Source organism: Rhamphochromis sp. 'chilingali' (assembly GCF_963969265.1).
Source record: "Rhamphochromis sp. 'chilingali' genome assembly, chromosome: 2".
Lineage (NCBI taxonomy): Eukaryota > Metazoa > Chordata > Actinopteri > Cichliformes > Cichlidae > Rhamphochromis > Rhamphochromis sp. 'chilingali'.
Genome location: NC_137930.1, coordinates 58,793,284 through 58,915,179, shown reverse-complemented (window position 1 = coordinate 58,915,179; position 121,896 = coordinate 58,793,284). Strand labels below are relative to the sequence as shown.

Below are 121,896 nucleotides of genomic sequence, written 5' to 3'. Positions count from 1 at the left end.
TTTCAAGTGTCACCTCTTCACATTAACAGTTGTCTGCTATTTGGAGCTTGAATGCCTTGGTTACTTTTAATTACAGTGGGTAATGAGAGAAGACTTTCAAACTGTGAGACACGGAGTATTTTTAGATCTCGATCTTGATTATCTAACACATTGCTGCGGTCGACTCAGATATGACTTTGTTGGAAGACTTTCTGTACCATTAATATGATTAAAATCAGTCTGGAGGAAAAGCTGTAGCACTTTGAAAAAAATATAATTTCAATCAATCGACACTTTTCTATGATGCTGTTAAATCTCTTCCGAGACTGAAAGTATTTTCATCTTATGCAACTCTGTTACTTTCACATTTAATAAATAAACTTATTTGGTGGTTATTTAAGAAGGTATACTACTGTTTTTCTAATGGTTGACTTATATATCAGAGTCATTATAAGTGTAGTTATTCAGTTATATCAGTGATATTCAGCATGACAGTTTTTAGCAGTGCATGTCCCATGACTAAGGTGTAATGCGCAGCGAGGAGAGAACCGGTGATTGGTGAGGAGTGTTGAGGGGTTTTAGAACTGTTGTTTTAATGAGCCTCAGATAATGAAATGTTATTTTAGATCCTTGTAGTCTGACTGCTGTCTTAGGAAATTGTGTGACTTTGAGTTCTGTTTGTGTTTTTCTCATTTACAACACAAGCATCTATTTCTTTCCTCGCGATCATAAGATAGATCAGACTTGACTTGTACGGCTTAATAAAGCTAGCTGCATGCATTTTTTAATTGGAGAGTGTCTGGGTCTATTTGTGGTCTGGCGCAATGTAAGTTGGAAATGCCAGCTGTCGGCATCAAAACCCTGCTGGAACAAACCATTATTTGGCATGTCCGTTCAGCTGGTTGAAATGCATCACTTGCTGTGTCATATGTGTAAAAAAAAAAAGCTGCTTAATTGATAAAGGCAAACAAACGTTTGATATATGAGAAAAATATTGTGACTTGTGACTTGTTTCACTCAAAAAAAACAAACTCTCTCATGAACTACATTAGCATTCACTCTTTAAAAAACTGTTTGTGTTAGAAAAAAATTGTTTTTTATTCTTATGATCCTTTTCACAGAGTAGGGGGGTTAAAAAAAAGTCCTCAACACCTTCATCTGTGAAGCTATGACTGACAGCTGTGGCTGGTCTAGAGAGCCGTGAGCCAAGCCCCATCACATAATGCATGCCCGACATGTCTATGTCCATCTGGGGTCCTACCCTTCAAACCACTGCCCCTTGCTCTGTGCTGGCAGAGAGACCAAGGGACAAGAGAAAGAACAGGGTGTGAAGACGGGCCTCGTAGGGCTCTGAGGGAAGCATCCAAAGCCAGCTGGTCTGGCTTTGAGGTAAATCAGTGGGTAGAGTGACACAAAGCAGCAGAAAGAAGACTTGTGGGCAGAACGGAAAGAAGAAAAAAGGAAAGTCAATGCTTGCAGAAGGAAAGGTAGAGATTGGAACAGCAGGTTCTGTGAAGGCGCATGTAGAACAACAGGTAAGACACAGGTGTCACAAAGGGCTTGAAGTCCTCACTCAGGATGTGAAGCGAAATGTGATGCTAATGTCATTTTAAGTTTTATCTCCCATCCAGGATAATATGGGTTGCACATAGCTTTTCATATATTAGTCTACTGCTTTTTATTGGATTAAACTGACACAGGTAATGCAGATCACTACAATGATGTTCTTCTGTATTCTTAATAGCAGAAGATTTTGTTGTTGTTTGTTCTTTTTTGCTAGCCTCAGTTTGAGATGATGGTAACACACGTTAACGCAAAAGTGCTGCTAAGGTGATATCTTAGAACTTAGATATATAAGAACTAGGGGTGCAATGATACTTGTATCAATATTGAACCGTTCGATACAGTGCTTTTGGTTCGGTACGCATATGTATCGAACAATACAACATTTTTTATTTGTTTTATCAACTTTTCTTCTGACGATGCTGTCTGTGTTGAGCGCTCAGTGGATCTGCGCCTACTCCGCCTAGGCTGCACTGTCGAGTGCAGATCCACTGAGCGCAGCACAAGCTAGCAAGACAGAAGCTAAGCTCGTCGCAACATGGCAACTGCCTCAACGCTACCCGAAACTGAACCTCCCCCACCCTCATTCAGATCTGGCGTTTGGAACTATCTTGGTTTTCATGTGAAGCATGACCCTGGTGCATCATGGACAAAAGTAAAACAGTATATCGGATGTGTCACGCAATGCTCAAGCTGTGGGAACTAGTGCGTTAGCGCAGTTAGCTTGTTAACCTGTTGACGCTGTCCAGCCCCAAGCACGGGGTGATCCGTGGCAACTTGTTAACGGAGATTTGCCGCATTATGGCGTTAATGTCATTTTAACGAGATTAACGCTGACAGCGCTAGTGGGAACACAACGAATATGACAGCACATTTACACCGACATCATCCTAGTGCAAAGTGGAAGTAGACAAAAACAACAAGCACACATGCTACAAACTTTACCCGAGTCATTTAGACAGCAGTTAGCACATGAGTCTCCTTATGGGGACCTGATATGTTTAATATGCTGCTGAGAATATACCCCAGAAGAAGCGTATAGTATAGCTTTTATTTTGGAAAGAGTCATTTCTCTGTAATAAACTCTCTTTTCCCAAGATGAGTGATTTCTCGATCAGATCGATTAATTTTTTTTATTTTGTTGTTTCAGCAACATTAAATTTAAAAACTGTACTTTTGAGTTAAAATATATATTTATAATTTTAATAAATGATAATTTAAAAAGGCATGAACATTTTGTTTGTATCGAAAAAATATCGAACCGTGACACCAAAGTATCAAACCAAACCATGAATTTTGTGTATCGTTGCACCCCTAATAAGAACCAGCTGGAACTCATAAAGGATCACGACAAAGCTGAAACAATGCTGATTTTTGTTTTGGTTATGAGATGTAATATTGTTGTACTAACAATGTAGTAGTACTAATCTTCTAATAACAGAATACCACACATGAGTCGCTAACAGATTCAGTCACTTTGAAAACATACATCATATATTATGTAATATATTATACCACTTTTATATGCTACAATATATCAAAGAGGGTTGAACTTTTACCACACAGACAACATAATAATACTTATTAAAGTACACAAAGTATATGTTCTTCTCTGTCTGGATAAAGAAAAGAAAAATCTTTTCAAAGATAGATCTCGCACCAGCATTGTTATAATATAAGCACTGCTGGGTGCAAAATATTCATTTTTTGCTATTGACTACAATTTTCAGCCATCCAGAAATTACAGGAAAGGCTTCAATGACTTCATCAAAGTGTAACAACTGCATGAATTGCTCATTAGACTAAAAGTACTTCAATATTTAACAATCAAAACAGAACAAAACAAAACTTGCTAACCCTGTCATGTGGTGCTTATAAATACATAGTAAATTTGGGAAACACACAAAAAATAATAATTAAATGGCCTCCCACGAAAGAACAACCAGAAATGTACGTTACCTGGCAATATGATGTTATGATTTAAAATGCTAGCATGATTTTCAGAATCAAATGGTAGGGCAGTGTAAATCAACAGCTGTAGATAGAATGGAAACATTATTACTCCCTTTTTGTTTAAGGACTTATTCTAAAATTTAATTTCATCACTTTGGCTTTTTTTTTTTTTTGGTTTTTTGGCACGGAGGGAGAAGTCTTGAGAAAAGTCTTGAGAAAGACAGGGTTTCTTTAGTGCTGATCCAATTCAGTTTAATAAGGTGGTGGGGGGTGGGGGATGTTGGAGCATATTCCAGGATACAGTGTGGACAGGTCACAAGTCCATGATAGAATGAAACTAACTGATTTGCCATTTAATCTGTTAGTTTGCTGTTTCTTGGCCTAATTATTCCAAGGCTGTGACATTTTGTGTTTTAATAGTTTTTTTTAAAGGTATGTTGACTTCTTGCTTTAGACTTATGAGGAGTCAGGAGGTCCCAGGAACACTAAACACAGCCTTTCTTTTTACAGCTCAAACTAACTGGTGACTTAGATAACACAATGCACCACAGACGAAACAAACACTAATCAACTTTGTACAAAACCCTCTCCGTCATTCCTGAATAAGTATAAAATGTTTCATCATAGCACCATCAAACCATACAGTGTGTTTGCAGAGATACAAAATTGCTGCTCTGACTACCATTTCTAAAGTATTTAGAGGAAGTGAAAACATTCAGACACTGAAAGTTTGGTTACTCCTTGTGATCTAAAATTGATTTTATCAGCTGTATATTAATAAAAATGTGCTACCCAAAAAGCTATTGTATATGAAAGAGTGATTCTATTCCTTCACAAATAGATAATGTAGTTTAATGTGTAAAACTTTTGTGAGACTTCTGGGTTTCACTCTTAGAAAGACTGAGGATTCAGGAAGTGGATCCTTTAATAAAGCAGCAAAACCACAAAAGGATATCAAGGACATTCTTTCATTTATGTTTTTAATCTTGGAGGGGAAAAGGGTTATTATGCTAACAAATGTAATTATTTTAAAATGAATAATTAACTTGTGTGAGGCGTAACCTGGCGTACCTTGTTAAGACAGAGTTTATGTTAACCTGCTGTTGGGTAGTAAGACATCAAGAAATAAATCTTATGCGATAAATCTATAAAGTAAATTGTAGCTAGAATAGTTTCTTGGTAAATACAGTCCAAGTTCGTATTTAAAATAGAAGAAAAGGGTCCTTCTATTCAGGCTCCATTTCAAACCAGAAAGCCCTGTTAGCTTCAAACAGCTTTAAACTGCCACATTTAATCGTAATAGCCACTCATTTGTAAATTTGCTCCAGAATCAAGTCTATCAAATCTATAATAAACGCATAATTGCAAGAGAAAATGACACCTGCCTCCAAACGCCAGTATAAACAGCGGGGCGGGCCACTCGCCACTACAGCCCCTGCTAGCCACACCTCCTGTGACGATGACCCCCGCAAATACACGTGACATGCCCGTATGGGAGTCACGAAGGTCCCGCCTTCCCGCTCCGATTAGCTGCTCACGGGGCGCTGCGAGTTTTCATCGGCCGACGGAACTGCCCTTCAAACCGAATTCCATCGCTGTTGTCTTAGAGATATGACGTCAAATGTAGTTTGTAATGAGGCCGAGGCCAGTGAGTTCGGAAAAGTAGCTTTTTAAATAAAAATGCGCCTTAAAGTAAGAGGAATTGAGGACATGCTTCTATAATTGTTTTCTTTGATTTTGTACAATTTTTTGAGGGGGTAGTTCCATGTCTGAAAATGAGCACAAAATGGATTAATGTTCACCTCACATGAATGTTGAAGTTTAAAAACAAAACACTGTTTAGACAGCTTGTTCTCTACATGTTTTGACGCTGTGTGTGAGAGAGATAGTGGAGAGAGAGAGAGAGGGAGAGAGAAAGGAGGGAGTGGGGGGCAGAGGCAGTTCGTCAGATGAGGGGAGGAGTCTCACTGACAAGAGGGAGACTGGCTTTTCTGAGTTTGTCAGCTCCCCCTAAAATAGCAGTCAGCGTGTAAATGTGAACTGAAATTACGTTTATCCACTGGAGTCACCGATATAGAGTGTCTATATACAGCGACTGACTTGGGAGTAAAGGTGAGTAACGGAAATAGAAACAATGTTGCGGAGTGTGGCAGCGATACTGTAGCTACAGTGAGAGTGAGTGTAGAAAAGCGCAAGAGGGAGACGTAGAGTGTGGATTTGGGAGACATTAGGAGACATCTATCTATCGTATCCTAATAACATGTAGCTTTTGCGAGAAGACAGCGTAAAAAGTGGCGTCATTTAATATAAGTCACACTTGGTAATTAGTCGCTTTCCGTGTCGTAAAATACCCAAGTGTCGTATTTTGGGAGGGTGTAGCTAGACGCGCGCGCTGTTGATATCTGTCAATTGTTAAAAACTTTTATAGGACTCATCTCTAAGCCGGTAATACGTTGTACTAGAAGCTCGACTACATGGTCGGTTTGTCAATTGTGAGTCTTAAAACTCACACAGATTCTGACTTGTTGTCCAGAGTGTGAAATGATTAGCCATACTTTGTAAAACGGGCGAGTCTCCTGGGGGAAAATAGTAATCAGTGTGTATATAATAACACTGTTGAGCCATCACACTGACAACATCAGGCGAGCTCACACGGTGACAGTGGTAATAAAAAAGTTGTCTGGCGTGAGTTTACTGCAGATTGTATGTTTTCCTTAAACACCTAACCTCCTTTAATAAAAAAAAAAAGTAAAATAAAATACATTTTATGTATGCAGGTATTTTTTAATTTGTAGATGTACAGCATTATAACGTGAATAAACAAACTTTTTCTTTCATTAGAGCAATTGGCATGATAAAAGTCAAAGCTGAGGTAGTTGCCTATATTGTATATGTATACATATATGTACTATATATTTTCATAGTTAGTTGAAATAGATGAAGGGATATGCGACTGGTTAAAACTGAAATATGCTCAGCCAAAGCGTGCCCAATCAAGTGAATTGATGTGAGATATTTTAGATGATCTTTGACCTTAAAGATTTCTCCCTGGTTAATAAGTTCACTTGAAGGTGACACATTTTATGCATTTAAGTGACAGGCATAGTGACAGGGGCATCGCACCTTTAAGTTAAGCTGCATAAGGATCTTTGGCCAGCGGAGATTGTGCGAGAGAACCTTTGCTGCCTGGTGTTTCTTTGAATCTCTGGCACTCTGGTGACCTTAACCCCTGGCCAGAGTGGGAAATGGCCAACGGTAACCTGACCTTCTCAAATGTTTCTAGTGTATGCTACACCCTGCATAGCTCATTAATATTGCACAGAAGGAGTAGTTTTTATTCAGTTGAAACTGAAAATAAGACTTGAAATTGTCCTGATTTTATAAGCTCATTCATGAGTGGATCTACTGTGTGGAAAATATTTGGTTGTGCTTCACATTTGAACGTATAAACTGCCTTTTGTGTGGATAAAACCCAGCAAAATCAAACTTATGTTTTGCCGTGTTGAAAAAAAAACCCCTCTGTATGTTGCATGCATATATAAAACGTGACTTTGTCTTTACCACAGTTGTAACTATTTTACTGCTTACAGTATATTACCCCCTTATCAGGTTGAACTAATGACAAATTTCATTGTTTTTCTAGGGGCACGAGTTGTTACAGCAGCATTAAAGGGTACTTGCATTTTCTCACTGTCCTTTTTGTGCTACCGCTACTCTGAAAGCATGCACGTTACCGTACCAGCTGGTTGCCAGTGATTTCTAAAGCAAAGCATTAAAGCACCCTCCAATCTGCAGTCATTAGCTTCTGTGCTGCCCCAGGCCTCGCCAGTAATGGGCCTTGTTGCTCATGATCTACATCACGTGACCTCCTGTGTCTAATGTGTGGATGAGGGATTTTTTCATCGTGCTGAAATGAATATCATTTTAACAATTTATGTCATGTATTAGTCAAAGGAATGAGTATGAAGGCACAGATAGGGCTGCCGTAAATGTCTTTCTCACGTGCGCTGTGAACTGTTGCACTAACCTCAGAGACCTCAAATGTTCTATAGCGTCCATTAGACAAGCACACAGAAAGCTTTGATAATATGAGAGTTTTGTCCTGTATTTATTTAATCGTTATGGCTGGTATTGCACAATGACTACCAGTGTTTAGTAACTGTTTTAGCCTTGTTATATGGGATGTTTGTGTGCCCCTGCATGCCTGTGTAAATGTGCGTAAGCGCTTGTTTGCGTCTCAGCACAAGTTCTCAGTGGAAAGGGAGAAATGAGAGGTGGTGACGGTGCGAGGAATGGGCAGCTGCAGCATCTTTTACTGCACTCCTCATCCCACTTCAATCTCAGTGTCTCAGCTTCTCCTTCCAGGAGAAATGTGGAGTGTGTGGGCGAGTCGGATCTGCAATTAACGCCGGTTGTCAGAAGGAGAATGCTGGCGTTTACACGATGCCTCTGAATCACTGAGTGAAAGTCTTTTCTCCTTCACTCTCCTCCTCCCAGGACATTTTTTTTTCAAGGAGGACAAAACAGCAGAGAGCTGAAAGCCAAGGATGCATTGAATAAAAAATAAGAGATAGAAGCTGAACATTCTTGGCCCGTTAAAGAGGATAGTGTTTCTCTGGTTGTTTGGTAAGCCAAGCTGTTCTTTTATGCTGCAGATTTCTTAAGAAAATTAAGGCCCTTATGGCTATTATAGTATTATACAGTGTAGTTTGATTGCTATATTTATTTGAAATTTCTTGCATGGTTATTTACCTGTCTGTGTTTTGAATCCCTAGTTTTATTTTGTGAATCCTTGAAGTTGTGTCTATACCAGGCTAGTTATTAACTTTAAACTCATTATACTGTGTTCTCTAGCACCCCCAACACCGCTCCAGCTGTGTGAGTTGGTTTGGTCCGTTAAACTTGCTACAAGATACTGAGTCTGTTCACTGACGGCAATTAGCTTGAGGCGACACTTTTTTTTAACGCACAGTTGTCTTTTCTCTGTTTTTCTTCTTTGCACGGCTATCGTTCTTTTAAATTTGTGGTATGCTTTTTTTTCTTTGCAAGAACTTGAATTAATATCTATGTTTAAAAGAGTCAGATGCATAACAATAATCAGTCTTCCTAACTAAAACATCTTAGCGTGATTCATTGTTTGTTGGAACTCCTTACTGGAGCTGTATCATCAGCATGGAGATTCCAGCGTTCCTCTGTGAGACCTGGAGGTTGGATGCAGAATCTTGAGCCTGGGAGATAATGTTTTAGGCTACAGCTAACTGTAGACTGCTCCCAATGGACTATTAATTGTTATTATAAATATATACATATAATTACTCATGTTTAGTTACATGTTTTCTTTTAATTTTGTTAATGCTAATCAGATCAGATGTCTGATAAATTCTGGACTGTGGGAGTCACTATGGGTCTTTGGTTAGTGCCGGTGCCTTACTTTAAAGACAGAACATTCATGTGTTGTGACCGTGAACCACTGATATGGGCATGAACTAGCACTGGGTGACTGACAACAGCAACTTGCGTGAAGTATCTGACTGATTAAAATACACAAAATAAACCGAAATTTAATTAAGACATCACAAAGCCCACTGGCAAAACTTGTGCTAAGGCGCTGATAAACAATATAAAATTATTTAGAAAAATTATTTTAAAAAAATCATAGCTCTTTGATTGAATGCTTACATTTAATTGACAGTTATAAACTATGCTCATCATCTCTAGTATTTTTTTAAAGCTCTATAACAGCTCAGAGGGTGAAGGCATTACTCACTGAGGTACTGTTTGTATAGCAAGACAGCTAGCAGTGACCTTTCAACTGTCCTGCCCTTGACTGAGACCTCTGGTGGTAAGCCACCCTTTTGGCTCACTCAGCACATGTGCTGCTGAGCAGGGCAGAGCAGCTTAAGGCCGCACCGTCTTTTCCTGTCTCTCCTGCTCTTTCAAACAAGGCCTGGCTGGAGGTCTCTTCACCTCTGCAACCTGGACCACACAGGAGACTCAGCAGGAAGATCCTCACACAGAGCCACACTGTAATGCTGTCAGCCTGCTTTTGCCACTGTACCCTGTCAGTTTATTTGTATCCATAATGCAAGCAGACTATAATGGTGAAGAATCAAGTCTTAATGTTTTTTTTTTAAAATTATGCTATTGCTTTTTTTTAAACTCAGAATTTCTTGGTTTCTTGGGTTGTGGCTACTGTGTTAAGCATAAACTGGCCTTCCACAGTTGGTGTGGTTTGGGAGGGTAGACTGTGGAAGCATGTGCTAGAGCAAAGGTGATGACTTTAACAAGTCAAATCATTTAACACCTTTAAGATGCCTCCTCGCCTCTTTGACTTTCTGGACTGCACGAAAAACCACAGAATCACACTGTGCTTCATTTCTGAAGTGAGTGAGCCAAACTCAAAAGACGTAGAGCGAAAACATGCGCGTCCCGTGCTTTCAGTCAGTATTTTTCACCTTGTTTTCATCTTGTTGTCCTGCATGGAGACCTAATATTAGTCAATGATGTAGCTAAACAATATCACGTACAAAACTAAGCTGAAGTTAAGAAAGACATGTCTTTGCTGAGTTGCATTTTAGCCGCATCTTAATGAGACTTTTTGAAAAACACATAAATCAAAGGAATATATTATAATATAATTTACTAGATCAAAAGATCTCCCATGATTGCTAATATACCCCACTGTATTGAATTACTCATGCTCTACTGTAGATCTTAAAAAGCCTCTCTCGCTGGAGATTTAACTTCTCTGTCTTTGTATAGAGGCGATGAAGTAGAAGCCTCATCAACAGACAAACAATTGAACTGTGTGCAAAGTAAAACTCTCTTCAAAGTCTGCTGTTGTCTAAGTGATGGAGGTGTTTACTGTGCTGTTAGAGAGGGCTAATATAGGCTCTTTGATTCATCAGTTACAGCCACTTAATCTAGCCGTCCATTAGGTTACCAAAAATAAAAGTCGAATGCATTAAAAAGTGTTTATCAATGGCTGGTGTATTCATTACAGCTGTGAGACTTAGGTGTCACAGCTCATACACAAAGCCCATTGACTAAAAGTTCAGTAGCTTCTGGGAAGGAACAGTTGGATCTCCTGTAGCTGGACCGGCCCTGTGGCCAATTCATCTGCAGGAAGAAGGCCTTGTCTGTAATATCCTTGTTTTTCTGTCTGTCTGAGAAGCTTTGTGAACTAGAACAGCTGGGGGGATGTGATTCCTCCTATTATTCTCCAGCACACATCAGCCATATGAACAGGGAAAGGAAGTGACCCCAGCCCCCTCTGCTCTGTGGAAGCTGCTCCGGTTCACCGCAGGGCTCTGACTTACAGTTTAAAGTTGTCTTCTGTCTCTACTGTTTGAGCACAGCTATAGCACCATGAACATTGCAGTGAGTTATGCATTTGAGTTTCCAAACCATTGTGCACTGAGTATGTTTTTCTGTAGATTCAGGATGATGAGATTGTCTTTTTTATGTTGCCCACTTAAGTTAAAGTGCAAGTCTGGCCGAGTTCAATAGTTACATATCATTTTACTTCTGAAATCATCCAGAAAATTAAATATTACTTTTTCTTTCTTGTACATAGTCAGGCCATGTTTTCTTCTTTTCTTTCTTTTTTTGCATTTTAATTCAGTCAAAACTTGTCCCTTTAAATCCAGGGCATTCAGAAATGATTGTCTTTGCATCTCCAGTCTCCAAATCCCAGCTCTTCATAGTGTGACTGTGATTGCAAGTGAGGTGTTGAGTCTGCCCGCTGTTTGTGCGTCTGCCCGTCTGTCCTCTTCCTTTCTCCCAGTCCACTTTCCATCTGTGTGCTGTGGGCTGCCGATCTAGGTGAAAATAGTGTAGTGTTTCCACTGGCTGTTGCCATCCTGGATTCATGTCAGACTGGGTTGTTCTTTACTTTGTTTCAATCCTCCTCTGAACCTCTGTCACTGGTCCAGCTTACAGAGGTGTTCACAGCGGGTATTGCGATTAGGGAGGTCGGGATTCATCATGAGCCGCTGGCCCTGGGATAGAGGGCCTGAGGCAATTAGCTATTTGAAGCTGGGACACAGGGCCAGAGCCTCTCCAGGAATCTTTCTGTTTCCTGGAGAGACAAGTTGTGCGAAGGCCTTTGGGGTCTTTCTGTCTTCCCCTTCTCTGTCTCTCTCTGTGCATGTTTGCACACAGTGTTCATGTGACAGCTAACACATATCATCTGATCTGGGAGAAACTGTAGGCTATAGCTCGTGAAATACCCATTTCATTATTTGCTCAGTGAATGATAATCATTCATGTCAATACATATCAGACTAGAATGGGCAGATCTGCCTTGCACATTTTCAGGAAAAGCCTCATTAAAACTGATGTTTACTGTCATTCACAAAAGCAAAGTGATAACGTGAGTGATTATTAAAAATGAAAACTGTCACCCACTGTGACCTGAAGGAGCCTTAACAACATGAAGCACTATGACAAAATGATTTAGCAAAACCTACTTTTTTCTCTCACACTTCCATCATCTCTCAGCCATGTGGTACGGAGAGATGAGTGAGCAGTTTCATTATTTTAAATGTAATATAAATGAAATGAAATGCATGAATCACAGGTCTGCATGCGATCATTAAAAGACCAATTCTATAACATAAAATTCTAAGAAAAAAAAAATCAGTGCTACTTTAGCTAGCCTTTTCACTGTTGTTATGACTCATGGCCATCCTCACTGCTCAGATTGCATAAACCTTTTATGTAATGGAACACTGTGGGAAAGAGGCATTGAGTGGAAGATAAAAATGGGAAGAGAAAATCAAATATTTATTCTGAGCTTTTTAATTTTTTTCCCCATTAAAAGCAGACATTCTCCGAAGACACCCAGTCACCATACCCCTAAACAATATGGACCCCATGTATGTGTTCCAAAACATGCTTTTTATTTAGTAAAATCTTCATGTGGATTTCCAAATGCTGGTGGAGAATTGGATATCTAGAAGTTCTGTGTCTAATCTCGGTTCCCAGTGTTTAAAAAAGACATGTTGGGATTGGGTAAATGCGCTGCTGCTGAGACGCATTATGCATAACGTCCCTAATATCCTTACACTGTGGATTCCCCCTGGAGGAAGATCTTGGTTCATCTTTGCTGTTTACCATTTCTGAGTTGCGGTCTGTGCAACATCAAAAGGCTGCCATGACACTTAACACAGCTCACAGGCTTACTGGTAGGTTTGGGGGGGGGGGGGGGGGGGGGGGGGGGGGGGGGGGAACTATTGCTCCCTATGGGTTTGGCATTATTATTGTTCCCTGGTGAGAAGTCCATCTTATGATAGACAACCGTGCAAATGGACACATGCCATCATACCAAATCAGACCACAGAGCCACACTGTAATTCTATGCAAATTTATAAACCTCTAGGAGCATGCATGCATTAATTTTTATTATTCCATGTGTGTTTGTGTGTAACACAGTGAACAGAGCAATAAGCAACAAAAATAATGAAATACTGAAAATAGGGAAATACTGAAAATACTTCATCAGTTAGAGCAAAGGGGTAACACAGGAAGTGTTTGTTTATATAATGTCCTCATTGCTAATGTGTCATGTTAAGACGATATCTTTTGAAGCTCATACAAAGTCACAGGGAGTATGGTGATGGAGGGATTTTCCTCAGATACACAATCTGTATTAACAGAGTTAATATGAGCTGAGCAGTTAGAGGTTAATATGTCAAATGTGTTTAGGATGACATAATTTTTCATGACTTTAACATAGCACGACTGGCTGATTATAAATAATTTATGCACATCAGGAGTTGAAAAGTTTCTTAAGCTGAATCATGGTGTGATACTATGGGAAATGCTGTTGCCTAAAGAAATTCCAAAATCTAGTTGAACACTTGGCCTCTGCAAATACAAATAAGAAAATATGTTATAAAAACTCATACTGTGACTCAGAGTCAATATCTGTACTACTGTTTAACATACTTTTAAACAGTAGTACAGTAGTACGGCTTTCTTCAGAAGCACTACTTGGCGCATAATGTGCCACTTCAACAGAGCAGTCTTGGTGGTTGGAGAACAGACTGCATGTAAAAAAGTGGGTGTAACCCATTCGTTTCTGGACTCCAATTTTTCTGCCTGTTGCCATCTGAAGTGATTATATGTAGATGAAAGAAGGGGGAAGAGCTAAGTTATCAGCCAATGCTAGCAAACTTGTTTTGCAAGCTACATCCATAGCCTTTATGATCACAGATAAATACCTGCTAATTAGTTCTCAGTAACAGACAAATAAAACACTAGAATTTCATAACAGAGTGGTAGGCAAGTATACCACATAGAAAAGGACCAATGAGATGTTGCTTACCAGAAAGCTACAGCTGCCAGTTGGTATGGACATTTCCCACATAATGCAATTTTTATCAGTAAGAAATATATATCACATTTTCAGGGTTTAAGGTTATAAAGAAACAGTTGTAAGGACTGTGATAAGGTTGGGCGATTGGACAAATTTATTGACTGACGACAGGCTGAGCCTTTCACCAATCGTTTTTAGAAGAGCGATTTATTTATTTACCCATGAGTAAGTTTGCTAATAATGTTGGTTGAATGTAGAAGAAATAGTCAACAGAAAAAATAATAGCTCTGCTTTAATGGCACCATCTTGCAGCTGCGAGCAAATGCAGCCTCTTCAGGTGCACCCAAATGCAGCGATTTCTTTACTCAGACTTATAATAGAAAGGAAGAAAGAAAGAAAGGCAGTAGCCTATGTTCAGAAAAAAAATTATTTAAATTTAAAAAAATGACAATGGTGGGGAGGGAGAAACAAAGAGAAACTGGCTTCGTTTTTTAACTATAACTGTATTTACAGACTGTTCCAGTGTTTATCTGTCCTACACACTCGACCAAACAACAAATACAAAATTAACCAAATAGTAAGTTAAAAATCAAAATGTCTCTTCCAGAGAGCATAAAAAATGTTTTGACATAAAGTTAAGTCTTTTGTGTGATTTGTGGCGTCTCAAATAAATAAATTAATTAATAATCCAAAAAGTAGCTATATTAATACTGAAACAAACAAGAAAAGAAAGTAAAATATTCCCTCCAAACAAAACTTATAAATTTTAAATGCGCAAGTCAGTCCGTCAGTCCTGCACCAAAGTAGCAGGTTAGCATGGAAACTTAAAATGTAAGCATAGACAGTGAGTCCTGGTATTTCCAGGTTGCTTGATTGAAAAAAGTGCCTTTGCACAGTAATTTTTCTTAATGATTTCTCAAGTTGGAGATTAAAAAACAAAAAGCAGAACAAGACAAGTTTATTCGACCACCTGTCATTAAATCTAGAACACACAAATATCATGGAACTGTGTCAAAAATTTGTTTAAAATTCAAAAATACTGCATTAGATTAACTGAATTCACATTTTTAAACCAACATTTAAACTAGAGCTGGGCGATATGAGATTTTTTCATATCACGATATGTTTTTTCCATTTCAGGCGATAACGATATCTATCACGATATAAGCCAAATAACTATATTTGTAAGATTTAAATGTGCCGTTGCTCACAAGTAAAATGTGAAATAATCAGCAGCTTGTTTTTAAATATTTATTTCCCATAATAAGTTCAACAGGGTAGATGTACTTTAGGAACATGAGACTTTTTCAGATAAATAAAGGCAAATATTGCAAACTACACAAAAGGCAGCCGCTAAAGCGTTTAAGTTTCAAAATAGAACAAACGAAACAGACTAAATTGTCAATTCCACTTAGAAACAAAATATTAATTCTAAAAATAAATCTTAGTTTGTTTTACAGAAGAACAGACAAAACTGACTAACTTTTGTCAATATCAAATAAACTGAGAACTAAAAGAAAATTCTCAATCTCTCCTTGTTGTATAGCTTAGCTTTTCAAACAGTTTTAACAGTTACTTTAGTCTGACAAAAGCCGAATGACGAATTAGCGCTTCCAGTCAGAGACTGAGGCTACGTCCACACGTACACGGGTATTTTTGAAAACTGAGATTTTCCGTTTTTGTTTTAAAAATAATCCCGTCCACACATAAAGGCAGAAATGAAGGAAAACGCTGCTATGAACATGCCAAAGCAGCAGGTGGCGCTAGATTCCTAACCGTGCCGAAATGCTGGCCAATCAGAAGTCTAGAAGCTTCGGTGGGAAAAAGTAAACAAAGCTGGGGCATAGAAGGAGAACCGAGTCGTATGTGTGGAGGGACAGTAACTGTGTGTATATGTAAGCATTTAAACACTGCAGAGAGTAGAATTAACAGTAACAGTATTGTAGAAATTCATTTCACCGAAACAATAACGTGGCGCACAGTGTGACGCATGCACCAGTTTATTGTATTTCCAGACTTGCTTTCGGCACAATTTACAGTGCACGCTACTCTGTTTTTGTCAGACTTGAAATAGCCGAAATACCTTCACACTACGGAACTTCTATGGCTCTTCCGTTTGACAATCTCTCCGGCATTGGAACCATCATCTGTTTTCTCTTCGGTCACGCTCGGTTGATTTTTCTAGTCGGCACACTCATTTCCTCCATTACGCGTTGGCTCCATTACCCGCTGGCTGCTTCCCAAACAAACACACGTGCGGCTTGGCACTTGTGCTGTACGTAACAAGTCACGCGACGTGATGCTGCGGCTGTGATTGGTTCGGCTCTGCGCTACTTAATTTGGATTGGCTGACCTTTTTTTTTTTTTTTTTTTTTTTTTTTTTTTTTTTTTGAGGACAAGAGCGGCGAGGTCTATCGCGATAGCTTAATTTCTCTATCGAGTAAAAGTTATATCGCGATACATATCGTTATCGTTCTATCGCCCAGCTCTAATTTAAACCATCACACTGGACTTTTCTGAGAAGTCAAAAAATAAATCAAGCATAACATGCAACCACTAAAACTATTAAACTAATATTTCTGTTTAGAAATACAAGCAAATAATTGTAATTTGCAAATTAACCAAAAGATAATGATATACTTTACTATTTTTTTCCAGCTTTTTTGTAAAATTGTAACAATAGCAACAATAAATATATTTTAGCATAAAAATATAATTTTGATTAAAGAGCTTGCGTATACAGGTTAACCGTTAAAACATTAAAAAATGATTTTGGTAATTGCCAATTAATATAAGGTAGCTGTGGCATAAACCTAACATTGGGTCGTGGGCTAACGCAGCCTTTAATCTCAGTGTTTAAACACATTTTTCAAGTTGCTGAGAGCTTCAGGACGTCGGTAAGTTTTATTAAATAACCATCTGGAAAGCCGGGAACTAAAATGTTGAGCTCTGTAACTTAATAGTGATGGTAATATTTTAGAGGCAAATCCTTATGCTAACAGGACAATATAGCAACTTAACTGTATATCTATGTCATCAAGCACGTCCATTTTTAATGAGATATAATTCATCATCCTGTCTGTGCATCGAAGAAGTTATCATGATTTTCTATGTTCATGAAAGTTTGACTCAAATATGCATCAAGGGATTTACCTTGAGGAGGAGAGTAGCTTTTCTACATGAAATGGATATAACTGTTAGGTGAGGGTCATCTCTTTATCCTTGAGAAACTGAGAATCCATTCATTGGCTGGGCTCGAAAACCTGACTGACGCAAATGGATCATTGGGAATAGAAGTGTCCCAGCAGTAATTATGTTACAACGCAGCTGCCGCACACTACCACACTACCACACTACCACAGAGGTGGGTTGGGATGGGTGCGGGGTGCTTCTTTTAGTCTTGTTTCCCTTACATCTTTCCACATAGTTAACACAGTCATACTGTCTTCTCTCTCACACTTCCCTTCTCACTCTCTCTCTCTGTTGTTTTCTTTCTGTCTGTCTTTCATTGGCAAAAACTGCCGTCAAACCTAAACACACGTGAGCTGCAGTGGAAAGTTTCTGACTAACATTTATCCTGATCTGCTGACTGAATGTCTCATCCTTCTGTTAAATTACTCGTATAATGAGGAAAAAGTTGGTATCACATCATGTCACCTATTTGTCACTGTTGTCTTCCTGGCCTCTAGATCCCTACTGCCTATGCCTTGAAGCTAAAGCAAAATGTCTGTTTCGGGGTTTTTTTCTATTCTCCAGGCCTCCGTGGCACTAAGTCAGTTAAAAAAGAGACATGAAATTAATGTAATGTCAATGGCGTTTTCTCACGAAACCCCAAGGCAGTTAGTCAAAGTCACCTTGCATAGTCCTCTCATCCCCTGACAGTACTGCGAGAGTGAGATGGAGGATGTCTGTCTGCTAAGGTTGTCAGCATATGATGTCCTTCAGTTACAAGTTGTTATATCCACTCATCGTCATTCATATTTTGCAGATTGAATACGTGTCTGGTGTTTATCTGAAGAGCGACATCATTTCCACTCAGTCGTCTATACAGTATGCTGTAGCCCACAGTGAAGCGTATTCTCAGTGAGAACAAGTTCATCCTGTGGGGCTCTCTTTCCTTTTGATGTCATTTTGCAGGTGATAAGTAGCTTTCTGTCTCCTGGTCCCTGTCTTACACCACCACCCCCCAGCCCAAGCAAGGTGCTAGCAGCATGGAGGATTGTTTGAACTTGCATTGATCCATTGTGGGATTACAGCTGGGTCATTGGAGAGTTGGACTGAGCTTCCAGTCATCAGGGCAGATTAACCACTCGCTGTCTGCTTGGCTGCCATTTCAGTGCAGGCACTCACTGCTGGCTTTGTGACTGTCCCTACATGCAGGTCACTGTTTGCTTTTGAACAATGCATTTTTATACTTTCTTCATCGAATTAGCTTCAGACTGATTTAATATGTAGGGAAACGTATTACCTAATGCAATAAGGCAAGAAACATTCTAACAGTGCTTAAATCTGTAAGCAACCTATGAAAGACTTGCCATTCCTGATTTCAGTCTCAGTGTTTTGGCCTGCAGGATCTTCTTTAGTGCAAACTGTATGAATTTTGTTTTTAACACGTTCAAGGTGTTCATATCATAAGCATTTTAGCCTTTCCTTGAAATGATATTCAAATCTCTCTTGTGTGAGAAATGTCACCCCCAAGCTATGCTTTACAGAGGAAGGGGAAGTGCTGCAGAAAGTCCATGTTTTGCAGACTGCCCCACCTCTCTACATTTCTCAAAGCCTCCTTTTTCACTTTTTTGCTCACATGCCCTTGCGATAGCTCATGTTAATTATGTCTCATTAGTTGCCTTGGAAACTGAGGTGAGGGAATGTATAACATGAGTTTAAAGAAAGGGAGAATTAAAAAGAGACGATGAAAAATAAATCATGAGAAATGGCATGAAAGAATAAAAAAAAGAAAGAAGGGGGAGGGCAAAAAAAGGGGGGGGGGGATAGAGAAAGTGGTTGTTAAAGGATCAGCCGTGTGTCAGATTAGCATCAGGAGACATTAACACTAGTGATGCTGCTGGGGCCACAATACTGCCTTTCACTGCTGGAGAGGGAGATAAGCGCACTCTCACAAAAGGGAAGAGGGAGAGAGTGTGAGAGGGCTGGCTTGCCTCCACTCCCCTCAGGCCAACAGCCCCATTTACAGGTACAGCACCTCCTGATTAAAGCGAGAACAAAGAGGTGGATGTTCATTTCCTACTGTGCTGGTGTCAAGGCGCCATTGAAACAAATTGGTAAAACTGTGGATTTAGGCCGCTTCGCTTTATGTCTTCAGTCTGCCAGAAGCTAATCATAACCGAGCCACAATGTTGACACTTTGAGTTTGATACACTTAAGAACGTCGTCATGGATTATTTCACAGAATCTGTGTGTCAATGCACATCAGATTACCGCGTGAGGCTGTTGCATGCTCGGGAATGTACTTCTGTCTTAATCATGTTGTTTATATATTAACTTGAGTTGTGAGCACCGTGATTCATTCTTATGTAACCATTGGAGTGTTTGAATAACTAGAAAAGGCCTCTGCCTGCTAATTGTAAAGTGAGTGGCCAAAAGCATCCTGTGAACGTCGTCCGGCCTATGTAATGATCCTTACAGTAAACACAGTAAACAGACAGGGCAAAGCCACGAGAGATGAGCCTCTGTTGTTTAGTCTTCGACTTACATTCAGGATGATAATAAGGGGAAGGATCAGAAGGGAGGGTATCCCCAAGGTGGTCCCTCCCTTTCTTCCTCCCCACTAACTTGCCCCGCTCCCTCTGTCTCCCCCGCAGAGGGGCACTTTGAAAGGTCCTGAATAACAGGAAGTCGAGGGGCAGGAAGTTAAGTTTTGTCTGCCCACGGCCTGTGGTAGGATACTGAGGCTAACTCTGCCTTGCACAGGAAGTGCAACTGTCACGGCTATGCTTAAGACTTTGGCTGCTGTCCATCACCTTCAAAGAAGTTGAAGCGCGCTTGCTGCGTATAGCTACATATGGTGGGTACGTCTTTAACACAAGCCACATAGGATGAATCTTCAAAATCTTCTTTGACAAATTCTTATTATATTATGACGTTTGAGATGTTGAGTGAAAAAAAAGTTTGTAGTTTATAAGCTTCGTTACAGACTAACTGCATAGCGCTGGCCTCGTTTTTTGTTCATTAGGTACATCTCACAACAGAAATGTAATTTTATGTTACCTTTTATATAGGGCAGCAGATGAGAGAGTAATGGTTCAACTTTGTGTGGAATGAGCGCAGGCTTACAAGGAGGGAGGGAGGAGGCTGGATCCAGTAATTACACTGGGAATTGAGCATGTTTTATTGATTGTGAAAGGGCTAGACCTGTCACCAAGCCTCCCAGTGTCTCAGTGGTCCGTCTTAAGGGAGGAGGAGGAGGACTAGCATTCTTGTCAGTTGACCAGTGTCGCACCTCATCACAGAGGATCGCTGCGGCTCTGTTAATAAACAACTGCAATGCTTAGTCACTTGTATAGGCATGGCATATTCTAAAACTGCATGTTTGTTTAACAGCAGGTATAGTAGGGGATGCCATATTGACTTTATGTCAAACTGTGGCCGTTGCTACAGTGACATGTTCTCTGCACATTGATTTATGTGTTACAAATGTTTGGTAAGCATCTTTCAGAAGTGCTGGATTGGTTTATATCAAAGTGGACCAGGTGTGTCACATCAAGGTCTTTGTAATGTAGTGTTGTTATACAATGTGCTGTTTTGTGTGCACCAACTAAAGCTTCTCCTAAATGCAAAATCATTTAGTATATGTGTGGCTTTTCATGAAAAAGCTCGAGGTAATGTTGGATTCACAGTAGATATGGTTTCTGTACGTGGAGGCAGCCATTCAGATATGTGGGTTTGTAGAAATGTTTCCTGCAGTGTCTTTATGAAACTTCAACATTACAATGCATCAACCTCTTAATGACAGACAGTCAAGAAGAGCAAAAAATGTAATGCTGGAAAAACTAACACTAAAGCTAACATTAGTGAGCCGCATGAGTCATTTCTAGTTTTACAGAACTGGAAACCTTGCACTATCTTCCAATCAGATTATTGTGCAGCACATGCAGAAGGCAGAGAAGAATAAGTGGTAGTATTAAACATGCGATCTTCTAGCTGTAAATCAACAAAGCGGAATAAAAAAGTGTATTTAATATGGAACTTTGATGCTAATCCATTTACCTTGGTCACTATCAACACCGTTCATCCATTTCCATGCATCTTTGTGCAAACAAGGTGACTTCATCTTCTTCGTCTACTTTGCTACTATCCACAGAATGTTTTATAATTTACTGAGTGGAACCTTTTGCAGCTGGTAAAGGACCAATGTGTATTATTTAGTGGCCACTTGCAGTGAAGGTAAGAAAACAAAAACCCAGTTATCATTTTAAGGTAATTTTACACAAATTAAAACACTCAAATCGCTGCCAGTAGACTTCCACTAAATCACTCTGCTGGAAAGAAAGAGGTTTTACTGTTGACAGTGAGTTTACAGGAGACAGCTGCGTGACTATACTGTACATTTTTTCTAAGGTGGGCTCATAGCCTCATATGGTATCCTGGTTCTGGTTCAGTGCTTTTCTCCTTTTATGTTTATTGTCTATGTCTCTGTTTCCTACGCACATGCACACTCACTTGTACAAAGAGCGCATGATTTAGGCCATAAACAGATACTCTGTCCCATTCCAACACTCACGAGAAGTTAAGAGTGTCACGCAGAAACACGCACTTTGCTACAGTGCAGACATTGTTCTACTTTGTAATCTGAACATCTTCTGACATGTTTATCCGGTTGGTAAGACCAGCTGAATTATCCCACTCACTTCAGGACGTTGAAATTGCGTTATTTATTCTACGCCAAAGTATATTGTGATAACCACAGTAACACATCAGTGATTGCTGTTGTTCAAGTCTTGAAAATAATGTTTTGTTAGTCAAAATCTAAAGTGGCTAGCTAACTTGTGATGAATATGGACACTAAGTTTGGAGCGTGGCACACCTGCAGTCTGAAGGCTCTCTCAGCTTGTCATTTCATATCTGTGGAAGATAAAATGTCACGACACAGCCTATTATGCCTCTAGACTTGAACTGTCCTCCGGTGACAGCTCCTCTGCAAAACGGGAGGAAAGAATGTGTACGCACTGCTTATACTCGCATTACACTGAACCTATTCACATATGCACACACTGAAATAACAGGCCAGTGGTCAGTTCAGACTAGCCTTGGCAAGTGATTAGATAAAACATCTCAAAACTGACACCATATTCACTTGCACAGATAAAACTTAACAAACACAGAGGAGGAGCAAAATGATGTTCTCATAATCTTTGCAGATAAAATGCACCAGGGTGGTGAGTTTTTCTTTCAAGTTTTGAACTTGTTTGTTTGGTGTTGAACTTGAAAATCGCATTTATTTTACTTTAAAAGAAGTAAAGTCACTGAATTTGGCAGTGTAGCTACTGTATTGCTACAGTTGTCTCCCATACTAATATATTAAACTTCAGGGTGGCCAGTGTATTTCTTTAGTGGAATAGACACCCTTTGCCCAGGGCTCCCTTTAATTCAAACATTAGTTTGTGTGTAAAATGCTGAATGAACAAGAGCACTGTCATTCTCCCTGGCCTGTTGTGATGTGGTTTGGGGAAATTCTTTGTGGGGGTTCAGACAGTTTCTTTCCTGGCTCAGACAGCCACGCGTGGGAAGTTAGCAAGGTGATCTCAGTCAAGTTTGCCTACAGTGGAGCCCCGATTCAGACAGCCAGACACCATAATGCCAGTCCATCTGTAACCCATAATGACTGTGTGCCACTGCAACTGGTCATTTTCGTTTTCACTGCCAAATCGGCCCCTGGCTTCCTCACCTCGCAACTGCTGACTGCATCTAAAGGCCCGAGTTGTTAACCTTTCTACATTTGTACTCATGGGGGAAATATAGTTGTTTGGACATTTTCTATTTGCTGGGTGTAAGTGATGGATGTGCCTCCAGGGAGGGGGCTATATCTCTTCTTCCAGAGAAGTAGAGACAGGACAGAGTTAGATGTTCCTTGGGGAACACTGTGGTCTGAACCACTGGCCAGGTTACAAGCTCATATGGGAATATATTCCAAATTCTTTTTATCCCTCTGGCTTATCCTATAACCCTGGAGATTTCAACCACCCTATTGTAAGACCAAACTATGCTCTCCCTCTTCATCATCTTAACAGCAAAGCTGGCATCAGTGTAACCAAGCTCAGACCGTAAAAAAAATATTACTGGCTGAGGAAGGTACAGGTTTTTTCAAATAAATCAATTTGTTTCAGGAAAAACTCTGCTATCAAAGCCAGTTACCAAAAACGTTAGTTATGCTATGTATTGCGCATCATTTAATCCCAGTCTGTCACTGGTGTCCCTTGATAACTTTTATGTAGCCAATATAAACGTTATGGGATAAAAAAAAAGATTGAACTACTGTACATTTCATTCTGTAAACCCAGAATTAGAGAAAGGGAGTGTCATGCATAGAGTTCAACTACTCTGTTAAAGCCGCCAAACCCAACCTGCTCCCTTTAGCATCGTGTATGCCTGCTTTTAACTGTGTGTGAGTAACAATCCAGATGGTCCCTCTCCTAAGAGGACACAGTGTCCATAATTTGCCTTCTCGGGACAGCATGATCTTCTTTTGAAAACTGGCTATGTGTACAGGTGGTGGAAGACTAAAAGTTTTTGTTTAATAAAAACCTTGCATTCTGTGTTAAATGTGTGAAATAGTGTTAAATGTAAGCATAAGACAAATGCTAACTTAAAGTAGGTGAGTATACTAAAAGTTTGGCATTTATAGAAATGCACTTCTTCACTTTCTTTGTGGAAGAATTTATACCTCTCCTCAAAGTCAAATGAACAACTAGTTTCTGGTTATCTTACCTTAGCTTAACTTATTACAAAGCCTGGAAATAGAGAAATGGTTAACCTGAATCTCTGTGAAGGGAACTAAATTTGCCTACAAGTTCAGAGCTCACTTAGTCACACCAGTTGAAACCAGTTGCCAGGCAACGACCAGAGACTCCAGGAAGGTAGTGCTCTCAGCCAAGAAATAACCAAGCAAATAACCCTTAATAAGCTATTGAATTGTTTTTTTTTCCCCTTGACTCTTAACTTTTTATAGACTTAGCACAGATTACTTGCTAATTGGTGTACTTCAGAGGTTCTGGGGGGGTGTAGTTTGTCACCTTTGGACAAAAGTTTCCATTCGCTTTTCTAATTTAAAACACCACCTGCTTTGGTATTAATTTTAACTTTGTCAGAAAAATATAAAATCTAACAAAATGTCAAACTGTTCTTTCAAAATATGAGCTTCTAATAGGAAAAAAACACAATAAATGTCAAGGAGACTTGCCTTTCAGTGATTTCAGCTGTGGAACAATTGAAGCAGTCAAAGAGATAACAGCACGCTATTCAGGTCTCATAGTTTCTGTATGTGCTTGAGTACAAAATGCAGAACCCTCTGGTACTTTGGGAGATGTTGTTGGGTGTCATATTAACTTTCAGTTTTTCTCTTTCTCTTTTGGTCCTCTTTCAGATCCTGGTGTGGTCTGCTGAAGAACAAAGAGTGTCTTGAGAAGTGTGAGAGCCAATATAAGAAGAGAGACTTTTCCACAATGTGCTAGGAGAGAGGAGGAAGAACGAGTGTTGTTATTCTGATATTGTTGAGGTGTCAGAGAACCAGGAAAGGAGACAGCCATGGGGCGAAAGAAGATACAGATCACGAGGATCATGGACGAAAGGAACAGGCAGGTGAGTGGGACAGAGATAACAGTTCATCTATATATCTATGTTTGTCTGTGTCTAATCTAAGACTGTTTTAAAAGATGCTTCTGTATCTTTACATGCTTCTCTGTATCTATCTGACGGTTACAGTTTTTCTCTGTTTTCCTTCTTGGAAAAGTTCAGCAGCTGTCATGGTGTGCAAAGATCTGAACAGACATACCTCACTCCCCAAAGTCCCAGCCAGCTGAACAGGGACCATGACATTTCTTTGTCAGTGCGGTCGCATTTACAGACATGATTCCCTTGCCACCCTGCAATTTCAACCAGAGAAGTTGATGAGGCAGCAGCAGCTCTGGGCCGCAGCGGGGGCCTCATGGCGTGGGAGTGAACTGAGTGTTGCAAGAAGTGCAGCGGGCTGCCTGTGGCCTTCCCACACTGTAGGGCTTGTCCCCTGGCCCGGCAGTATGGCTGGGGCCCTTTGCTGTAGCCCTGTGTGTTTGCAGCTGTTTGGTAGTAATTAGGAGCAGCCACTGCACCACAGCACCCTCTCATTTGTAGGGTGGGTCAGAAGGACACACAGCACCCTTCTTTGCCTTGGCCTCGCTGGTCCCGACTAGCCACAAAGCGGGAAAGAGCTGGAATTCACTCTGTCTGCTCATGTTAAATATAAACTCCTAAACAGCAAAACAGTAAAAAACAGCCTGGGTCTGTTTGAAACATGAATAACAGGTGCAGATATCTATAGCAGAAATGGTATGTCTTATTTAGCTATGCTCCCTATGATTTAAGAGCTAAGTTAAGGAAGCATGTGCACTGTTTCTGACAAATTATACCAATTAATGCAGATACATAGGTTTCCTGTATCTAGATAGAACGCATCTGGTTAACATCGGCTAAACATGATTAATTATGTGGTAATATGCAGTTGGTACTCTGACTATGTTTCTATCTGTGCGGGTAGCAGTAGTAGTCAAGTGTAAAACAAAATTCCACAGTGTGGGCCAATTATCAGCACTACACCTGGTTCTGGGTGGGTTCCAAATAGGGGGGTATTAGGGGAATCGGTCTAAGCTCGTTGGTGGTATCCAAGCTCTATTCAGTGACCTGTGACATGAAGGAAAAAAAGAACATAAAGTTATATGAAAATAGGTTGGTTTCTGATTGCTAAGCGAGCAGGTTAACTCTTCAGAAGATCCATTCTTTGCACTGCATATATGAGGCGGTGAGGGGACACATTTTGCAGTGTTGTTTTATGGGAAAGTAAAGCTGAAGAGCTTATTATTAACACGCCTTCCAAAGTCTAGTGTTTGCATCAGATTTTAAATGTCTGACTGGATAATTTGTGAGAAAGTTTATCAGCAGCATGCAGGCATTTCAGCTTACATTTAGCATTTAGTTTGGTTTTAGCTGGCTCAGCAGAGAATCTGCTGTGACAATAGGCTGTACTAAAATAAAGCTTTGGTATAAGGTGATGTATGCGTGTGGCTTTTTTTTTTCTCTCTCGTTTTTTTTCCGTGGGCCATGAAGCGCACAGTGCCATCTCCCTTGGGCGTGCTCCTAACCAAGGGGGAATAGCCATTAGCATATGTTCCCCATTGTCAGGAGACAGTTTAAATCTTTGCTGTTAGTTTTCCATAGTGTAACAGTGAAATGAAAGAGGTCCTTAAGTGGACTAATTAGACAGTATTTCTATAGAGGATGTTGTGTAAGGACAACAGGGGCTCCCTTGCATTGTCTCTGCAAGTGTTTTAGGAGGGTTGTTAACCCTTCAGGATTTATAACACTGTGTGTGACACAGGCTGAGACGGTAAGTAGTTACAGCGTAGTGCAAGCTGTGAACTTCGCAGGTAGGTTTATATTCTAATGAAGTGTGTTGTGCATGTATGACAAATTGATGTGTAACTGTTTAATACATCATGTGTAGGGTAGAGTATTTTTGTGCCGCTTTCTGCTGTTTGACCTGGCAGAGATGCACTGGAGAACGAGACATGGAGCAAACTGAGGTCGTATAATGCTTACTGTACAACTGCAAAGAGCCAGTTTCTGTTCCATGGCTTGGCTAAATGATGGCAGCAGTAGAGTCATCAGCTAGACCGACTTTACTGATTGCAAATGAATGCAAGATAACAACCTGCACGATTCTTCTGATTTGATGTATTCACAGCAATTATTACCTTTTGAGACACAGACAGGTACAGGCATCATGTGCAGATTGAAAGGTTCTTATATTTTCCTCTTTTACTTTGAGTTTCTAGAAGACTGGACGGACCAGTAAGAAAATTTAGCCTTCAACAATAGAAAGTCGTCATTCTTTCAGACTTCAGAGGTTTGGAACTTATGTTCTTTACAAAATAACAATAGTAGGGCCAAGAGCACTGAGCAAATTCAGTGAGTTTTACCTTCTTCCCAAAGCAGCTGTGATTTTTGTGAAACTATAGGGAGAACAGTAGTGAAGAAGCCAAGGTATGCATCAGTCTCGTAAGTTAGTGTACATGTTGGTGAGGCCTAGTGAGCAGTGTCTAGTGACGTCCTCTGGATGCCATTAAGCAGGCTCACTGGGGGTAATTGTCCAAGTCATTAAAAGTTTGATGATTTTGCTGCTGGGTGGAGGGTTGCCTGCCCTTGCTGTGGCTCATTTTGGATTTTGCTCCAGCACGTCAAATGCCTGTAGGCAAGCAGAGACTCTCTCTCACTTACTCTCCAGGGAGCAACACAGCACATAGCGCCTCTTTTTCAGCTTTCACTCAGTCCTGAAGTTCTGAGCAGTCATTGTTATATATTTTTTTAATTGATATATATTTTTGACACTTAAAGAGTTTGTTGATAGACAATGGAAAGAACAGAAGAAAAGTGTTAAACTTAAGAGCCAGTGCATCTGCACTGTTTTCTTTGTTTAAGATGATACGTGGATTTATTAAAACTGTGAGGCAGAAGCATGAAGTAGCACAAAGCGTTACAGACAGGTTGTACTTTGAGATGAATCTGTTATTTGTTGCATCATCTCTTTATTGTTTGGTGTGTGAAAGTCCAAAAGGAAAGTGGAAATAGTGCTTGTGTCCATTAATTAGCTGATCTCGTCTTGGTTTTAGACAGGGCAGCAGGTTTACTTAGAGTATATTGAACACAACACACTTTCTCAGTTACAGTTTTCAATAAACAGAACAAATTAATTATCCGTTAAATGCATCATTCTTGTTATTGATTAGAGATATTTCCAGGAAACCTACTTACATTTTGTTACCTTGCATGTCATCGTCTCCGCTAAACAGGATCCGTCACAGCTACTGTAGGTTTCAAGGTCAATCCCACCCACTGGATTAGCCCATTGTGCCTTCGAATGTCCACATGGGGTTCCTCGGGCTGTTCTCTCTCTCAGAGAGAGCTGATCCAGGCAGACAGTCACAGTGGCCCTGGCTCATCTCCTAAGCCCACACACTCTGCCACTGCGGAGCCAGGGCAGCAGCCACAGGGCCTGGGTCACTCTGCCAGCTGGTGCCAGACTTCACTGTCTCTGTAGCCCGCTCTCATGTCTGCCATGGGGGCTGTCAGAGGTGACATGAGGTTCTAATAAGGCCGCTAGCTCCTCACCCCTCTGAAGGTGTTAGTGACTCAGGCATCTCCTGCCATGCTCCAGTCACAGCTGCACTCTCAGTCCCAGATGTCTTGTTTGTCATCTTGGCACCTCTGCCTGCGGACAGACATTGATAGACCATTTGATTGACAAGTCAGTTCTGTGTGAATGTGTGTATTGGAGTTTGTTGTAGCATATGCTGTTATATGCTACACAAGTTTCCGTGGCAGAGCCTGTCTTGTGAATGTTGAAGACAATAAAACATAAACCAAATACAGCAGTAAAACGTAACAGACCCATGCTTGTATGTTTACACTAAAGGTCTATACGTTGTGCAGTTAAACTTTCCATTGCATTTTACCAGCTAAGCAGGTCTATAATTATTTTTAACAAACAGGCCACTGTATTGCTGATGAGACCAAATTTACTTGTTGCCGTTCATATGCAGTTTTTTAAATTTACCCCTCGAGTATGATTTTGTCCATTCCAAAGAAGGTTTCCCCATTACCTGAACTTGCTATCGCTTAGGGAAAGATAGAACTGCAGCAGCATTTAGTTTGGTCTGCTATAAAAATATAAAAAATAAAAAGTAAATTACCTACCTCAATTAAAGCTCTATAAACATAGGTTGTGGTGGTGGGGCTCTTGGGAAGAAGGTAGAAATGCAGAAAGTGTGAATTGAGAGTGGAATTACTACTTTATCTAGACTTTGAGAGAGCTTCTTAAAACATCAGAGAGTTTTCAGTGTGGCAGAGACTCACTGATCTGCTGGGTATTGTGTGAGCTGTTAAAATGACCTTAGCAAGCCTAGAAAGCTGGGATCACTTAAATGTGTTGGAAGTTTAAATGTGGCCTGTCTTTTTTCGCCATGGCATACGATTTTTGTGAAAAACTGTAAGATGCACTGGTACAGTGTCGTGTAGAATTTTACAATACTGAGGCTAATCCTGTCGCTGTGAATTACATGAATTAGTCAGGGAGTTAGACTAAATTTGCACCACATCTTACTGCAGGAGCGATTCGAAAAAATGCTAAAACCGCATCGAGTGTGTTTGTGGGTGTATTTGACTCGGTTAAGCATAGGAAAGCTTTGCCATTGAACCTCCCACTTGACCTCAAGGATGTCTGTGGTTTTCCACTGTCGCACCAGTCACCCCAGAAATGATGGGGGTGGATTGAGGTTTGTGCATTTGTGAATGCTGGTCCATATGCCCCAAACCTTTTTTCTGTTTTTTTTTGTCCTTTGCGTTGTGACCCATCAAATTTAGATGGACGTCTTACATGTTCTAACAAAAGGATAAAAATAGGGCAATCAGTTACAAAATAACCTAAGTGTGTATGTACAGAAGAATAATATACTTGTCACATTTTAATGGAAGTGTGAGCAGTAGCTAGCCCTTGTAGAGTTACTCTGTCTGTGGCTGGGGCAAGGACCAGGTCTCAGTACTGCTGCTGAGGTTGAAATGAAGCGATGCCTGGGTCAGCAGCTCTGCACTCAGCACAGCCATGCATCCAGGTGGAACAAAGTCTTCGCTCAGCATCTCATCCTGGGCTTCCTGCTGAAAGGTGACATCTCCATGGCTTAACAGCCACATTCATCTGCTAAAAAGCATACAATTTGTTAATCGTTTTCCCGCGTGACAGTCGCTGCTTTCCAGTTGGTTAGGCAAACAAATACGCAAGCGGGTAAATGAGCGAGTGGGCATCGCTGGTGTTTAATCAGAGGAGACTAGTATCAGGTGGTTACAACTCCAACTAGATAGAAAGAGGCTGGTCCCGGCTTGATCCCCCACTGTGTGTCCACCTTGACAAACTCACTCAAACACTCTGTAACTGTGATTTGTAAGGAAACATGTTATTTGGTTCAGCTTCTCCTGTACTTAAACCTTGTGATTTTAAGAAATTTCATGTTAGAATTTTGTTTTGTCATATGAGCTTGAATAACATTTGTGCAGTGAAAAGAAAATGACAGCAGGACAGGCTCCGGTGTGTCTATAACAGGAATAATGATCCAGTGTAATTACCTGTAGCGTGGAAGATTTAAAAAATTCATTTATCACAGCTGTAGTGACCCCGCTGCCTTAGCGGTTACACATACACTATGCAACACATAAGATTATACTGCATTATACCAGTTAAAATGAGGGTATAGCCGCGAGCTGTGACCAATTAAAGTTGAACAAAGCAAGCTCATCTCCTCAACTCCTCTCTTAGTAGGTCAGTAAAACTGATGGAGGATATAGACCCCGTGCACTGCTTTGTAAGACGGAAAGCTCTGAGCGCAGCTTTTACTAGCACATTCTCAAGCCACAATTTGACAAGACATATGCTGTGAAAAGTCAGATTTTAAAAAAGCAACGCATTTCCAAAACAGATTTCTGCACACAAGCGAGACAACGGCTGTATTTGTGTCCAGTTTCCTCACTAATAATGTTTTTAGTTTGAGAAATGAGTGTAGCTTACTGTAAAGAGGTAGTGTAACATAATGACACATGTGAATTGGTGTGAGTGACCACAGAGACAGAGCTGCAGAGCTACAGGACAGAAAGTCACTTTGCAGAGGGTTGCGTTACCATTGGAGTGATGTATGACCCAAAGTCCCATCTGAGAGCTCGTGTTACAAGGCTTATGCTGCACTACAGAGATAGCTTTCCGTATATGGAGACAGGGGCTACAGTAATGTATGGACCCCTGTTGTTGCCAAAGCTCTGACTCAGCTTGCTGACTCGTGGCTCTAACCCTGACCTCTGGCCTGATAACTAGACATTTCAGATATGCACTATGTTATTTCAGTTGTTACTAAAGCAGAAATGAATTTGTTATCTGTCACCTTGTTTACAGCAGTGTTGTTGCCTTTCTTATCTTGTGTTACCATGCTTGTTTCTAATGTTTTTTTTCTACTATACATCTCTGCTGCAGTTCACTCAAGTGTTGTATTTATGTTGCAATATCAGCTATTTAGCACATGGACAGTTTACATACAAACATTCCTTTATAAGATCCACCTGGATCGATTATACGCTGCTTACAGGGCTTAATGCAGAAGTATCTAGCAGTTTTACAGACAACACTGACAGTGGCTGTTATTATTATTGTTGATAGTACTTCTCTGCATTTACGTGGAGATTTTAAATGTATTTCAAAAAAATATGTAAATGCCCCTTTTACCACTAATAATCACACAGCAACTACTGACTACAGCTTTTCGTTGTAATGAGAATGCTAAAGTGCAAATTAAACCAAACTGTGTGTACAAATAAAAATGTTCTCCGTTGGCTGCTTTCTGTGTTTCCTCAGGTTACCTTCACAAAGAGGAAGTTTGGCTTGATGAAAAAGGCCTATGAGCTGAGCGTACTATGTGACTGTGAGATCGCCCTCATCATTTTCAACAGCTCTAACAAACTGTTCCAGTACGCCAGCACAGACATGGACAAAGTGTTGCTGAAATACACAGAGTACAACGAGCCCCACGAGAGCAGAACCAACTCTGACATTGTAGAGGTGAGCAAGCACCGCTTTCTTAATTTGCAATAAAAAACTTCTTTCACACCGTGCCATTTTAACCTCACACTGAGCATGTAGTTTATCTTCCTTATGCTTTTTTATACAAAACATATCCTCGGGTTTATGCAGGCTAAATTATTTTATTGCTTGGCTTCCACTTTAAAAGACGTATGTATTCTTTGATAACCATTGGCTTGGTTTGTAAGTGCTGTCAGGAACAAATAGCAGTTTCCTTCTAGTCACCATTCAGATAGGGCACAGGAGGTCTGCACTCTCTGATAAGTTCAGCTTCTCGTAGGCCCATCAACTGACGTGGAAAACCTGTCTCTGCACACTCATGCACACAGTAGCTGCCGACCACCATTGCTGACCTTGTTTCCCATAGATACTGTACCTGCAAGGCACAGCTCTCTGGCTACTCCTCAGTACACACAGTTAGCTTGCCCAATGCTGCAGTATTTTTTTCAGAGAAATACAGTGTTTAGTACATTCCATACAGCTTTATAAAACTCAACAAGCACTTGGGTTTCCTGGCAGCTCCTGCATGCCCAGCAACTAGCGGAAGAGTAAGCCACTTGTTATGCCAGCATACAAAACTGTCAGCCAAAAGCGTAAAAGCCAAAGTAAATGAGAATAATTAGGGATACATCCTGTTCCAAACATCTTGCATTGGCACATGTGTGGTTTCTCAGCTTATTCAAGATCTGCTTTAAGAGGCCGGTATCTTCATTCTGACTAGATGAAAGCACACACAATGTATGTTAATGCCTATTGATGGAATCCACACTCTCAGTATGAAGTTGCCCATTAATCTTTATTGCTATTATTTGAAATAGACTTAGATGATAATTTTCTGCAGCAAGACACTTTTTAATAGACCATGCAAACTGCTACATCCCAATTCTCTGTTTTTACTGCCACCTGCCCACTAAAACATATAGCATTTTTATTACTCCTGCACTATTAAGAGACATTAAGAGTTTAAAATGGGCCAGATTGGATAGAAAAAAAATCAAGAATGCCAGTTTAAAAAAGACTTTCACTTGGAGGAATTAGTGAAATTACATGCAGCATAAAGGAGTCAGCTGTGGCCCATTATCTTTTATTTATACTGCTGCTGCTTGTGAATTACCTGCTTGGCAGAGCTGCACAAGAGTGTTCTGGCATCCGTACACTCATGCAGTCACTCCTCCATCAGGGGCCCTCAGAGCAGAGCAAGGGCTCACCTGCATAAAAAATACATAAATACTTTCCTTACATAACAGTGACCACAGTTTTGCTTTTGCTGTGACTCTGGAGGCTGTCTTATTACAACGAAGACTTCCCGCAAACACCTTGCACTGAGAGTCATGGGATTTTTTTTCACCACGTATCAGCCGGGTCAATCCACACCACGCTCTCTATCTGTGGTCTGCACATGTATGTTTATGTGAACAGCTTGGTGTAATTGGAATGTACATTTTTTGGTTCTCCTGCTGATTTTCCCACCTAGTACTGCTGGCTGACCCCATCAAGCTGCCCCTTTGTATAAAAGGCGAGAACAAGCCACCGTTGTCCCGGCTCACTCGGCCAGCGTCTTTGCAGTTTATAACAAATGCCCCTCTGCCTGCAAGCTGTGTGGTCAGGGTTCAGATGTGAAACAGAGCTGAAGTAACCAACCCAGTCCACTTAACAGCATCAACACACTGTCTCACTATTCATTCTTCAGAGAGCTGTGTCTGAGGAGCCTGATAGTGTGTGGAGGCTATGACCCAATCATAGACTGTATATATACATGTAGAAGATAGTTCTAGCCACTGTGACGTCACCCATGAACTCCCGTTTTGATGTGCCAGTTTTAGCATTATGACTGTCATTGTTTTAATCATCATCATTAGCCAGAAATGACCATATTTGATGGATTGCTAAGTTATTTGCTAATTCTAGCAAACGTACTAGAACTTACTAGAACTTCACTTAGCTTTCAACCAGGGGCGGATCTAGAGAAACTTTCTTAGAGTGGCATGGAAATCAGATGGGGTGGCAAAATCAAAGCCATTTCTTTACACATATGCATGTGTTACAATTTAAGCCACATGCCAACACAGTAGATCCGCCCCTGCATTTAACACAATTAGCCACAACTGAGCCATGTTATTTGTTATGCAGTGGAGAGGCGTGTTTCGCTAACTAGCTGCCTGGGTGGCTCTCACCTGTCAACAGCTCATAATACATACATTTAACAGTTTGTCATCCATCCATTTTCTTAACTGCTTGTTCATTTCTGGGTAGTGAGGGGGTGGGATCTATCTCAACTGTGATAGAGTGATGTAGAGGTTTCAGTCATAATGAAGGGGAAAATGAGCTTTTGAGGCCAAAACTGTGTTTATTTCCACTGTAAAAGTGGCCACTTCAGGAACTGCAGCTTTGTTTGCATTTCTGTGCTGGCTTTATTTTCCAGTCCAACAAGTTCCCGCTCAGATCTGATCATATTTTAAGAGAAAGCCTAATTTCGGCTGTTTTTTTTGACCGTCTTTGCTGGTGAGCACTTTCCCAGATTTTGTGCTTCACCACAGCTGTACAAATCCTTGTACACTACACAGAGGAGCTGATGCATTTATAATAATGGGAAGAATCCACCCCTTCCTCATTTATCTACTGAAATAGGCCTCACATGAGGGCACTTACACGGGACACTTATCTAAATTTTTAAATTGTGTTAAACAAGTCTTTGCTATAAAAACAGCCATGTGCTCATTTGTCCTGTTTTGGAGGAAAGAAAAATGCTCACCCACTTTTCATTGGTAAGACCTTTCCATGTGAGAAACCAAATCAAAGGTCACATTCTTGCTCAGTAGTACCATCTGTAGATAAAGGCTGGGCTGTGCAGTGTGAGAGAACAGTCTCCATGTTTTCCACAGATGGATGCATGCCTTGGCCACAGTTTGATAACCCAGTGGAGGGCTATGGACTTTGTCTCAAACTTGGCTCGCAGTCCAAAGCAGAGCAGTAGGCTCAGATTTTTCTACCCTGGTTGTGTGTGTGTGTGTGTGTTGGTAGTTCTTGTCTGCATGTGCTAACCTTACCGTCACTCCAGGCGAGGGTGAGCAGTGGTGTAAAATCTGTCTTTTTATGAATTCACCTGTGTGCATCAAACAAACCTTTCACCGCTTTTACTGTGGGTGTTTTTATACAAGCTACTGTTTTAATTTGTTAAATAAATAATTTTGCCAGAATCACATGGCCTGAGTGACTACCAGCAGTGTCTCTTACTGTAAATAAAGACGACTTATTTAGCATTTATAGCTCATGTTGTCTCAGCGTATTCTCATGCATTAGGGTTATTCAATGTAACAGTGGACTAAGTCGGGTATTCCTGAATGAAGTTTCCATGGTGTTGTTTCTATTGTGTTACTTATTGAATTCTGTTTATTCCACAAATGAAAATGCTGCTGTTAGTCATTAGATTAATCTAATAATATTTAGTCTTACTCTCGTCTCCGCTTGTGGAGCTAATGAGATTTGTGCTCTGCTATAACCTCACGCTGTGTTTCTGCACACAGAAAGATCCCTGTGTCTCTCCAGGAGAAACCTTGAAATAAGATATTAACTTCACAGGCATAATTTGGCATCAATCTGTCCCCTATTTAAGCAATTCGATGCAATTAAGGTATATGGTATAGGTTAGCATTAATCAGGTTTGCAGACACATGGAATAAACATTAATTGACACTTAATTCTAATCTGATGAAATCAAGGTTGTGAATAGACTATAATCAAATTTCAGGAATGCGCTCGGAGTGAAATACCGATACCTTTTAAATACCCGGAGAGTGCTATATGCAAAGAAGTGACTTTTTAGCGCTCCTTTTCATGTCTTTTACCCTGATGGTTTCTGAGAATAAACAGCGTGAGATCATTCATAGGGAAATTCTGCTTATCATACTCATAATAAAGAGAGATGGTCATTGTTATTGTGACTCGGGCGAAAGGGACAATTCCTTCTGTATTTATGAATGAGCAGTCCCCCCGTCTCACAAGACCAGTACAGTGAGAGGAAATGAGCACAGAATTATCAGGTAATTTCCATTAGGCTTTATTTCATGATCACTATGAACTTTTGTCATAAACTGAGCTGTATTAATAAGGTATGTAAATGTTGACCATTACTGAATGTCACACATTGTGTGCTGTAGATTTCGCGACGACAAAAGCTACGCATGCATTTATCACAATTCAAGGTTTAATTTCTCCTCATTCTGCGTGTTACACTTTAAATGATGGAGACGATCATTGCATTAAGTGATGAGCTGTGCCTCGCAAGTGGGTTTTTTTTCTGTGATTTACAGCTCAAAGCAAAATAAATATTATTACCAGTTATAGAATGAATCCCTTGAAAAGCTTTGGGCTGAATGGGCACCGGGAGTTTCAGACAGGAGATATTTATGTTCGTCAATCAAAGGCTGAGCAGTGATTAAGGCTCATTTCTATCCTAATGAATGCAAATTGGCACATCTGCTATGGTGGTCTAGCTGTCCAGACTCTTCAATTAGCATGATTGATCAATTATCCTCCTGCTGGTGGCTCATTGGAAATGGAGGCTGGGGAATGGGCCGGGGGTGTATGGATGGGGGGATTAAGGAAGAGAGATGGAAGAACATGAGAAAAAAAACAAGCAGAAAACTGTCTTAAGCCTCCATTCAGTGAATGCGATTTCTTATTTATTACTTTATGAGAGTAGAGAAATAGCGGAGAGTCCTTTTACTCAAAGAAGGCTTCTTTTTTACAGACATTTCTTAAAAATGAACGCTTCAAACTACACTTGAAAAAGCTGTGATTTTTATCTTTGAACGACTTCTTTTTGACAGAATGAATAATTTCCAAAGAGCTGATCAGAGATCAGAGAGATCAGATCAGGTGCTCAGATTAAAATTGAAAAAATATATTACTTTAGCAAATGTGTTAACAAAGTCAGGCTGTGGCTCCGGCTTTGTTTAATACTTTATTTGTTTTACATGGGGGAAAAAAAGCCCAACACAAATTGCATTTGAATTTGTTCTCACCCTTCATCACCAGAATTACTGATCAAATATTTATGAGAGAAAAGAGCTTTAGTCTTGCAAATATTTAATAGATCAGCACTCAGTCAACTCTGAAGTCTGTCTAGGATATTGTGCTGTGCAGATTATTTGTGTTGGTTTTAACAGCAAGAACAAATACTTGAATATCAGAGTGAATTGGTGAAACTACTCCAAGTACCAGAGGCAGCTTGTCCTGAGCGTGTATTTATAATTGTGCTTTAAATTGCTATTAGTGCTACATGATTTACTCAAGATGATGTCTTGCCAATTATATGTCGTGTAGATTGCTGCTGAGCAACATGCACTGTTGAAATTGCATGTTTTTATATCTCGACGTATTGATTTCAAAATGAATCTTAATTTATAAAAGTAAAGCCTCACATCTCAGAAAATAACAGTAAAGTGTGGTATACTTGATTTAGAGTTAACAGGTGAATACATACTGCACACAACTCAAACACATTTCATTGCAATGTTGACCCTGTGCTAACTTGCATATGACAAATAAATAAAACTGAAAACAACTCTGACAGAAGCTTCACGTTTATAGAGAGACCTTGAAATGTTAGCTAACAGTAGATTGTAGGGCTGCTCGATTATGGCAAAAATGATAATCACGATTATTTTCACTGAAATTGAGATCACGATTATTTGACGATATTTATTTAACCCTTTAAGACCTACTATAGAACCAAGTCCACCAGAGCTTATATTATTTTTATTTATTTTTTTTACAGGCTGTAGTGCCATTTGTGGGAGCATTTCAAGTTGCTATACATCAATACAACTGTTATAGCCCATATTTTAATAATATGTATGCATTAAGTGCATAGTAATTACATAAATTGCAAAAAAGTGCAATGAACTACAAAAAAAATTGAAAATCGCTTTTGTTTTGTTTACATATATTTCTACTTGGAGAAGTTTAAGAGGTTTATCCCTCAAAACTTTAAATACAATAAAGTTGCAAAAAATAGTTTCCCACCACAGGAAATTTATTTTGAGTGTCTTCATAGTTTTATTTTGGAGATACAGCAATTTTTATATACTGCAGGAAAAACAAAAAACAATCCTATGATGCAAATTTGCAAAGAAAACAGTATGTGCATCATTTCACTGTGGGAAGTGTTACGAACAGCTGATAGGAACGGCAAAGCGTGTTTCTGGAATATTATGTTTTTGTTGCTGCAAGCGCTTTTTATGCAGTTTTTGCAAAGCTATATGTGGAACGAAACCGTGACCGAGGACAAGCTGATGGCAACAGATGTAAGTACAACTCCTCCGGTTTCATATGCAAAACAAATTATTGCGCTAGCTTACACGGTTCAGGTTCTACAGGGATTTAAAAATAGTTACGCAAAACGGAGCATGCTGCTCTGACCGGCTTTAAAGGGTTAACAATGACTTTAAAAAAATAATATAAAATAGTGTGCAACACCACTGAAGTTTTTTTTTTTTTTAACTCTTTTCAACCAACGGCAGTCACTCTCCAAATAACTTCTGCTTAGCTTTCCGAGCTTCCCTCGGGTCCTCTTAATCAGCGGTCTCCACCCTTTTTTGCGCCACGGACCGGTTTATGCCCGACAATATTTTCACGGACCGGCTTTTAAGGTGTCGCGGATAAATGAGGGAGGGGCTAATAATCGGCTCAGTCATTTTTAATGATCGTTGAAAGCCCAGATCGTAATCGTGATTAAAATTCGATTAATTGAGCAGCCCTAGTAGATTGAAATTTATATTTCGTGCATCTGCACTGGCGGCAGTCGTGGTGGGATTAGCTCACCTGGAGTTAGGGTTTAAAATTTTTAATTTTAGTGGTCAAAGGTCAAGGTCTCTGACCTCATGTCGATCCCAGTCTTGCAAATAATTAGAATCGATCACCTGGAAGTATTTTATCACATATAGCACAAAAATCCACTTGGACTCAGACATGAACTGATTAGAAATAGAAGTTCAAGGTCAAGGACAGTTTTAACCTCACTAAACATGGTCATAATTTAAAGTGCTCCTATTATGCTCATTTCTGTTTCTGCACTTTTATTCTAGATTTACATCATTCCTTATTCACGATTTACCCTCTAGTGGGCCTTGGTGCAGCCCCTTGGTCTGAAACAAGCTCAATTAAGCCAACTTCCAAGTGATTGGCCGTCTTGTGCAAGCAGACTATATTAAGGCCATCACCTTTCTTTGATGTCAATTAGAGCTAAGAGTTAAAAAAATCCCTTTGAAAAACCAAGCATTCAGAGCGGTCTGAGCACACAATTTCTGACACGTGTAATTGAAATCTTTTGAACACAAATTGAAAAGATTAAAAGTCAGCTTTACTGCAACAGCATGAATTTCTTTGCAACTTCTGCTGCAACTTGGCTGATTAGTGGAGACAATAGAGAGATAAAAATTCTAGTTTCTTCAGGAATTTCATAGTGTGACAGAAATGTGGTAGTGAGATTTTTATGTTTTATGTCACAGTGTTTAAATAAAAAAACACATTAATATAAATTTCTTTTTAGACATCCAAAAGTTTTATATCCAAACATATTTTAAGGGCAATAAAATGATTATTTATTTCTATTCATGCTTTTTCTTTAGCCCTACGATACTTGCTTGTTTCTTTATCTCTCAGGTATTATCTCATAGGCTACAAAATGTGTTTGGTGGATACTGCAGTTATTGCACTGTTCATTCATTGGTCACTTAAGTAATATAGTAATAGGTATGTGCTGCCCACACACGTACACATTATGAAAGTTATTCATACCGATGAAAAAGAGTCTTTTTCACAACAAGTTAACACACATAGCATACTTTTCTGTTTGGAAAATGAGAGAATTTCTCCAGGTTAGAAAAACGGGTGGTGGTATTTTGAATGATATATGGTCAGTTTTGCAATTGTAACATTAAGTCGTTCAAGTTCAGCTACACAGATATATTTACTTAACTGAAATTTAGAATTGGGGAGAACTGAATTAGTATAGAATTTTATTTTCAACAACACAATGTTTGTGCTAAGTGTCGGGTGGCTATATTAAGTGAACAGATAGCCACTCAGTAATACTAGTTTTAATTGTTGTTTGGATTATTACTTGTACCTGACACCAGTCAAAGTTTTTATGCATGTTTAAAGATTTTTCATTGTCTTGGTTTCATTTCTGCAGAAAGTTGTTTTTTTTTGTATGTTTATTTTTTTTTTTAGTTTGCTGTTAAGTGTTTCTATATTCTGCTGTCATGAAAAACATAAAGACATAGCATTCATTTATTAGTTTTCTCTTTTGCTCTCTCTGTAAGTTGGTAGTATCCATACTTTTCTGGTGTGTTTACAGTAATGTGTATACATTAATATATGATATATTATGATGATATATAATATATGATATTTCAAATATATATATATGATATGCTGGTGAAAATGTTTTGATTTTGACAGAATTTCCCTGTTGTCTGAAAAGAGGCAAAACAAGCACAAGTTGCTGTGTTCTCTGCAATGAGCGCTATTTAAAGGAATAAATAAATAGACCGGTTTAATGACTTCATTCTCAGTTCTCTGCAAAGCTCAATATCTGCCTCAGCCCTTCACCAGTATCTTTCTACTTTACCCTTTATCTGCACCATCATCATCCTTTTTGGTGTTTCGCCACAGACCTCACAGCAGCAGTGATGAGATATCCCTTTTAAGCTAAATCAAATGTCATTGCTGTTGACATAGATTTATTGGGTTGATGTTGATTTTCCAGGGCTTTTCAATATATGTGAAATTTTCAGCCAGCCCATTTTTAATATTACAGAAAAAAAATACATGTAGTTTGGGGCTTCTATGACTTATTGAAGTGATATTAAAATTATTTTTTATACTTAATAACTGTAGGTCACATACAATACTGCAGACCAACCTAAATATGATGTTATTGTGTTTTGGAAGTTTTTGTTTTGAGTTAATAGAAGTTTTCGGTGATACTGCATTGTAATAATGAAAATGTATTTATTTTTTTAGTTTTTATTTTAGTGTCTTCTCCTTGTTGCCACATAAATATGAAACCTGTCAGTCAGTCTGTTGTCTCTGGAGAGGTTGATAATGTAGCAACAAAGGCAGCCATTAATTAGTATTTCTGAAATCCCATTATCGCCTCTTCATTTGGCGTACATATAAACAAACAGTGTTGTTAAGATGATGCACTTCTTCCTGTCTGTGTGCACAGACTGTTTTTTGGCGGGGGTTTTGTATCTGAGGGCAGACATTTAACCTTTGGACCTGTGTTTCCGGCCAGGTCGGCTCTACAGTTAACTTTTGTTGAGTGTCAGAGCCAACATACTAACTGTTATATACATACAAGATAAGAAGTTATTTTCAGATTAGTGCAGTGGGATGAGATAAAAATAAACTCACACATTTTATAGTAAAAGCGGACGATTTATTTTGGACTACTAGAATACTTCTGATACATTTATAGTTCCAACAGAGGGTATAAATTTTATAGCCTCAGAGAGTCTACAGTATATTTAGAGTAGAGATACCCAATGTGGGGCAAAGTGTAAAAGTAAACTCTATCTAAATAAGTACTTAGCTTATGCCACTTGATGTCTTCATATCTCTCACAAAGGAGTCTGATGAGAGTTTTCTGAAAGGTCTTCTCGTGCCACAGCGAGCAGTATTAATGGTTCTGTTGCAAGCAACACGCTGTGTTTCAGAAGTGCCACTTTTTATAGGACAAGGACTCCTTTTCCTCTGGGCTTTTAGCGAAAAAAGGTCATCGGTCTTCTTTTGTAGTGTAATAAAACAGATGTTGCAATGCTCATGCAGATATATGGTTAAGCTATAGGTGACTCTCTAACACGTGTGCTCTGCTGTGGAACTGATACTTTAAGTAGTTGTTACCCAATGGCATCTTGAAATGTAGTTTGATTATTGGGTAACTAGCAGTATCCCTTTTCTGTAGTTGTCTTTTGAATTGCTGACTGGCTTTACTCCATAATCAAGCACTGTTTTTCTGTGCATTTTAAATCCATCATGTACTACATCTCATTGTTTTATTATGACTCGGCTGTGTGTGTATGCGATTCCTGTTACCAGGTTACTGCTAAGAGATTTTTGCTTTTGGCTCATGTCGTGCCTCATTGACGTCAGAGCTCTTTTTCCACCCTCTCAACTACGTTGCATATGTGTCATTTCAAACGGAGGGTCTTTTAGTGAGCATCTAATGAAAAGAGATACAACAACAACAAGGACCACAAGACACTGTGTCTTATTCTAAACAGTACTTTCCAGTGAGCTTACTAGGACTCAAGGGTTTCAAGTGTGTTCAACTGAGGAGAGTTTTCTCCAAGCATGACATCCCAGTGTATTTCAGACCCAGCAACACGCTCAGACAGAAACTGGTTCACCCGAAAGACAAAACGCCAAAACACAAACTTAGCAATGTGGTGTATGCTGTACAGTGCAGCGAGGAATGCTCAGACCTCTACATTGGAGAGACCAAACAGCCACTTCACAAGCGCATGGCACAACACAGAAGAGCCACCTCCACAGGACAAGACTCAGCAGTCCATCTGCATCTAAAGGACAAAGGTCACTCTTTCGAGGATGCCAATGTTCACATTTTGGACAGAGAGGACAGATGGTTTGAAAGAGGAGTGAAAGAAGCCATCTATGTCCACTGTGAGCGACCATCTTTGAACAGAGGCGGGGGTTTACGACACCAACTCTCTGCCATCTATAATCCAGTTTTGAGATCCCTTCCCAGACGCCTTAACGCCCACTCACATCCTGGGCCATCTGACCTCAGGAATTCGCATGATAAGGTGGGGCCAGGTTTCACAATGAACACACCCGAAACTCTGGCTGATTGGGACCCACGCCTTGGCTCAGGCGATTAGAGGATCATCAGGGGGTCCTTTTGTCCCTCTGTGGGGGGTCACTCCCACTAGGTATATATCTGGGACTCTCCACCATTTGACCTTAGAACTGAAGAAGCTTCTCGGATGAGAGGTGAAACGTCTTCAAGCAACTTAAAGAAGTCCAGACGCTTTTCTTTGCAAGCTCCTTTGCCTGTTCAACTGAACACACTTCAGTTAACTAAGGAGAGAGTTATATTTTTATACTCATTAAAAAATTTCAGTGTTAAAAGTTGTTTTTATCTGATTTTTGTGAAAAAGTAGCGTCACCACAAATGTCTTTTTTATTTTGCTAGGAAAATGAAAAATAGGTGTAAAGTTTATTGAAACATGTTCAAACATACATGAGCCGTATATAAGGCAAAAACAGAGCCTGTAAATCACCTGTTTCTTCAGGACAGTAAAGTGTGGTATACTTTCAGATACATTTCATCTATTGTGGATAGTTCTTTAGGCCTGTTATGTCTTCTGACGTCCTCCACATCTCCAGTTTCCTCAGATATTTGGGAATAACTGTGTTCTCATTGGCATTTTTTAATAGATTTAATAAAATAATATTTTTGCATTAGGCTGCTAGTAACAAAGTGCCTAAAAATACAAAATATATGTAATATAAAATTGTTTAGTTTTTTGTTATGTGTAGGCACAAAGTGGTTCAACCCTTTAATTAAATGTCTTTTTTATGCTTGACTGCCTCATTGGTCAGTTTTAAGTGGTTTAACAAAGAGAAGTGTATTCTTGTGAAAATGCTGAGGTATAAGGACTGGACTGAAAATTAGTCAGTACGCAGCAGATACCCAAAGAACTTTTAAAGACCTTCAGAAAGCCTAGATAACTATTGATGGACATGTTTTTTGGCACCAGTGCTTAGATGGTATTTTTTAAACTTGTTAGATCGATTGTTGAGAAATAGATTACATTATTATGCATTTTGACTTTGTTTGGCTTTTTTCTTGCACCTAGCATCAAAGCACCCCAACCTGTCTTCGCTTACTGTGAATTGTTCTTTTAAAGTCACTGCAGAGGCATAGCTGCCCTTGGAATTTATTCACCAGAAATTAACTTAGATTTCTTTGTCATCAGACATTTTATTTCTTCTGTTCAACATAATGGACATGATTTCTTTCAACATTTTATTCTCATGTATTTACTCTAAAAAATGTTTCCTTCTGTACCTGTTATTTAGCAGGAAATTGTTTTCCTTTTTTTCCCTTTTTTTTTTTTTTTTTTAGCTTTAATTGCTTTTTATAACATTTGTGGTGTCATGATTTTACTTTACTATATATTTCATAGCAAATAACACAAATTCTGTGTACCATAGTGCCTCAAAACTGAGCTCAAACCACATACCTGTCATCAACTATGGCACGAACCACATGAAATAGGTCATACACTAAGCTGGCCTAATTTGGTTTGATCTAGTTACAGATCAACAGCGATACTAGTTATGATAAAGATTAGTAGAACCTCAAGCCATCGACTCCACCCTCGATGTTCTTCAGTGACCTTGCTTTCGTTCAAAACAGCTTCTGTGAGTTAGTTCGTGCAACAATCACTTTGCCCTTGTGCCCCCCTCCTCCTATTGTGCATGCTGTGCAGCCAACCCCTCCTGCCCAGGGGCAAGGACAGAGCAAAGCCTGCTGGGATGGGGGGGGTTAGCTGGCACAGTGCCACCTTCCCCCCGACTGCCCGGCCTGACTGGGAGCAAAGAGGGAGGCTGCTGTGTCTCAGATTGATGAGGACAGGTCTGTGGTCTGGGTATAGAGTGTTGCAGAACAGACGTCCTGCTGGCACATCCTGCCCTCTCTGCCGCACGCCCCCCAGCCCTTCGTACTCGCCTTATCGGAACTCCTAATTGTCCTTATGAATATTTTAGAGGCGAGCAGGAATGGGAGTTCAGGGTTGGGGGTATGGTTTCAATGGCTCTGACAGCTAATGATCCACTCAATGACCAGAGAAAGAGGGAGATGAAGAGCCTGAGATTGAAATGGTTTGAAGGATCTTGTGTTTGTTAGAGTTTGTTCAGTTTTTATGTGTGCCACTACTTTCACGTGGGCACAGGGTGCTTGTTCTCATTCTTTTTAATCTGTAGATAATGATGACATTGGTTTGCCTTTATCCTCAATTTGTAGTTTAATTCCCTCTTGTCTATACTGAAAATATGCAGTCCACTGATTGAGACTGTTCTCTCTGACTCTGGCAGCTAATAGCTTTGTCACATCAGTCATTCACCACAGTCTCAGAGCAGAAAGCTCTGAAGGGACTGCTCACTGCACAGCAATTACTCCTCATTCAGTAAAATCAATGGACTATATTAAATTGGGAATCTAGTCAACCAAATGCAGGTAATCATTTGCAGTAAAATATAAGAGGTTTGCCTGATGTCTATCTGTCTGTCACGATTTTATTTAACAAGCATTGCCACTTTCGACTTATGGTCCACTGACTTTGAGGCCTTACATCATTGTTGTCTTCCATTGTCACTACTTTCAGGTGGGATTGAATCGCACTATTTATGTTGTTTTTCTAACAGCTGCAAGAGAACAATGTCAAAGTGTAATGTAGGCAGTCAAGTTGCCCCCTCCTGTTCGCTCTTCCTGTCCACTGAGTAACTAGACAATGGACTGTGCTAAAGGAAGGACATGAATCCAGTCTCATATCCTGATATCACTCCACTCTGTAATGTTTAATGGTCATGAGATTAAACAAGATATGTCTGGGAATTACAGAGGACTCCTTATCTAAAATCTCCTTGCTCTAGTCTCACAGTATGTGGTAGGAAATGGAGAAAAATGGATTCCTAGTAACCCAGTGCTGGACAGTTTCAAACAGCGGCTAAAGACCGACCTGAGGAAGTGTTTATTCCCCTTGAGTGAAGACTACAGCACCACCAGAGAGGAAAGGGAACATGGCGGCACTGAAAGATTGTTAAGATGTTATATAAGAGCAGAAATATCCCTTAGTAGATAAAAGCCTTCCTATAAGCCACCTCCCCATGCTGATTTCCTAGTACGTTAACGCTCAAAGAAGCCCTTTGATAAGCACATTAGATGGAACGGCCTGGACACAATAGTGATGTCATGAGGATTAGCACGCTACCTTGCTTAGTGTAGCGGCGGACACAAGGGCTAATTCACAGCACTGCAGGGCAAGCGGGCCAAGATACCCGGCTGGAATGAGGTGAGGGGAGGCCTCAGGCACGGCAACCCGTTAAAATATGGCTTTTAACGGGGAGGCTTGAACAAACACTACGTGAATTAAACATTCATGATGTACTCCAGTTTATAACTACAGACTGTCTTTCCACAGAGGGCCTTGAATTGGAGCTGTGGTAAACCAGTCATAGGTCAGGCGGAGCTCTTCCAATAGTGAAAGCTACTGTAAGTATAGCCTTTTGCCGTGATGCAGGCACAATAGAAGAGACTGCAGAAACAGCCTCTTCATGCCCTCCTTTCAGCCATCCCCCCCCCACAGTTTTGAAGTTTAGCTTTTATACCTAACCGCTATCTTTCTCCTTTCACCCTCCCTTCTATTCATGTACAGTAGAGTACAGTACATGAATAAGTTAAGTGCAGAAAGCTCTCTTGACACAAGAGAGGGAGAACATCAGAAAGAAATGGTTTTCCAAGACTCACAGCAGCAGAGTAAATTGCTTGGACCCATCTCACTAAAAGTACTTCTCAAGAAACAGGTGATGTAGGTGGCTTATGCAATAGTTTGGGTTTTATTTTTAACCCGTTGAATGTGAAAATCCTGCTTAAAAGTAAACCTAGGAGGCAGAATTGAGCATAGTGATGTAAACTGATGATCTGTCATGCCTAATGACACACAGAAACTGTTCAAAGTTCACTTATTTTAGTAGCAGTCCGTGTCATTGCGCAGAATTGAATCAAAAAGAGAATTTATATTGATATCATATCAAAATGGAACGCAAGGTGAGATCTAACTGCTCTGCTGCTTCCTGTGCTGAACATACAGTGCAAACCTGAGGAGGCAATTACTGCGCTGAATGCTTCCCATGGTAACAACTAGGTTATTAGTCAGGGCTCAGATGGAAATGACGGATAAATGTTTTCTTCAGGACAGGGAAGCTTCAAGGCCTCCTGCAATGGAAAATATTTTTTAAGAGAAGTATCACAAAAGCAAACTGATGGACACACTTACTATAGATGCACTCTCAGACAATAGGACCCAGTAGATTTTGTCATCAGCCACTCAGCCTCATTTTTATTTCAAGAGCCAAATTTCTATCAATACAGGTTTGGACCACTGTGAGAAAATAGCAGCTGGCCTTGTTCCCACTCATCTTTGTGAGCCTCTCAGGGCCTCGTGAATAGATTACACAAGTTCCCTTGTCTATAGCCTTTGTAACCTTCTCCCGCAACAAACAGGCCGTATCTTTCATCAGACATGCTACTGAAAATCCCAGCCTCAGCTGCATTCACATCCAGCCAACTATACTTTCCAAAAAGTACGAACCCCAAAGCTTGATTCAACATTTGAGAGACATTTTAAAGCTGCTTTTAACAAGCTGTTCATAATGCGGAAAAGAGAAAGTGGGTTTTTTGCTTCCTAATCATGTATTTTCTTCCTTTTCCGTGTCAGAACCCTGTAGCGTCTTACACTGGCATGTAAGAACTAAGTTGGTCTGTGGTTGGGGGGCCTTCAGGGATACATGTGGTCCCTGCTATGGCTATGTCTCCGTGAGTGTGCCTCTGATTGGCTGGCATGGGGAGCCAGGTCTTGACAGGTGTTTGGAAGAGGAGCACCTGTTTGGCCATGTGCTCATTTAGTGATCCGTTTACTGAGAGCTGTAGGCAGTGTCTGTGGGGGGGCACCCGAAAACATGCCAAGTAATTTAAAAAAAGAATTACAGCCATGCTTTACTTGCACTTCAATATTGCATTCATTAGAACAGTACAGAGATGAACTGTTGCACAACACGACACCTTCTAGTACATCTCTTTGAAGATAATATGTATTGTAGTGACTCGTGTCATGTATCATAAAACACATCTGAGTCCCGCCTGCCCTTGACTGCTATTTGGTTCTTGCTCGCCCACTCTGCTTCTGCTACCCCTCCCTAAAAGGCTTGGACTAGTGGGTGTGGTGTACTGAAGGTTGGCCAGGCTTGTTGTGAAAGTGGAGCAACCCTGCCCATCTCGCACAGCCGTGCCCGACCAATCCGACCAAGATATTCCCATAATGAGCAGGTTGGAACTTAAATTAGCAGGTTGAGATCAGATCTTTGGCTCACTGGTGGAGAAAGTGCATAGCTTAACCCCAGTAAACACAGGCCTTTCAGGACACTAACTAAAGGGGGTTGCGTTCAGTAAACAGGAAATGAACCAGCAAGGCGTTTTCTTAGAATGAGAAGAATGCCTCCACTCTGTACCACACCAAACAGTAATGCATCTGTGGTACAGTGCTGGTCATTCATTATCCAGAGGACTTCTCTCTCTTGTGCTCCTTTGGGCACTATGTACACTTAACGTTTAAAGAGATGTGGGTGTTTTTTTGTTGTTGTTTCTTTCTTTCTGAACTTCCTCATTTCGATCTCAGCTATGCACAGCTTAATTTCTCTCATTGCATGTTGCATACCAACATTGTTACTGGGTTTTAAAATATACATCCCTCAAAAAGAAAATGTACACGAAAACTGGAGGAGCAGTCGGGTGTTTAAAGTGGTCTAGTTTTAATGAGAAATTGTATTATGCAGGAGTCTCATACAACACAGGTTTTAGGAAATGTGACTTACACTGAGGTTGTGGTGAGAACTGCTAGGTTAGCCACATTGTCTGCACAGACCTAAACGTACTGTCACATCGCTGTCAGAGGATGTAGCAGCTGTAGAAACCCCCCCTCCCCCATTCCCCTCACCACATTTACACACACACACACACACACACACACACAACGTACAGACATTGCACATATGCACCGCACACTCCTACTCACATAGTTTCTGTTTTTCTCTCTCTCACACACACAGACACACATTTTCCACTTTGCTGCATGATGAAGACCAGAAACAAGAGAGTAAGGTCTCATTAGTGTGTGTAGGTTCCTTTCCTCTGGTGTGCACTGTAACCCCTACATCCACAGGAGTCAGTGACCTTCCTGTAGACACGAGGTCTTCAAGATGGGGCAGGGTGCTGCTGTGGACCTGCAGCAGCCTGATAGAGAAGTCTTGGGAGCCTCGCATAAATCATGTTTTGATGTACACTGCCTAGATATCACAAACTGTCACATGCTGTCAGCAAGTCTTGTTAACACTGCTTTTCAGAGCTGTAATGAGGAGCAGAGAATAGCCTGTATGAAAGTGAGCAAAAGAGCTTAGTTTCATGGCATGTTTCTTACCTCGCTAAAGTTAGAATAGGCTCTTTATAACATCACACTGGACCACCTTATGTTGCTATAATTTCTCAATGACCTGCACAAATAAGCATATGTAACCAATTTTTGATAATCGCACATTCATTAACTTTGATCAGAGTATGCAAGTGCCAACCATACTAATTTGCAGACTAGGTGTGCTCAGCTGTAGAGTCGTTTTGTGCAGGGCATTCTAATAAATGTGAAAGATATAGCCATGCACATGCATAGGCTGTGGGGACAGGAATGGATACAAGAAAAGAAAAAGGGAGTTTCCAGGTGAAGGGTGAATTGGTGAAAGTGACTTTTCCAGTTTATCCTTGTCTTCCACACTCTAGCCCACTGTGTTTGTAAATTGTTTTTCTGATTTTCTGAAAAGAAAAAACAGAGTAGAATATTTTCACATGTAATTTGGTTTAAAGTACAGTACTGGTCAAAGGTTGCAGGTACATTTGCGAATGATTACCTTGACAAAAAGTGCAAAGATTTTAAAAAGTTATCTATTATTCGACCTTAAAATGTTAGCACATCTATGACATAGCCTTACACAGAGTTTCTCCAGTTATTCAGCTGTGAGATTATCTCAAGCATCTTGAGGAACTTACCACTGTTTGTCTGAAATTGGGTTACCTCAGTGTCTGCTTTATACTGTATATTTAAAAACTGGGCATCAATGTGCCTTAAACCTACATTCTTTCTAATGGCGAGCAAGGGGGTGGTGCTCATCTGGTTGCAAAAATAAAATCCTATTGTACGGAAGTCTATTATTAAGTTGTCCTACTGCCTACTTTATTTATTACCTCAGTAAGCGTTTTTTCCCCCTATGCGATTATGATCTCGATTGCTAGTTTCAGGCCTTATTTACCATAACGTGCTGTTTTATTTCATAAATTCTAGCCGAGTAAAATTGGCAGTAAAGCAGGTTATGCTTTAGGGAGTGGTTACTTTATGACATGTGACACTTTATCAGCCATATCCACCTCTATAAGATGGCAGCGGCCAAAGTGCTTCGTCTGTGGCTTCAAAATGAGTCCACAAACCAATGGGTGACATCACATTGGCTTTTTTATAAATACAGTCTATGGCATCTTCTGTCTCTTCGTTTGATCCTAGACTGACTCAGTGATGTTGTATGGGGGCCATACCATCTGTTACAGACCTGTTGTTTTTCTCAGCACTGAAGACATGTATTTATGGCTGACTGTGTCTGTAATGCTACAGAATTATTTTGTGACAGATCAGTTTCCTCCTAATGTTAAGCATTAGTATAAAAATGTACAGTTCTGATGTTCATAAAACTTTTGCACAGTGTTGTATATAACAGGTAACAAGCAACATAAACACAGGACTACTTCTTGTACATTGTTTCTTTTCAACTGTGCAATTTCATTTCAGAAATTGAGAAACAAAGGCCATAATGACTGTGCTAGTCCTGATCCTGATGACTGTTTTGGGCACAGCCCCCTCATGGATGACCATTTCGGCAAACTAAGCGAAGACAGTGATTTAATGTACAAGCGCTGCGGTGTAAGTACTTCCTTTGTCCCCTGCTGTTTTGTGTTGATTCCTGTCTTTATGTTGATGTTCACTACAGGCGCTAAACAAGAAAGAACACAGAGGTTGTGATAGCCCGGACCCCGATGCCTCATATGTCCTCACTCCTCACACAGAAGAAAAGTATAAAAAAATTAATGAGGAGTTTGATAATATGATGAGAAATCATAAAATCGTAAGTACTGTAAATGCAATGTTCTTGCTTGGCTTTGTGGCACAACGGATTTTTGGCTCTTTTTTTTCTCCATTTAACTCTTTCCTCTTTTTGTTGTCCCTCCGAAGATTTCCGTTAACTTCTTTCAGACCTACACTAAAGATTAATGCCCCCTTTACTGGGTGTGCATTTGTTCCTTACGTTGAGTTGTTTTGCCGCTGATATTTTGGCACACCCTGATAAGATCACATTTCATTAACAGATGAAATGTTGCATGCTTCTGCTAGAAAGATTACACCCTAGTATCATGGTCATGTTATCACAAATCAAACTGCAATCACTATCTCAACATAATGAATTTACAGTAAATACCCTAAGAGTAATGTGAGTGTTTATTATAAACAGTTGCAGATCCTTTAATTTAAGGGTGTTTTTTTTGCCATCTCAATCCAGATTTCTATTCGATTGGTAAAAAAATATATATATATTTTGTCTCCGTAGGACCTTAATAATCCAACATTTTCATTCTTCTTTTCAAATTATATCTCTTCATTGTTACACTGCACTAATATTTACACCGTCCCGTTCCCTTCTCCAAGTACCACACTGGCTCTGTCTTTCAAGATATCACAGATCTCTTGTGATCTTATCACACGTGACAATATTAGACTTGTGCAAGAACATAGTGCTTACTAAGAAGCAGTTGTTTTCTCTATGTTCCTGACATGAAGAGCATCACTTTGCCATTAACAAACTAATGATAACACCCAACTGGCTCACTGGATAATGCTATAATGAAATGTTCTCACTGCCACCTGTCATTCTCACTTAAAGCTTTGCACAGTCAGCACTTTGTGGGTAAATGCAAATGAGTTGTGATTCTTGTAGATGTCTGGGTTGCAAGTCCCCACCACCGCTGTGTGTTTTGCAGAGAAACACATTACACAATGGTGTTTCAAAAGGAAAATCTATGTGTCTAGTGCTGACTGCTGCAATGCACAGTGATCACCTGACAGCATGTTTTTATATTTTGGGTTTTGTAAGTTATTATTTGTGTATGTTGTGGTATTACTTGAAGATTTGTGTGTATTCTCTATGTATGATGTTAATGAGAATGATGGTTATGAATGTTTATTAAAGTACCATGAATAAATATTATGTTATGTATACTATAAAGCATACAAAGCCGACAATGTAGGAGGTCTCCTTTGCAGTACTTCAATCTGCCCTGCCTGCCTGTTTTGTGAATCTGTTTATTAAAGCTAACCTTCAAGTGGAGCTTGCTGTTAATGATGCCATGACAACCAGTGACTCATCAGACTCATCGGAGCTTGGATTTTTAGTGTAATCTGTGTAAATATTTGTGTGTTTGTCTCCCTCTTCTAGCCCACAGCATTGCCTCAGCAGAACTTCTCCATGCATGTGGCAGTGCCTGTATCCAATCCTAATGCCATGTACCAGGCAGGAGGGACTCTGGGCAGCCAGGGCCTGGCAGCCGCCACAGCTTCTCTGAGTGAGAGTGGGATGCTGTCCCCTCCACAGGCCTCTCTGCACAGGAATGTTGGCTCTGGTGGAGGATCCCAGAGGCCCACCAGTGCAGGCAGTGCAGGTCAGTGGATAACAATCTCACTTCGATTTTTGTTAATGGTGGTTAAGGCAGTTTCCCACCAAATTGATACAAGAGTCGGTCTCACCAACATCAGAAATATTATCAAAGTTTTATTTGCAATAGTTTGAAAAGAGTAGCTCAGCAAATTTGGAAATTGCTGTTTTTGACTTTTCAGAATTTGCTGAGGAGATCAGTATCACTCTTATATCCCTGTTGAACATGGAGTTGGAGGCCAGAAGTTTGTTAACCTAGCTTAGCATAAAGAGTGGAGACAATGGGTAGCAGCATGCAAGTTCACTTAATTTTATAAGCGGGATATATGTTGTGAAGAATCGACATACAAATTAATCTTGGATCCAATCAATTTTCCAGACTTGTCGGCTTTATTTGTAAAAAAGCATCCTGGCCCCTTTGATGGAAATTGTATCAACAACATTTATGTATCACTTTTACTGTTTCAAATAAATACATGCCAGTTAACGTTATGGGATTGGTATGCTCACAATTAAGACCGATCTGCAACAGAACAACCCAAGAAAGAAAAAGAAAGTTCAGACATTACCAGACGTTTGAGGACAAGCGCAGACTTTTGGCTAAGAGACGTAAGTAAAAAGAGAGGCTGCACACAGGAGCAGGGGGGATATGAGGACAGGGTGCACAGAGAGGCAAGGGAATATGAGAGGTGGGAATGGGGCACACACATGGCAGTGTGGACGGAAATGCTGGAAGCTCTGGGGCTAGATATTGAGATGCAGTCCCATCTCAAGGGTACAGGGAAAAAAAAACAATAAATGTGACCTATGTCTGAATGACAGAGTTCAGGCACTTGACAAAGCCAATAATGTTGCATACTTCAGATAGATTAGAGAAAACTTGACTGATCTAGCTTTTACCTCTTTAGTTTCATATGCATAAATAGGTTTGCGTTATCTAGGTTGTCCACATTTAACCTCTGAGTGGTCTCTATCTCAAATGGTTTTCAACTTTTTGTCCAAAATGGTCTCCAGGGTAAGTGAGCTAATGTCAAGTCGTCATTCAACACCTCTTATCTGATCTTTGGTGGATATATTTTTTTCACATCCTCTGAGATGCTCATTGTTACACCTTTTACTGTATCTGCATAGTGGAAAAATGATGTCAGTGACACTAGTACTGGTATGACTGGTTGGACTCAGTCAGTTCGGTTGGCTTTTGCAAGATTTCACTACAATGCCTTTGATGGGAGCACATGCAGCAAGGTGTGAAATGCCTCACTGACATTTGACCACATATCAGTAGTAACATGTTCTTGTTTACTGGGGGTATACTAAATGATAATTTTCTAGAATAACTCATCCCTTGTGATTAATAACTGTAAAGCATTTATCTTATTTTTAGATGATTCTGGTGGCATGCTAGCATTATATTCTTTTGACCTAAGTGCATTGCTTAAATGTGTGTGAAACATCACTCAGAGGTGCACAAATTCAGAATTACACAAGTAACCGTTTTCTGAACGTGCCTCCTCACAGTGGAATGCTGCTTTCCTCATCCTCGACTTGATAAACAAGCTGAAAACAAACAAGTTGCTCTCTTTAATCACATATTGAAAATTCCCTCACCATAAGGACCCTGGCAGAGCACGTTCTACTCTTTCGTGCACTGTGAAGATAGAGCTACATGACATTTTCATGTCTGGTCTGCCATCTCCATCACATGCTCTGCTAGCTTGCAGAAAGATGCAGATGGTTAATCATATCACTCTGTGCATCTTATTAGGTGGCATGCTGGATACCACAGACCTTTCAGTGCCAAGTGGTGCGGGCTCCAGCCCAGCGGGTAAGTCCTCCTGGAGAGATTCATTAGCTCTCTGTAGCTCTGCCCAACAGGCTTCCTGCTTAGCAAATGAGCTGGATAGTAGCATATCTATTTGTGATTGGCTAAAGACAGTCGTCAGTACCACTGACTGATTGGTTTGACTGTCTTTCCATTGCATGCAAAGGGCACACATGTCCTCTTAACAGAGAGCATGCACAATATGCTTGGTAAACGCACGTTTGAGAGATGGGAAATGGTTCCACAGCATTAAACCCTGTGTGGTGTTTGTACTTCAAAGCGGTAAAAGAGTGGGGCAATTAGCTGTCTTACTGACACGGGCAGGTAAATAAACCCAGTGTTTCCTTTAAACTTGTCGCCTCTACACAGTTCCCTCTTCTCCTGTTTCCTTCCCGTCTATTGACAGGTGCATCTGTTCCCCCCTGACTGCCCTGGCAGCCCTTATAAGGCTGGAGAGGGTCTGTAAGATGCCTAGACCAGCATAACCCTGTAGGTATTCAGGCCATGTCATTCCACTAAGTCCTCAGTACACAATGACCGGACAGCCTGTCATGAGTGAAAAGTGTCGTGTGACACGTGGAGGCAGATGGAGTTTTAACTCTTTCCTTATTTTGTTTAGCAAACTGGCAAACTGCATGACATCAAAGGTAATAACAATTTGAAGAACACTAGGATATAAGCTTTAAGAGATTTTAGGCTCGGGCTTAGTCACAGAGTTTAAAGACAACCAAAAAGAAAGTGCTCGGTTGGTTTTAAGTTTGGGTGTGGCACCAGGTCAGGGTAAAGTCAGGAGCCTCTGCCAAGGGGCGTCAGCATTTGGCACTGTATGGGCATGTTGCAGCTGTTGTTTGCAACAAGTGTGTAGCAGAGCATAGGCTACGAGGAGGACTAACTTCTCTAGCCCTGATGTCAGATGACCATTCCTGAAATGCTTATGATTTTCCCAAGTAGCCGCAGTGACCACAGTAGAGGCATTTCAAAGCAGCCAGATGGAAGATGTGTTGTGTGATATCTTCTCCCCATTTAATAGTTTTAAGTACTTTCAAACTTTTTTTTCTAAGTTAAGCAAAAGGCAAATTATTTTTATCCCATTCAACTATTGGAGTGTGATAGCCGCTTTATTTATTAGCTTTTTGTGTAAAATTTCTCCATTTTACAGGCGCACGTACTGTATATGCATGCACGATACCACAGCGAACATCACTGGCAACATTTTCTGGCAGATAAATGTCAGTTGTTCTCTCTAAAATAAGCCATCTGTTGTTCTTGTCTAGTTTCTCATTCAGATAATGGCTTGAAAGCTAATACACCTCCACAAACCAAACTGCTTCTCTTTAAGCCTCATTTTATGTGATTGAGTAGTGTGTGTACTTCACTGAGTGACAGTGCATCGCTTCTTACAACAGCTCATACAATAACACCTAATTACAAGCTCTGGTCCTTGACTGGTGAGAAAGTTGTGGTGAAAACGAAGGATTCAGGAGAGTGCTCTCTGGTATGCAGTATGGTTGCGAGCTGTATACATGCCTTCATTAATACTGAATGATTGCAAGGTCTTGAAACACATTTTCAAAGTTTGTTTGCATGCCCACCAGATGTCATTAAGTAACAGGCTCAGTGGTGCCGGAGTTTGTTTTCAGAAAGTTGTTTTTCTTTGTTGTAGTTTTACTTTATTAATCTTAGGCTGCTTGGATGTCCGCAGTTGCTGAATAATGAGGGATACTTTCCAACGTCAAATGCGTGTTTCAGTTTTTCTTCAGTCTAAAATTTTTATGGGGCGTGAACAGTTATTCCATCTGACTTCATTCTTAGCAGTTACACTTGGGACATCCTGTCTCAAATTAGTTTGCTGAGATACAACAAAAGGACCGCAGGCTACATGGCATCTAGCTATTATTGGAAAACTGCATTTGGAGCCCCTTGATTCACTTCTATCATTTCTTCTCATTCATCAAGACTCCCCCCTCCCTTTTTTTTTTTTTGCTTGAGCCTGGCGCGTGTGGGATGTTGGACACAATAAGTCACAGTGTTTTCTTTCCCCAAACTTAAAATGAAAACCGAATGTTTCACTTGTAAACACAGGGGTTTATGTAATACCCCTTACCAGACCATTTTAATAATTCAGAACAATGAACAGAAACCAAACAGCTTTCAGCGTGCACAGGTTTCAGTCAGAGAGGATTTACCAGCACAACCGATCTGTTAAGAGAAGTCTGAATATAGAATGAGAGCAGAAAAGCCCGGTGACATGCCCTATGCTGAAGGCTTGGTCTTAACTTGTGTCTGTTACCTTGGATCCCATTGAACTTTGCCGTGTATTTGTTCAGACGTGTTTTCATCCTCACTTATTTTCAAATAATTATTTCCTTCACTCATCGTCAGACGTATGAAGTCATAATCAAACTCACATTGCACACATAAGCAAGTCAGGTGGGTTATTCCGTGTCTAAATGAGCCAGTAAACACAAGACTGTGGGTCTTTGTGTCTCCGACCGGTAATGAAATCGCCAATAGTGTGACACAAATGTATTTTAAATGAGGTGGCGAAAGGACATAACTGAAATGTTAATAGATACAGTGTGACAATATTACAATTTAAGTCATGTAGAATTAGAAATATTACAACAGGAACGCTGTGAGTTTTTCTTTTACGTTTCTGAGAATATTCACATTTGGAAAATAGAGAAAGTGTTCTTCATTTTTTGCCTCCTCGATTGTAACATTTTTACAAATGCTCTGCCAGGGTCCTTATGGTGAGGGAATTTTCAATATGTGATTAAAGAGGGCAACTCGTTTGTTTTCAGCTTGTTTATCAAGTCGAGGATGAGGAATGCAATACACATATACACTACATCAGCCTATGAGTAAGCAAGACGACTTATCAGTGGATGTCTACATTTTTAACGACTTTAAAGTAGAGATGGACCGATCCGATATTACGTAGCCTATCGGTATCGGTCTGATACTGACGTAAATTACTGGATCGGATATCGGAGAGAAATAAAAAATGTAATCCGATCCATTAAATATCAAAAAAGCACCTCACAAAACTTGCGACACGGCGTAACTCAGCTCATAACCGTAGCACGTCGGAGCAGTGTGCTCACGTGATAGAGCGGCTGTGTGTATTTGTAGCCTCCCTACCAAACCAGCATTTCATCTCCGAGGAAGTGATCCCAGAGAGAAGTAAAGCAAGTCTGTAAGTTTGTCTCTGAATGTTTGTAAAGCATTCCCACGTTAAGGTTAACAACCGATATATGGAGCGAGTGCCTCTTCTCTCTCCCTCCCTCTCCTGTTGCTACTTCAATCATGAAACTGCTCAATGATCAGCTGATCGGCTTTTCTGCCGCGAGTCCGTCTCTCTTCTTTGTTTTTGGCCCACTTTGCACCAGAAAGAGGAAACCAGCGGCTGAACAACAGCAACACGTTTAACCTTGATAAGCTGTTGTTAGAATTTATTTATTATTACTTTCTACACCAGGATCCTTTTCTACGTAGCTGATGGCTGGTAACTGTGCAGGGGCGGATCTAGCAAAGTTTAGCCAGGGGGGGCCGATAGGACATTAACAGGGAAAAGGGGGGTACAAAGACATACTTTTCTTTCTTATTCTCATTTAAAATGTCTAGCTTTTAATAAATAATTATCTGAATCTTACACCCAAATTTTTAATCTGATGTAAAATATGTAGAAGTCCATTACTGTATATAGTAACTGTTAAGTCTAATATACCCTAGTAAGCTATAGTACTTTTTCCTTTGGGAAGGTACCATCTGTGCAGTCTGCAATTCTGTTGAAGAAAGATGTTGAATCTATTTAATTATTCTTGAAAAATAATTTAATTCTGTGCATTTTTTTTCACACTGCATCAAATTAAAGTTGATTACGTCGATTAAGCATCATGAGGTGGGGGGTGGTTCCCTTTTTTTTTTTTTGCTGGGAGTTTGCAACCCTATTAGTTAGGTTGCTTAATATTTCTGCTAAGTACTCTTTAAAATGCCAGAATAGGAAGGATGGAGTAGGTTTAAGTTTATTAGATTGATCAGTGTTGCTGAACTATGAAATATTTTGTGGGCAGTGTATTTTTTACATACAGGTATAACAGAATAGCTTTAGTGTTGTTGTTTATTTAAACTTGAGTATGAACTTATACAAAATGCAGCAAGATATTAAAAAACAGTTTTATTGATTAAAAAACACACTATATCGGATTCATATCGGTATCGGCAGATATCCAAATTTATGATATCGGTATCGGACATAAAAAAGTGGTATCGTGCCATCTCTACTTTAAAGTAGGCTGTTTTTAATAATGAAAGTTTGTTTCCATGGCACAAAAAGGACATACTTAAACAACATAATAAACCAACTATAACACAAGCCAGTCAAGCCGAACGCTCGCGTTACCTGCATATGTGCAATCATTTCTTTTCATGTGAAAAGACTCTGTACTCTAATCTCGTGATCCTTTCTATCTTTTCCTTTGCTATTTGTTTATTTTTTTTAACTTGTGTGCTTGTGCTGTGGCCACTATGAATGATGTGATATTCTTGTGTCAAACAGCTGTGGAGATTTTTCACTGATAAATAAACCATCATTGCCACCAACAGAACCTTAGTGCTAGTATGACTACAAGTGCTAAGAATATGCAAGTTGTATCTTACGTAGCTTGCAGGTATGAAACAAACATCTCTGAAGGAACCTTCTTGCAGTTTTAGCAAAGCTGCAACCTTAAGCCTGAAGTGTTTTCAGACAAAAAAACAGTTAAACCAGATTAATAAAATTAAGCAGATTATCAAGAGAAAGACATAATGAAATATATATAGATAAATGTATAAATATATATGCAAGTGCATGAAAACATAAAGCATACATGGAAATTTAACCCACAAACATTATTGTAATGTGGACACATTTTAAAACATCAGTTATGAATGAATGAATCCTTTATTTAAACAGCCTATTTGAGCTGAAGATCAATGAGCTACATAATAAAACAATACATTATGCACGCAATTGAGAAAAACATATGCAAGTTAAATTTGATGTTAAACCAAGAAAAATCATTTATGTCTTCTTTTGGCTATATATATGTGTGTCACCAGATGATGCATTACATTATTACTTGATATATGTTTTGAGTCGGATTTTTGATATGATTAGGGAATAAAAACAAACTAAACCAAAGCAAGGATTACATTTTGATATTTTACTGCAAAGCATTATTAGAAAACAATGTTACGTCAGACAGTTTTGGCTGCGAAGGTTGGCCTCCAATGCTGCAAGACAAATCTCTGATGTGAAAAAGGCCTTTAGTCATCTCCATCGTGTTGTTTTTCCTCAGCGTTACAAGGCAGACTTCTGTCAAAGTAAAATATTCGAGCTCACTGATTGCTATCAGCGAGGTCTTTATTTGCCAAATTGAAATCCATTTCTTTACATGAAATTCTATTTGCACTCATTGCTCCTCATTCCCACTGAATGACTTCTTCCATGCTTTTAATCAGGCTCGCTATTTTTGGGGCTTTGGACATTTAATCTGCTAATTCTGTAAACATTGTTGTCTTGCAGCAGCGTAGTCTTATATGATCAAAGTGAAGGCTGATGGCAGTAGCTGCTTGCATATACTGTTGATTCAGCGGTGAGATACTATTGTGCACTTCATAACTGTTTATTTGACCTTGAATTGTTGCTGGCCTTATCTGTAGTCAGACGGGCTATTGTTCCATTATGTTCCTATGTAAGAGTCTACTTGTTGCGCACACACTTTGTGTTTCACTGGGATAAACTGAACACAATAGAGAAATCAGCAACTTGTTGAAGTGTTACTGATCTGTTGATGCAGTGCTAGATATCATTAATTCCTTCTTCCCTTTGTTTTCAGGATTTCCGAGTGTGTTTTTCTTAAAGTATAGTTTTTCTTTCCAGACTTAAGTCAAATAAAGTGAGGCTAAGCTTCAAGTGCACCTGAAATCTTACTTTTGTTTGGTTATTGTTTTCATAAGAATTCAGCAGTCCGTTTTTTTTTATCAGAGCTCTTTTGTGTGAAATCTGCAGAATCTCACTGCAGATCTTGTGCAGATGAGTCATACAGTGTCTTGTGGTTCAAAATAAGGTACTGTAGCATGATAGAAATGGGAAGAACACATCTTTATGTGAAACGTGTTTTAAAAAGAAAATGCTTAATGGATGCAGACACTTTATGGTGATTTAGAAATTTTCAGTTTGTTTCAGAAAGATTTATTTTAATTGAGAAACTACCAAAAACATATTTCTTTAAAAAAAAAAAAAAGTCCTAATAATAATAATAACTATAAGCCGTTCTCTGTATTGTGGCATTTATTGTAGCTTTAACACCTTTTTATAAGATTTATATTTAATATTGGTTCAATACGATTACTTCTTTTATTTTCGATCGGTCCACACCCAGTGGATATAGCGATGTTTTTCAAGGGTGGTTGTCCAATGAGAAAAGGGAGAGGGAGTTCCTAAAATGTTGTTGGAACTCAAGAAAATAACTTCCTAAAATTAGTTGAATTGTTCTCAAGAAAAGGAAATGACTAATGATCATGAATGCCTAGGTGTGAATGGTGTGGGGATAGTCTAGCACATGCTGCTGTTTGTGTGCACAGTGAAAAACAACAAAGAACAACATTTTATTGTTCTTATTCAATTGTAATGGCCTCAGCTATTTCTTTTAAGCAGTCACAGTACATTTGCCAGTGAACTGCTCCTCGTCCCAAGATGCAAAGAATTGGCTTTGATGTAATCATTCACAGTAAAAATAAAGGGCTCATCAATTTTGAAATGGACATTTTATTTTTGTAAATGTGCAGGATAATTATCCCAGTCTATTAAAACTTCCCAGAGGGTTGGAAACACTTAACGCTGCATGCTGCAGCAAGCTGGAAAACAACACAGCGCGAGAGGTTTGGTTGATGACTGGGAGTGTTGTCAGTCACAGTGCATGGTTTGATGATGTGTTTCTGTTGCTGTGCGCATCTGCAGGAAATGGTTTTGTTAACCCCAGGGGCTCTCCAGGCCTCCTCAGCACAGCCAGTGGCAATGGCCTGGGTAAAGTCATGCCCACCAAGTCTCCGCCACCCCCTGGAGGGAACATGGGAATGGGAAGCCGCAAGCCAGACCTGAGGGTTGTTATCCCTCCATCAAGCAAAGGGATGATGCCCCCGCTGGTGAGTAGAGAGCACACCACTGCACACGAGTATCACTAGCTGAAGCACCTTTAAATATCTCTGCTGCAGGGCAGAGCAGAGCTTTGTTTGGTGTCTTTATCAAGCCCTTCGTAGCAGAACACTTTGCCTGGATTTTGCCCAAACATGTTTTCGATGTTATCACAAAACGTAGCGTGGTGTTCAGCTGAGGTTTCCGCCTCACTTGAACACTTGAACTCAGGACTTTTATTTATCTGAGAAGTGGGGCTCAGTGTGGTAGCGTAAGTGTCTGAGATGTGTTCACCTCTATTTCAGTGTGGACCGAACCATGGATCTGCACCCTCCCTCCATTATTCACATTCATTCTGAGGCCTATAAAAACAATAATAAGAAGAAAGCTTCAGGGTGCCCTGATCGTAGCAAACACATGAGGTTTAAGCAGACCCTCCGAGTCACGAATCGACATTCAGAAAACTGTAAAAGGGGGGTTGGGGCGGGATTTAAAGACAGTTGCAAGCAAATACCCTGATTCACCTCTGTGTGTTGTTTGTGGTGTCAGTAACAGGAGCCTTTCCAGAAAACCGATGTGTTTTGTAAATAAACCTCTGGTTACTGTGGCTGCTCCTCCTTTGCTGAGCCTCAGCTGGCCTGGAGCAGTGTTTAAACAACTGTGTGATACTGTGTCTGCTTGTGGAATACGTAGGAGTAGGACAGGTTGTGTTGCAAGAGGTGCAGGGTGGGAGGTCCTGTTCTGTCTGAGCCTACGAAGTATTTTCGACTGGTAGAGGCTGTTGAGGGCGTGGGCTGTGGCAGGTCTGCAGACAGCCTGTCATTAGGCCATAATGGTATTAAATTAATCACATCTCAGTGTGACAGAGTGTAGATGAAGACTTAATCAGGGGCCCAGGGTGTGAGCCAGATAATATCTTGTCGCCCTTGTCATGTCTTCCTACCGCTATTGATTGAGTGTGGGTATTAAGAGCCCCGGCGTGGACACAGTATGTCCCACAGCACAGAAAAGATGGAAAATGGGCTTCTTGTTCTTCCTCCCAGCACAGGGGGGATTTTTAAGTGCACAGTACTAAGCAGCCATTATTGGTACCAGCGGAGAAGCTTCGTTCGTAATTTCTGGTGATTATGATTTGATCTCAGTGCCACTCACAAATGTCAGCTCTCATTTGTGTAAGCTTCACTGACGTCCGACTGCTCCATCTTCTTTATTTACAAGACTGGAATTTTATAGCCCAACAAACCGGAGCACCAGCGCTTCATACCCACACGTGCTACGGTTTGGTGACAGCATGTATTTGCATTACATTTAAAAAAGCAAATTTAGCTGCTTTGTTCAAAGAGAGCGGGATTTACCAGTGATTGGTCACCAGAAGTTTTTATATTTATTATTGTCCCTTTTACTGTAAATTCCTGCACTTGTCACCTCCCCCCACCCCGAGCGATTTACAGCCGCTCTGCTGCTTTTCTGTAACTCTCTTCTTTTCTTCTGTTGAGGGCAGTCTGAGGAGGAGGAAATGGATTTGGTGAGTTTTGAGAAATGCCTGGGCAAATGGCTGCAATGTGAACGTGCTTCCGGTGATCACTGATGCTAGACTGAAGGCACCGCGCACACTGGAGACTGGCTCTCAGATCTCCCAGTGATAAGAAACAAGACATGGAAAAACAAAAACAACAACGACAAAAACATTAACACTGCATGCTTTGGGTTTGGCCTGTGAAAATTGCCTCGGCCTGTTAAATTGGCTCCTCTATTCCCAACACGTCAATGTTAGTCATATACCACCAGAGTTTATGTGTGAAAGTGTGTGTGTGACAGAGAAGGAGAGCGAGAGAAAGGAAGAGGGGGAGAAAGCAGATCAGTGATTACTTTTTAAAATTATTTTACGCATAGTTTCATGTTTTACAACTCAAAGAGTGATGAGTAAATTATAAATCATTTATATTTTTTAAGCCAGAGAGGATTACATCATCTTAAATGATATCACCTTACGAGATACTCGGTGAAGTCATCTGGCTGGAGAGTGTTGGAACAATGCGAGGAAGCCATCGACTGTAGATCATGATGCAATGGCGCTTCAAACACGACTGCTGGCAGCTGCACATATGTTTGTTACATTAAACACAGGGGAATTTTATAGTATTGTTCTAAACTTTTGCTGCGTTTCATTAGTGGATCTGCAACTCACTGAAGAGTTTACTGCATGACCACAACAAGCTGCATTTTTTTTGCGGACTGCATGCCAGTCACTGCACTAAAAACCACTGGGGCTCTGCTGTGTGTCACTCTGGGTGCTGATATGTGTCATATACGCATATATATACATATACATAATATTCGGGTGTGAAACTGATCTCCAGACTCACTTTAATGGCTCACTCTGATTGTTTTTGCGGTGGACTCTTGTGGAGTGGAGCTTGCCCAAAACGAGTGTTCTTAACTCTTTAATAACACTAACAAAATGTATTTGTCGTGCTTTTAATTGCACATCAGCAATTCTGTACTGACGTCGGTCAGCTTTCTACTTTGAATAGCAGAATTCTACCTAAATTTATTGCAAAGCTCTCTCAACGTTTTTCTGTATATATTAAATATAAACGAATCTGTAGGTAATCAGACTAAATATATCAGTTTATTGTTAGGTGTCCTCATTTTTTAATCTACTTTCATAAACTTTTTAATGCACACAGTCAATAAAAAATCAGAAAGAGCGGAACATTTACAGCAATGAAGTTACACTGCCACCTTGTGGCAGCTTTTATTATTACATGCACATTCTTGACACGACCTTTAGTACAGAATATGGAACACTTTGAAAAAAAATAGTCATTAAAAAAACTGGATCATTTGTAGCCTTTACATTAGGGACTTTTAACTTTGCCCAAGAGCTACTTTAGCGAAATGACTGAATCATCTGCAGTATTTATCAGGTAAAATAATAAAAGGATCAAAAGACAAACAAAGAAAGGATTTTACTTTATTCAGTAACTACAGCTTCATTAAACTGAAAATGCTTTAGTTACATTTTGAAAACATTAGGCACAGGTGAAAACTCATCAATAAGTCGTATTCAGTGCAGCCTGCCCCTGGCATTATATGGCTGATTTGGCACGCAGCCTCTAAGTCGAGTAACACGACGCTAAATGAAGTGTTTTAAATGATACTATTGGCACTGTTTAGCATCCAAGTGTGATATTTTTATAGTGCCATGTTTTGAGCTAAAGTATTTTCTTTGTTGTTTGTGTTTTTTGCAGAACACTCAGAGGATAAGCAGTTCCCAGTCCACCCAGCCGCTGGCTACTCCAGTCGTGTCTGTCACCACCCCCAGCTTACCCCCACAGGGCCTGGTCTACTCAGGCATGACCACCTCCTACAATCCTGCTGGTGAGTCTGGACTCGCTCACCCCCCTCCCAGACTGACAACAACCTTTTTGGCCGAGATTATTTGCACAACACGCTGTTGGTTCCTGCTCTTTTCTCATTGGCACACAGTGTTGTAACTGAAATGCGAGTGAGTTCTCAGTGTGCGTGGTTGCTTTTTTTTTTTTTTTTTTAAACAGAGTACTCCCTGAGCAGTGCAGAGATCTCTTCCCTACAGGGCTTCAGCTCTCCTGGGCTCTCGCTGGGCTCCATGTCGGCATGGCAACAGCATCAACTGGGCCAAGCAGCTCTTAATTCTTTGGTGTGAGTAACACACTTACAAACAAAAGCACACTCTCCAGACGCCCTCACATAAAAGCAACACCCACTGTGCTCTGTGATATCATACTGAATCACACATCTACAGTCCTGGCTTTTCACATTATTTCAGTTCATATTTGTTCGCTCGTTGTTTTTGACCAAGAACAAAATGTCTCGCTTATCTTTGCTGCAGTGGCGGAGGTCACCTACCTCAGGGTTCCAACCTATCTATCAGCACCAGCCAGAGCATAAACATCAAGTCTGAGCCTATCTCACCGCCACGGGAGCGCGTCACCCCGTCTGGGTTCCCCTCACAGCAGCCGCAGCAAGGGTCCAGCCGACAGGAAGTTCTGGGACGTTCACCTGCCGACAGCCTCAGCTCGTCTTGTAGCTCATATGATGGCAGTGATCGCGAGGACCACCGGCCAGACTTCCACTCCCCGCTGGGGCTGGGCAGACCCCCTGCTGGCTCGGAGGACAGGGAGAGCCCATCGGTCAAGCGCTTGCGCATGGACACATGGGTGACATAAAGAGCTCTGATCAAGCCTCCAGTCACCAGCCGGTCAGAGAGAGAGGGAGGGGTTAGACATGGAGATAAAAGAGAGAGAAAGAGGGAAAAAGAGAGAGTGAGGGAAAGAGAGAGAAAGAGAGAGAGAGAGAGAGAGAGCAAGGGTCCTTACAGCTATCATTGTCATGCTATTATTCAACTCCACTTCAGTTTGTATGACTGAGATGTAATGTAATAAGACGTGTCAGGACATATCTAAAGTTAATTCTCAGACTGATAAAATAAGATTAAAAACTCAGCTAGGTGGACTGAATTATATGCACAAACAGGTGGTATCAGGTACTTGGTGCAATTCAGGAGACGCTGCAGAAGAAAGATGTTCAAAGAAAATCGTTAAACAATAGGCGGTAGATTACTTTAGTCACTGGTCTAGTCAGACACTTACATGTAGTTGCTGTTTTTGCTGTTGTGCTTGCAAGTTGCAAACAGTCAGAGAAAATTGTGTTGCTTTCAGGCTGAGGACCCGTGCATATGATATTTCACTGCAAGAACTGTCTTTAAAATCATGCTGTAATCACACAAGACCTTTATATTAAGTGGCCTCTCCTAATTTATTGACTGAGTGGATCAGGCGCGCATCAGTTTAAAGGACCAGTGTGTGGGATTTGGTAGAATTTAGCTGCGATGGTGTGTGTTGCAAATTGATCCCTCACTTTTCCCCTTCCGAGGCCGCCAATGTAGAAACGTGAAAGGTTTGTCCACGTTTGTCCTACATGATCGACTCCGTGGAAGAAAATACTGCTCTAATTATAAGCCACACATCCCCCCCTTCAAAACGTAAAAAACAAATTCAATTGCAATTGACTACACACTAATTCAAACATGTTTGTGAATGCTGTAATATACGCCTGCCGTTGGATACTCAAACATCCAGCACACTGGTCCTTTTTATCGAAGTTACACAGATATTTTGATCCTACAGTAAATCGTTGCAACAGTTGAGACTACTTTAGCGAATACGTGAAACATAAATGTCGGGGGTAAAAATGAGATAGGAGCAGAATCTATTGCAATAATGACAATAACTATTCATTTTATAATTTAAAAGATTAGGGTATGTAAATGTGCAATTAAGATAATGCCCAGTTGAGCTGGTGAGAAAGTCAGCATGTTCACGTTTGTGTAACAGTTCATCAGTAATATAAGCCAAAGCTGTTCTTTTGTGTTGTTTTGTACAGTTGCATTGATTTCTCCTAACAACTCACTCAAACGCACCGTTTCTTTCATCACAGTTCTTATTTGTTATTGTGCTTTTAATATAGTTTAAAGTCATGTAAACCAGATCTTGAATCGATATCGAAAGCCATGAACATTTGCTGTTCTGTTTGTGTAATTGATCATTTGAGCCAAACGTCGTCTTTTGTTGTGTAAATAGCGACTTTAATATATATTACCAGGGTGTGAGTACATGCTGAATGTACTGTATGATCACCGTTTTCAAGGAAAGTATATTTTTGTGGTTTACAGCCAAGTTTACAAGAGTACACCCTTAAAGAAAAAGGAAAAAAAAGTAGATCATTCACTGGTCAATATTTACTATTATGTTAGTCTCTTTGAAAATGAACCGCCAACATAAAACTCCCATGTGTTTAGTTCCAGATGGCTAATTTGTTTTGTCTCTCTTTTTAGTGGTTTAGTGGTGATTGTTTGTCCTGATGACATTGTAATAACAATGCTGTGAGGTTGAAGTTCCACTATTTTCATATTTCTTAAGGATAATCACAAGGCTAGGGGAAATAGGGTTTCTTCTCACCTATTGTGCTGGCCTGTGTTAGCAGCTGCTGAATACACTGCCACCATTCAAGTCCAAGGTCCAAGCCCCTCACTGAGGAATAATCTATTGTTAATGCGTGTAGCTCGACTGAAAGACACGTCATCTCTCAAGCCATTTCCGCTATCGTGCTATTGGTTCATGCAATTAAAGGAAGACACATGGACATGGCAGAAGTGGCTGCTGACCTTCGTACAAAACCAGTCATGCCTGTTCCCACGTGTAGTTGTAAATATGTAAGTCTGCTTGAACTGTCCGTCACAATTGTGTGCAAAAACACCCATGTGTGTCATGAATTGGCTACGCAAACTTCATCTTATCTCCATTTCCCGTTTGAGTAGTGCAGCCTGAGGAACAGTGAAAATCTGAAGCTGTTAAGGTCATGTAAAGACAGGAGATGGTGTTCAGGGGGAGGGGCTGTGACTTGTTTTCTTCTTCATCCTCACTGGAAAGGAATCATTCAGCAGCCAAATCATAATAAAACACACTGACTGACTTCAATCTCACTGCTGAAAGGCACACATTTGTATGAGAAGTTTGCTGTACAAGACGAGTGTTGCTGTGTCTTCGCCATGGCTTTTCTTGTGTGCGTTTCTGAGGTTTCTGACCTATGCTGCCCCCATCAACAGCTCCATGGTTGCTCACGTCTGTAATGATCTATGCAGTTAACCCCGATTCACATTAAACATACAGAATATGATGTCATTACAGGTCACGTTTAGTCTGCGGTGCATTAGGAAGACGAGTGTTAAAGACTGTTAGCCTCCTAAAGTGCCACAGAAGGAAGTTGCTGGAGTACAAGTTAGGTCTAATACATTTCATTAAATTATTTATTTGGATACCCTATGTCAATTTCCACATACTCACATGGTGTATAGTAATCCATAGTGTAATGTAGTTTTAACACAGCTGGTGAGAATAGCAATAATAAAAGACTACAACGAAAACCATCTGCCTGTCTGGGCAGCATCACCTCGAAGTTGAGCACATATTTTAGCACTCGATAACATATCAGGGAATTTTGTAGTTGCTCTATCTATATGCACAGTTAGGAAAATGCCTTATCCCAAAGAGAAATGACACCGCTTTTACTTTCCCTCAGTAAAACAAAGACAATGCAGATTTCAAGCAAACATGACCAGACCTGCCTCGTCTCAGATAGGACACACGCAAGAAAACGCACGGCGAATGCACTGCGATACACTTTGCTCTTTTGGTCTCTGTCCAAGTTGTGCACAACTGATGAATGTGAAAGGAAAGGGTAATCAATGAACCTCTGTCGAGGACTTTCTTCACTTTGCTGTGCAAGAGTACACTGCTTTGCTTCACTGCTTTTATAAACAGAACTACGTGTTTGGTAAGTGTTTGTAGTTGATAGTTCACTTAACTAAAGAAGCTGTTTTCGGTTTGAATGCTCAGACCGTTTGGCGGCACAAGCTGGACTTTGTTGCCAATAATGACATTATTTGTTTCAGAATCAAAATAGATTTGAAGTTAATCTACATTTTATTTCCCTTGAATGTGTTCCTTTATTTTCAGCATAAATATTCAAGTGAACTTTTTATTAAACAATTAAGATACTATGCTAGATGTTGTACAAAATTTGTATTCTTCACAAAAGTACAAAATATTGGCTTTTAATGTGTAATTTAGGTTATCTCTCTTATTCTGTATAAAATGAAGTAAACAACTCTTTCATAGAATTTGTTCTCCTGTGAAGTCCCAAACAGTAGAAACTGTCAACTTTATTAAACACCTCAGTGTATGCTCAGTCTGATCTCACTGTCTATTTATCTTTGAATTATGCAAAGACTTTTTTCCCCCTCGTCTCTTATATTGGTGTACTATATTTATTTGGTTCACTGGGCCCACTGCCATTGTCAATTAGATGCAAGCTGAACAGGCAGCACATTGCGTCTAAAAACTTGAAAAAACCCAGAATTTATATAAGAAATGTTAAATTTCCAGTTTGTGTATTTTAAAATCATATTAATTTCCAATGAAAAAGTAGGACTACTGCACTGGAAAAAAACCCAAATAACTGTCCATTGAATCCAATCATGTGTGATCACGTGTAATATTAAGTAATTTTCTGCCTATGCATTAACTTCTACATAGATTTTATTTTATATATTGTATATGATTTGGAAATTTGTATTTACTACAATGAAAATCTTCCATGTATTGCAATGAAGAATCTCTAAGTTTGTCAAGTTAATACAACAATATTATTGTTAGAACAGCTACAAATTATATATAGTAGAAACCATATTTTTTGCATTCAGCTGTTACAGGCACCAGTAGAGAACAGTGTATTTGCATGCTATTGCCTGCAGGAGGCACTGCAGTACAATCAATTAGTCAATAGTTTGCTGGGCCGTTACTAAAGCAGGGGAATGTACTGCAAAGGAAAACTAGTTTATTCCATCTCTCTTGATCTACTTTGACTAAAGCTTCTTATTAGTGGGCTCTATATTAATTTTATGTCTACTATACAAATGTGTATGTGGAAGATGGGAGATGACAGACGTTATGAGCCATCAATATATGAATATGAGGTTAAATGGACACACCAAAAAGTAAGGGAAAAATAAAATGTAAAAAAACAAAACAACACAAGTATAGGCTTTAACATGACAATGAGAAGGGGAAAAAAAACAACAAAAAACCATTTGGGGACTGAATCACTGATCACACCAAAAGTCAAAGTTAAAGTTGTCATATTTTTATATATTGAGACATTATTTGGAAAGTTCGATATTTTTAGTGTTGTTCCTTACCTTTTGAGGCTTTTTGAAAAAAGGAAAGTTCTACAGAATTTCAGTAGAATACTAAACACACCCCATGATTCAACAGCTTTTGCAACAAAAAGTCGAAGTAATTGCTTCCTTTGTGACTTTATCAGTCTCTCACATTGTTGTGGAGGAATTTTTCCCACTTTTCATTACAACATTTCAGTTTCAGTTGATTAAGGTTTGCAGTCATTCATTTATGCACACGTCTCTTAAACATTTCAATCAAATTGAGGTTTAGACTTTGACTGGACTATTGCAACACCTTGATTCTTCTTCTTCTTCTTTTTAGTTATTCTGTTATAGATTTGCTGGTGTGTATGTAATCGTCGCTCTATAGTTTCAGTTGTAGTTAAACTTTATCAGAGGAGTTCATGGTCAACTCAATGACTACAAGGTGCCCAGGTCCCATAGCTAAAAGATAATCATCACACCTCCACCACCATGATGCAAGGTTTATGCTGATATGCTGTGTTTGGATTCCATGGCTCTGTGCATCATGGCAAAACTGCTCTACTTTGGTCTTATCTGTTCAAAGGAAATCGTGTACAAAGTTTTGTGTTATGTTTGGATGCTATGCTAAGCTATGCTTCCAAACCAACGCGTATTTGTTCAGTCTTTTTCTAATTTCTGCCATGGACTGAGGCCTGTAGAGTCTGAGGCATAGTTCTCAGTTTTGTTTTGGTTTTTTTAATTTCTCTGAACATTGTATGGTCTTACTTTGGAGAGGATTTGCTGGGAAGACCATTCCGGAGAAGACCATGTTACTGTGTTAACATACCTGGATGCTTCAGACAGAAAACCAAACCCTCTGCTTTTGTAAAGGTTGTTGGTTCTCACTTAGCAGCTGAAACCTACCCTCTTAAATCCCATGGAAGCAGTAAGAGTTTTGTTTTTCACAGGACTACACAGTGTTTTTGCAATAGACTTTCATTCCTGACAGCAGGAAAATCACAGGTGGAGCTGATGACATTAATGACTCATGACTCAGTTCCAATCAATGTCCTAGTAAACTGTGACCCTGCAGCAACATACGTAATAGCAGGGCCTCCCATAAATGGAATGCAGACATCTTTAATACACCTATTCCTTTCTAGTCATGGCAAGTCAAAGTGTTTATTAGTGGGTGGGTCCATTTAGAGGACAACTCTGTATATTTTTACTATATTTTCATCTGCCACCTGCACTTGCTAGTTACTTACCAAATTGTAAACAAACCGATTCTTCTATTGCACTTTACTACTTGAGCACCTTAAACAACATGCCCCATTCACTCATTCATTTTCTACACTTTTTTTTTTAACATCTAAGTGATTTCTAGCTAACATTCGCACACATTAGTTTGGATGAACACATCAGGAGCAACACAGGCCTCAGTATCTCCAATCTCAAATTGGAAGGTCATCTTCTAATCCCCTCGATTAGCGGATGACCTGCTCTACCTCCTGAGCCACAGGTCAGCACAGGCTTGAAAATAATTACCTCTCCTACAACAGATTAAATAGTTACAGTTTTAACCCATTTGGCCACTGACAATGTTTAAATCTTAAGCTCAAACCCTGGTAAGAACTATTTCTTTACTTTTACTTTCATCACTTTGAATGCAGTTTGTGTGTGTGTGTGTGTGTGTAAAGGATTACTTACAGAGAGGCATTGTCAAACAAGTAAAAAATCCTGAAAGGTCATTTCCCCATGGCAAACTATCAAACTGTTCACTCAGTGTTACATATTAGTTTGTTAACACTGCCCAGCTGCACAGTTCTAACATTAGCATTTTATTGCCCAGGTATTCAAATCAAATCAAATCAAATCAAATCACTTTTATTGTCACATCACATGTGCAGGCACACTGGCACAGCACATGCGAGTGAAATTCTTGTGTGCGAGCCCCACAAGCAACAGAGATGTGCAAACACAACAACACAAACGAGCAAAATACAAGAATGGCCAACCTGAAACTAATAAATATATGTACAATATATAATAGTGTATGCATTTCTGGATGTGTATACTAAATATTTTCCTACGTGTGTGTGTGTGTGTGTGTGTGTGTGTGTGTGTGTGTGTGTGTGTGTGTGTGTGTGTGTACACATTTTTACAAATTAAATAGTAAAAAAATAAAATAAAATAATAATAATAATAATAATAAAATATATAAAATATACAGAGTTGAATATGTGCAAAACAAGTGGCATTTATATACAGTGTGGAGTGCATAATGTTGAAGTTCCAGTAGTGAAGCTGAGGTGTCTATGACGTGTTCAGCAGTCTGATGGCCTGATGGAAAAAGCTGTCTCTCAGTCTGCTGGTACGGGACCGGATGCTGCAGAACCTCCTTCCTGATGGAAGCAGTCTGAACGGTTTATGGCTGGGGTGACTGGAGTCCTTGATGATCCTCCCCGCTTTCCTCAGGCACCGCTTCCTGTAGATGTCTTGGAGGGAGGGAAGCTCACCTCCAATTATCCGTTCAGAGCACCGCACTACTCGCTGGAGAGCTTTGCAGTTGTAGGCAGTGCTGTTGCCATACCAGGTGGTGATGCATCCAGTGAGGATGCTCTCAATGGCACAGTGATAGAAGGTCCTGAGGATGCGGGGGCTCATGCCGAATCTTTTCAGTCTCCTGAGAAAGAAGAGGCGCTGCTGCGCCTTCTTCACTGTTTTGTTTGTGTGTACTGACCACGTAAGATCCTCAGCCAGGTGTACTCCAAGGAACCGGAAGCTGCTCACTCTCTCCACAGCAGCGCCGTTGATGGTGATGGGGGTGTGTACTTCTCTGCACCTCCGGAAGTCCACTATCAACTCCTTTGTCTTTGCGACGTTGAGGGTGAGATGGTTGTCTTGACACCAGTGGGTCAGGGCGCTGACCTCCTCCCTGTAAGCCGTCTCATCACCGTTGGTGATAAGACCCACCACTGTAGTGTCGTCCGCAAACTTCACAATGATGTTGGAGCTGTTAGTGGCTGTGCAGTCGTAGGTGTAGAGTGAGTACAGGAGAGGGCTCAGTACACACCCCTGTGGAGCACCAGTGTTCAGTGTGATGGGGGATGAGGTGATGCTGCCCAGTCTGACCACCTGGCGTCTGTCAGACAGGAAGCTAAGGATCCAGCTGCAGAGGGAGCTGCTCAGTCCTAGATCCTGCAGTTTCCTGTCCAGCTTCGAGGGAACGATGGTATTGAATGCTGAGCTGTAATCTACAAACAGCATCCTCACATACGTGTCTCTCTTCTCCAGGTGTGACAGGGCAGTGTGTAGTGTCAGGGCTATGGCATCATCAGTGGACCTGTTGTGGCGGTATGCAAACTGTAGAGGGTCCAGTGAGTCGGGTAGTGCAGAGCAGATGAAGTCCCTGACCAGCTTCTCGAAGCATTTGCTTACGATGGGGGTCAGGGCTACAGGTCGCCAGTCGTTCAATGAGGAGATGGTGGAGGATTTGGGTACAGGGACGATGGTGGCCATTTTGAAGCAGGCTGGGACTACAGACAGAGAGAGGGAAAGGTTGAAGATGTGCGTGAACACTCCAGCCAGCTGAGCCGCGCATGACCTGAGGACGCGGCCGGGAATCCCGTCCGGACCAGTAGCTTTGCGTGCGTTCACCTTCCTGAAGCACTTCCGCACATTGACTAAGGTACCATTATTAAGGTAAGAAAAAAAAACATGCAGGTAATTGTTACAACCTGTATCAGCGAAAGACAGATTATGATTTTATTTTACACTTTGAATCTTGAGGTTTTTGCACACATTCTCCGTGTGATTCCTTGATTTCTTAAACAGGCAGCTGGAGTCTGATGGTTGGGAAAGGTTGGGTCACATTTCACTGCGTGTTATACTTGTATAACTATGTACGTGACAAATAAAAGGATCTTGAATCTTGAAGCAGTGGGAACAGTTCAGTGCATCAAATATCCATCAGAGTATAGTTCAGAATCATAGATGTTAGGCTGAGCAATTACTGCTCGAAGTATAGAACCGACTTTTGTCCGCTGGTTTATTTTAAATGTGCTGGCCAAAATTTTCTCTCTGAATTAAAGTCGACTTTCTCTAGAAAACTCTGCTTTTTCACATCTTGTGTAGGCAGGGTCTCATCATCCATTTATGTACAGAACTGTTATTACAGTGTAATCTCTAATCAGATGCTGAGATTACCTGAGAGGGAAACAACAAAATCCTGCACTTCCTTAAGCGCATGTAAACATGGGTGTAGTTAAAGTTTGAGTGGGGAAGGTGGGATGTGTGTGCATTTGGGGTGTGGGTCATAGACTCTACAATCTAACCACTGTAGAAAATCTGAGGCATTATACTGTTATATGTCACACATTTAAATATTCATTTCCATAAAATCATTAAGGTAGAATGGAAAACTGAATCAGGTTGTCAGTTATCAGGGGAATGAGTCTGAAAAATGCATACTTGTTAAATTAATTGTTGAATACATGGTCAAACAGTGGTCACAGACACCATAAACATTGGACAGCATCAACACCTTTTGGACTAATCCTTAGTGTTAGTGTTGGAGGGGTCATTTATCAGCTAAGCTATCTAGACTGGTTAACAAGTTTCATTAATAAACTGTGTGGGTTCAACAGAGACACAATCATCAAATCTGAAGCAAAGGATTGTCTGCACCACACGGCAACTCAAAACATTACTCAGCTAGTCCTTTAAAAATGCTGCGCAAGATTAGAACAGCATGCATTAAAACACTCACTTCATAGCGGAGGTGAGGCCTAATGAGACTAGAAGGCCACCTGCCATTCAATATGGCCACACCCTTAACTCATTTATGCAAAATGTACTCATTCAGAGTTGTTATGAAGGGATAAACTAGACTCCATCTCTTTTCCTTTTTTGTACCAGGTTAAATCCCTTGTGGAAAGAGCCACAAGTGGCACCTAGAGGAACTACAGTTTTTGGCACTTTATTCCTGGACTCCATTTTTCTCCATGTTTGAAACTTGGTTAAGGTGCTATCATATTTAATTAGTCAAAGACATTCATTAAAAAATAAATAAATAAACAAACAAAAATGTAGTTTATTCCAATGTGAAGTAAAAACGAATGAGTTTGTGAATCTCAACATTGTTTTCGTGTTTTTTGTAATGCGTTTTTTAATTTAAAAATGAAGAGCATGCATGTATATCCTCATTATAAGAAGACCAGTAACTTAGCAATAAAAATAAAAATTAACTGACAATTTCAGTTTTATGATGAGGATTTTACTAATGAACAACACAGGTGAACCTGAAATAAATATTATTTTGCACCTTCAGCTAGGACATAATAAGGTCTGAGCAAAGTTCTGTTTTATTCTGACTTAACAGCGCTTAAAAGCTTCTTCTGGCGACTTTTTGGGAACTGGTGTTGTGATGTAAGCGCGGATATTCGTGTGATAGACTGGCGGCCTGCCCACCGCTCCCTGGAATTAGATAAGCGTTTGAGAAAATGGATGGATAAATTGAAATCAACTGAAAACTGCTAGATCATAGCTGGAGACCCAGGGATCATCCACGATCCATCCAGGTGATCCTTCACGCAAAATTTAGTCAGTCAGAAAAAGACGTTACTGTTAAAGCGGAAGAGCAATGTGCACACAGTGCAAGCGCTCGGTGTTCAGGGAGCAATCCGATAGGTGAGCATAACATTGTCTGCAAATGCCCAAGAAGCTGAACTTAAAAGGGGAATGCCCAGGATCAGGTAAGATTTACATTTTTTGGGCGCATTCTTGAAATTTGGCACACTGTGTTCAGGAAATCTTGCGCAGGAATATGGCCAAATCTTCTTGCCCTTTTTCCTCCATCAACTGTCAGTTGTAATAATGCAAAGGTGCAACCACTTTATTTGCAGCCAAACAGGCCTCATTTCATTCATTAACTCGACTCTGCAATCTCATGTTTAAAACATCTGTACTTTCTGCCACATATTCACTGTCTTTGGGACAACAGCTTTTGAAAATAGCCACAGTTATATAATTATTTTTAGATGATGGAGTTCCTCATTTTTCAAGCCAGCCAGTGATCATCATTGTGTCTGGCTGCTCTGCTGCTTTAGTGAAAAACGGCTCTATAAGTTGTGGCCTCCCTGGTATCTAGCTGAGCAAGATTGCCGTGCGGGCTCTTTTTGAGAAATTTTAAACAAATATCCTCATATGTGGTTCTCATTTGTCTTAGAAACAAAAATCAGGTTAAAAAAAAATCTGGTAAATCTTTGTTTTTACATTCATCAGGTCCCAATCAGCCCAAATATCACAGAGAAATGAAAAATGCATGCCATGGAAGAGTTCAGGTCTCAGGAGGTTAATGGTGTTGTGCACATTTTGAGCATATCTCGTAATCGAAGTAACTCTGGGCCAATTGTAATCCAGCTAAGAATCAGATTGTTAGCCTACCACTAGCAGCTAGGTCAATTATTGCCAATACATCTACTGTAATTTTACTTTACTTTATATCAATATAATATTGATACTCTTAAATACGAAGAAAAAGTTAAAACTACATTTATCAAACATACATCACGGATGTTTTAGGCCACTCAGTCCACAGGCTCACTCTTTAATGACTGTATTCAGTTTGTAGGCTTGCATGTGCATAACTCAGTAGATTTGTCCCCAAGTGCATGTTCTTGGCTCTCCTTCCTGAGACCAGCTGTGATTTAGGCTGGAAGATGTCCACTGTGCATGGGTAGAGTAACCAAGCAGGGTTTTGGGTTGTTTGAGTTGAGCGAGAAAGAGGGCGACAGGCCACCTGCCATAGGGGTTTGCCCTGTTCTGATGCCCAACCCTGCCTTTCAAGTGGAAGCCAAGTAGAGGGTCTTTCATGTGGGCCTGATCTCCTAAAGACATCAGCAAATATTGAACAAGACAGTCCAGACTCAAACACATCTGTTGTCATATAGTCTCAACTGTTAGGCTCAGACAAAGATAGAGAGAGAGAGAGAGAGAGAGAGAGAGAGAGAGGGGGAAAACCAGTGTGTCTGTTGCATTAGCTTCTATCTGTAGACAGAAAGCTATAGTTTATACTTTGCAAACACAAATGCTCCTTTTTAACTAGCTTAGGCTAAACCACGTTCTACTGTAAACAAATATGGGGGTGTACGAAAGTAATGGAGTTGAGTATGGTGAGGCAGCTACCGAGTGCCAGATCCTCCCTGACATTTCATATGCCTGTCATGTTGCAGAATCCATCAGCAGCATTTTTGGGACTGTTTTGGACACATAGGAAAGACAGTTGTATTGTATAATTAGGCTAGATTAAGGTATTAAGTATATTTTCAAATACTTGGGGCTATAATGGAACCCATATGAGAGAATGCAAGTCGTAAAACAGACAAATTGCCTCACAAATGCAAATAAACTGTCAAATATACAAATCAACACAGAGCAAGCTGGCATAACAGGCTGCTGTGCTGTGAGCAACTGTTTCATAGTTTCAACGCTGCCGTGTTGGTTTACTCTCTCGCTACGTTGTCTTAATTTACTCCATAATTCTTGTCAGATTTTTTTTTCTTAGCCCACATAAGTGGAGTCAAACTGTACTTTGTGTTGCTCCATCTATCACAGACAACTTGGGTAGGACTGAACAGTTGAAAGGCATTCACATAGTCATTGAAACTCGCCTTGTTTGACTGGTACGGCTAGTTTCACCTGCTGCTGCTCCTCCACCAATCACTTGTCTGGGATCCTACGTGATCTGTTGCCTTAAATACTTCGGCTCGTTGACCATAGTTGGGATAGCTAACTTGTCTGTTGGAATGATTTCATCTGCTCTGGGTGGGAACTAAATCAGTTTGTAGGTTTGACAACAAAGCTCAACTGAACAGGTATGTTCCAGTGTCTTCCTTTTCTAAATTAGACTGAGTGTCATTCAGGTTGCTGTATATCCAGCTATTTTTTTAAAATACAGATTTGTTAATTTTTTTATGTCAGCATTATTGGTAAGATTGTTTTTGTTGTAATATGTTTTTTTTGTGTTGAATCAAGGTGAAAGGCAGAAAAGTGGCACATTAAATCACACTAAACATTCGTCCCAATGTGGTTTGTGTATGTTGATAAAATCTTAGCCATAATGCTGCCAACCTACTACCTACCTCCTTGATATGTCACAAACCTCCATATAAATTCAATTTCTTCTTTATAAAATTTGACTCAAGCTTAAACGTCACACAGGAAATATAAATCACATTAGGAAGATGAGTAAGGGGCTGGGCTGCACAGTCTGCCACATTACCTTCAGTGTGTCTTGGCACTAATTCTACCAGTTTTTTTTTTTTTTTTTTTTTAAACCTACTGGTGAGATGAAAATCCTTCCCCCAAAATATAATTCGCTGTTCTAATTATAGTGGTAGAGTTGGATGTTGGACACTAAAATGTCCTAGAGCTGTTCAGCAGAGTTGGGATCTGGTTCCTGTGAAGCCCATGGCATATAATTTCCAAAATGTTCATGCTGATTAAAGCGTTAGCTACCCCCCATGCCTTAGGTATGGGGGGCATTGTTACACTGCAACTTTTCATGTCAGCAAAATATTCTTACAGCATAACAGAAACATTGCAGGGGTTAAAGTTTCAGCCTTTTCCTTTTAACTCGTTGCCCAAGTCGATCTTTTTCACTGACTGTCTCCAGTATGTTCACATCAGCTGATCTCCATGAAGCTTCTATGTAAATTATGTGCATTAGACCTCTAAAAATGCACAGCAAATTAACTCACTGTTGTTGATTATTTTAATCTAAAGGGTAGCCCTCAAGATGGAGAACAAGAAAAAGAATTTAGCGGAGAGATTCCGTCTGAAACCCAAGTTTCCCATCTTAAAGAAGCCCGCCAAGAAGCCACTGGCCAAGCAGGGTAGGAATCTGGCCAATCGACGAAGTATCTCTGTACCCGACCTAACAATGGTGCCAGGTGAAGCATCTACCGAGGATGCTTCGCTGTCTTCTGCTGCTTTTGGCATCTCTCCTGGTCTGAGTGATACTGATTCTATTGCAAGTTCAGAGTTTGCAGACAAACTAAGTGATCCAATCCCAGAAATCAGAACCAGATTTCTTCAGCCTGATCACTCAAATCCAGCTCTGAATAGATTAAGCACACCCCCGGGGACCCTGGGCATTTATGAAGAAATGGATGATTTTGGTTTAGAGAACAAAACGAACCCAGTTGTAAATGAGTTATATGCTAAAATAGACAAAAAAGGCAAAGGGGCCTTATCAAAATTCCCTTTTGAACCAGCTCCTACAGGAAAGAAAATGTCTAACAGTGGACAAGATCCCATACCAAGACCAGACCTTCCAGAGAGAAGTGAAGAAGTCTCAGAAAAGGGGTCTAGAGAAAGTCTTGCTGCTGCAGCGCTGTTTAGAGCACAATCAATGGGAGAGCAAATAAACCCTTATAGAGAAAAACAGAACTCATCAGTTGAGCCGAAAAAGACATCATCTGAAAAAGGGACTCCACCAACAAAAAGACAAAATGCTCGTATAGATAAGCTGATGTTGGACTCTATGGGCAGACCTTTGGAAAGTGGAGATGGCAACTCTCTGAACTCAGCATGTGGCACTCCCAGTGAAGAGAAAGCCAACATGCCTTGGGTGAGAGATGTGGAAGAACAAGACAGAGAACCCTCTCCTCCCCTGCCGATAAACGAGTTCATAGATGAGAATCTCCTCGATGAAACCCCGGCAGATGAGGAGGATGAGGAAGAGGTCAGTATTATTTTTATTATTATATATTTCGGCACATGTATAGTCAGTGGATCCTAGTGATTTCCGTTTACTGTGACAACTGACATCAATTCCAACTGATTGATATATATAAAAAAAAAAAAACACCCAGCACGCCCATGCGGGCGGTTTATCCTTCAAGCTCGGGTCCTCTACCAGAGGCCTGGGAGCTTGAGGGTCCTGCGCAGTATCTTAGCTGTTCCCAGGACTGCGCTCTTCTGGACAGAGATCTCCGATGTTGTTCCCGGGATCTGCTGGAGCCACTCGCCTAGCTTGGGAGTCACCGCACCTAGTGCTCCGATTACCACAGGGACCACCGTTACCTTCACCCTCCACATCCTCTCGAGCTCTTCTCTGAGCCCTTGGTATTTCTCCAGCTTCTCGTGTTCCTTCTTCCTGATATTGCTGTCATTCGGAACCGCTACATCGATCACTACGGCCGTCTTCTTCTGTTTGCCTACCACCACTATGTCCGGTTGGTTAGCCACCACCATTTTGTCCGTCTGTATCTGGAAGTCCCACAGGATCTTAGCTCGGTCATTCTCCACCACCCTTGGGGGCATCTCCCATTTTGACCTCGGGACTTCCAGGTTATACTCGGCACAGATGTTCCTGTACACTATGCCGGCCACTTGGTTATGGCGTTCCATGTATGCCTTGCCTGCTAGCATCTTGCACCCTGCTGTTATGTGCTGGATTGTCTCTGGGGCATCTTTACACAGCCTGCACCTGGGGTCTTGCCTGGTGTGATAGACCCCAGCCTCTATGGATCTTGTGCTCAGAGCTTGTTCTTGTGCTGCCATGATTAGTGCCTCTGTGCTGTCTTTCAGTCCAGCTTTGTCCAGCCACTGGTAGGATTTCTGGATATCAGCCACCTCCTCTATCTGCCGGTGGTACATACCGTGCAGGGGCCTGTCCTTCCGTATCTATCCTTCCAATATATATATATATATATATATATATATATATATATATATATATATATATATATATATATATATATATATATATATATATATATATATATATATATATATATATATATATATATATATATGTATGTTATCTCATCAAAGTGAACCTCAACTGTCACGAGAAGTTGCTTAAGAAAATAGTTGCGGTAAATGTAACATGAAGTAACAGCACAAAAACTGCCAGGATCACTGGACACATTTACTTGAACCTTTCCATGCTTTCATTTAGCTTTCAAATAGTGTGGCTTTGTTTTTCCACTCGCTTTTGCAAATGAAGCCAAATGTTGTAGTTACTGTATCCTCTAGTATGCAGTCATGAATGAAACCTTTTCTAAACCTGAGCCCAGACCTTTGGTTTTATTACATTTGATCTCTTGAGCTTTTAGGCAAATCACTCAACTGATGAAGCATCAAAAGCTGGTTGGTGTTCAAGTTAAAGTCCCTGTGTGGAGAGAAGCATCCGCTTTTGTTTAGATGTCTCTTAGATTAAAATAAAAAAAATGAAAACAAACCTCAAAAAAGAAAGATAAAAACCTGTGCTACCAGTTAGTCACACAATGTGCAAACAAGCCAAAAAAGAAAAAGCACAAAAGAGGTCAAGCAGAATTCACTTTCTCTTCAGATGCTACGTCTACAAAGCATCTACTGACTTTTTCACCCAAATGCAATAGGTTGTCATTAGCAAGACATTAATAGACACCTTTTTTGTAATAATGCAAACAACTGACTAAATAAATAATAGTAACGCTATTATGATTCCCTTGGAATGCTACACAAACCTAGATGGCTTGGCTGTCCTCGACTCAAATGATTGCGCAGTTTTATATTTTATAAAGTGTCACAACATTTTTAAAAATCTATTTTTTTTACACAGCTTGCCAGTGAATCAGCTGACTTCTTTGACGAAAATGCTTCAGTGAGTATCCACTGAGTTGTCTTCATTTTATTAAGCTAATCATCTGGTGTGGTAAATGCATACAAATATCAGTGATTCTCCGCAGGATGTTACAGGGGGGTGTGAGGATCGAGTACCTGCCCCATTCCAGAGGTATCTCTTGAAAATCAACCTGAAACGAGGAAAAAACCTGGTCATCAGAGACAAGCGCTCAGGTACGCCAAAAACCTACAGGTGATCCATAAAATAAGCTCTCGACCTTTAACAACCTGTAAAATTAAAAGATCTCATCTAGATCTTAGAAATTTGAATAAACTAACATCAAATCCTGTTCTTATAACAGCAATTTTTTAAAACAGTCTTGGTTGGATCCGTATCTATCAAAACGTTAGATCATAGATAGATCACATGTCCTGTATACAGTAAAACAATGCATTTCTTTATTTGTTGGCTCCTAGGGACAATCTGATAAAGTTTTACAGGCACGTGAAGTCCATATTGGTCTTGTCAGTCTTATTGTTACTGTGACAGGAATGTAAGGTGAGATATCCTTCAGTTCAGGTCAGTTCAGTTAAAGCTCCTATTTGCAGGTGAGACATCTCATGTGAAGTTATGCACGGACAAAGAAAAAACAAAACATTAGAAAAGTATGCAGTCAAACGAGTATGACAAGAGGCTGACGATACGATGAGACACTACTGGTATTGTGACGACTGTTTGCCTGTAGATTTTTAAAGTGGAAAAGTCATCCCTTACCTCCTAAAGTCAAAGCTGTCTACCACTGTAATTACTTTGGAGATGTCTTTTGGTTTGATAGTTTGATGTTTACTTCCTAAAGTGGCAGAGCCGTGCTTTGGTTACGTTACGAGTCACCGTGTGTAAAATCAGTTAGATATTTTGAAAGGTGGTCTCAAATCTTTGTGTGCTTAAATGACTGTTTCCCCCCATATCTGGCATTGATCTGTGAGAGGCAAAAAAATTTTCTTTCCCCTGAGGCCTAGGTCGGCATTTACTCTGGGAAAGCTACACCCTCACGTGGTCATAGGTTGAATTACAACATATGAGAAAACTGTGAAGGCTGATCAAGAATCCAAAATGAAAGCAACATTCTGGCTTTTATTTTAAGGTTAGAACAAATGTGTTCAAATTGGCCTCGTAGAAGGTCAATATTTTAAAGCTATGTTAATCTCATCAGTTTCCTTCTAACCAATTATAAACCTTGCTGTGCCTCCCATCACCTAACAGCTATATATGGTGGTGGTACTTGAAATGGTGCTGCTTTGTGGTACAAGGCTCTCCCAGCCATACTTCTAAGCTAGTTGAGACCTCACTTCCCCTGACAAGATGGCACAGTGATGATGCAATCCCCACACGCCCCCTATCTCTCCACTGTTTGCCCAACAGTCAACACAGTGCCAAGAGCTCACCAATGGCATACATTGTCATTACATATTCTAAAAGGACCCACATAACCAGCCCCTCCCCTCTCCCATTCCTTGGTTTTTGTTCTCCCCTTTTTTTCCCCCTATTAATTTCCATCGTCACCATTCTCAGTCCAGAGCTTTTCTCCTTGCTAGCTGCCACATTCTCCTCCTGTCAAGCTGCCTGGAGGTTTCCCTGTCACAGGCTGGCAGGGTGGAGCTGCTGTGGGTCCTGCCTGCCTTTGCGAGATGTTCATTTGGAGTGGGGAGCTGACAGGCCTGACAGCCCATCCCCACAGGGCCTTTGTCATGTGATTCAAGCCTCCCTGCAGGCTCTCTCAAGCACCCCTTTATTCCCCTATACAAATGAAGGCATGGGGCTGGCTTTCATTTTTTTGGCCAATCTGCATGCAATTGCAGAAACAAAGAAGTCCCTTACCCCCACCCCACTCACAGACAGACTTTCTTAACAAGCTTGGAGGATTAACACTGGTTGCTTCTAGATTTTGGTTTCTGGTAGCCTCATGCTGGCGAGTGTTTCTACCCTGTGACAATTAAACAGCTACATTCTTCTGTTTTTGCCATGTGTGGGGTGCACCTCCTCCATACATATTTCACTCTCTCACACGACGAGCATGTGGGGGGGAGGAGGGAGTGTATACGAATGTGCGTTTTCATGCACAGTGTACACTAATAGAGCGACAAGCTGCTAACATCGTTTAGTTTCCATTTAGTATTTCCACTTCCTCTATATGCTGTCATGGAACCAGCTTGATGACTGATAATTTAACACATAAGATCGCTCCTCCACTTGTGTCGCACGACACTCTCTTGCTGATTTGCCCTTTATTGTGTTTCATTTAGGTACCAGTGATCCTTATGTGAAGTTCAAAATTGAAGGAAAACAGTTCTATAAAAGCAAAGTGGTTTATAAAGACCTGAACCCTCGCTGGAACGAGTCCTTCTCCCACCCTCTCCGAGACAGAGAATATAACATAGAAGTTCGGGTAGGCGCTGCTTATATATGATTGCATTTTGCAAGGGACACTGGTCTTGTGCCAGACCGGACAATTTCAGTCTGAATGCAAGGCCAAGAGATGTTTAATTTAATACATGCCATACCTCTAATAATGTTGCAGGTCTATAATAAAAATCGGACCTCTGATGATTTCATGGGTTCCAGCTTTATTTCCCTGAGAGATCTTGAACTGCAAAAGTGAGTAATACTTTTACATTTTAGAGATTAGTTTATGCACAAGGGGTCTTCTCATTTTTAATCTTCATACCCTTCCTGTCTCCTCACAGAACCAATGAAATGGAGTTGCGTCTCGAAGATCCAAAAAGCAAAGAAGATGACATGGGAGTCATTATTGTTGATGTCTGCCTGATGTTCAGAGACGCCACCATCAAAAAAGGCCCGGTAGGAATATTTCAGACATTACAAGTGTTTGTGTGATGAAAATCTATATTCTTACCTGCTATTATGCACTCATTCATTGCAATTCTTCTCAATTTTATAGCGATTTGGACCCAAAAGAAATAAGGTATGGGTTTTTTAAATCTTCACATTTGCTTTTAATGCCATGATATTTTTTTAATTTCCTCATTAGCGCTTATGGTTAGGCTAATCTAACTCACTAGGGGGCAGTAGCTCACTACACAATGGTGCAACAAAGAACGAGGCATATGTTCAGGACTCAGGCTTTTGTGTGTAACCTTGTTATCAGCACAGCCTATTTCCTTTCTGCTTTATAGTTAACCTTTTTAGCAATGCATACTATATTCAGTCAGTGGAATCATTTTGTGTAAAGAAAGTATGGTACAATATTACATTCTGATCAAAATCAAAGTAATAGTATTCGCTGAATATGCTGTCATGAAAGAGCCTTTTGATGAGCATTATAGAGCAGTATTTGGTTTTGTGGTAAACAAAGTTCCGTCTCTTCTCAAGTGGTTTTCAATATATTGAAGCAGTAATTAGATTCAGAGTGAAATAGGAGGGTTGCTGTTTGGGACTCACACTGCAGCGATTGGGTTTATTTTCACACCTATGCTGTCACTACATCTGCCACTGTTCAGTCTCTTGATGGTCCAGTAGGCAGTCTCAATTTGAAATTAGATGACAAAGGAATGAATGCCATTTTCATACACATTGTAGGTTATCCACTACAGATGGTTAAATATACTCAAAGGGAGACAGAAATGTGTGGCGGGACTCTGCGCGCTGTTCTCCTGCCTAAATCACGGTGCTAATTTAACAATGTAACAATGCCATTTTTACCCCCCCCCCCCCCCCGCCATTTCATGTTTTTTTTTTTGACAAACGTACAATATCTTATTGCGTTTAACACCTATCCTGGAAGTGCTGAATACCCGGCTCTTGCAGCTCTACTCCCCCTCCGTCAGAACATCGTTTTCTCCCTCTGTGTTACCACGACAGAGACAGGGAATTGCAAGTGCCTGAGTAAAAGTCTGCTGTGTGACAGTGTTTCAAACAGGAGGGGGCGTATGGGAGAAGCGGAAGGGAAGGGGAGCGGGGGGGGGCTTGGCTGTTGGAGGCATGTTGCCAGTGTGGGATGACTAAGATCGGCAAGGCTGATAATTCCCAGGCATAGCGGGCAATAACCCAGATGTTAGGATGTAATATCACAGCTGTGGATGGACAGTGCTGAGACACCAGCCAAATGGACCTGGGTCTGAGCTCATCATGCTTGTCCCCATGCTGTCCCACCATATGGAAGCAATCGCACAGCCCTTTTAAGACCAGGAATAGATTCTCTTTAGGGGCCACTTACAGTTAAGTGGAATTGTTTTATTGGCCGCTGAGATAGAAATGTGTCCAAGATAAACACTTGGGATGACTTGGCTGAGGCCTGTTTTATATCGCTCCTCCACTCCCTCTGTTCCTCTTCTTTTGAAGGGCCTGATATTTATAGGGCTGTGCCTGTGGTATTCCATGTTAATTCAGGTCCCCGAGATGTGCTTTGATCCCCTCCGGATTGGGTGGCAATGTGGGTTGCGACCCCGTAGCTATTGAGGAGGGGCCGGAGTGGCAGGGGAGTTGCAGTGGGGCTGTTTGAAGCGCCGTCGCCGGGGCAGCCGAAGGAGCCGGGCAATCAAAGAAGCGAGAGCAGATTACGCTCCTTCGCTTTAATTACAGTCAGCCCTACACAACCTCTGTGCTGTTTGTTTTTACAGCCCTGGCCTATCACCGCACAGCCTCACGGGAACTCTAACATGGAAACATATCAAGGTCTCTTGTTCTCTCTCACACTTGCTCTGTGACACACGGCGGGAGAAGTGGATTATTTGCTGCTCTTGAAGGCTTATTGAAAGCACAGTACCCTGGTCAGTTTGATATCTTCACCTGAGCAGAAAAACACTCGTTACTTTGCTGGCTGAATTCAAAGTGGATACATTTGCTAACATGCAGTAAAACTCTGATGCTGGCTATACATGCTGCATGTATGCATAATTTGCTGATGAGAGAGAGAGAGAGCTGTGTGGTTTGCATCATTACTCACTGCTGCCTGCTGTCTCTGGTGCAGTATGCCAAGTGTCCTGCCTCCCCACACTCAGTCTGGGAGCCAGTGATGAGTGGGACTGTCACAGCCAGGGACATCTGGCTGCTCGCTGACGTCCCTCTCTTCCTCTCGTTCCAGGAGCCGCCATGGTGTGGCTCGCCTGTCAGTAGAGATGTGCTAATGTGCACCAACAGAGATGCACTGTATAATGTAAACCTTTGTCCTACTTTTGTGCACTCTGTGAACATGATGAGATGCCAGGCTGAGGCGGGAGCAGGTAAAAGGGAAGCGATCTCACAAAGCTTGCGCGCATGTTGCGTTGAGGAAAAAAAAAGAAAAGAGAAAAAGATCTAACTATCTGTGTGCATCTTTGCCCCGCAGCAGAACCAGGCCACGCCGGCTCAGCGCTCGGCTGAAACACAGAAGAATCAGCTGAGGAACCAGATGTGGACCGGGGTGCTCTGTATCACCTTGGTGGAGGGACAGGACATGCCGCAGTGTGGCCAGGGTGACATTTACGTCCGCTTTCGCCTCGGTGATCAGAAGTACAAGAGCAAGGTTGGACTGGTCTCATTAAAAGTCGCTCTCTTTTTGCAATTCTCCTACACTCCCTTTACTCGTGCTCCTCTGTCTTTTTAATGTCTGCTCTTTAGACTTTAACTTTCTTCCTAGGCCCACTCTCTTACTTCCCCGCTTTTCTCTCCCAGCAGGCGCCTGCCACTGACTCACCTCCACCTTGGCTCACTGGGCCATGGCAGAGGCAGCTCATTAGACTGGGCAAGGCTGCCACTCACTTCTAACTGTGCTTCGAGTGCCGGGCTTCATTGCCTTCATTTGCATACCCAGCATGCCCTGTTCATCTACCTGTACTTGTTGGCCTCCCCCCTGATGATTCCATGGTGCACTTGTCTCATGTTGTCGTGTCATTTCTTTGTAAACCTCTCTGCTTTCCTCTCTGCTTGTTTGTTTGTTGAACAAAGCTGATTCTAATTGGAAGCTGTCAGTGTTTACAATCCCACAGTGGCTACTGAGGTGTACACATACAAGCACACACAAATAGATACACATACGCGCAACATACCTCTCTTTCTCCTCTCCTGCCTCTTTCTGGTAGGACTGAGTGAAGACTTAATCCAGCCGTCATGCAGGAGCTGCTCAGTCTGATAATGCATTAAACCTGACATTGCGTCAAAGTGTTTGTGCGCGCTCGTGTATGTGTGTGTGTTTCTGTGTTACTGTATGTGCTGAAGCCGCATCTTTTCTGCCCTTAGAACCTTTGCATTCAGCCAAATCCCCAGTGGAGAGAGCAGTTTGACTTCAATCAGTTTGAAGATAACCAGGAACCTCTACAGGTGGAGATGTGCTCAAAGAGAGGGAGGAAGAGTGAAGAATCATGGGGGATGTGAGTATTCCCTGGTTCGTAAAGTTACATTTGCCCACACACTCGCTCACCCGAGGAACTCACACTCCTTACAAATTGTTTCAATTGAGCGAATCTCCTTTTTTGTGCGCCAGGCTTGAGGTTGACGTGTCGACACTTACGGTTAATGAGAAGCAACTCTACTCCTATATGCTGAACCCAGGAAAAGGCAGAGTGGTGTTTCTGATCACCCTGAGATCCGTCTGGGGGGTCTCCATCTCTGACATCGAAAATGCTACCTTGTCAAAACCTGATGAGAAAGACGAAGTGGTGGAGAAATTTGTACGTTTTTCCTTTTGTACCTGTATAATTTTAAAAAGAAAAACAGGACAATAGTAGTCATGCACATAACACCAACCGGTTCAGTAATGAGTTCAAGTTTGGGATGTAGATGGGATTGCTTAAGATGAATATATGATGTAATATATGTATAGCAGTATCACACTGAATAATTATGCCTTCTTTGTTTAACATTTTTCAATTTCATCTTTCCAGAGCTTAAAAAACTCGCACAACTGCATGAGAGATATTGGCATCCTTCAGGTTGGCGTAATCAGGGCAAATGATCTCCCTGCTACAGACATTAATGGTATTCAGCTACTCCAGATCATCTTTTTTTAATTTTCAGATTCATTTCTTAGATAAGAATAGAATAGCCCTTTATTGCGATTGAACATGTGCAATGAAATTGTGGATACATCACATTGTTGCTGTTTTGCAGGAAAAAGTAACGCCCTGTGCGTTATAGAGCTGGGGAACTCTAAACTTCAAACTCACACAGTCTATAAGAATGTAAATCCAGAGTGGAAAAAATCCTTTACATTGTAAGTAATACAAGTAGGGAAAAAAGCAAATCTGTAGCAAATTTTTGGGATATATAATTTAATATTGATCACATTTGAATTACTCATTCGCAGCCCGATTAAGGACATCACCGATGTGGTCGAGTTGACAGTCTTTGATGAAAATGGAGACAAAGCCCCAAACTTTTTGGGGACGGTGGCCATTCCTTTACTTACTGTAAGTCTGCTGAGTTTATAAATATCTGTTTAAAAAAAGTAGCAAATCACTTTTATATGTACGTATGTATTTTGAATTTCCCAAAGGTTAAGAATGGCCAGGAGATAACTCTGTTACTGAAGAAAGAAAAACTGGGAAGTGCGTCTAAAGGAAGCATCACTCTGGTGCTGGAGGTTATCTACAACAAAGTAAAGATCAAATCAACTTGGTCAAAAATTGTTAATGTTGATAATAGCCTGTATTATATGTTGTGAAAAGTCTTAACGAACGGAAGCATTCGTTTGTTTTCTTTGTTTGCCTCAGGTGGGAGCTAGTGTCAAATCCTTCCAGCCCAAGGAGGCAAAATTAACAGAGGAAACCATCAAGTTCAACAAAAAGGTGATTTCGATTGGTTTTTGCAAGATTTTGCAAAAGAAACTAAAAGCTTACAATAAAGTCTCCCCCTCACAATGTCCTAAAAAAGTGGCCACTAAAAATCTACACATAGGTCGTAGTTCAGATTGTTCTACTCAACCTAATTAGTTTTATTGGGTTTGGCTTCAACGTGGCAAATAAGGGATTGTAAAGCCGATCCAAGCTCATTGCAAAGTCATAAACATTTTGTCCAGTATCAAAATGATACTAACTGGTGTTTTCTTCCAATTATTTCCCATTAGGTTCTTGCCCAGAGTATATATCGGGTCCGCAAAATCAGCACAGCAGTTCTGTCCACGTTACAGTACATTAAAAGCTGTTTTCAGTGGGAGAGCACGCAACGGAGTCTAATAGCCTTTCTGGTAAGTCATTGCCTCATGTTAATGAACTCTCTTTAAGCCTAGGGGCGAACAAGTTTTGTCCCATTTCACTGCAGCCCAGTTTTAACTCTTTCATTTTATGTGAATTAGATGTTGAAGAGATTCTTTGGTTTAGCCATTTTCTCTCCCTGCTGGACTTTTTCCCATGAAAAACAATGGCTGCCTTCTGTTTTTATCCCATGTGCAATGTGATGGATGTGATTTATCCTTTAAATCAAACCCCACTTGGCTTTCCTTCACTTCTGATGACATTAGAGTGTATTTGAAGGTGTGGGGTTTGGGCGTTTGTACATCTGACTTCTTAGCAAAGCCTCCTAACCCAGGGGATGGTGTAAGGAGGATCACAGTCTCAGCTTCCTTGGGTAGAGTAGTGACAGTCTGCCTCTGAGATTTGAACCTTGTTTAAATGTCTCTGTTTAGCTGTTTTTAATGAGGGTATGTGATCTTAGTCCTAAGCTTAAATAATCTTAAAGCACCCAGTGAATCCCCTGCAGTACAGCACATGTAATGTCATGATTAAGAGTGCACACTTACCATGAAAGCCCTGCCAGCGCTGTGTCAGGGTGAGGAAGCGGTCACAGACAGGGTGTGTGAAGAACTCTCCTTTCACCGCCTTTCTTCTGTCTGCTCTGTCTCAGGATGACATGCAATTCATACCTGGTGTATTCTATAAGCCCTTCTCACTGATCCTGAGGTGCAAATCCCCGCAGGCAATGGCCAGGCTCAGTGTATCACAGCCTTTAGAACAGCACGGCACATAGACAGGCAGACAGCGGACACACAGACAGGAAGGCAGAGAACAATGCAGCCAATTGTATAAGGAGAGTGGGAGGCAGGCTACTATCTGGGAAAGAAAGTTGGAGCACAGAAAGAGGAAGACAGTTCAGCGAGAGTGCGGGCGAGATAGTGAGAGACTTGGAGGCAGACGGGCAGGCATGGATACGGGCAGGAGAGCAGGAGGATAGGCAGGCTGACAGGTGACAGGTCAGCGGGATGGGGCCATCTTCTTCCACCTATAATTAGATCCTCCGCAGGCAATGGGAGTGCGAGGTGGTACACTCTAATCTTTCATTTCCACTTCTACTCCACCTGCTGTTTAAGAGTTCAGCAGATTTTAAAATTGAGGAAAGAGGCTCGCGCTCACTTTTCTCATGGTGACTGTCATTGTTACGGCAGTGTAGCCCCCCCACCCCGTCGTCAGCTGTGTATAATCTGTTCGCTGTCGGTGAAAATGATAATTCTTGCAATTCTTATCCTTTTATTTGAAACAACTGGCACGTTTTCAGACACTGATACCAGCGTGCAAAAAGCAGACAGTAACACACCAGTCAGAGTACGCCTGTGCCCGTGAAGAGGTGCGCTTCAAATAGTCTAAGTGTCGAAGGTCGACGGCGAGAGTTGCCCAAAGAGAGCGAAACTGCCATTGTTATTCATCACCCACTAATCAGCAGACTGAGAGTACAGCGAGTGAAAAGCTCTTTTTTTCCCCCCCCTTTTCAGTGATTTATTATAGTTTCAACAGGCACAATGAAACATGCAAATCACAATACTGTAAATACTGCAACAGGAAAAAAAACTCCTTCTGCTACCGCCTCACTGTCAACGAGGCCAACCGCAAGGTCCTGACTGACTGTCATTACAAGCCTGGTGCCATGCCACCATCCTCGTCTCGTGCCCCTGCCCACTCCAAGGGCGCTCACCGTACAGTCACTTCTCCTCCTCCAAGTCACCGTTTCCAATTAAGTTACTGTTTGGAGCTGTCTAAAGCAGCATGCCACCATGTGCTTTAATGAAAGCAGCTCCCACTCCTATCTTTATATCTTTAGGCAGTGGTAATAAGGTAACTGATTCAGACATTGACAGATGGCCTCTGCTTGCCTCTCAGATGTGCATAATTATACCACTAGTGTCTGCTCTTTTCCACAGTGGCAGGCAGCGCAGGGCTTCTCAGGGTATAGCAGTTGGAAACACTGCAGCGGTGGGTCTAGCTATAATATACATTACAATACATTATTTATCATGCAGGCAGACCAGTCCTACCCTTTTACACTATATACATCCTGTAATGCATTACCACAGCTGTGGTTTTTACTGGGACTGCGGGATGCTCACGTAGTGCTTTACCAGGAATACTTAGCTATTATATCACTCAGTCCCACAGGCCAATTTTCTGACCTCTACACAGCACGTAGTCTACGCTGCTACCCTGTTTATGTAGATTTTATAACTGGATTATGAAGAGTTTGTTGGTTTAGGGTGTGCAAGGTACTCAAATTTTGCAGAGATCAGTGAACTGGTTCCAAAGACTGAATAAGCAAGTTGTGTGTATATATATATATATATATATATATCTCAATTTGATTTCCCCCGTGGGTAGCAATCAGAAAGCTGCACATTGACTTATTTGGCTGGGCGACTAACGAGTGTTTTTGTGGGAGAGGAGACTCCGTAAGGAATGGAAAGACTTGCAGTGTTGTTACAGTTTGTGAACGCGGGGCGGTCGCTTGTTTTGACTGTGCAAACTCATCAGCAGAGTCCATACTTTTTGAAGTTACCTTCAGTTTTCCACCAGTGGGTTGCAGTTTTAAAATAGTCTCTCTAATTAGGTAATGCAATTTAAGAAAGGAAAAAGAAAAACAAGAAAAAGGGGAGAAAAATCTTTGTCGTGCATTTAAACAAAGTTTTGGCAAATCCTCATAAACATTTTCATCAGTAAGTGGAAATACAAACATGAAATTTGGATTTTTTTTCCTCCCTTCTTCTTGTTTATGCTACAGTAATGAGCTGAGGATCTGGGCTTTTAAAGAGTTTGACAACAGCATGTTCCTTTCTCTGAGAGAGAGGGAAATTTGACAGCTAAAATCTTCATAAAATAACTGCCTTTAGATGTGCTTTTCACTAAGACTGAGCGAGATGAATGTGCTATACATCAGCAGCGACTGCAGAGGGGTCACCCAGAGTTCTTTGCTGCACGCAAGGATACCACCTGTAGATGGAGCTACAGCACTGCTAGAAACATCAGCGGAGGCGCTGGAGAGATCAGATCACTAACTTTTTCCCAACAGGAGCCATTCGTGGGAACAACTTGGAGTGAAATCTTCCATTCTGTGCATTAAACCAAAAGACACAAGTTTCTTCCAGGAAAAAAAGAAGAAGAAAAAGATGAAAAAGAAAGAAAGAAATGAGCGCGTATTAACAAGCCAAATTAATCTGGAGTTTAAAGTTGAGAACAATTTTGATTTAGATGAAATGGTTGAAAGGTAAAAAAAGGAGGGGGATCATTTACACTTGAAAGCTTATTTTGAGCTTTGCTGTCATTAGACCGTTTTAAGTATTTAAGTAGAATTAATATTTTAACATATGAGGTACCTCATCTGTCAGGACTAACTAGAAAGAAACCTGTAAACCTTTCGTGAGTATTTGAACCATTTTCTTTTCGACATTGCCAGGTAACAACTGCTTTAGACATCATTTGACGGCCTGTGAAATGCTGATTGCCTCACATCACACACTGTAAAGATGGCATTTGATGAATGTTTGATGCGGTGCAGCTGTAAACACACTTGGCAGCTGCAGCGGGCGCTCTTTTTTTTTTTTTTTTTTTTTTTTTTTTTTTTTTTTTTTTTGTGGGCTGATAGAATCATCGTCGTCCCAGATGAGGGCAGGACGGGGTCAGATCTGGCTCCAGAGGTCTCAGGAGACCACCTGTGTAGAGCAACAGCAGTCAGAGCCATTAACCAGAACACCATCCTGGCCAAGATGAAGGCCACAATCAGAGTTGTCATAATTGTTCTTGTTAACACCGTCCCTGAATATGAGATGCTCTGTGAGTCTTGGATGTGCTCTTTTGTGGTTTACTGCATTGCGGCGTGCCTGGGCTTTTTGCGAGAAAAGCAAGAGGTCCGCGTGCGCCTGTGAATCGTCTCCTTGTTTCTGCTTTACATCTGTTTTCTCTCTGTTTGAAAAAGTTGGAGGCCTTAAAGGAGTGGTTTTTTTCAGTCTCATGAGGGTTACACTCTCCATCTCTGTGGCTGTGGGAGTTCTCACAGGCTGTGCAGTGGGAATGTGTCTAGAAGGGAGAAAAAAAATGATGGTAGCGATGGCGGTGTGTGTTCATGGTGTTTTAGCCCGAGATCTATTAATTATTAAATGATAGTCTGTGACTACTTGCAAACTGCTCAGCAGTGCCTCCTGATTTAACACGCTATTATTATTTATCTGCCCTCAAATAGCAGTTTTCTGCTAACAGCTCTTGAGGCCGGCTGAATTCAGTGTGTAACCTTGGAACATGTCACGTTATTAGTGGGATTAATAAGCTTTCTGTGCTAACGTTCACGTCATTAGGGCTGCGAATGTTTTATGTTTTAGGACATTCAAAGTTGCCGGCGCTCGTGAATTAACTGAAACCACTGCCGATCATTACAGTTAGAAAACAGCATGAATTCACTTGAAAGTTTTACTAAGTAGTTACGGTATTATGAGAAGGCAAGATTTTGTCAGTGCATCTGTTGCGCTTTGTTGTTTTATATTATGCATGTTTTCAGCCTAGTTGAAGTATGCTCTGCATTTGACCCCATTGTCTGCGCCGTATCATCACCACCTTCCCACTCACAGAGGACACCTCTCCCTGTGCAGCTGAGGTAGCGACCTGTCCACCCCTGTGTGTGGCTGTTTCGGGGCTGGTCTTGGCCCCGACGTGAGCTGAGCTGACAGGGAGAAAGAGTCGGTGCCACTGCCACCCAACCCCCCCCCCACCACACACACACACACACACACACCTCCTCAGGGGAGAAGGGTTGCATGGCAGATCTGTCACCCGGGAGGTCGCTCAGTGTTAACGCTCCCGACACGGATTAAACACTAGTGGCCAGTGCCGGAGTGCGGGGTCAGCGTAGCCACTACTGACAGGCACCACGGGGCCCCCGCTGACTGCCCCGCTCCAGCCTGTACTGGCGCTACTCTGGCCCTGGCATGTGTCAGACAGGCAGGGAGACAACGGCCAGAAATGTCCCCGTGTGCAAATGCTAATGCCTCGCATTGCACAGCTGCTCTTCATAAGTGCTTTGATGAAGAGCTATCACTATTGCATTGTACCGCGCAGGCAGACTTACAGGCTTATCATTCAATGCTAATCATTTGGGTCTGACTTTGAAAAAGTACTGCACACAGATTTGATGTCAGTTGCGCTGTATAACACTATATTTAGGTTTTGAGCTTTCCTAAGAAATGTAATTGTTTTTATTTACTTGGACATTTATAATTAAAATTGGTACCTTTGTACTATTTATACCCTATCCTGAAGAAAAATGAATATTAATTTTAAATAATATAAAAAAAAAAAAACAGTCAGTTTTGTTTCTTTAGGTATGTAAAATAATGTTAGTATATACTTATTTAAAAATTTTGTTCCTAATTGTGTCACACTTTGCAACTCCCACAAATGATTTCACTCTGCTTAAGAGGAACATGATTTTTTTCCCCACCGTATCGCTCCCTGTTTCAAAGGTAGCCCCTTTTACGCTCACTGTCTCTCTCTTTCCCTCCCCTCAGTCGATAAGACTTGAGCTGAGGGTATGTGAAATATTTATTCAGCGTTAGCTCAGAGCACTATGGCTGCCCACACACTCTACCTGCCCTGAAGAGAAATCTTATCTGTGCTTCCTCTGCCTCCGACACCCCCTGAAAGCCTGTCCCCACACTGGCCCGAGCTCAACACAAATTACATGTCTCATTGCTCTGCATTTACAGCTACTTTAAAGCCTGCCGCGCCTGTCCCCCACATAAGCCCTCTCATCCAGACTCTGTTTCAGCTCAGCTGAAAACAAAAAAACAGGACTCGCATGAGCCGAGTTGCTACTTATGCCTTTGATTCATTATTTTTATTTTTGTTTGTTTGGGGTTTTTTGTATTGTAATTGAGGTCTTTCAGATTCATTTTACTGCCCTTGATTTCACCCATAAGAGGAAAATTTTAGTCACAATAAAAATTATTCAAGGTTTTGTAAAAGTTCCTAAGATTTTTTTTCATGACTTAATTTTATGATTTTACTATTTGTAGCGTTCATATTTTGCCATTAATCACATATATCAATTATGTCCTTTTTGGTGTCTCTCTGCCACACACACACACACACACACACACACACACACACACACACACACACACACACACACACACACACACACACACACACACACACACACACACACACATAGAGACTACCACACACATTCAGACACAAACCCTGCAGCCTATAGTCCGTCTTAAACTCTTTCACTGTATGTTCACGTAATCTGGCATCCGTCCACAGCCCCCATGACTGACCCTCATAATGCTGGCTGGCGCTCTTCTCGCTTTGTTTAGCTTTCCAAGTGGAGTGCAACTGAAGAGAAATAGTGAAGATAGAGCCAAGATTAAATCTTTTGTGTTTTTGCTTGGTGCATAGTTTAAAAATAAGGGTATTTTTGAAATGTACCACACTGAGGGGAGGGGGGAAAAGCAGCTTTTATTTATTTTTTATTTTTTTAAACAGAAACAATAAGGATTTTGTGAAGGCCCTGGTGCTGTGACATTACACTTATTTGGATTATCAACAGTTTTATTTATCTTATACTGATATCAGGCCTATATTTATAGTCTGTCTGCATGAACAGAGCATTTGGCAGCCTGGTAGTCTGGCGGTGTGTCTGCCAGTCAGTGGTTTAGGTTGGTAGATCGGGCCACCCCCTGTTAATCAATTTACAGTGATAGAAACTTATATAGAAGGTGTCTTTGTCCCTTTGTTCTTGCTACAGTCCCTTCTCCCTCTCCAGGGAGAGTGTGGGTGGTGGAAGCTACCCGTGCTTGCTCAGCTTTAAGTTATTTTATTCACACTTTTAATCGCTGAGTGCTTTATTATTAGGTGCTGGATTCTGCTGGCCAGGGGATCTGCATGAGAAGGCGCAGAATGCATTTAGTGGAATCATATTAATGGCACTATAAAACAAATCTGTCAGGCTGTTCTTAACCCTCCTGGCAGAATTGCTCTGCCCAGGGTTGCCCCCTTCTCCAAGCGCTTACAGGTGGCTAAGGAGAGTGCATCTCCATCATCTACTCCACCGTGTGCTAATAGTTTTATTAATTCATTCTTTTTTTTCTCCCTAGGCACCATGTGCATAATCATACAGACATTTTTCAGCTAAATGGTGTTTGTCAAGGGAGGTTTCCTGCATTAGAGACACTCCTTCCAGACATACATACCAACACTTGTTCAATTACAAGTCGCTTGTTATCCAATTTTGCTGTGGGTAAACCGCAATGCCCAGGTATATCATTAATTATTACTACTCTGGCTTTCATTTGCTGCTTTGTGTCCTTTTTGGTGAAATAAATCACCGTTTAAGTATTTGTGCAACATATTAGCAATGTCATGCTGACAAAAAGACGATTAAAATATGCGGCTGGGCTCGGAAATGGAGCTGAACGCAATTAAAAACGAGATTATTTTCCTACAAATTTACACTTACTTTTGAAAGGCTGCACTTTGTCCAATATGTCCTTTAATCACTCAGCTGCTTGCTAATAAAACATAAACCACTTAAGTGGGGAATTAGCTCCGTCTCCATTTCACAGAAACTCTGTAGAATGTGCGGAGACAGGGGGAAGGAATAGCCCTGCCTCCTCTCATTACTGCGGAATATCTGACGGCCAAGTCTCAGTGTGCGTACCTGAGTGAAGGAATCTGAGCGCCTCTCCCAGATGTTTCTCTCCGTCGTTTTTATTAGTGTTAAAAAAGCATGTAAATCCTGAACACATGGGTTGACATACCATGAGGGAGGAATTGAGAAGATATTTCTGACAGTTTTGGTTTATACCCTCATTTAAGCACTCAGTTTAGACACAAGGCATTGTATTTCTGTAGGCTTTTATCTTGTCCACTGAGCCAGAACGCTGTGAGAAGAAATTTGCATTAGTGGGCGATTATGAATACCTGTGACAGATTCTCTCTGCTGGCTCCCTGGGCGGAAATGAATTGGCTCCCTCTGTTGACTTGCACAGGAAGACAGAGACCAAGCAATTAGACTTTAGTGGTTAATGTAGAAGCTTTTGCAGGGAGGGCAAGGAGGTTCAACATTCCTGCTGGGCTTGTGTCAGTTTCCAGGCACACCCTCCCTTCCCCCCTTTTTTCTCTTTTCTTTTTTTTTTTAATGAAAATACTGGGAATATGACAAGCTACCTGTCCACCAGCCAGCAGAATTCCTCTGGGGTGAGGGGAGCATTTCTTTAGATTGCCTCATGGGAACTCAGGTGACAACACATGACGTAAGTTATTCATAACCGAGAGGAGATGTAGCGCAGCTATATCTGCACATCATGCATATTCATTGTTTACCTTTTTTTAAAATCATTTACCAGCTCTAGTTTGTTTTTGTGTACGTAATTCAAATGAGCTGTAACAATAACACATTGCTTATATTGTTCATTTTTTGCATCTTGGTGATCTTACTGCTTTCTGCACGGCACTTTGGCCCACTCACCCCTCCCACCCAGGTTGCATAGAGGGGATAATAAGCAGTACAGTAGCGAAGCCCAGGGCTCTTGGGCCACAGTGTTGTCGGCATTAGTCACGGTACACGTTTCCCTGGTGGCTGTTTGAACCTAGGCCTGGTGTGGCAATAGGTAGACTGCCCCCCAGAGCAACATGCACAGACTCCGCATGGTTGCTGTGACAGGAGCAGTCTGCTGTTTACAGGCCTGCTACTGCTATTGGGGCCTGAAGGCCTCAGTGCTTCACATCCTGTCTCGAGCTTAACTCGAACATATTGTTCATACTCTAAGCAGCCTCCAGCTCTTTGAGCCTAGACTGCACACTGTGACCGTCGTGTGGGTTCAACATAGTAGTTACACTACGTTTGAAATGGACGTGAAAGCTAATGTAACTTTTGCAAAGGAAGCATTAATTACAGAAAAGGTATACGCAAAATTTCAGCACGCAAGATGAATTGTGGTAAATAAAAGTGGGCCATGTTGGGTGCACTGGCACGTATTCGCAGTTTATTACATTTTAGGACATCTAATATAGCGTGTGGGGGACATTTAAAAGTTTTTTTGATTTCATCCATGTCAACCTGCTGGTGTGATCCTCCTCAAACATTCCCGATCATTTCAGTTGGAGGCAGACTCATTAGGCTGTCACTAAATGGGTTTAAATACAGCCGTCCAATTAGTGCTCTGCTGTGAAATGCAGTGGGTGTTGTGCAACGTGCTTAGCACCACTCCTTTACAGAATTATGAGGGATTACTCATTCAGTGTGATCCATCTTATTTCTACCAGGGGTCTTGGCTTTTCTCAGTATCATTGCCACGGAGGGGGTAAATGTTGCAAATGCTTTTCTAGTTGCCATATGTGCTTCGTCAGAAAGCGTTCCTGTCTCTGAATCTAAGAGGATTTGATGTGGATGTTAAAAGGCAGCATATCATGCCTATCCATGTCAGACTTTCTGTTCAGCAGTAAGGCACTCTGCCAGCACAGTGCTATTTGTGTGTATACTGCAAATAGGATTTCATGATATTAAAAGTTGAATGTCTTTTACTTTCAAACTGCCAGGGGTAAAATCTGTTGCCACTGGCTGTAAATCTTACGAGCTTAGTACTGTAGCTGTCATCAAGAAATTTAGGACGTGATTAAAACCATTATATATTTTGTTCTGTGAAAAGGTTTGCTGAGATTTGAAAGCTGGGTGAGGGTACAGTGGTGTGTGCTGTGTGCTTTGCTTTATACTGTCATGTTCTCTCTCCTCAGATCTTCCTCTTGACAGTGTGGCACTGGGAACTCTTCATGCTTCCCCTCTTCCTGCTTCTCCTCATAGGCTGGAACTACTTCCAGCTCTCAACAGGAAGGGCCAGCTACAACCAAGACCTGGTAAGCGATGAGGACTCGTAACTTCAGTATTTTCTTCAAATGCATGGTTTTACAGTGCAACAGTTTGTAACAAGTTAAATTGATAGTTCATCTCAAAGTCAATCACATTTTTTCTCTCTGCCCTCCACTGTGCTTCATCCATGTAGATTGTTTTGGTGTGAATTGCCCTGTTTTGGAGCCATCTCCTGTAAGCTGCCTTCTTTTTGGCACAAGATCCTCAAAGCAGAAGAACAAAATGTGACCTGGTTACTCAAAAACATTCCAAAAATGATTCTTTGTGCTTATGTGGCAAAATTACATTTCAAAATTTACATTGAATTAAATCAGCTTTTTTTTTTGAGTGAAGATTCACAAACCTTGTTGTGAGCAGATTTTAAAACAGTAGCTATTTTCTTTCTACGATCTACATCTGCCAACCAAAAGAGTCAAGCAGCTAAAATTACATCGGAATGGGAGGGGACACTGTGTTTACATCCTGCTGTGCTGTCACCAGCACAAGCAACTCGCCAGGGGTAGACGGACTTTCTCATGTGAGTGATACGGTTGGTTTGTATAGTTTGGTAAGAGCGAAAACAGTTTCCACATTAAGCTAAGAACAATGTTTTTGGATTTTTTGAATGACCAGGTCCTGGTGTGCGGAAAGAGACATTGCTGCATAGTTCTTTATTTTATTTTTTGGTGCTTTGAGAGACTCGAGATAAGTGCCATCTGGTTTCATTCTACTCAGAAGAAGGCAGACTATCACTGAAATAATATTTGTGAATAAAGGAGGACTACAGCTGAGATAAATGTGTACATTTGTGTATATGTAAATTTTTTTAGGGGGGATTTGTCCCTTTAACCCAGCGGTGGAAGGAATTAATTTCCTTTGGTGCACATGGGGCATAAATACAGCAACATAAATCATTACTTTTTGAGCCACTCCCCAAAAAATATCTTCCCCAACACTACAGTCAGTTGTGGCAGCTTTCCACTGTATGCAGCTCATAGCTAGTAACATTAGTTTCTATGTTGTCTCCAAATACAAAACCTCAAGCAGCAAAAAGCCACTCAAATGAAGTGACTATGAATATGCGATGCAGCTTACAGACTGCTGATATTGTTTGTCCACATCTGTAGGTGGAAGACTGTAGGTCTTTCAACAGTGTTATCTTTTCTCTATCTAGTCTTATGGAAATTATTCTCGCCCTACACATGCTTGTGAAGGTTAATGCTGTTCACACTTCTGACTGCCCCCCAATTTCACTGTGTTGTAAGCCTTCTCACTGGCCAGCCAGGGGCCTGGCCTCCTCACGCACCCTCCCCAAAGCGAAATCTCTGTCCCAGTCATTGTGTTTATGGCTGCTGGCTCAAGATGCCATCCCTGGGCAATGTTAAAGCCCAGGATCAACCTCATATCCAGTGTGGAGCCTCTGTCACCCCCATGTGACCCTCTGGCCGGCAATGACACAACTCTGTGCCCAGGCAATGCCACAGCGCGCACCACAGAGGGGTCAGGGATGACTTGATATAAAGTGATCTAGGCAACAACATCCAAATTAAATGTGTTTTTTCTTTCCTTTTCTGTTTTTCTGTGTGCTTATGTTGTGAAGAAAAGAGATTGCTTTGGTGTGACAGTGCTCTTGTGAGGAAGGCCCTTTTTCACCTCTGCTTTTGTGTGAGGTCACCCCTGTGATGCAGTCTCTATGGAAACAAGCCTCTCCCAATAGGGGTGAATGTACTCAAAGAAAATTTCATTACTAGGTGTTTGTTAAAAATGCTCCAGTGCCCACATGTCCCATTCGTTGGAACTCACCCTCTACCATTTATTTTCTCTTAGGTGAACATGACCATAGGTGACGACGAGGAGGAAGACGAGAAGGTATTTTATGTTGTCTCCTTCTTGCATTTTAAGGGATAACTTGTTCTGCTAGAATGCTATTTCCTCTCAGTTTCACTATGAATGTAAATACATATTTTAGCGCATGCTGTTTTAACATTTCACTGTGATTTTACACAACGGCTTGAGCAAAAATCCTTTAAATATTTTTTTCTGAATAACTAAGGTTAAATCAAACATGGCGATGCGTGCATGCTTGTGGCAGAGACAAACCCGATTCAACCAAATAGCTGTGATTCTTTTGCAAATTTCTTCTCTGGAAATATTCAGACAAAATAAAAAAGCCACACGGGTCCTAGTCAGTATTTTAGCATAGTCACAATGACAGCTCTCTGAAGCTCTTTTCCATATTTTCATGCATTCAAAGTCTGTGAAACAGTTGTAGCACAAAGCTCTTTGTTCTCTTCCTCTGGGCACTCAGTATCAATCCTGAATGCATTGCACAGAGTTTCTGCAGCACTCTACAAATCCAAACCGCATCATTAGGTAGATTTCGAGTCCGCTTTTGGGGACAAAATAAGTAGATTTTCTTATGTCATCCTTTTCTAAAGGGAGAAGTTACACTGAGTATGATCTTTTAGAACGGGATACAGTAACAAACACATACCACACCCCAAAAGGTTATCACTTATCTTCACTTTTCCTTTGTGAGAAATCATAAATAATAATGACATCGCTTGAAAAACAGAACAACAGGAAATCTTTAAGTAGCCTGAAAATTATACTTCCCACAGCAGATAATATTCAATTATACTCAACCCGCTGTTTTTTTAGTACAGAAGGGAAAAAAGTTAACAGGGATGTGTATTATTGCTTTATGGCAATGAAGTGTGGAACTAACGCAAAGCCTCCAAGCAATGACCCCTGTGCTGCGTGTCTAGGCCCAGGATTCATATCCATAATGTGCTCAATATATTCTGCTGTGATAACCAGGGGCTACAAACAAAAAGCCAGCTTTGTTTAAAAACACAGGCACATCCTGCAAATCCTGTCTGAAAGGACGGGCTAATTCACAGATGAAACTCGTGTGATATGTCTGCACATACAAAGTGGAAAACCCACACTTCCTATCACAGCTACTAACAGGCAAACCGAGGCTTAAACAAACAGCGGCAACGCTGAGAGAATCCGGCATTTTATCCACATTGAACTGGGAACTGAATTGACCAAATCATCATTACATTACGAGGTCAGAAAAATCATTATCAACACATAAGCGAGAAATGTCTCTTTTTTTCTCCCACAAACTGCTTTGGTTTATGATTCTCTATATATACACCATGTGTTTGCAAACTCAGCCTTCACCTCTTAAAGCTTTTTGAAAGGTTTTTCCATGAGCCTTCTAAGCCCTTTCACACTCAGAGGAAATGAAATATCTCCTTTCATTTACTAATTAAGCAGTCACCCATGTTTGTTTTAAGCTGTCAGCTTTAATTTAAAGTGGCTTATTTGAAAGTCTTGTTATGGTCTTGCTGTCACTTGAATGCGATATCATGCAGTTAGATCAAGCAGTGTAGCTTTACACACCCTATCAAAGTCTTCTTTAAAAATATTTGGGGTTAAAGAGTGATCAGTGTTAAATTTGATGACTTCAAAGCCTCACTTTTTCCCCACAGTCTCTTTTCCCTCTGAGAAGGTTATGATTACCACTCAAATATGTTTTTATCTCCCCCTCTTTTTTCCCCCTTGAGGAAGGAAATATGTAAACCTCAGTCAGAGCGGCAAGAATGTGAAGGCATGACGTTAAAGAGAGACGAAAGGCAAGGCAGCATTACAGCAGGATAATACAGAACAGATTCCCTGCCTGTGAACAAATCTGTCCTCAGGGAAGGAGAGGGCTTACAAATTATGTGTGGCCAAAGTGACTTCCCTTTGGCCTTAGGTATCAATGGAGCACATAGACAATATTTAATCATAACATAAAGAAACAGAGAGGCAAAAGAAGTCCATAGATCTCCAACAGAAACGAACAGGGAAGAGGAAACAGCCTGTACACCCCCGCGTCCAAGTCTGAGGTTGACTTGCTCGCAGAACCCAGCCCAGGGGAGTTGGTGGGGGGGTGAGGAGGTGGTTGTGGGGGTGCTAGACTGGGCTGCGGGGTTACTCCATCACTCACCCGATAGTCCACATTCACCGCTGGGTCTCCTTGAGCACGCCAGCCAGACAGACTGCCCATGTCGTGATCTGTGATGTGCACGTCGTGCTGCATGTGGACCCAACATTACATTAAAGCCCTATCTCAGCAAATTGTTTGTTAGCTTGTTTCAGGAATGCAGGTGTTTTTTGTTTAGAGAGATTTTGTATCCATGTCAGGAAAAAAAAAAGAAAAAAAAAAGATTCAGTCTGAGAATTCAAATTTGGCACCGTTTATTCTAATTAAAATGATGCTAAATGAGCTTCTCCCCCCCCCCCCCCCCCCAGCTTTTGATAGCTCCACATGTCTGTGAGAGCATGTTTACCTTTGTGTGGGAGATCAAATTGGTTCTCCATTACGGCACCTTAAAAGGAAGCTTTTACAATTTTATCTGAAATGAGACTATGATTTCACACAGGTTTTCTAATCAGTAGACATTTAGGCCTCGTTTAGTCCATTCCCAGTTCAGCCATCCTTTCCCATTTAAGAGGGAGATCTTTTATTTATTTGTTTTCTTCGCGCTCAAGTACATGCTTAAAAGAGAAATGAACAAAGAATATCATCACATGATTAATGTAGGAAGGACTTCAGTTTTGGTCGCTAAGGAGATGGAGGATTTCAGGAATCTTAAAGCAGATGAATAATGATAATCACGAGAGCTCTGCCTCTTGATGCATACTTCAGAGCACATCTATTTGTCTGCTTTTTCTTTTAGAAATGAAAGCCAATATGGTTTTCTCTCTTTTTCTTTTTTCTTTTGGGGCCTAGATTTACCTTGCGTGCGTATCCGTTGTAGATAAATAATGCTTCGTATCTCATACTGTAATATATTTGAATTCCAAGTCATGTAATTGGGCTGCTTAAACAAGTTTAAATGGAAATAAGGAAAGGAATGCCTAACTGACGAGGCTCCATATCAAATGAGCTATCATTTGATGTGTGGCTGTCTAAGTCCTGCAGGAGCTTACCAACACGGTTCGTAATGGCTTTTAGCAAACTCTGAAGATGTTCCGCGCCTTCAAAATAAACTTGAAAGCGTCCCCAGTCAGCTCAACTAACACCTGATGTGGAGTAAAAGACACTCAGGATGGTTTCCTCTGTTTCCCGGTGCAGTGAGGGGGGAGAGCAAAAACGAAGCGTGCACACAGATAGTCGTCTTTCCTCATAATGAGACCGTGAGATGTTAATCTCACAGAAAGCATATTTGTGATAGTTTTTCCTTTTTTGGACAGTGCTAGGCCTTCAGTGTCTGTCCAGATCGGAGCCCAGTGGGGGAGGCTCCGCTAGTGTGGGAATTGCTCTCTTCCTGCGCCTTTCGTGGAGGAGAGTGGGCCCAGCAGTGGGGAGTCTCTCTGTGCTGGCAGACAGCGTGTTCCCAGGGGCTGCCTCATGAAGCTCTGATAAAGGCACTCTGTCTGCGCCCTGTCAATGGACACTGGCTGTTGCTTCAGCTGACTTGTAACACAAACATATAGACATCCTCAAGCCTCCTGTTAGGGTCCATTAGAGCAAGCCAACCACCCCCACCCCCAACACTCTCATCCCCCTTCTCACTCTCCCTCTCCCACACTTCTCTCTGTCATCATTCCTGTCATTATTTCCTCCTTTTGATGTGAGGCTCCTCAGCCCTCTTTAGCTTGTGTTACTCGTGTTATCTCTAGTCTACTTCTCTGCCCTGGAAGGCTTCACAGTTGCCATTATTTCCAAGTTTGATGCAATCACGTTTGCTTCATTTCAAGACAAACAGCCCAATCCGCTCTCGTTCTGACTTATTGCTTTTCCACCTTGTTTATTATCTCAATGCATAAAAGCAAATAGCGCGCTTTGCGTCGTGATGGTTGTGATAATATTCGTGCGTGGTGTTCTAAGCAGGTTGAAGTGTGTGTGTGTGTTTTTTGTTGTTTTTTTGAGAATGTTAGGATAGGCTAGGAAGCAAAACGTGTTCAGACTCGTCCTGTGCAGGTTCCTGGAATAAAATCGCTCCTAAGTTGTGAGGCCCCTGCACTTCTTGTCTAGGTCGTCTAGTCTGTCTGATTGCAGATGGCCATTTTCTGTACTTTTCATCTACCGGAGAGTCTTGATTGTGCTGCACTTGTGCAACAGCTCCATTGTGTGTGACGGACAAAAGCTGAAATCTCTCAGTGCTCTGAAGCTGTTATGTGGATGGCCGAGTCTGTCTCATCTTCAAAAGCATAGTCTGAAGATGTACAGTGTTTGCTCATTACGGGCCATTCAATAGATAAATCACACATAATAGCACAGCAGAGATAAACTGGTCTTTGTCTACTCTGCCCAACAATTGACATACAGTGTACCTCATCAGTGTCTGTGCATTTTTTTTGTTTCACTTTAGGAACCCGGAAAAAAGGGTTTGATTGATAAGATATATATGGTGCAGGAAGTAGTGCTGGCTGTCCAGAACGTTTTGGAGGAGATTGCAAACATCGGGGAGCGAGTTAAGAAGTAATATGACTATTTCATAATTACCTGCCAAATATCTGGATTTTATTATACATAATACATTTAAATTACTAACATTTTATTGTTGTAGTGTATATATAAAACTTAACTGGACATGTTATTCTTTTTACAGCATATTCAACTGGTCTGTCCCATTCTTGTCGTGCTTGGCCTGCTTGGTGCTGTTTGTGGCAGCAGCGCTATTGTATTTGATCCCACTGCGATACATTGTACTGATATGGGGTAAGTACCACATGTGGAGAAAAATCGCAAGCATGTTTAATTCACAAAAGATACTTAATACCTTTTGTTATTTGATCCACTTATACATATATATAAAACCAAAAATATCTCTACAAATATTATAGAAAGAAATATATACCTATATCATCTTTGCAAAACACAACTTCTTTTAGTCTTCCTAACTGTTAATCCATGATTTAATGAAGTACACTAATTTAAGAACTATGCCATCTCAACACCTCTGCAAATGCACAGAGATCAGACAGCTGCAGAGGTTTGCTCTGCCCAGTGTGGGCTGATGTAGCAGAGCCCAGCAGAGGTATGACCGAGGGTTTGTGTGAAAACAAAGCAGAGGTAGAGTAGCAAGCTGTATATAATACATGATGTCCTTGGGCAGTCTGTAGGCTCCTGGTCTAGCCTCTCATTATCTGCTGTAGTCATAGAGAATAGACCGTCATCTCAGTGGTCAGGGAGATATGCTGCCCTTAACAGGCTCTCCTCCTCCAGCTGTAAGCCCACAACCACTGTACTTCCACACTGCCTTCAACACAATCAATACCAAAAAACCACCATATCAAACAAAAAACACACAGTCTGAGACACTCCTCTGCCTTCCCAGTTAACCCCCATCTCTGTGGTTGCAAGGCAAGCCTTTCAAGTTTCTTGCACATATTTAAGTCCTTAGGTTCTTTGTCTGCATGCTGAGGTACAAGCAGTACTGAGCTGTGAATATAATGGTCCCATTACAAGACCCAAGAGATTTTTTTTCCCTCTGTGGTATGGAACTATTTGTAAAGTAAATATAGATGTGCACAAAAAGATCATATTGAAGCAAACAAAAGTGGAAAAAAGTTGTTATAACCGAGTACCTATAGTTCAAATTAAAGTAACTGCTAACACTTTGTAACTACTATTAATGAATAGTACATTTGTGGGTAATTAAATATTTTATTCTTAAATGAGATTCAGATGCTTTAGTAAGCTAAAGCTAAAGTTGTTACATAATCTTTCACTTGTTTATAAAATTACTAATGCCAATGGGTTAATAACTGATCTTTGAATCATCTTTATTGTGATTTTACAACAACCTGATGCATGCATGTTCAAAAACGTTATAACCGATTAATGAATGGTTAATAAATACTGTTTGAGTGACTGATAAACACTTGTCATTGATTAGTTAATGCACAATTTTACACCCATTAAATGTCAGACGTGCCTAGATCTGTGAAAAAACTTTTCTTCCCATAAAATTTTGACGCTATCTCCTTTAAACTTCCTGCTTTTTTTAAACTTTACTTCCTGGATATCCTGTTCTGATGTGTGCGTATGTGACACCATTACAGTCTTCAAACTTGCACACTGAGCAAATAGTAAATAGTAATTTATATGTTGAAGGGTAATACTGCTGTTTGGAAGTTGCGTCTCCTGGTATAATCCAGAGACCATTATTACCCTTTGTGGAAGAATCTACAGGGTTCAGTCGGGAAGATGTTTAGCATTTGTTTTTGAGAGTTCTACTATAACATCCTAGGATGTCAAAGGGGAGACCATTTGGCACTGAGGTTCTGAAAAGTGATTTGCGTCTACTGCTGATTCAAAATCGTTGTACACCACCTGCTCTACTGGTGATTTGATAAACTGGATGCAGCACACACTGCGAATGTGGTCAGGAGTCCTTCTAATAATTACAAATAAACTTTGTTAATAAAGGGTAAGATCATATTTGAATAATGTTCCTTATGTACAACTCATCCACTTAACACACTGTTTACTGCAACAGCGACACCCTTCTTGCACATGTTCTTTTTCAGCTATTACTTAAACAAGGTGGGGAAATTCTGCACTGATAGAGTTGCACAACTGTTTTTTTATTATAGGTGTTATTTACAGTACAAAACTATATAAAACTATAGAAACTTGTGTCCTGTACGACGGCTTTATTTAATAATGCATTCCTGTTTTCACAGGCATTAACAAATTTACCAAGAAGCTGCGCAACCCATATAGTATTGACAGTAATGAAATACTGGATTTCCTCAAGAGGGTGCCTTCAGATGTTCAAAAGGTAAGGTCCAATTTTACATACAGATATGGAGAGAATTCCCTGAAGATGTCCGCATTATTTGCTGTACCAGAATTCCCAAGTGTTGCAGAGATATATCCTCTGGCTTTGTTTGATTATTAATGGACACTCGCCTTTAAAGCGGGCCTGCCCCAATTATTCCACAGTGCAACTCCGTGTAGCTGCTGCATTGCCCGAATAAGGAGATGCTCAGATCTCTCCTCAGCCATATTGCAGAGGCCTTGTCCGTTATTAGCAATTTTGCACGGCTGATTGAAGCGCTGTGACATAAAAGCCAGTGATTGGCTGCATGCCGACAGAGAGGGCTCCTGACGTGTCTGGCTGTTGTGTCAGCAGAGAAACTCTGATGTGGCCCCAGTCACTTCAGGGTGGTAGAGTCAATTAATGTAGTTGCGAGCCCCAGTCGACTTGCTGGGTGCCATATGTGATTACATATTAGCCATGGCTGATATGTCATTTGCATTTACATCACAGAGCTGAGAGGAGCTGTCAGGGTGTTATAAGTGGCGCTGGGTGCTCGGCGCTCTCTGACTGAGGATTTTGCTTAGCCAGGAAATGAAGTGCCACACAATGCCTTTATCTCGCAGGTAACTCACCAGACAGAATAGAGCGAGAAATCCTGACAGTCTGGATCTGGCAAGGCACTCTCACCCTAGTCTGTTTCTCAGCTGCACCCTTGATGTGCTTCTGCAGCAAGCCATTGCTGACTTCTCTGTGATGTTGGAGGGAGCCTGTGTTGTTTGAGATTTGGCTGACTGAGTTGGCAAAACAAGGTGGTGAATACATTTTGATTCAGAATCCTTTGTATGTCTTTTTCCCCCATTGGGATACACTATTTGAGCTTTGAAATTGACTCATTTTCAAATCCCATAGAAACAATACTTTTTTTTTTCCCTGTTTTTTTTTTTTTTAGCCTGGATTAAAAGAGGAACTACATCTTGAAAATAGCCTCAGTCATAAAAAAAGGAAACAAAACACTCTTAAGATTAATCATAAGTACGTTCCATTATGCGCTGTGAAAAATAACCTTAACATCATATACACAGGAGACCCAAAAACAATAAACCACATATTGTTTTTTTTGTTGACTTAGAACTTCAATCCTCAGATAGGTGTGGACACAGAAGACCACAAAGGAGGAAAATTGACTCCTGTCTTTCTTGCAAATGTGACTTGGCAATTAGTGCTTGTGCACATCTACAAAGTCCGCCTCAAACGGGGACTTCTGACAACACAGTGTCTGTCTTGAAATAAGAAGCATCTGTCAGTTCTGAGGACAGTTTCATGTTCTGATGCAGGAGGCAGTCACTTTGTTCCCACATTCCATCTCCCATTCTAATAATGGAGAGCAGCTAATTAGCATAGAGTTCTTACCTTTATTCAACAGATTCACCGTATTGTTTGAGCTCAGCGAGCAAGCTTCAAAGCAAGTTTTCAAATTCCAACTTGTCTTTTCAGCTTACCCTATGATCGGCCCTCTTTGGCATATGATGGGAATTTTGGTGGTAATTTTAAAAAAGACAAAAATTAGCGTCCGAATAAACCCGATTCATATTTCGCAAGCACATGCGGGAATTTATGGATGAGAAAGTGTGTAACATGAGTTGAGTTCCTTGAGTTTAACACTACATATGCAGCCAGGAGAAAGAACAAGGTCTTAAGTTCAAATATCACATTTCAGGTCCAGTTTTAGCCCGGAGAAATTAAAGTCACTCAGAGGTTTGCAAAGTCATAAAGAAACTTATACATCAACTTGTGTTGGTAGCGCTCAGCTTAAACAACACTAAACACTTACAAAGTTTTCTTTAGGGGACATAACTTACACTGAGTGATTATGCAGCTCGCAACTCCCTCACTGGCCTGGCTGGCAGGTCATCTCAGCAGTTGATGTCTGTTTCTAATATTGTGATTGTGGTGCAGAATGAGGGGGGCGTTCACTGGTACAGAACCCTTGACTCTTCAAATCCTTCCTCCCTGTGATTAATCCCCTCTGCTCCTGTGTTTAAAAAATGATTCATTACAGGCGAGCCTGCCTCGCTTTCCCCTGCACCAGCTCTCCTCAGGGGAGCCATTACCGTGCGCTCCACTGAGCTCGGATTACCTGCCTCTGACCAAACTCCTGTTTGTTTTTACAGGTGCAGTACAGTGTGCTGAGAGCGCCCACCAGCCAGAACCAGGCGCGGAAGAAAAAGTAAGCTCCGCGGACACGCTGGATGAAAGGCTGGTCTCTTTCTAAATGTGGCATGATGCAATCCACCTGACAACAATGCTCCAGTGCCAGCAGAGCCCCTGACCCCGTGCACCCCATCATACCACCCTAACTCTGCTCCCTGCTGCTGAGGGGCAGCTAGCCGCTCTCTGGCTTGTGTGTTTGCCACCCCCCTGACAGGGGCTGTGAACTGCAGCCGCTAGGAGGGCAGCACATGGCGCTGTCAATCACAAGCTTGGAGGTAAAGAAAAAAGAGCATTGCGAGGCTCAGCCTTCATCTTTGGATATAATTTAGAAAGGAATGAAAAGCATCTGGGGCTTTTTTTCGACTTTGGTAAAACTGAGAAATTTGCCTTAAAGAAAAGAAAATACAAACTTAACAAACCACTGCAATGTTCTTTTTTTCTTTATATGTTCATTTAACTAAAGGTCACATATATTTTAAATAACTGTGGTGAAATAATATTTTTTGTTTATATTTAAAATATTAAGGACAGAGTACTGAATTTATCTTTTTTGTGGTATAGATTTGCTTTATTTAACGTAATCCTACAAGCACTCCTAATTTTATCTCAGAAACAAATATAGTCATGAAATGTATTATTTCCAACTTGCTTGGCTTAAGTAAAGTTTTTGTGTTTCCTGTTAAATTCACGTGCAAGTTTTACCTCCTAGCATCGTGTCTGCATCATCAAATGTAGAATCTGCAAGAATCCTGAATAAAGAATCTTGATCAGTTTGAGTTCTTGTTTTTTTTTCAATAACTGCACTCTTGTGAGCATGGATTACACCACTTCTTTACTTGAATACACAGTAAACACATCTGATTACACAACACAGCCATTGAAACGGCGCTCACACACCGGCCACTGCTGCGCCTTGGTTACCAAGCTCACATCAAAGCTGTGTGGCTCCAGTGTGCTTCCTAATGTATTGCTTTGTTGCCTTCTCACAATAACAGGGTCCAGATGAGAGAGAAAGCGCTCATCTCACAGAGAGTACTCTCTCCATCCCCGGCACTTAGTGCTTTATATTTCCACTAAAATCACCTGGCCTATCTAATGGTTGCACACGTACACACACATATACACACACACACACACACACGTACTCTGTTTTTCCATCTGTATTCCCGCAACAGTTTTTCAAAGTCAAGGGATATAGCGTATCATCTCTCAGTGTTCCCGCGCATATTAATTTTAAATACGCAAAATGATCGATTGGCATCTTTGATCATTTTTGATTGTGCAAAACAGTATTTCTTCTTATTTATGTTGCTCACATAAATGTTTCACAAAGTGACTAAAGAACTGTTCTTCAAAATAATTGCATCCTGTAGAATATATGAGAGTACATAAGAGGAAATTAAAACTAGAAATAGTAGTATTTCCTTCTTTGCCCACTAGATAAATGGCAGATACTCTCTTTCACAATATACAATACAATATATAGTTATAATTGAAGTTGAGCTGAACTGAGGAGTGGACTCCAGCAATGGAAGTTTGTTCCAACCAATTGGGGGACTGAGCATCACGGCCGGGTCCCCTCCCTCCCTCCCACCCACCCCTCCTCCTCCTCAGGAGTAGCACGCTGGTGAAAGAGCATCCATCTGTGCTTTGTGAAGAGTTTGATTGGCTCAGGGGGACCTGGTGGAGCCCCGGGCTATCTCTTTTGACAGGCTGATAGAGACATCACTGGGCTCTCCCAGGAGCTGCCACCAGGGGTCCATTTCAAAGTGAGAGGGTGTGGAGGTGACCCTGAGCTTCTGACGAGCTAAATCCCACACACTGGCTGAAACCCTCCTACATTCTTGGCTCCACTGGGGCTTGGGGGGGGGGGGGGGGGGGAGCTGGTTTTGGCTGTGCTGAGAGGAGGGCATCGCGGGGAGGTGTGTAAGGGGGGGTTACAAGCAGATCCAATGCAAAACCCGATGAAACGTCCCCAAGAGGTGAAACCAATTAAGCGACACTCCCAGGGTACTTTTAAGAGACATTACAGCAAACAACCGGATTTCATCTAAATATCTGACAGAACAAGTGAAAATAAGAATGTGACATATACGGGGCCAAAAACAACACAGTTTATCTAAAGTCATCGCTTTGGTTAATAGCACTTAGTTGAAATGATGGGTCATTTGACATATATATTATTATAAAGATAAATTCTTCCAGTTACGAGAGGTCCTAAGGGACTATGGTTGCCTGCCTCCAAGCTGTCAAATCTTTGAATCTGTGGCACTGAGGTTGTGGACTTGGATGTACCCCGTATCATTCATATTCAGTGGATCATACCGAACAGTCTGACAGGGATTCAACAATTGTTGATTCTACTTTGCATGCACCGGTGCGCACTCATGCTCTCTACTTATATGCACATATGGCACGCACACACAAACACACCTAAGCCCCTCTTCAAAGTGTTGTAATCATATTTAAGGAATTATTTATCAGTATATTTTCTCCTGGGACAGTTGCAGATATTTGCAGAGGAAGTCACTGTGCAATATGGTCCCTGAATGCGGTGGGGAAAATCCCTGGATGTTTTACAAGCCTGCTAATGAACATTTCAGCCACACAGCAGTTAACATTGTCTGATCATATTCTTTCTCCAGTAGTAGTTGTTGTTGTGCATGGTGTGGCAGTGATGTCTTCATCAGGCTGTCAAAAAGGAAGTGCCTGCAGCTGTGGCGGATCCCCCCAGAGCCTGTCACACTCCTTGTTTCCATGGCAGTCCTTCAGGCAGCACCACAGGCAGGCTGTGTGCAAGGACCCATACAACCTGTTTTTTCAGCAGCCGCTCTTCTGATGTTCAGCCCTGGAGCGGGCATCAAACTACCAAGTGCAGAGAGGGAGAGCGAACACTGCACCCTTTGTCGCAGTTCTGTGTTGCTTTACAAGGAGATGCATAGAGGAAAAAAACAAAACAGAACACAAAACTCATTTAAATAAGCCAGTGTTCTCAACAAATCCTTAGTAATTGTTACTGTTACAATGCTGTTAAGGTTCTCTGACCTCCCCTCTGACAGACATAATGCGCACGGGAGGAAAAACCAACAAAAGCACCGCTATCCGTTGACTTACATGTGTTAAGGCGCTTGTGTATGTGTTATTTGGTCTCTTTGTACCACCGGAGAAGCAGGTCATCACTGGAGATCACTGGCTGCTCTGCAATTCCCAAATGGCCTAAATTATTACGGCAGAGGTTACGATTTGCCTCTAAACAGAACACACCAATGCACCAAATGAAACATGACCTGTTGTGCATCAGCTCAGTTGTCAAACACAACGCAGAACATACTGATGTTAATACAGTTAGCGACTGTTTAGCCCAGTGTATATTAACACGTCTACATGAGACTGCATTGGGAGTTTTTAAAATGATGCTGTAGCCACCTTGAGCTGTTTTCCTCCAGATTGCGCCTTAACTAGCTGGCACATTTCTTTAGTCTCTCCTGATGAAAGACATAAATTATAGTAACCAGGACTGATGTCGTCTCTGGGAATACGGGCGGCAATGTAAGTGAGATAACAACAGAGAGAAAAATGGTCGCTAATAGCAGCTGTTTGCACTAGCTCCAGTTTACTAATAATTCATTTTGTGGCCCACAGTACACGCTGGTGTTAAGAGATGGCAAAAGCCATAATTCTTTATAGCATCAAGAACTGAAGATGGCCTTTAAGAGCTGAAATTAAATCATTGGCCTTTAAAAGCATCTCTCCAAGGGGCGAGCTGCATTAATAAATTCAACTGATTCTGCTTTAATATTATTCAGAGTGCATTAAAATGAAGACAACAGCTGGGATCATGGGCAGTCTCGAGAGCATTGCTTGGGCCAATGAGTGCCGATGAGATGCAAAGCATGTCTAAGCACAACCTTGCGTTGTGGACGTGGAGGGGGACACAAGGTCTCAGTGCCGTACAGGTGCGGGCCTGACAGTTGCTGTTCCTGGATCAGAGGTTGTGCTATACTGACACTGGTCACAGGACAGCCAGTGCCTGCTTCAAAAAACAATGTCAAGTGAGCCACCCGGCTACCCAGCCGATCAGGCCAGTTGCTGCCAGTATCATGACAGCACTGCTTAGAAGAGCTACAAGAATTTTCACACAATAAACGCTTTGGTTTTACAGTCACTGTTTGGAATAGTTATGGGGTCACTTTGTTATGCTGAAAAATGGAATGGAAGTGTGTGTGTGAGAAAAAAAAAAAAAGCAGCACTGCAGTTTTGTTAAAAGAAAAAAAATGAGCGGAAATAAGTGTTAAGCTTTCTAACATTTGGTGTTACATCAGTGCTCTATAGTTAGCACAAGCCCGCGCGTCAGGAAACAATACAAAGAATAATTGAACTGCATATTTCATTCTAATTAACAGTGATATAACGCAATGTGACTCTCAGCCTCCTGAGGAAAGAGCACCATATTTTGTTTGATGAATCTGCTCAAGCCACCGCTAGTCTCGCCGCTAACCCCTGGGGAATCAGGTATCATTAGAGATATGAACAGATCTGCTTTTTTGTCTTGGAGAAAGAAAAAAAAACAGGGGGAAAAACACATTTCCTCAGCACTGGCACACGGGTGAATGTGAAAATGTTCAATATTAATAGCCTTTCATCAAGGACACAATTAGGACACCTCTATTTGACACATTCTATAGGTTCAGAATGAATATGAATATATGGTCCCAAGGAAGGAGCCACTGGCTGAATAACAAAGTGAAATCATCAGGACACCGAGCAGAATGAAGAACACACAATATGCCAGGTGGGCAGCTGATGTATTTTGATTCATTGTGAATTTAAAAGAAGCAAGAGATTCAAAGTATATCAATATTAGCCTGCTTTCTAATTCATGGCCCAGGGCAAGCTGTATATTTATCTAAATTAGCACACATGCTGCTATACAAACACATGAACGCAACACACATATTAAAGGGAGCACATTACATTCTGCCGTGCTGAGTCGTAACACTTTGAAAGTACAAGACTTGTGTGTTTCAGTATTTTAGTCCTTTTTTCAGAGAACAAAAAAAAAAACTATTAAAACCCAACACTGGTCATGGATCAGTCAGAGGTTCACAGAGAGCACATTTGATTAGTGAGTGCAGTTAAAGATATGTAATTTTCTACACCAGAGGTTCGTGGTTCTGACTGCAAAGTGAAGGTGCGAAAAGGGCTTTGGTGAAGTGAGGAGACTAATCACACGTGCATCACCCCTGAGCACTGTCTCCTCTGAGCTCTGCCACATTATGACACCGTAGAGTCATGTAGCACACAAGCAGTTAGGCCCATTAACCACAGCAGCTAATTATCGGCTCCTACAAGGTCTTCAAGTTCTCAGGCAATGCATGCTCTCATTTCTGATTAAAAACATAAATGCATTCAGGGAAAAAAAAAAAAAAAAAAAGAGGATCAATTACACGAGGCAGAAAAGATAACAGCTCTGTACCAGAGTAATTAGGCTGGGTGTTTCATCAGAACCGCTTATTCTGTGATGAAGGTTTAAAGAGTCCAGTGGCAGAAACACCACAACTGTGTTTGTTTTATTTATGATGCTGCAGTGTCACCCACCGGGGCCCAATTAGCCTGCGACTGATGCCTTGGAAAGAATCTGTCTGCGCTGCTTTTGACAGGAAATGAGAGCTTCACTTTGCTTGTGTCCTTCTTGTGACCTGTGGACTTCAACCTGTTTAAGGGCCAACTGGCCAGCAGGGCTGACTCGAACATGTCGCCACAACAAACTTCTTCTCCATTTTTTAAAAATTATTATTTCTTTTTTAGTTAATTTGCCTGCATATATCATACCACTTCACAATGTCAACAGACGGTGCTGTGGGACTTACTTCGCCAAAAGCATCCGCTTCTCTCCTGGCCGATTTGATAGCGATGTTCGACAATGTATGTAACAGCACTCTCACCGTTCCCTACCCACATGAGGGAGCACCACCATAAAGAATGAGCCTGATTGGCTTGAGCTCCTACACCAGTCTCAAACCGTTTGTCAAAGTAATTTTCTTAATTAACTGTGATGTGCTCTGATTAGGATAGTATTTACCAATTTACATCATATCAGGCAGCACAGGGTTTAAATTGGCTTTCATGAACGCAGTGCATATGTTCTACGGCAGTGGAGTGAAATAAAGCAGTAAATGAACTCGTCAAGCTTTGATAGGGTATTACAAATAGGTTAGTCTGAGATTTCTTTTTCATTTTGGTGAGCACGGCTTCTCCTTTCAGTCTTAATAACAATAACAACCATTTTTAAATCTACTGTATTAGCAATGCCTCACATTTTCCTCTTTTCCTCCCTGTTAGAACAACACAGCGCTTCATGTAATCCTTGAATAACTGCACACACGCACGCACATACGCAGGCGCACACACAGAGACACACACGGACAGATGTAGTTTATTAGTTTCAATAGGCAAATGAAAAAGAATGTCTATGGTCCTTTAAGCAAGCAGCAAGAGACCAATTAGCAAGTATCTCTATTCAATTTCTCCATATCTCTACTTAGTGAGTGTGAGGGAGAGCGAGGCCTGGGAGGAGGAGTTTGAGCAGCACAGACAGGAAGAGAGAAAACAAAGCCATCATCTCCCAGTGCTTGCCCCCCTCTCCCCTCTCCTCTGCAGCTCCAATTACTGGCTTCTCTCCCTGCCATCAGTATGCAGCAGGGCCGCTCCTCTCCTCCACTCGCCCCAGGCCATTGAATACGTTACCTCTGCTATGGGGCTCGGGGCTCAGGGGCACTGCGCCCCCTAACCCCCTGGATAATTTGGGATTCCTGCTCCTGCCTTGGAGAGCTGAAAACAAATAAAAGACCCAGATAAATATAAAAAATAAGGTTGCCTCACAAATATCCAGAGATCTACTGATTTATTGATTTGTTCATTCCACCACTTATTATTTGTAAATCATTACTGATCTGCAACCACCCACACCTCCATCTGAAACCTATGCGAGGGGAGAAGACAGCACTTCACTCAGGCACTAGTTGAAGCGGATGAAAAAGTGGTTTTCAAAAATTTGTTTTTCTTCCTTTAAAAATGTCCTGAACAACAACAACTGGAATTGTCATTTTGAAGGGCATTACACAATTTCAATTACAGTTGAAAGTACTGTTCATTCATAATTGTTCATTGTTATTGTTCGATTTTGCTAACAAGTGCTTCCAGTAGAATAACAAAAACTTTCTTAAATTTTCTGCAAAGAAAAAAAAAGCAACCTTTTTGTTTCTATAACAAAAACCAGCGCCAGGTGAGAATTACCGCTTTCATTCTTTTACACCCCAAAATCTGCCCGGTGCACTTGAGGCGAGTCTGTATAGCTGTTCAAACTAGACTGCCTCTGGCTTAGATTTCTCTTCCATCTCCCCGTCTTTGTCCATGTTTCAGATCGCTCACAGCTACAGACCACAGAACTCCTATTAAAGCACTTCAGGTTTCATGAGCACTACAGAAAGCCGCGTTTTGAAATCCCTTTTAAACAAAAACTAACAAAAACGGCAAAGTATGACAACCTGCTAATCCGGCTCCCCAGCATCACTACTTACATCACCATCTCAATGCTCAAGCGAGCCTGAATGTACCAAAAATGCCCACAATCATAAAACGAATAACAAAATGTTTCTCTGCTGATGTAAAACTGTAAAACAGGTTGGGGTTTTTTTTTGGTCTCGAGCCTTTCATGTTGACAAACACAGCTACACTGTAGTTCTCATGCTGCGGTCTGTGTCCACAGCTGCTCTCTTTCCACTTGTTCTGTGAGCAGATGCATGCTTTGCTCTTTTGCATAGAGCCGCATGACTGAATTGTTTTGGAGATAGGGATAACAATGAAATGCAAAGAAATGGGGTGGAAATTGTACCATGAAAAAGACGCTCTTCCACTTCACTGTACAGCTTGAGGTCGTAAAGGAGAGCAAAAACCCCAACGCGGGCCGTCCGAGTCAGATAGCACTCACATTGCACGGAAACCGCTCCATTCTCCTCGTAGTGACACCAATGCCTGTTTAATATGCTTCTGTTTCTCAAAGAAAACCCCAAAACTATTGCTGTAAATGATTACTAGATTACTTAATGTAGCGCTGAATCAATTCTCAAATGTGTCTGTCCCTGGTATACAAAGCAAGGCGGGGTGGCGGAGCAGAGTGAGACAGTGAGCATGATAGAGCCATAGGGGAAATTATGAGACTATTAAGGAGACACTGTTGTTACTCTTGGCTTCTTACAGGATTTTGCCAGTGGCTGTATCTCCATTTTAATACAGCAGTTGGCAGCAACTGGTCATGCAGTAGTGAAGCTGCAAGCCACTTGATTTTAAATTGCGATATTGTCAAATAATTTGTTCACCAAATCAGCTATGATGTAATGTTAGGTGAGGTAATCCACTTACAATGATTAAGATGCCCTGTTTTCTTCTTTCTTCCATTACACTGCAGCAGAAGATTCTAGCTTTAATTCCAGTGCTTGTTGAATGTAACCGAGTGCTGCTCCATAATGGTCCATGCATAAGAAATTATGCATTTAAAACAAACCACATACAAGGCGGAATTTGACAAGCTCATAAAGTATCATCTGCTTAAATGCCTTATGACAATGTAAGATTAATGACCGTGCATTCAGTGCTAAGCAGCAGAGGTAGAAGAGGCACCTGCTCCTCAAAGGCCACCTCTAATCGTTCTCATCTGGACTCCCTGCTGACATACTAACCTGCTGTTCTTAGGGAAAGGAGATCTGCCAGATCCTCAAACACTTTCCTGGGCCCGCCGTATTACTTTCCTAATTCAGCCCAGATGTGACGTCCCCACTCTGCCATCCTGTTTTTCCCCCCGCTCTGGTTCACCTCATTCCCACCTGCTAGCTGACCCACGGACCCAAGGCCCAGACTCTCATTTGGTTTGCCTCTCCAAGTAAAGTCATGCTCTTTGAATTGCAGCAATCTTTTTTTCCTCCTTTCCTTTTTTTCCTCAGCCTGGGCGACTGTAGTAAAGTCCACATAGTGCACACAGGAATCTTCCTGCCGTCACGTGCTTGCATTCCTATTGTTGTCTCCATAAGAATTCCCTTGTTCAATCCACTAACACTTATAAATTTTTCCATATAGATGGCTAATGATCTTCCTATTGACTCCATTGTGTTGGGCTCCAAAGATCACTACTTGAACAACACTTTATGAATAAGCAAGCGTGATTTCTGTGTTTCTCTGCTGCGGGTTGGTCTTCTGTTCTTCATACAAACATCTCATGTTGTTGAATATTTTGCAGTTATTATTCCAAAAAAGAAATGTTTTGCTAGTAAGGGACTAAAATGAGAAATTATTCAAGCAATGTCACCGGTGGATGATGAACACCATCAGCTAGCACTGACCGCCTGAAAGACTTCTACTTTAATTGGATTGCAAGGCTTCCCCAGGCTGATGGACATGTTTGTCTCTCAGGACCACTGAGCGTCTGCCTCCACTGGATGGGCCCCAGTAAATAATCTCTCTCCCCTAAATGCTTACCGTTAATTGTGTTTTTTTCCCTCCTTCTTGTTGAGATGCGCTGGTGTGGGGGCGTGGGGTTGGGGAATAATTAAGACAATGCCTTTGCGCTTCACTTTGGAGGCAGGGATCCCACTAGAGCAGAGGCAGGTGCCTCTTACTGGAAGAGACTCGCTGACAAGACCTGCCAATCAAGCCTGTGGAGCTCTCAATTTCTTGAGCTCTTAGGTACTCTATTCCCTTTAGTCCGTTTATTCCAAACACCGTTTTAAAATGCTGGGGATTAAGCAGGTAGCAAACAGGCCCAGTCTGTCAGAGGGAATCAGTGTTCCCCAGCCCACGTGAACATTGTCTTCCTCAGCCCATCTACAGCTGCACTCACAAAGAAATGGTTTTTTGTCTTAGAGTTGATTAGACGTCTCATATTTTTAAGGGAAAACTGTTATAGCAGAATTCAAATCTTTGGCGAGAAAGTTTTGAGCCTTCATAAACCCAATTGGAAATAAACGATGTCTTTTGTTTTCAGAGGTTTTATCCATTAACAGAGAACGCCAAACTGAGTCAGTTCTTCGTAAATGCTCAACGATGCTTCTGAACTTTCTCTGCGCTTCTTGCAGCTGAGCATTTGCATGGAGAGTAGTACAAACAGTCTTGAGGAACACAGAAGGAGACTACTTTTTGTTATTCTTATACCTGACCCGGAGGGCATTGTCAAACTGTGCAGAACCGTGTGGACACAGCATATAGTATAATAACATAATCAAGGCAAAAATGTAATGGTACTGAAAAAATGGTGTATCTCTTTAAACTTGCTCCTCATCTAGTAGACAGGCTGGAGAGAGGTGCCAGCAGCTATTCATGATGAACGGGAAAGCAGGTCATGGAGTCACGGCCACTAAGAGCCGCTGTGCTATAGAGTGCCAGTGACAGGCTTGTACAAGGCCAGGGCCTCATCTGGCTGCAATTCCAAAATTTAGACAGTGAATATGGTTTTTTTGTGGATACAGCTTTACACACACACACACACACGCACAAAAACAAAGAAAGAACCCTATCTCTGTCACATAACCACATGCAGTTGATTAGAAATAAAAGAAACAAAACCTCACCGAATTTAAAATCACTTTCTATAAACTGTATGTTTGTCTCATTCTCATTTAACTTTTTTTTTTTCCAGTTCATTTTTATTTTTGGAAAATGGGTAGCTGCGCACTTTGCTCAAAATGTGATCTGGAAGTTAAGCAAATGGGAGAATGGTTCTGAAATCCCTGGCAACGATAGCCACTCGTCACACAGACAGGAAATGGACAGCCACTTTGGAGAAATTCAATTCGGTTGTCGGACACTGTGAAAAAAAATTGAATCATGCAGACATTTGAGGTGATTTAATGGTGTTAACATGCGCACAGTGGAACTCCACTGCTTGCACTGCACAGGCTGTGGATTATTGAGTTCGGTGTAAAATCAGTCACTTCTCCAGAGTCCATTTGACTAGGAGAAATGGATGGACATTAGCAGGAATTCTGAAAGCGGCTCATTTTTTTGAATAAACTGGTGATGGATCTCTCTTCAGGCACAGTTTTAACAGCTGCTTGAGATTGACTGGATCACACTTCTGCGTTGTCTTCATTCAAAT

General features: G+C 41.0%; 2 protein-coding genes across 7 annotated transcripts; both read left to right on the top strand.

Annotated features, from left to right (window-relative positions):
* The first annotated feature begins 1,279 nt into the window (after positions 1-1,279).
* On the top strand, positions 1,280-69,107 carry mef2aa (myocyte enhancer factor 2aa). 6 transcript variants are annotated; one of them, XM_080873058.1, is made up of 10 exons: positions 1,280-1,514; positions 24,417-24,631; positions 31,473-31,676; positions 50,595-50,729; positions 52,095-52,317; positions 61,139-61,323; positions 62,814-62,837; positions 64,567-64,696; positions 64,873-64,996; positions 65,187-69,107. In XM_080873058.1, exons 2-10 carry the CDS (start codon positions 24,578-24,580, stop codon positions 65,521-65,523), a joined length of 1,416 nt encoding a protein of 471 aa, XP_080729184.1. In that variant the 5' UTR covers positions 1,280-1,514; positions 24,417-24,577; the 3' UTR covers positions 65,524-69,107. The 6 variants fall into 6 exon arrangements, with proteins under 6 accessions (XP_080729184.1, XP_080729183.1, XP_080729186.1 ...); XM_080873057.1 differs by lacking the exon at positions 1,280-1,514 and adding an exon at positions 5,456-5,607; XM_080873060.1 differs by lacking the exons at positions 1,280-1,514; positions 50,595-50,729 and adding exons at positions 5,456-5,607; positions 50,396-50,527.
* An 8,693-nt stretch (positions 69,108-77,800) lies between these two features.
* Positions 77,801-111,526, top strand: mctp2a (multiple C2 domains, transmembrane 2a). The gene is made up of 23 exons (XM_080874216.1): positions 77,801-77,935; positions 78,846-79,806; positions 81,673-81,714; positions 81,800-81,908; positions 83,979-84,121; positions 84,254-84,330; positions 84,420-84,534; positions 84,635-84,658; positions 87,020-87,196; positions 87,910-88,040; positions 88,154-88,340; positions 88,554-88,647; positions 88,780-88,882; positions 88,976-89,078; positions 89,165-89,266; positions 89,382-89,456; positions 89,735-89,854; positions 99,654-99,773; positions 101,593-101,634; positions 106,140-106,249; positions 106,380-106,489; positions 108,460-108,557; positions 110,711-111,526. Exons 2-23 carry the CDS (start codon positions 78,859-78,861, stop codon positions 110,768-110,770), a joined length of 3,090 nt encoding a protein of 1,029 aa, XP_080730342.1. The 5' UTR covers positions 77,801-77,935; positions 78,846-78,858; the 3' UTR covers positions 110,771-111,526.
* The last annotated feature ends 10,370 nt before the right edge of the window (positions 111,527-121,896 follow it).

Coding starts and splice junctions, on each gene's coding strand:
- mef2aa (XM_080873058.1), top strand. CDS start 24,578: ATGGGGCGAAAGAAGATACAGATCACGAGGATCATGGACGAAAGGAAC. Junction 62,838..64,566: donor AGGAGGAGGAAATGGATTTG/GTGAGTTTTGAG, acceptor TGTTTTTTGCAG/AACACTCAGAGGATAAGCAG. Junction 64,997..65,186: donor GCAGCTCTTAATTCTTTGGT/GTGAGTAACACA, acceptor TCTTTGCTGCAG/TGGCGGAGGTCACCTACCTC.
- mctp2a (XM_080874216.1), top strand. CDS start 78,859: ATGGAGAACAAGAAAAAGAATTTAGCGGAGAGATTCCGTCTGAAACCC. Junction 84,122..84,253: donor AATATAACATAGAAGTTCGG/GTAGGCGCTGCT, acceptor ATAATGTTGCAG/GTCTATAATAAAAATCGGAC. Junction 88,341..88,553: donor ACGAAGTGGTGGAGAAATTT/GTACGTTTTTCC, acceptor TCATCTTTCCAG/AGCTTAAAAAACTCGCACAA.